Below are 144,179 nucleotides of genomic sequence, written 5' to 3'. Positions count from 1 at the left end.
AGTGTCAATTTTGAACTGCAAAAGTCGCGCGATTAGAGTAAATTATTGTAGATTAGAAATGTGCTAGTCAACTGTACAAACTAACGTCGATTGTCGCCCAATACGAAAAGTCATAAGTAGGCAGTGATACAGTCATTGTTCATGGTGGCAAACTTTTCAAGGTATCAGCAACTACTATGTACGATCGTGTAACTCCCCTACTTTACTATAAATAAAATCATCAAGAGAAAACAGTTACAAGTATATTGAAATAATTTAAAGTTAAAATAAAATACCTAATTCCTTTTCAAGTGATTAGCTCACAAGACTCGGTAATTGGTCACCATCAAACCACTTAAAATCATACTAGCTATCTTTTAGAATCCACCCATTATTTTCTGGGCTTAAAGTGCTAGGATGCTTCATATGAGCATTGTTTCAGACACCTGCAATATATAATTTGCTCGTCGAAATTGTTGAAGCAATTCGGATATGCGGTGGTAAATTACTTGCGTCAATTTTTTTTATATTTTACGTCTGGTAGAAGCCATGATCTGAGAGACTATAATAACAAATTAATATCAGAAGCTCTCGATAGAAACCAGTCACTTAAAATAGCTCGACAGGGAACAGAGAAAGGTAAAATATGGATAACAAGTTTAAAAGATGATCAGGGTACAAAACACAACAACAGAGATAAAATAATGACTATTTGCACAAACTTTTATAATCAGTTATATTCAAACAGCGATCCGTTAGAAACCGTATCCCTCTACCAGTGCCCTGATACTATTTCCCCTTTCACGGGCTATGAAGTACAAGTTGCTTTGAACAAGATGAAGTACAATAAAAGCTCAGGTCATGATGGCATATCCACAGAAGCTTTGAAAATTGGCGAACCAACCCTTCTTCCTATTATCACAAACTTTTTTAACGACATCCTAAAAACCGGATACATGCCAGAGCAGTTCTGTCACTCCGAGATCATACTACTTCATAAAAAAGGGGACAAGAGTGACATTAACAACTATAGACCCATAAGCCTAATCTCCCACTTGTACAAAACATTTATTAAACTTATTGAAAACCGAATTACAAAACAGCTTGAGCAACACCAACCCCCCGAACAAGCTGGATTCCGTGCCGGCCTGTCCACTACTGACCACCTCCATACACTTAACCAAATCATAGAAAAGCACCACGAATTCAATATTCCAATCTACATGGCCTTTGTAGATTACACAAAAGCTTTCGATAGTGTTACCCACAAATCCATTCTAAATGCACTTAAAAAACAAAACATAGAGCAAACCTACATCAATCTAATACAAAACATTTATGCCAATAGTACAGCTGCAATAAAACTTGAAACCACCGGTCCATGTTTTAAAATAGAAAAAGGAGTCAAGCAAGGAGACCCGCTATCTCCCAAATTATTTAACAGCATTCTTGAGGAAACCTTCATCAGCTTGGCAGATCAATGGTCGGGAAGAGGTATCGATGTCGGCGGAATTAAGCTAACAAACCTTCGTTTCGCCGACGACATCGTTCTTTTTTCGACCACAGCTACGGAACTGCAATCTATGTTGCAAGATCTAAGCTCGGCGGGCCTTGAGGTTGGACTAAAGATGAATATGTCGAAGACCAAGCTCATGACAAATAGCGTAAGACGTAGAGTTGAAGTGAACGGAGAACAGGTTGCATATGTCCATGAGTTTACATACTTAGGGCAAATAGTCTCCTTCCAGGCTCGACAAGAAAAAGAAGTCGAAAGGCGAATTGAAAACGCCTGGAGGAGCTATTGGGCTATGAAACATCTTATGAAAGGCAAACTTCCAATCAGCATGAAGCGTAAGCTCATGGATATGTGCATACTTCCTATACTCACCTACGGCGCACAGACTTGGTCTTTAACATCCATCCAGAGGTCCAGGCTCAAGGTCTGCCAGCGAGCCATGGAGCGCAGCATACTGGGTGTACGGCTTGTAGACAGGGTCAGAAACACGACACTGCGCTCCAAAACTAAAATAGCAGACGTAGCTGAAACGGCTGCCAAGCTGAAGTGGAACTGGGCGGGCCACGTATGTCGAATGCCGGATGACTCATGGGCCAAAATAACGACGAAGTGGACCCCGCCCACTGGAAGGCGGCGGAGAGGTAGACCTCGTAAAAGATGGAGAGACGAGCTCGACTCCTATAACGCAGATTGGGTACAGACCGCCGGAGATCGTTTGCAGTGGAGAGCTATGGGGGAGGCCTTTGCCCAGCAGTGGGACGATACAGGCTGATAATAATAATAATAATAAGCCCGCAGGGCACCTTGAGGCGAGGTGACGGGGAGTAGCGACCCCGCGGTACCTGAGTGCTCCAGGGGGAAGTCACCCTTCCTCATCTCCGGCTTGCCTTAGTTGGCTGGTCGGAGTGAAAACTGACGAGGAAGCGGTCCCCCGCCTCTGGCTTGCCTTCATTGGCCGTCCAGAGTGGAGTCGCGAGAGCAGAGATCCCACTCTGTTCGGAGGACGGATGCTGAGCGTAAGTGGCTAGTGGGCCAGTGATGCCGGACCCTCAGGGAGCAAGTGATCTGAGTTTAACGTCCAGCGAGGCCTCTCCGTCCTTCAGCCACTCACGTCCCTGTTGCCCCCTTGTTGCATTCTGAGCGACTAGTTTGGGGGGCCCAGTTTGTGAGTTGGCAAGTCTCCGCCTGCCATTTATACGTGTTTTACATTGTTATAGGCAGGCGCCATAGTCCCCGTAGATACATAGTTTTCCAGTCCATCAGCACCCCATCCCCATAGCCCGAGTAGTTTTTTCCCATTAGTTTTGCCATAGTTCCGCACAGTCCGGTGATTGTCCTTGGGTGCATTTTATAGTGTAAACAGGGATAATCACCGGATTGTGACACCACACATTATTGATAGATTAAAGCTGTCTAAAAAGGGCCTCTACGTGTTGGCTTCGGCCCCACGCATGCCTTCCAAATGTCCGGGACTCCATAGTCCCGAGATATACAAAAGACATACATAATAATAATAATAGAAGTGATGGCAATTTAAATTCTACATAATATTATCAAAAACATATTGAAAAACGAACTTTGCTACATTAGTTAGTTTTTTATGCCTGTACTTCGCGCTACCTCTATCTCGATCTTACTCTATAAGTTATGTATTAAAGAGCAATATTTGTTTTCTTGTAAGGTGACGATATGATGAGCAACGGTACGATTATTCTGTTCTTAAACATCGAGCTTCTGGGCTTTGGTGCTCCATTTCTCTTTCATGCATGTTTTTTTCACGGTCTTCTCCAACACAAGTAGGCAAGTTTCAATAGAGACAAACTCGCTAGTAGCCCGTTCGAAAGGAGTTAGAGCTCTACGAGCTTGCACTTTAGTTGGTCTTTGCCGCTGTGACGTTGACAATAAGGATGATATCGCCGGCGCAAGTGTTCTTGGATAGCGCCTTGGTGTCGACGCCGCGGGTGTCACTTTACGAGATTGAGTAGAGACTGGCCTTACAAATAGATTACATTGAGTCTTTTTTTTCAATCCTATAATAAATTCTTTTTATAGCCCAATACGTCCCCGCTATCGCAAAGTTTAACTACGGGAAATGTTGTTGTCGATGCGGAACGACTGGTTTCCTAGTGCTTGGCCAGACTAAAAGTGCGGGTGCAGGACGGGCGGTGCCATAGTCACATCAAGATTATCGAGCGTACTGGAAACTCGTTCAAGGGTACGGTTAATTCGCTCTAGAATATCGAGCCTCCGTGATTCAAGACTTAAGCGCTCCATTTCTCTTTGATGCATATTTTTTTCTCGTGTCTCTTCCAGCACAAGTCGGCGAGTTTCAACGGACACAAACTCGCCGGTAGCTCTATCGAAGGAAGTTGGTACTCTCCGAGCTCGGACTGGAGTTGACCTTTGACGCCGTGACGTAGACATCAAGGACGATATCGCCGGCGAAGGTGTCCTTGGATACCGCCTTGATGTTGACGCCGCGGTCGTCGTTGCAGGAGTTAGCTCAGGAGAGTTGATAGAGACTAGCCTTTCTGCAGAAAAATAAATACATGAAACGAAATTCTCTTAACCAAATGGGCACTAATTATGTAATTATTTCATGTTTATAAAATAAAAATACCTTCTGCTGTAACCTACTGTTGTAGGTACACTTTCGCTTCCGGCGGTGGTATTTTGTGGTCGTGGAGAGGAGTCCTAAAAATAAATTATGATTAGAAAATTGAAATAAAAGCTCACAGACTCCGTTGGCTCGGCCACGTCGAGAGAATGCGAGAAGATCGTGGTGTTAAGAGAGCGTACTTGGGTCGACCAACAGGACGCCGCCCTGTCGGGCGCCCAATATACCGCGGGAAGGATGTAGTGGAGGTGGATCTGAGGGAGCTTCAAGTCGGTGATTGGCAAAAAGTGGCCAAAGATCGGGCAAAGTGGCGTGCTCTCGTATCGGAGGCCAAGACACATTTTGGGTTGTTGAGCCAACGGAGTAAGTAAGAAAATTGAAGTAGTGTACATATAGTAGATAAATTAAGTCAAAAATAAAAATATAACTAACTTCGAATCCTCGCTCCTCAATCTGGGTTTGTCCCAGAACAGAGCCCAAACCAATGATGGCTAGGACTCGATGCTCCATAGCCGTCAATATTTGTCTGCTGCTGGGACCGCCACCAGTCCCTGAAGCTTCTCGTCGCATTTGTAGTGCCTTTTTTTTAGTCTTCGTTTTCCAGTCCGCCCATACCTCAACATAATAAATATTATTGTACATATGTTAAACTGTTACCTTCGCACGATAATCTAATTTATTCTATTACACACTGCGGGCAAGGCTAAAAAAATCCTCCGCATTTTTAAGGAAGCCGAAAATACTTTACGGTTGCATATCAATATTTGAACACAAACCATGCGACCTAACATACACAATAATTAATTTTTGAATACAATTTTGCTGAGAGGTCTTGTGTGTAATAATTTAAAAAATAGTATCTCACTTTTTTCCACTTCTGCATAGACTTCGTCAACCCCAAGCCACTTGAATTTAGGTGACTTCCCACCTCCCGCCAAAGACAATCGGCTCGTGCCTTGCCCTGGACTCCGAGCTGAGGCCTTGCTAAGTCACCATGACTAAAAATGATACACAGCATAGTTATCTCATTTCCTAGTATTAAATATATATAATACTCATAAAATATTGATTGTTACATAATTATTAATATTTACGTACCTTTCCATGAAATCCAATAGGATTTCAAATTGTTCGGTAGTTGTCCTATATCTTACAGTACTCTCCATTTTTGGATATCCGAAACCAGTATTGTCATTAGTCATGACTGACATCATGAAGAAACAAAATATAATTTTTTTTTATTTCTTTCAAAGAGAAAGAGTGGCTACGGTTGAGTATGAATCCATACTAATCCATACTAATATTATAAATGCGAAAGTAACTCTGTCTGTCTGTCTGTCTGCTACTTAATCACGCCTAAACTACTGAACCAATTTGCATGAAATTTGGTATGGAGATATTTTGATACCCGAGAAAGGACATAGGCTACTTTTTACCCCGGGAAAATGACGCATTTCCCGGGAAAATTCAAATGGCGAACGAAGTCGCGAATAGTCAATATTATAATGACATTGAAATAACAAAATTCCGTTGTCATGGCGACTGTTTTAATGGCGGATATGCCTTAGCGCGACTTCGTTATATTATGAGACATAATACGGCTCAAACACATAGTCACCAACAAGACTTCTGTATTTGCGCCGCTTGAGGTCTTCGGCAGAAAAATAGGAGCAGAGTAACAGTAAAAAGTGTTACAAAAACGTGGAAAATTCTGACCCATTCTCTTTTATGTGACGCAAGCGAAGTTGCGCGGGTCAGCTAGTACTTTATATTACTTCTTCGTCTTAGTCTTTTATTATGTTAAAACTAATCATTTTATAATCAACAAATACCAACAAATAATATTGGGCGTCATTCTAGATTAGAATGATAGTCATATAGGGAAGATTCACGATCTTACGTAGTAGTTGCACACTCCTTGAAATGATAAACAATGACAAAAAGTTTTTTCGTATTGAGCGACAATCCTCGATAGTTTGTACACTTGGCTAGCACATCTCTAATGTTTTCGTCAGTCACATCACTTTTCGTCATTGTAGAATAAAAAAATGACACTTCCATACATTTTGACAAATTTCTTTCTACTTTCTCCAGGAGAGAAATGTAACATGGCTAGGCCCCCAGTTCCATTTCAGCTTTCTGTATGAAGTTATCGCGTGAAATGTAAAACTGATTTCTTTTTCTTATGTTGAGGTCGTTTTTGACCTGAATGCTTCGAACTTTCTGATATTGTGCATTATTACATAAAATATTCAATATCTGGTGTAAATTATTTTTTTTCTACCAACTCCGCTATTCATAGTGAAATGCCACGATTCTAAATAATTGGTGGAACGATGACGTTCGTTGCACCAATTATTTACGTTGCACACATAAGTATATTATTCTGTACTCTTTTAATTTGAGCGATTTCGATTTTCTTTTTAAGCTCTGGCAGTAATGAAAGTAGCAGCCGCTTCTTATAATTTCCGGGAAAACTGATTTTAGGGCTTTAATCATAGTCAGTTTTAAATTGTGTAGGATTCCAAGCCGGTATTTGGCTTTTTATGAATTGCAGGAGAGTTATATAGGTAGTAGTTGTTTTGTCCGGTAGGAATGCATAAACGACTGGTATTATGTTCGTAGCCGTAGCGTATATAATTGAAGAAATGGAAAAGGAGTGATGGATTTTTTTTTTGGCATTATATCCCTTGCCTCGTTGGATGCAAATGCTAAAATTCGTGCACCATCATCTCGATGAAAGTCAGCTAAAAGAAAATCGTTAAATTTGGATGGTATCTCAATGTCAGAATAATTGTTCTGGTATAACTTATCGACTTCCAGTGATTTGTTACGCTGCACATAGGGGTATTTGATATAAAAAGCTGGCCAAAATTATTTTTTGATCTATTTTATTTTTATACTAGCTGACCCGCGCAACTTCGCTTGCGTCACATAAGAGAGAATGGTGAAAATTTTCCCCGTTATTGTAACATTTTTTGCTCGTACTCTGCTCCTATTGGTCGTAGCGTGATGATATATAGCCTATAACCTTCCTCGATAAATGGGCTATCTAACACTGAAAGAATTTTCAAATCGGATCAGTAGTTCCTGAGATTAGCGCGTTCAAACAAACAAACAAACTCTTCAGCTTTATAATATTAGTATAGAGTATAGATTAGACTAACATCATATTTAGTTTGTTTCTGTCTGAAATTCTGTGAATAATTATATTTTGTGATATGATATAAAAATTATGTTTAAGTTAGTTTTAGGTTTCAAATTTGTAATTAAGTATAATAATGGATATAATAGGAAACTCATCTGAGCAGCAAACGTTAATTCCGAGGCACTATTTTTCTCTCGCAGGTCTTCAGTCTTACGCCTTTTACTGCGATCACTACATTCATCAAAAGATTTTGATTGCCTGCCAGTAACTTTCTGATGTGTCCAAAATGGTAAATTTACTGTAGTGTCTAACCATTTGTCATTATTGTTTAAAAATCTGTTCGATTTATAAGATGCATTTTTCCATTTCTGTTTAAAATCTGATTTAAAATGCCTTAATGCTCGTTTAAATTCATTAATATTTTCTGGTGGACATTTGTTGGGTTATGCCACTTAACTCCAAATCCATTGTTCTCTAAACTTTAACATCCCATACATTATTTCCACTTTGACTCCAAAGCAATAAAAAAAAATAATTTACAGATAGAAATATTTCCCTACATCCATTCCACTTAACTCCAAAAGAGTTTTTGTAGAGTCAGCAGCAAAAATTATATCTTGACGATATTTTGGTGTAAGCCCATATACCAAACGTCCTAGTAATTTTTCACAAACCAGCAATTTTGATTTAAGTTATTATAATTAGGTTAGTCAGTTCATCGTCCTCAAAAACGAACACCGTAGGATCAAAAGTGCTATCCTGGTGAAAAGATTGAAAGTCAAGGACGGGATTAAGCTGTTATATTAGAATAAAGTTCTAAATAAAAATTAAATTTCTTACTTAGCTAAGTTAACATAAAATAAATAGTGCAGGTTTTAATGTATAAGATATAAGTTTTTTAACATAATATACCTATATTCTTATATTAAATGTATTATCACAACTTCTAATCAGAATTTTTTTCTTAGCTTAAGTAATATAATCACGGGTTTTTATATTTCATATGTTTTTTTAAGTTATCAATGATCTTAATCAAATTCGAATTACCCGTTTCGTATTTTTTAATTTCAATTTCTAATTTCAAGTCTCTATTTATTGATTGGCGCTTACGAAGGACTGGTTTGCGATAATTGTCGAAGTATTGTGCTTCTTCCATTAATTTGTACAAAAGCTCTAGCAGCCTAGGTTTTTTTTTTATTTCATTATTGAGCCTTCGGTGCCATGCTTCCACTAAATTTATAGTGCGGTGGCGCTCACCCGAACAATTCCAAATACTTGTTGGCATATTTTTGTTATCTAACCAATTTTCGACAAAATAATTATTAAAATTAGTGACTTTTTGGTTGTCAGGCGCCACTTCCATTATCGCCAACCAACCATCAACTACATCTTCATTTGGTAAGTGCGCCAATGCGGCACACCTTGCTACATGATCTTTTTCATCTTGTAAGGATAAGTAGATCAAATCTTTTTGAATTTTTTATCAACGCCTGTCGGAAGTGAAAATTACATCCCTTAATTATTATTGATGGGAAACAAGTCGTTAGGGCATTAATCGTAGCTTGTTCGAAATCGATGACGGCTTTTGTTGGATTCCAACTAGGCAAAAATCGTTGTATTTCATTAAATAATATTTCATACGTTTGTTGGTTCTTGTTCGGTAATAGAGCAAACAGAACGGGGACAATATTTGTCTCATTTATATTGGAGCCCGTATCAACGTGCATACTATAAATTTGATAAAAAGGTTTACAGCAACTTTTAAAAGTTCCGTCAAAAAAGAATGTATTATATTTTTTAATTATTTCTCTGGATTCTTCTGTTGCGAAAACAATTATGCGCTCGTCACCTTTATAGTCAAATAATAAAAAATCCTTAAATAGTTGTGGTATTTCAATGTCATGTACATTTCTGAACGTAGTCTTGCTTACGTTTAGGGCTTTGTTTCGCGCTTTATACAATCCAGATTTAATATTTCTGAAAGTAGGTGTATCGTTAAGCAAATTATAACCAGCATCGACATAATTTTTAACACATCTTTTGTAAAGCTGCGTTATAGGTATTCTCAGGTCATTGACTGCTTTTGATCGTAGCTCTTGTTTAAAAGCTCTAACTGTACTTTTCTTCTCGCATGTGTGTCGATCCTCTCGCAGTATAGTGGATTGATAAATTTTCAACTTCGCAGTGCAGGATTTGCCGATAGTACAACACCACATTTGGGCCCCATTTTTCAAAGTGTGATGCAGGAAATAGTGTTTACCACCTCTCACCAGTGTTTGTTTGTTGCCTATAATGAGGTAATATGAGTATGAGACATTTATCCGTAAACGAACTATCAAATTGGCTTTACTTATGACACTGAACTTGAGCTAGTAGCCATGTGATAGGATATAGATTGAAACATTACATATAACTAATGATCCTGTAATATTTGGGAATTAATAGATACATATGATGACAATTTTAATAATAATGATTTTAAACATGCTATACAAAAACATGTTAGATTGGAATAAATCGATTGACTATCACTTATACTGTTAATGGTCATGTCATACCTGTTTTTTCAATAAATGAAAAATCCGTTGACGAGCTAGGACCAGCCTCGGGTGAATTGGTTTCAGGCTTATTCATTTTGATATAATAAAATATAATATGTAATGATGTAATTTTTAATATTTAAGACGACAGACGTGTTTTTCTTGGTTGTCCTGGCAACTGCGCGAGAGCGAGTGCGTACGCCTCGGATGTTACGTCATTTGAAGGCCCATAGTGACTTCAAGAAGAATACTCCGATGGATATTGCTGTCACTTATAAGAGGACGAGGAACTGATGTGAGAGTTCGCCCGAGGAAAAAATGGGAAAGGGAAAGATAAGAAAGATCTGAAGGTGCTGTGAATAGAGCCGTTGAAGGTCTGGAATTTACAATAGCTTCTATCTGGATCAGGCATGTTGTCAAATGAGTAAGGGTCATGACTCGACGCAAAAGATGCTTCATGCATTTGACAGCGGCCTCCCAAATGCCATCAAAATGCGGAGAGTACCCTGGAATGAATTTAAACTCTATGCCTTTGTTGGCTATGTCTGATTCTAGACTCTTGTAAGAAGCCTGTAAGAAGCGTAAAAGCTCGATAAACGCTCGCACAAAAGTGGTGCCGTTGTCGGAGTACACGCGCTGTTCGCTTCGATGTTCTTATAATTTTAGTCAAGTGATGTTTACTACGTAATAAGATTGGATGTTCAATATTATAATTATTCAGGGCCTGACCATCAAAGTGTGGAGGCGCTGTTGCATCAGCCAGCATTCACCGCCCAAGAAGTGAGGTTAGCAAGTATGCGTTTAGAAGGCACGTAGCTCCACGTCTGGTGGACTGTAGTTTCTTGTATCTCATTACTGTTGTAATATAAATTTAGCCTGAACAAAACATAACAAGTATAAGGTATTAAGTTCTGTATAATATAATAAATTGTAAATACTATTTTATTTATGCACTAGAGGCCGCCACGACTTCGTCCGCGTGGAAAATTCATTTTAGGCAGACGAATGAAGTCGTGTTTGCAGTCAGATCGTCCATCGTCGTGGGGGACAGGAGACGCGAGCGCCGGTAAGGAAGAACGCACGGTGGCGAGGAATGCCCTCGCGCGCCCCACCTGCGCGTAGTGCAGCGACTCGAACTGCTCCCTCTGCATCCATGTCATCCGTATGGCTAAATATTTTAAGCTGCTGACTCTACTTCTGCTGATTTCTTGGAGTTAAAGTGGAATGAATTATATTTATATAAAATATTTATTAAAACTGTTTTGGAGTTAAAGTGGAACGGTTTTTTGGAGTTAAGTGGAATAACCCCATTTGTTGATTAATAATAAATGGTTTTCCATGTGAGCCAATTTCTCATCTATAGAACGCTCTTCACAGTCTTTAATATAATTATAGAGCTCTCTCCTAGTGATTTCCTTTACAGTCATGTCTATTTCTTTAAGAAATCAATGTCGCTAATCGAGATTTAAACAATACCTAAATTCAACAAAAATCGATTGGAATGAAATTCAAATGCAATAAGATCTCGTAAAGATATACTAAATGATTTTACACCTTCACATGTACTTCGCCGGCATTTTGTAAGTTCTTGAGCGTTAATTAACGTGTTTGCGGATTTAACAATTCACATGCTATTTAACAATTATTATTTCAAACGCCTGCCTCCTAAAATAGCAATACCGTTGAGTGAAGACACACTGCAGCTATTTGCTTTTATTATTATATCAGGCACTTTTCATCGGGATAATTTAAATAATTGTATATCCTTGATTTAACATATGTTTGAAGTTCCAAATAAATTAGATAAATGATGTAAATATGTAGCAGTTATTGACGCAGTACATTTCGGGAAATTCTGCATGCTTAACTTTAAACTAGGAGGTGACCAGCCAACCAAACGTCAGGATCGCTGGTCAAAAAAAATATTTTATTTCTACATATATATCCTATGTAGCAATTATTTATTATATGTAGCAAATATAAGCAATTTTCAAATCAACTCTCATATACCAACGCCACAGACAACCAGCCATTCTGACGCACACCACATCCAGCTCTTGCGTTGGGATGTTTGCAGAGTTGAGGAAAAATAAAGTAGACTTAATCCCTAATTTTTAATTATCAGTAGATTCTGAGAAGTCAGCGGAAGACCGTCAAGTAGCTACTTCTGGAAGGCTACAGCGAATTTTTGTAAAATAACTGCTTGGGCTTCCTGCATGTTTTGGAGTACCGCAACTATATTCTCCAGCGCAGCTACGTGGCGCTCTTCCAAATCGAGTCGTCTTTTCTCCAATTCGTACGCCCAGCGAGGCACTCTCCCATCTTGCCGAACTGAAAATTGTATAAACCATTAATACCTAATAGTTTTTTAAATTTTTTGTTGGTGGGTTTTTGCCTATGAGATACTTTCTGCCGCGATGACAATTTAAATAGTAGAACTCGGCACTTGACCTAACCCCGGGACTCTTACCCACGCTCTCATGCTTGGCAATATATCACTTATTCATAGGTCACGTCAACTTATTTGTCTTTCTCCACAGACAACGTTAGATATTGATTGCTGTAGGTACTTTTACTTATGTTATTTTAAAGTACTACTAACTCGGTCTCACTCGTCGCGCTCGATGAGACGCACCCACTGTACTTGACGCCTGACGTTGTCCTGCACAGTAAAAATATATTACACGTTCTTTGTATGTTGTTATAAAGATACGGATTATATACATGTATATGCGGATTGGGTCTATACTAACTTTTAGATGTTATAATCGGACTAAGTTCCTTTCTGTGAGGCATTTTTACGGAAGGAGCTGTAGATGATTCTACACCACCAATCGAAGATGTGGACGCAGCAGTATCCTCCGCTGCGATGCAGATTAAGGGCTCGAGAAGTGCGTCAAATGTTGCTCTAGGATCATGTGGCTGTGGCAGGGTTTCTTTTATTTGTGGTATCTGCAATTATTTCTAGTTATCTTTTAGTGCGTATGATATAGTTTAAGATTAACCCTCTTATTCATAAAAATATATGAAGTTATGAAAAGCTTATAAATTGTTTGTTTCTTTTACTCCTTAGCGAAATGAAAAAGAGAAAACATATTATAGTAGTGTTTTAACTAAAATAAGTAGTGTGTTTATGAATAATAGGGTAAGTCTCTATAATGTAACTAAAATTTAACACATGTTTTTGTTAAGCTATTAAATTAAAACTAATAATAATAATGTCATCAGCTTCATTTCACTAACATTTGTTGGAATGCGGACTTCCGGCAAACCGTGAACTGCAACATTGCCAATTAGAGCTAGAACCCGCTCCTCATAAGGAAGGCGCGGCATGAGTTTGCTTGGTCCACCTCCTGTGGTTGTGGTGCAATAAGAGAGAATGGGTGAAAATTTTCCCTGTTTTTGTAACATTTTTTACTGGTACTCTGCTCCTTTTGGTCGTAGCGTGATGATATAAATATAGCCTATGTCCTTTCTCGGGTATCAAAATATCTCCATATCAAATTTAAAGCAAATTGAGTGATTGAGTAGCAGACAGACAGAGTTAAGGCCTATTTAGACGAAGAGAGTTTCTCGTCTCGAAGATACGATTATCGAAAGAATATATTATAACATTTTTTTCGTCTAAACATTCGCTCTCCTCGCTCGTTGCTTTGGGCGAGAATTGCCTTGCAATGGAATATTGTTATGTCCGTGTAAACATAATTTCAAAGCAATAATCGTATTTCGAGATTTCGATTTCGACTTTTGACTGATTCCGTGGCGCAGTGGTTTAGGTCGCCACGCCGATACCACAGCAACGGGAAGTCGTGGGTTCGATTCCCACACGGAGAAATTATTTGTGCGATCCACAAATAATTGCTTCGGGTCTGGTTGTGCTTTGTGTCCGTTGTTTGTATGTTTGTAAAAGTCCCCGCAACACAAGAAATGATTTGGGAGCATCTAACACGTTGTGCCTTGAATTACAATTTGGAGGATGAAGAGACATTCAAAAATATATTTCGGGTTACAAAAATTCAACTCATATATTTACTTCAAGAAATTGGACCATCTATACAAAAAAGTGATACAAATATGCGTCAAGCTATACCCGCTCGTACAAAATTGGAAATAACTTTAAAATATTTGGCTACAGGAAATCCATTTCAAACATTATCAGAAATATTTAGAGCACCTAGGTGTACCATAAATTACTTTTTGGTAGAAAATCTGCAAGCTATTTACACAGCATTGGAGGATTTCATTAAGGTATGAATAAAACACGATCATAACTTTTAAACTCTCGCGTTGCATGTTTAATGTATAATAGTATACGGGAATTAACGAAACACGCATTTTACCTTAAAATGCCTAACGTTTCGGCGCAGGTTGCACTCGCCGTGGTCGCAGGCTGACTCTCCTGACTGGTCAGCCTGCGACCGAATCACTTAACTATCAAAAGATTATCAAAGTATTTATTCAAAATCAGTCTTGCTTTAATAAGGTAGATTACAAAACAAATAAATGGCAATAAGCTTATAATAGATCAACTTAATATAGAGATATTTGGAAATTATTATTGTGCATTCGTTGAATCTTTTTGCATGCTTGAATGGAGCTTGAATGGCACTCGAAAATGGAGAATCGGGCATCGGAGTTCATCGGATCACTAAACTCGAATGACAAATCTCGCACTAAAAACGATTCAAACTGATTTGTACGATACTCGTATAAACTTGAATATATGTCACACGAGATCGTGTTTATACAAGTTGAGGTTCTCGTAAGCAACAATCTGCTTACTATACTTTCGTTGTGTAAACAAACATAGGCAATTATCGCCTAGCGATAAGTCATATGCGAATCTTGTATGACATAATCGTAGGCGAGATTTTAGTTCTTGCCTGTATGTAAACATTTTGATACGATTGTGTTATGGCGATTATTGCTTGTGATAGTAGCGTATAGTTTCTCGCACGGAACGTACGAGAAACTCTCCCCGTCTAAATGGGCCTTTACTTTCGCATTTATAATATTAGTATGGATATATGAAGTGTTTGTCCTTCGGCTGATTTCTTTGTTTAATATTACGTGTTACTTACGCGTCTCCAGTGATTGAAGCTTTTGGTCGCCCCATCAGCCACTGAATTGAGCTTAAGCTCCAAGTCCTGCCACATATCACGAGCAGCTTGGCTCGCCAGAGCCCCACTCGGCAAACGTCCCAATGCGAGAGCAGGATGTGCCTCCATAAAGTCAATTAGGATTTCTAGCTGTCGCACAGATATTTTCCAGCGTGCCGGCATTTTAAATTGTAGTTTGATTATTATTATAGTTGAATATGTATTCAATAGGCTTCCCCGGACCAACTACGTTGACAGACCACTACCGTTAGCCCTAGTTCAGACATGCGGTAACCGCGCGTTCATGAATCGCGCTGTTTGAAACCGCAAAATTGTGATGCTATTCAGATACAAGGTTATTATGCCATTTTGTGCGAGGATAACGTCAGTTTGAAAATGGAGGTCGACGAAGAAGCATGTTTACTGTTACTTTGATTCCAAACTAAGCAGAGCTTGTAATATGGTAACCAAATAACTGATAAACATACCTATTATATACTTTTAAATATATACTTATATCTATACTTTAATATTATAAAGCTGAAGAGTTTGTTTGTTTGATTGTTTGTTTGTTTGTTTGTTTGAACGCGCTAATCTCAGGAACTACTGGCCCGATTTGAAAAATTCTTTCAGTGTTAGATAGCCCATTTATCGAGGAAGGCTATAGGCTATATATCATCACGCTACAACCAATAGGAGCAGATTAGCAATAAAATGTCCGTAAGGATTGAGGAGCCACATCAGATTTTTAAAATCTGATTTTACCATTATTTAGCAGCAAGGAAGCTGATTTTGCAGCACGAATTCTAGATTTAGCAGCAAGATATATAACTAGATATATTAATGCAAAAGTGGCTCCTCAATCTAAACGTTTAAATTGAGGAGCCACCTATAACTCGGTAAGTAATAGATGAATATTTTTGAAAATTTTGTATCATTTAGCAGCAATTTTGCATATTACCGTCTACAAATTTCGCTTCTGTGGCGCTAAAATGTAAGAAAATACAATACTTTTAGTATGGCTCCTCTATCTAAATTTAGCAGGTGAATTTCTACTGGATATGAGCGATCAATTATTATATTCGACATAATGATCATTTAGTAGGTGTTGTGTTTGTTTTTGCAGTATAGCAATAAAATAGTAAAACAGAGTAAATTTTGTAGATGAACGCATTTTCTTTGGCTCCTCAATCCTGACGTTCTAATTATATATGTTTGACTGTACCCACCTGAGATGACAACGGAATCTAAAGCCAGAGATACTAGCATTTAGCAGAAATGTCTGCTAAATATATCTGCACAGTTCAGCAATGTATTTAATTTAGATTCTGAAAAAAACAATACTTAACTATTTTCTTGTAAATTCAGCGTGTAGGGTGACCATATACTCGTAAATGAAACCAAGATAAGTAATTTGTTAAATTTATATTTTCATAACTGGTTATATCTATTGTACCTACGATTTAATTATTTAGCAATCAATGTGGCTATAAGTTATAGAATGAATGAATATTGGTTGATCAGTGCTTATACGAATTTTAGAATCGTAATCATCGTAACAGAATATCTCATCTTTCGGTGTAAGATAGTGACATTTATAGTGGCCTGTGCCAGTTTCGATAATTGGTGGAATAAATTCTACAGCACCTATTAATTTATATGATTTTTGCGAAAAGATTATAAATTCTGGTATTTCTCTTACTCGGAACTAAAATATATGACGTTTACGTTTTAATGATGTATATGTTACTGTAAAAGCCCGGACTGTGGTCAATCCTAAGATTTTCCGGTTAAACCTAAGATTTACCAACTCTCAACGGTAAAAGTCCAAATAACTCTATTATTTCGAACTTTTACCCCTATCTCCGGCTCCGGCGACATCTTCAAACTCTCATTATAATTATGTTACGGCATATAATTATATCCCTAGCAATATCATTATATTACGGCTCAAACACATTACAATATGACTTTATCAACTTTTACCGTGTCATTATGTAAATCCTAAGATTTGCCAATTAAATGGTGGTAAAAGTTCGAAATAAAAGAACGTTCGGACTTTTACCATTGAGAGTTGGTAAATCTTAGGTTTTACCGGAAAATCTTAGGATTTACCACAGTTCGGGCTTTTACAGTAACATATACAAGGCTATCGGGGTCATTTTAAAATCTAGTTCTTTGGAAATGGTTAAGAAAATAGGGTCAGTACTTTTAATGTTAGAATTTTGTAGTATCTCAGCATATTTAGAAAATACTTTTTGTTGATCCACCAGATCTACTATCGATTGGCGGCCTTTCGGCAGAATGGTTCTGAAACAACAATAATAATAAATATCCTCAGTCACTTATCTAGTCGAAGCGACCAATCATCAATCTATTAATATTTCGTTGGATAAAATGACTTTTAGTAATTTTTATATAGCATGGTACGACACGAAAGTCGCCGGTTCCGACTGGTTGTTGAATTTTTTCATAACGTAATAATAACAAATATGTTAGAACATGAAAGTGCTTAAATTTTTTCTATTTCAATTTGTAAACTTCGAATCCGAACACTGCGTATTAAATAAATAAATATAAATAATAGCAATAGTCGGCACAAAATGTACTTACATTGAAAACAGGATATCGTACTGCACTTAAATTACACTGCACAACAGCATTTCTGATGATTGGGTTATGTTACATGATATTAGTCCAATTTTTTATGACAATTTCAAATCTTCAACTGAAATTTTCGTATCAGCTCTAGTTAAAAAAATATTACATGTGGGTCTTTGTTAATAAAACGCTATATATTTAAAGTTAATCCTATTTTATTTAGATCTTAAGTTGAAAAAAATTTTCTTTTACTTGATTTTCTTTTTGAAGCTGAAGGCATGGAGCTATTCTGAATGCTCCAACAATAGTCAGCCATCATGTGTGAGTTCCAGTAGCCTTGATAGCGTTCCTCCATCGTACGAAGATCTTGATGAAATCTCTCGCCCTGTTCTTCACTTAGATCTCCCAGATTGGCGGGAAAATAGTCCAGGTGGTTGTGAAGAAAGTGTAACTTAATGCTCATGTTACATCCAACTTCTTGAAAGTGACTCATTAGTTGTTCGACGTGTTGAGGATAGTCAGAACTTTTTTTATTCCCCAAAAAATTTTTAACAAGCCAAACAAACTCATCCCATGCCTTTTTCTCAATCTCTGTCATATTGTCTCTAAAATTTGAGTCCTTTATTAACGATCTTATCTGTGGCCCGTCAAAAATGCCTGCTTTTATCTTTTCGGCACTCAGTTTTGGAAACTTTTTTGAAAGAAAAAGAAAACATTTTCCATTTTTGTCAAGACCTTTGACAAATTGTTTTATAAGGCCAAGTTTTATATGTAACGGGGGCAAAATTATACGATCCCTTGATACTAAAGGCGGGTTTATCACATTCTGTTTTCCTGGAATTAGACCTTCTCGAGCGGGCCAATCTTTTTTGACCCAATGTTGATTTTTAGCTCTACTATCCCACAAGCAAAGAAAACAGGGATACTTTGTGTATCCACCTTGTTGGCCTAAGAGAAAGTTCACCATTTTTAAATCAACACATATGAGCCAATTGTGTTCCACATATTTAATTTTATCCAAAACTAGAGCAACAGTTGTATATTCTTCTTTTACTTTTGTAGAATGTGCAATAGGCAACGAACCTAATTTATTCCCATTGTGTAAGAGAACACATTTAAGACTCCGCTTTGATGAGTCAATGAATAAACGCCACTCACTAGAAACATATTTTTGTAATCCCATTGCAACCATCAAACCAGGTATATCTTTACAAAATACGAAATCATCTTCTTCAGTAAAATATTTGAGGAGATTTTGTTCTCTTGTGCGGTAATAAGAAATTTTAGTTTCTTTTGTTACTAAGTTTCTTTCTTTTAGTCTAGACGCTAAAATTTCTGAAGCAGTTTTTGACAGCCCCAGATCTCTGATAAGATCGTTTAAATCGTCTTGATTGAATGGTTTCGGCGTACCCAGGTCACAATCAAAATCATCACTACTGTCATTTTCTACCTCAAAATCCATTGGTTCCTCCTGTGATGCATCAGCTTGAGGTTCAGGTGATACCTTAGGACTCAAAACACGTCTATATGCCGACCTTATGCAAGGATATTCCCACTTGGCTCGATTTTTTTTGTTTATGCCAGTTATGTTTACCAAACAAAAATAACAGTCGTCAAAGTGGTTCTGGGGTTCATTCCAGATCATAGCGGTTTCGTACCTAAATTTATTTCTTTTCTCATTTGTCCACAAACGTAGAAACTCAACGCATATTTTACATACCTTTTGTGGAACCCAAGGCTTATTTTTCATATCCAGTGGGTGACCAAAGTAGTTCATGTAAGCTTTTTTTACGAACGCTGTCGCGTTTAAACGGTATTCTTTAAATATATATTCTCCGCAAATGAAACAAAAATGATTCGGATTATTCACACAACTTCGTTTTGACGATGCCATATCAAATTACACTGAGAAAACTTAAAAAAAAATAATTATCAGCAAATTAACACTATAAAACAGCAAATTTTAAGTGAAAGCTATAACACGTAAACAAGAGCTGTTACAAAAAAAATGAGGGTATTTTTAGAATCAGTGACATCAAATCAGTAAACATCACGTGATAAAAGTCATTCATCAGACAAAAGTTGTAATTTTGTTGTGCAGTGTTATCAATCACTGCACAATATTGCACATATTAATATCCCCACAATTCAACTATGATGACACAAACGTGATGATTAACTTTATATTTATAGGAAATCCAAGTTAAGTATTTATTTTCTACGTGAATATACAAACGAGAATACTTCACTGCTAATGAACACTTTGTTAAATAAATATTATTGTCGGTTGGTAAGAGAAATAATAATTTGTAGATACCCTCAAACTGTGGTCACCCTACACGCTGAATTTACAAGAAAATAGTTAAGTATTGTTTTTTCAGAATCTAAATTAAATACATTGCTGAACTGTGCAGATATATTTAGCAGACATTTCTGCTAAATGCTAGTATCTCTGGCTTTAGATTCCGTTGTCATCTCAGGTGGGTACAGTCAAACATATATAATTAGAACGTCAGGATTGAGGAGCCAAAGAAAATGCGTTCATCTACAAAATTTACTCTGTTTTACTATTTTATTGCTATACTGCAAAAACAAACACAACACCTACTAAATGATCATTATGTCGAATATAATAATTGATCGCTCATATCCAGTAGAAATTCACCTGTTAAATTTAGATAGAGGAGCCATACTAAAAGTATTGTATTTTCTTACATTTTAGCGCCACAGAAGCGAAATTTGTAGACGGTAATATGCAAAATTGCTGCTAAATGATACAAAATTTTCAAAAATATTCATCTATTATTTACCGAGTTATAGGTGGCTCCTCAATTTAAACGTTTCGATTGAGGAGCCACTTTTGCATTAATATATCTAGTTATATATCTTGCTGCTAAATCTAGAATTCGTGCTGCAAAATCAGCTTCCTTGCTGCTAAATAATGGTAAAATCAGATTTTAAAAATCTGATGTGGCTCCTCAATCCTTACGGACATGCAATAAAACATGTTACTATCTTATGTGACGCAAGCGAAGTTGCGCGGGTCAGCTAGTGTATAGATAAATTGACAACCAGGCTCAGAACAAATACTCGTCATCACACAAAGATTTGTCCTGGGTGGGATTCGAACCGAAAAAAGAATAAAAATGGCGGTATTGAGTGCATCCAATATTAAGTGTCCGACTAGTACATGGTCACTTCGTAACGTTATATCCCAATTTAAGAAAGTATGATAAAAAAAATGTTGACTATTTGAGAATGTCAATAAAATCTTTTGATAAACTAATTGAACTGATCAGGCAAGATATTTCAAGCTCTGAAACGCATTTGCGGCGAACTCACGTGCTGAGACGTGCTAACCGCGCGGTATCCGCAACGCAACTGAACGCGAAGTAAGGCGCTTAACACACTGCCCCGCACCACGCAGCGTAGCGCTTGAATGCGTGTTCGAACGTTGCTTGTAAGTATCTCCGTTTGTATGGAAAACACGCACAGTCTAACACACAGAAAATGCATCCACGCGCGTTCATGCGGATCACGCGCATACACGCGTGTTTCCATACAAACGGAGATACTTACAAGCAACGTTCGAACACGCATTCACGCGCTACGCTGCGTGGTGCGGGGCAGTGTGTTAAGCGCCTAAGGACTCAATAGTAATAGAAACGCGCGGGAGCAGCGCAATTTTATTTTCTGGCGGTTTGGTCCCCGTAACCGCGCAGTATTATTAACTGCGCGGTTATGTCTGAAAGATTACTTAATAACTCATACAAAAATTACCCGCGCGATATCATTCCATATGATTCCTAAATCGCGCGGTACCCGCTGTGTCTGAACTAGCTCTAAGAGCTAGTTACGGTTGCCGTTGGCAACGATGGTTGCCGTTGGCAACGATAGTCACTGAGATTCGTTGTCAACCGTGGTTTGTGTTAAGCCCAACGCACACGACGCTTGTTTTGCTGCAAGATAGCTTGCTAGAATTTGCCGCTGGGTTCGAAGTTGGCTGTGGCGCTGGGTGCGCTGATGGCTCCCTTGGTAGGTTGGCTTCACACGGTGCTTGTCACTAGGCGTGCATCGAAGTGATATTAAATTGATTTCTCAAATTGTGAAACTTGGTTGAGCACTCTTTTGCCGTCACGGTTGGCTTTAACCCCAAAACTGCGTTCCTAACTCTATCAAGAGCCTCAGTTCGAAGAAGCTTGTTGTGGTAATTCGGAGTATTTGTTGCATACAAACACGGTTCTTCTTTGTATGCGTCAATTAAAGCATTATTTTGCTCCGGAGACCACCTTTGCGACATATTTTTTCAACAACAGAGCACGAAAAAAAGAGAACACGCCAGCAAGCCGTCACGAAAAATAGCACACGTTCTATCATCGACAGCCAGCACGCAACCACGCTGCAGAGCCAGCAGTGACGTCACTCTCGCAGCGCTGCCAACAGAGTAGCCAGCAGAGGGCCCCGCAAGCAATCCAGCAGCAAAACAAGCGTCGTGTGCAGCAGGCTTTACATTGGTATCACGTATAGTCTAAAATCCCAGGGCCCCCAGACGTTACTTATTTTTGAAGTTACGAATTTTACGGTATAGACACTCTTCTATGTGTTTAAGAGTGTGTGTGTACTAACTAGTTTGACTAGGCGGCCCGTTCACAGGTAGCAGGTAGAAAAGGTAGACAAAAACATAACTTACTTTTGTTAAATTCGAAGTGCTGATTTTTATATATGTCACATAAAATATTAGTAAAAATAAATATTTCATATTGACAGACCGTTTCTGTGGGCGGTAATTCCTCCCAGACGCTTGAAACCTCATAAAAAAATTATCGAACTTTTGTTATATTCGAAGTCTTCTGCTTTATATATGATGTTTGGGGGGCTATTTTAATACCTTTTGTGTACAGCCAGACCAATCTGAAGGGCCATTCTCCCAGACACAATTAAAATTTTTAGTAAGCTCCCCGAAACAATTAATTTTTTTGCCTACAAAGGGTTTGTTTTCAACAACAAATTATTGAGTTAAATGACAATTTATTATTATTATATTTATACAAAAATATAGAAATGCAGTAAAAATATGATCTTCTTACATTATTATTTAATTAAGTCTTAATGTTCATAGTTAGCTTCATATGAGTTTCGACTTTCATCCTCGAACCAATTCTGGATTTCATTATTCAAGTCGTCATCATCGTTATTATCTTTGTTCGAATTTTCTGAAAATACAAAAAACATTATTGAAGGTATGAATTGCTGTGCATATAAAAAATGAATTTGATGTGAACTTAACATACCTGATTCATTTTCGAGTAATTCACTGACAAGACTTGGTAACTGATTGCCGTCGAACCAGTAAAATTGATATTGGTTCTCATCCAATGTCCACCCATTATTCTCTGGACTAAAACCAGGTAAATTTTGTGTATGTGCATTATTCCATATACTTGCGATGTAGTTTGTTCGACAGAATTGTTGGAATAGTTCACTCTTACAGGGTGGTAAATTACATGAATCAAAGTTTCTCACGCTTTTCCTATTAAATTCTTCACTCACGTCAGATACTGTGTAAGTATTAATGAAAAGTTGAAGTCTGGCAGCATCCACATCGATTATTCCGGGAACATTGTAAACATCGCAAATAAATTTTTGTATTACATCGAATACTTTTTGTTTTGTGTCATAATCCGTAAATAATTCTTCTTCACCGAATTGGAGAAACGCTTGTTGATATTCAACATTTTTTTTCAATACATTGAACGGTCTTTGTTTTCCTCTCTTGAAGAAAGCAGGGTTATAGTCACACCCTGTGAAAGCATGAAATCCTGGCATTCAGGCTTCTACATAGAGTTGATCCCAAGTGCTCATAGATTTTTGTTATTTCTACATATCTTTGCTTATTTCCAACACCAGTTAATATCCAAACGTGTGAATTATCATGTTTCATGTGATGCATATTTCCCAGCATTATTGCTGCAACGTCAGTATCAGAACATTTAACTACAATGTTTGCCTGGGTATTAATGTTGCACAGATGATAAATTATTTTCGTGTCAGCTTCTTCGTGCTGTGGACACGATAATTCTTCATTTATATTAGCTTTTATCATATTATTATTAACAATAAAAGAATGTCATTGCTTGAAATTAACATTAATCTGCTTATTGCCAGTAAATGGTATCATCTCATTACTTGCCCAGTGCAGAATAAAAAAGTCGACTAGTGCTTCTTTAAACCGTGAGTTTTTTAATTATTTGGCAAAATCAGCAGGTCGAATTTGATCAGGTCCGGTTATGGTAAAATCAAGTTGTGTACATTCCTGTCGTAGTAATCTCTCATAGTTTTTAATGGAGGGTGTAAAATACTGATCGAAAATTACTTCATATGTACTTGCATTTAATTGTGTTACCATTTGTAACATTTTCTTGGAAATATTTCCAAAGGTTTTAGGCACACTTTTCATTATAATGCTCCTACGCTCGCACTTACAGCGGAACTTTGATTGTGTCTGGGAGAATGTTTGGCCCTTCGGATTGGTCTGGCTGTACACAAAAGGTATTAAAATAGCCCCCCAAACATCATATATAAAGCAGAAGACTTCGAAAATAACAAAAGTTCGATAATTTTTTTATGAGGTTTCAAGCCTCTGGGAGGAATTACCGCCCACAGAAACGGTCTGTCAATATGAAATATTTATTTTTAATAATATTTTATGTGACATATATAAAAATCAGCACTTCGAATTTAACAAAAGTAAGTTATGTTTTTGTCTACCTTTTCTACCTGCTACCTGTGAACGGGCCGCCTAGTCAAACTAGTTAGTACACACACACTCTTAAACACATAGAAGAGTGTCTATACCGTAAAATTCGTTACTTCAAAAATAAGTAACGTCTGGGGGCCCTGGGATCTTACTCTATTAGATATTGATTGCTGTAGGTACTTTTACTTATGTTATTTTAAAGTACTACTAACTCGGTCTCACTCGTCGCGCTCGATGAGACGCACCCACTGTACTTGACGCCTGACGTTGTCCCGCACAGTAAAAATATATTACACTTTCTTTGTATGTTGTTATAAAGATACGGATTATATACATGTATATGCGGATTGGGTCTATACTAACTTTACTAACTATGTTATAATCGGACTAAGTTCCTTTCTGTGAGGCATTTTTACGGAAGGAGCTGTAGACGATTCTACACCACCAATCGAAGATGTGGACGCAGCAGTATCCTCCGCTGCGATGCAGATTAAGGGCTCGAGAAGTGCGTCAAATGTTGCTCTAGGATCATGTGGCTGTGGCAGGGTTTCTTTTATTTGTAGTATCTGCAATTATTTCTAGTTCTCTTTTAGTGCGTATGATATAGTTTAAGATTAACCCTCTTATTCATAAAAATATATGAAGTTATGAAAAGCTTATAAATTGTTTGTTTCTTTTACTCCTTAGCAAAATGAAAAAGAGAAAACATATTATAGTAGTGTTTTAACTAAAATAGGTAGTGTGTTTATGAATAAAAGGGTAAGTCTCTATAATGTAACTAAAATTTAACACATGTTTTTGTTAAGCTATTAAATTAAAACTAATAATAATAATGTCTTCAGCTTCATTTCACTAACATTTGTTGGAATGCGGACTTCCGGCAAACCTTGAACTGCAACATTGCCAATTAGAGCTAGAACCCGCTCCTCATAAGGAAGGAGCGGCATGAGTTTGCTTGGTCCACCTCCTGTGGTTGACGCACTTCTTCTACAGTCTGCAGCTTTGGATTTAATCTTGGCCTTAAGCTCAATCCAGTACTAGGCGAAAAAATATTAATCCGACATAATAGCAATGTCAACAATAATATTATCTCCACAAGGCATTAGCTTCATAAATATTTAATATATATGAAGTGTTTGTCCTTCGGCTGATTTCTTTGTTTAATATTACGTGTTACTTATGCGTCTCCAGTGATCGAAGCTTTTGGTCGCCCCATCGGCCACTGAATTGAGCTTAAGCTTAATATCATTAGCCATTTTTCTTCTAATTGGACCACCAAAGTAAAACATCTGTGTCCTTCTGTTTCTAGTGGCATAGATAAATACTTCTTCTGTACCTCGTCTTGCTCCGCGTTTGTTAGAAAAAAAACTTTCCTTCTTAGTAAGTATTTTGTGAATGAGATGATTTGGCTAATGTTTGATCTAAACTTGAATTTACATAATGCGTGATGAAATACGTTTTAACCCTTTACCAATCTTAAAGACTGGTAACGAATTACGATGATGTGCCTTACGAGCTTCCTCCGCTCGCAAATTTCATATCAGTACCGGCAAACGAAGGCATAACCGGCAACTTATTTTATTTATATTCAAACATTAATAATATGTTTTTTGCACCATTTTTTTCTCTGTGAATACCTTTACGACACACTACAGTATACGTAACGATGTGGAGACTTTAATACGTGCAAAATGTTTTGTCGTTTTTCATTCTCATAACATTTGCTACATTTTTTTGTTGTAAACGCTTCATTGATTATATACAAGGATAAATTTTTTCGTTGTTTTATTATTTTCAAAATATCATTATGTCCAAACTTGCGGTGTCCTTTAAAAGTTCCTTTATTCATAAAATCGAAACCTGCTCCGTAAACGACCAAAGTGTCGACTTCTCTACCAAAATATTCATCGACAATTTTATGATCTGTTTTTTGATCATTTATATACTTGTCAAACTTACTAATTATAAATTACCACTATACACTATATTTTAGGGTTTATCATAACTTTTAAACTCTCGCGTAGCATGTTTTGGAATTAACGCGAACACGCATTTAAAGGTAAAATGAGTGTTCGCGTTATTTCCGGTGTTCTATTTTAGGGTTTATATTTTTACGCAAATTGATACTGAACCGGACTTACGAGTCACGACTCCTCAGGCGATGAATCGCAAATCTTTTAAGCTGTTTAAGTAACTGCTGAGCGTTTTAAGTTAAAAGACTTCGACTAATAAGACTAGTCTTAGGACTAAAAGACTGCGTCAGTCGTGAGGCTTCAAAAATAAGGAGAGTCTTTCTTAAAAGCCTGAGTCTCTTTCATCACTATCTACTTGGAAGTATTTTCGCAATCCACTCAAGTCGATTTTTACGTTGATGTTTTGAAAAATAGTTACGACCATCTACATAAAGACATAAAAATATCGTCTTTAAAAATGACCTTAACGCCAAGCGTCGTTTACCACTGTTGTTACCAGAACTCGCACTGTTCTTATAGGGCTGTCCAAGAGAGGGGGTCAGAGAGTGGACGCTCAGTACAAACAACAATACTTATTTTAGAGAGTTTATTAGGAAACAAATATCACAAACTAAGTTTTAATACAAGAAAGTTTAATTATTAAACCAAGTCTGACTATTTTCCGTTAAACATATTTAATTTAAATTCGATCACAGCAATATCCATCAGCTTTGTTGAACATAATCAAATTTTGTTCACTACTGTAAGTAAAATATAATTAATAATATGAACTAAATTCAGACAAATAGTCATATAATGATCTACTGATAATAATGAGATCATTTTTCATATTAATAAAGGAATGATGTAGGTAAGTACCAACATTAACAATATTATTAAATGGCTGAATTAATATTATTTATCTAACTCTCTACTCGACCACGAAACTGATCATGGAGTTGGAATCCACCATCTTCGGATCATTTAAAAATGCGTCGTCACCTTGTGTTTTTATTAATACGTTCATATTGTTTTTTTAATGATGAAAATTGCGACACTGCATTCAATCACATCGCTCCTAATGTTGTGCTCTTGCAGTCGAGTTAAACATTACTACAGAGTTATTAATAAGATTGACAACATATAGCTTATATTCTAATTATATATAATTTTTTAATGAGATCGTAAACTTTGCGTCTCACGACGTAATCTTAGTTATTAAAACAGAGTTTTGGAAGTGTAAACATCCAGACAAACATTCATATAATTATTGGATAAAGTTATCAGAGTGAAATGTGGACACGGTCCTAGAATATTATCATTGTATCTTCAACATCTACCATTACATTAAAATGTTAAAACTTACATAACTAAGACGTTAAATGTTAAGTATATTATTCTTATATTCTAATGGTTTTTTACCGGAAACTAACAACAATGTCGAAACTTAAACTGCACGATGTCATATTTCAACAAAGCATCATATATCTACAAGAAGAAACATAAGACTAAAGTTAATTTGTTAGAGTACGTAAAAGGATTTATGCGTCTGTCATTAGGTAAACTGAAAATATTAGATACATTTTAAGGAAATGCTTCTTATCATTATATAGTATATGTGTAAACATGCACAAACTGGAACATGGAATGAAAATTAATTTGGAATGCATTAATGCATACAACTACATGTATAATGTGTACCTATTATAAAATAATTTGGAATATACCTAAGTGACAACATGAAAATCCTTTATCAAGTAGCACACCTAAAATACAGACACTGAACCTTGGAATGTATGTTATACTTTCTACTGACAATTATTATCTGATAAATGTTTGACAAATATTCTTACTACTTTTCCTACATCTACTTTTAAAGATAAAATTTTAATAGGTATAATGAAAAAGTAGGTTATCTTAGAAAATTTCAAGTATAAAGGTTAATTTCTCTACAAAGTTCAGTATTTCTTTGAAACACAGTCCTCCACAAGGATTCAATCCCGTGTTGGAAATCATTATAGACATACAAAGCCACAATAAAAATACGCAGACCATGAACAAATATGAGCAGGTCATAATTACAGTCCTCTGTAGGATGGGAGCCAACACCCCTAGATGGGAATACGCTTATCTCGTCTCCTTCAGCAGGTGTAAGGAGACAGTGACTAAATAACCCTAGCACCAATAACGACCTGTTATAAGTTTTTGTAAGTTCTTTTAATAACCTTATTGCCAACCAAGTCAACACCCATGTCTTTACTACTCTTGCCCTTTAGGGCGTCCATATTATATAGATGGTTATTAAAAGATCTTGCCATTTACATATGATTGACGTTTATTGGCTTTAAGGATAAAGCCTACACTAACCCCATCCTCTTTCAAAATCTACCGTTATCAACCAAAGGTTATGCTAGTTTTAGGATTTAATCACATTTAAGGACCCTGCAACGAATTAGATTTGAGGTTCAGTCACCTTTTCTTGGTTACAGACTGGTCTTCCAGGGAAATATAGTACCCTGTAGTTAATAATAGGAAGTGAGACAGTAAATAGTTATCAAAAAACTGCTACTAAATATAACTACGAAATATGGCGGTATTCAAGAGTATAAATCTACAATACAACTACCTACATAGTACAATATTGTGTTTGGGGTAGACGTCTACTTATAAAAAAATAAGTTTATTTGTGTATGAAAACCATTGACGAAGAAGTACATAATACACATTAAAGGGTTGATTCGGTGGACATAGATATTAACCCGATGAGCCGATTAAATGGATAAATGAGATTTACATGACGCTGGGCACGTCGACTCGTATTTGATATTGGCTGGGCAATGTTGTGGTCAGAGTGACGTTCTCCACAGCCTCAAGAGTGCGGGACACTGCCATCATACGCTTCTCCAAGCTCTCCGTAGAAAGGATCAGTACCTGTAAATAATAAAATTGTGTTGTTACTAAAGGCAGTCATAATGCGTCAAGTTGAGATTTCCACATATTCTATCATTTTTATATTATGCAAATAAAATTAAATGATTTGCGAGGTTCAAAACTTTAATTGAAACGATCTGTAACTTCAGCGTCATAAAAACAGTCTAGCGTGGATCAAAATAGACATGAAAACTAATTCTCCGCTGAGCTAAACCTCTGAAGGGTCACAGTTGTCCTATCACGGTAAACAAATTAAAACTTTTGTCGACATTCACCTTAATCTCCGTTCGTAGTGGCAGCACGGCAACTAGCCACCAGAGCCAAGCGGGACCGTCAGCGGTATCCCACCACTCATTGTTGTCGTCCTCCAAGCGAATCCTATCGAGACATCCGAAAGCGTTTTCGATGTCAGTAAGAATTTTTCCACTGAGGTGACTAAGCCACAGTATCGCTTTCAACATGATCTGAGTCTCGTACATCTTCAGCACGTCTATTGCCATGCTGTCCTCTGGTCGAGTGTCATTGATTGGCTGGATGCGAGCCACTTCGCACCTGTTGAATAATAATATGCTATTATAACTGTAATTCCTATATTGGTCATCAGTCCGAAGATTAGTAATACTAATTTAAGGTTTTTCTTATTAGATAATTACCTATCGAAACAACCATATCACATGCCTGTGTCAAGATTTTCTATAAATAAGAATTTGCAATTGTCAATTGCATATTCTCTAGTGAATTCCTTTTTCAAAAAATTACACAATATTTACACTTCAGTTGCAATCTGCACAATTCAGATTATGAATTATTGTTGTTATGTTCAATTCATGCACAGTCGACAAAATGACAACATCCGACCCTAATCTTATCTGGGTTCGATACATGACTTTCTATAAAAGAAGGAGACTTACCCGTCGCGAACGCTTCGTTCAATCACTCTGAAACGCGACAGGCCAATGGTAGAAAGAATAGATCTGCCATCTTCCAAGTGCACGCAGTCACGCACTTCCAATATCTGCAAATAAATTATATAATATTATTTACACGTGCTGTGTTTACATTGCCTTATCTCGGCGATGACTCAAATCGCTTCATAGATATAATTACGTATGCTCAACGGAACTTTAATCAAAACATTGTAGTTCAAAGACATTGTGTAACAAAGTAATACTTCAGGGTAACGTACTAGATGGCGTTAGTAGTAGCGTTTAGTCGCGTGTATACTAACAATAATGTTGTAATTGTGGCGGGCACGATAAACTTTTATAACAAGCTAAAGTGATTGAAGTTTTGTAGAATAATATACTAAAATATGCTAATAAGGTTATCTGTTTTTTTAGGTAGGTATATGCGAAGAGAATAAGTTTCGTCGTTAAAAATACCTAATTGTAGCTTCTAATTCATTTCAATAAGGTTTGATCGATTTCTGTAAAACAGTTTTTATATTTGTGAAGATCTAAATGTTTCTTTTTTAGCTAAAATTAAACTAAAATCAATAATTAAGCAATATACGTACGGTGCCGTAATCGGCGTATTTCTTGTCCCGGTCGCAGGCGACCATGCCGAAGCGGCGGGAGCCGGACTCCAGTACACGACGAATCATCAGCCAATAGCGAGGGTCAAATATGAAGAGGGGGCATGGAACTCTGCAAATATAACGAGTTATGTTAATACTTTATAAAGTATGGAATTTAGAGCTAACACGAGCCGTTATGAACTTTGCAGGCACAAACGTTTAATCGAGAAATAAACGAAAAAGTCCCATTCCTTGCCTAGTTGAATAATTTAATGATATATTTGTAAGGTTCAGGAGTGGTGTCGTTCAAAAAGCAACAATCAATCTTTACAACAAAAAGGTTGAATATTTATAAGGTTTCGCAGAAACTGTGTTATGAACAAGAAAAAGTTGCTCCTGACAGATTAAAGCAAAGGGATTTACTATTTATCGAAAAATAGCCTTGGTTTAGGAAAACAGATCACTTAACAGAATTATCGTAACGTTTACATGTTTCGGGGGTCTACAATCAGATCTATGAATTTAATTCTGTATGTGGGAAGATAAGATAGAAGTACTTACGATGGATAGGCGACGGTGCACACGAATATCGGTACGAGCCCGTCTTCCTCCATCGGCATCGGCTCGTTAAGCGCGTTGATCGACGCCAGCGCTCCCTTTACGAATTTTGTATCATTCACCTAAAAGCAAACGAACGAATTCACTTCAAGGAAATAATAATTGATCTTATATTAGTACCTAAAATAGTTTGTAGCTCCATACTACCATATCGTTTTCGTGTAGTTTGATATTAAAAATGTTGCTACTTTATTTGTGAATGTAGTGTTTCTCCAGACATTTGCAGATAAATATAATATATTTGTTTTATATTGCTAACATACGTTAATTTCGACCAGCTACATATACTAAGAAATAGCATACCTATTAATTATGTAAGAAACAAGTGACAACACATCCAAAAAGGAATCATATACCTACCTACTTAACAATTAGTCAAGTCGCGCGTATATTTACGACACTAAAAAGCTTGTTAACAATAGTTATTTTCAAGAACAATGAAGTTGTAGTGGCGTTGCGGTCGAGTTGATCTACAGACGCAATTATGTAAGCCGTGACTTTTAACACCGGTAACCGATATTTTGAAACTGATGATTCAAACAGTTCAAACAATCGTTCCTTTGCTACGGCTAATTGTATGTTGTAACTCATTAGGATAATTTATAACATGAAAATAGAATTGCCGTAATAAAGATTGCATGTTTTGTGAAAATACATTTGTGTACATATTTTTACAAAGAATATAGTAACCTCATTGTACTGTTATGAACTAAATATTTACCTCAGTAAGCTTTAAATCTCCAAGATCCCGGAGACACAGTGGGCAGCGTTTCTTGTAATCCAGTGTCTTCTCGAGGCAGGTGCGGCAGAACATGTGTCCGCATGGCGTGGTTACGGGCTGAGTGTACGTGTCGCAGCAAAGAACGCACTCCATGTCAGCTATCTTCACCCAGGACATGGACGATAGGTGGCGCACCAGGTGATTCAGTTCACGGGTCAGAGCTCGCGGGTTGTGGTTTGGGCTCAGTATCATGATAACCTGAAATTGATATCACTTTGTCATCGCCGTAATGTTTTGTTTTAGGTGGTGTGATAACAGAACAGTGTGGAACAGTGATAATGATATAGCAACTTTCTTTTCGAACTGATAAAATTGTTGCTGATTAATGACAAATCAAAATAAATATTGTTTTAATAATGATTAGAGAACACTTTTAAATTTTATGTCACTAACGTCCGCACCATAAATCTCGGTAAATCCTATGTGTTGTAATTGGCTATGACGTGGAAAGTATACGCGAGTTAAATAGCGTAATAAACATTTTATTGTCACCACATTGATACACGAGAGGAAAAGCGATATCCTTCACTTGTACATTGACTTACGGACTAGCAAATGTAACTGAGCTCTCCGAAACTCTAAGATCATAACTTATTACACATGCTTAGTGACTTTATGTGTCTGAATAGGTTTATAGTTTACAAGTAGCTGTAAGAAAGCAAAATAATGATAACAAGATACTTAGGGAGGGTATTTGGCACGTTCTTATATCGGACACAAGACGGGAACTCGCAACCTCAGTCTTAAGATTAAAAATACGATATCGTGTATGGTATTGAATTAGATTATTTTCCGAAGGCATAAGGCAATCGGAAGATAATAGAAGATGTATTTGAACAATTTATTTTTGTATAATTTATATACGATACACTTGGCCTAACCTTTGTATCGAAAACAAGAACAAAATAATCATTGTCTAATTACTTTCTATTACAAACAAAACATTTCATCACGTAAATATGAACGTTTCACGGAGTTTCGCAAACACGTGAGTCATAACAAATTTTCCCAAGCATCGGACGTGTTTATAACTGACATTGTACAATACACATTTACCAGGAACAACGATAATTATGTGTCAGCTTACTTGTTATAAGACAACACCAGTTATCTTGTAAACAAGATATAAATAACATTACTACAAATAATCGGAACGACATATACAATCGAAAATATTTGCTTCTTTTAAATGAAGAAGATTGAAAGAATTCGACAAACGTTGAAGGTTAACAGGTCAATGCCCAATCTCACATACAACTGTACAACACCTCAGTTTGAAAGGCCCCTTGACATGTTTAGTGACAATTAGGTGGTGGGTTCCGTGTCACTTAATCTAAGGTAATAAATGTATTTCGAGGGACTATAACTAAGTGACTATTAATGAAATTGGATATTGCATACTTAGTAATGATTATAATGAATAGCATGGCCACAGGAGTAGAACTGCTGTAATTTACTTGTGGTACACAGGACTCTTAAGTGTTAATGCTTAATATTACCAACCTGGGCGAGCAATTTGCGAGCTACACGTAGTTCTGAGTGGGCCGAAGCGCCGGCCAGGGCCAGCTGTGGGGCCGCGTCTCGGTGCTTGCCCGACTGCAGCAACTCCAGCGCGTAAGCGAACCGCGCCTACACAAACAAACATAATCAAATATCACGCATACCTAAACAATTTTATCGCTAAGCAAAGTTTTAGATCAACGCATGATGTCATCACAGCTGTATCACATTTACTTAGGATATTTATAACGTGACGCGAGTTCAATGCTCCCAGCATCAAAACGTACTTTTTAGAACGTTCTTATTAATTCCTCTTAACTTTGATATGAGTACGTGCAAACATTTTGTTTAATACTTAAGTAATAACCTAATGTATACAATACATGTGTGTGAGTGCATGTGTCAGTAAACACGTTACATAAATTATGATGCTTCAATAATAGATATTGTTTACCCGAGCAGACATGGGAATTTGCTGCCGATAAGGACCGGAGAAAGGCGCAACGGTGCACGGTCGGGTCTTGCGCTTCGTCCGAATGGGGCCGGAGCTCGACCCGCGACCATTTACTGTGGACAACAGATCATTCGATCACAAATATGTACTTAACATTCAATCGATAACTGGGGTTTTGTCGTCACACTCGTCTCCGACCGAACGATACTTTGTGTAGCATAGATAACGGCACTTCTTAAAATCCATATTTACACGAAGTTTCGAAAACGCTTACGTTCCCGTTATGTGACAAAAGTGAACAAAGAAGCCCCATACGTGGTGTGACATTTTGTCCACGCTGCTACATAATACGACGTTATATAACTAGCAATGGAGTCAGAGTTTGTGTTACGTTATGTAATGTTGGTGTGAGTTACGAGCGCGCAGCGTGTTGCCACTGGATCCAGATTCGAACCGAGCCAAGGTTGCGAACGGTGCAATACTATGATTGCGATACGAGTGTGTGAAATTGCCGCTACAGAATATTGCTAAACCCGTCCATGTGCCGCTGATTGGTAATTCGTTTATGTACCAAACAACGTCACTTGTTTACGACTAAGGATGTCTGAGGGACATTTCGAGGACAAATTAATTTTAGATAAAAATATTTCATGATTATTATTCTCGTCCCAAAAGTTCTCGAAGTTATGAAGAGACTTAAATAACTTTGCGACTGAATGGCGTAAGCCACCTTTTAAATTGACGGATACCAATTATACCTACTTTTATTTTTTAAGAACATTGTTCGAGAATATTTTCAAGTGCTATTTTGTTTTACTGCATAAAATAGCTGGTTACATTTAGTATGAACGACAATAGTATTTCTTAATACAGACAGCACAGAGCACATAAATAAAGTAAGTACATTATGTAATTCGCTTGCGGCTCATGCATTGCACAAATCTTCATCTTCACAATGGTATCATTCAAGTTCGCCGCCGACACAGTTGACAACGACCTAAGCCTTTCATGATCAATCCTTTATTGCGCGAAGATTGTTACGTATTTTATTTAGCAAATTATATAATAGGAATCGTCAGAAACCGTTACGGGAAGAGTTATGCGAGAGCTATTAAGTAACGAAACATGTGTACGCACCATGTTTAAAACTTTATTCAATACATACGATGTAATCATTGCAAATTATTTAATTTAAAATGTTTGTGTCTCGTAAATACACGGTGATTGCTTTAGAGACCGGAGCGATCTGAACTTAATAGAGTAAGAAACATCTACAGTAGCTTATATAGTTGGCTATGTAATTGGAAACGAGATCCAATGGGGATAACTTCATAATGAGGGTGGAATTTTCCGAGGTCAATTTAATTTATCTGCAAACAACATTTCTAGTTCATCCTGAGAGTTTTAAACGAAGGACTGACGGCGTGTATTTTGTTGACGTCAACCGTAGACTAGATACATTTAAAATTGCGAATAAATAAATCTAGTCAAGCCCTTCGTCCTAGGCATGACGCACGTCGAAGTTGGAACATCATAAAAATGAATAATAATTATTGAAACGTGCATAACATATTCGTTGACAATTACTTGAGGAAGGTTGGTTTGGTTAATAGTTGTCCAAGATCAGTCTGATTTCGAAGAAAACATGTCACGCGAAGCAACTTTATTCCACCTTCTGTTTAAGTTATTGTGCCCATAGCTGTTCCCCTAACGATAGCTGTAATGTCTCGGTTACATATTATTATAATTAAGTATGTTTTCCTCCATTTAATCACCGTAATAATTATGTAAATATATCGAAACATATGTACAAACACTCTGTACAGTGATTGTCACACGTTTCGTCACCCCAAAGAGGAGCGGATGGTCTACTTATTGATCTAAACTAGAATATTCTCAGCACTCGGTCATTATGTAACATAATATTATAACGCAAGCGCAACTGATCGAATTTAGGTTCTATTCAAATACCAAACGGTTAATTTTCGTTGATGTTCTATTTGAAAATTGATTGTTGATTGCCAAATTTTGAAATGCCTAGAAATGTAAGTGCAAATTTTAAGTCCTAAGTACTAATACTAAGGCTAAGCTTTGCCGTTTCATTATCTATCCTAGATAAAAACTAGCTTAAGTACTTGTTATCTTAAATATAACTATTTCTAGTATAACGCGTCCTGAATATTCTTTACGCTAAATGTTCTTTCAGTTCATAGTGTTACTATGTAACATTAAATAACGATGACTTAATATCTTAAAGAAGTGCTTCATAATGTGATATGCGGACAATTATCATAACACATTTAGTTTTACATTCATAGCTAGGTTTAAAAATAGCTCAAACTCCATGCTACACGTTTAACCGGTAATGTAGGCTTATTGTATTTGGTTTCATAAGTGGTTGTATACCTATCAATTTTATCAATATAAACAAATACCTAAGAATTTATCAGTAGTAGGTATAGTTCTCATGAATGACTACATTATGTAATTGATTACAATCCGCGATATCGACGATAGGTATCGTAAGTGATACAGACATTAGAAGCATATAAGATTAGCCATCAGATTCTTACCGGGTGTTCCTATATTTATAGATTATCTTAGTCACTTAAAGACAATCTAACCAGCCTAGTGTTTCAGTTAGTTTGGGTCTTTATATTATTTCATATAGGTACTTAACTGTTTCTACATGTATTAATACCCAGGTGTTCTGCTACAATCAGTCATTTAAAAATCGATGTTTAGGAAATTATTTTAATGTAACTTACTTTAATTTTTAATGTACTAGACTGTTTTGCATAGTTTTTGAAGCGATATGTTTAATATTTTTCGAAAATACATTTTTTTAAAGGATGTTTTACTAGTGATGCTATATCGGAAAGAAATACCCCATTACTACAGTGCTGGACTAGTGACGTCCATTCAGATAATCCCTACATTACATAACCGCGTAGTACTTAATTTACTAGTTTTATCTACGCATTAACTAGTACCTGCTCTACGTTTCATTTAAAGGCCGTTGCGTACTTCAAGTACTTAGAAGACCTACGATAACGACCCAATCAGTTCTATATTCGACCTTCAGGGTGGCTTAACTGGGTTAACAAAAAATTAAAAAGTTGCATATTAAAGTGTACATCCCAAATGCTTCAAAATAAAATGTTCTTAAAATATTTTGAAAGATTACAGAATATACTTAAACAAAGACCTGTCCTAAAAATAAACGCTTTTCAAATTGTAGACAATTTAGTTAAAAAATACCCGGTTATATCACATTTCAAAACAAATGCACAAAGCTTAGAGGTAAACAATGTCTCCAATGATTTCATAATGGGAGTTACATCAACCCCAGTTATAAAATGTTCCGGAGGGGTCGGCCGATCTCCGTGAAGGGTCAAGGTTATGTGACGTCATCGCTTTCCAGAAAACGGTTAGGGAAAACTTACTGAGCATTGCGCCTGAACGGCGACGGCTCTTTTAACTTATCAAATAATAATGTATTTATGAGTTTTGAAACGAATTATAACTTTATTTAATTATCTGTTTTAAATAGCTAATAAGACAATGGGATACCAGCAATGTATGTGTGATATAGAAATAATTTAGAACAAACGTTACTAATACATCTAGAGATCGTGAAACAGGCAGGAAAAATAAAAATCATAGATATCCACTTAGTAAACACTTTGCTAGTATGCTGAAATGAATGCGAGTAGAAAAAGCCTATAATACACGTTGAAATGTCGACACTCATTATCAATCAACGATTAACGGTCGAAAGGCTATAGTTGAAATCCGTGTTCTGTAACAGACGTAAGCAATCGTTCTAAATCGTGAGTAATCGCGTTGTCTAGCGCACAGAGACCTATATAGCGGGCGTAACGTAACCTGCGACCTGGCAGCGTTCTCCATTGCATCGCCGACAATGTTCTTACATAACATCAATGTAACAAACAAATGGCCGATTTACATAATAGCCTTGTCGGTGCGCGATTATCGTCGCAAACGCCCACGCGATACTGACGTGGCGCCGTTGTATGTAACGCGACTTTATTATATTATGTCAAATTATTGCCGTTTTGTAACAGATGCATCCCGTTATACATTACGTGTTACACGTAATGGATAATGAACTAATCGTTACCGAACCGTTCGCTATAACTTTTTTGTAGTAATTTGAATTAAGACGCTAAGCGAAGTTGATTTTAAACAACAATGCATTATTTTATTCGGAAGCTTTTTTGTGAACTGTAATGACGTATTGGAAGTGTTTTGAAATCAGGCATTGCACAAGTCCTGAACAAAGCAACATAACATAATGGCTACACTTTTAGAGAGCTACGAAACACGGCCATCAAATATGTTTACAAGGTTATCCGCAATTTGTTTAGATTACATAAAAGTCGTTAAGTTACCGTGAAAACAATACGTAACAAAGAATAACAGCTATTTAAATACGATACAACAAGTGTTGTTTAAAATAAATATAAGTACGTTTAATTACGTAGCCGTGAGAAATAATATAAGCTGATAAATTAGACGCTAGAATGATATAGTGGCTGAGGGTGAATCTGTATGAATATGTTGACACTAGCTATAAGGTAAAATTAATAGTTTTATTAAATTATAGAACGATTAGTTTCCTAGAGACAGTTTTATAAATCTTTTACGGGACAGATAAACGATGTCCCTTTTTAAATAGCATAAACTAGGGAACTTAAACATTTTTGTTTCATAATACTTTAGCTGTCGACTACTTTATCAAAGAAGTATAATTCTTATTCAACTTATGTTACGTAAGTACAAGGCCGATTGGTTTAGTGCTAAAAACTGACCTTTATCTTTTTGTCAGTCTTTCTTAAACTACTGTTAATAACAACTATTATAAGCTTATTTGGTTCACTTGGGTGATAAAGTTAAAATGGCTTCCTAAGGCGAGTATACCAACGATGATTAAAATAATATATATAATAGAATTCAGACAGTTTGAGGTACATAAAAAATAATAATAGGATAGACTACGCAACACACAATATAACTAGATTTACTACAGTCTACATAAAAGAGCACAAGAAATAAAAATCATAGCTGTAAAGATAAGGTGCTGAATAATAGCTAGCTTTGTATTACGCATATTTGTGACACGTTTCAATAAATAAACAGTTCGCAAAAGCATGCTATGTAAACACTCCAGACCACAGAAGCTTTTAGTGAAAAACAATGAATTCGCAAAGACATCAATAGTAAGTAGATATAGATACATATTGATACATCATTGATATAATGAATTGAAATGTGCTAATAAATATTAGGTACTTACGTGTTTTATTGACAGCAGACGTTACGGGATGCGACGGGCGGCTGGGCGTTATTGTTTTTGCAGTCCTACGAATGACGAATTATAATTAATAAATTGTTAACACGCTTGTTAGTTGTATTAAGCACCTTGATTAACTACCTGATAACGGAAGTGACTGCAATCTTGCTCTCGATAATGTCCCGAACCACAATGTTGACGCATAGCGGCTCCCGTATGTTGCTGCCGCACGGGCAAGTGTTCTTTTCTTTAGCGCACCTGTAATAAATGTTTCTTTATAGTCGGACTTGTCTTAAACTGGAAACCACTACTAAACAAGTGAAAACACATGAAATTAATTAACTTAAAAAAAATACAGACAGAAGACATACTTAGTGCACCGTGTGTGACCACACAGTCCGGTCACGGGACGCGTGGGAAACAAGCCGCAGTCGATGCAGCACAAATCTTCCTCGTACGTATTCTTTACAGAGCGCGCGTACTTGATCACTCTGTTCGCAACCTGTTGAGCTGAGAGGCTCGCCTGAGGCATGTTTTGAATGGAACGAAGTCGCCGCCTCGGGAAAGAGGGCTCCAGCTTCTTTGGGCTGCAACTGACATTCTCGAGGGATTCGGGGTAAATAGCGACATTCCTACGGGTTTCCTGTTCATCCGACGAAGATTCATCGGAACTTTGCGACGCAGTATCCTCATTGGTTAAGTTGGGTGATGGCGAACGACTAGTAGAGCGAGGCTGGGCGCGGCGATTTGGCCTGTTCGGCCAAAGTAGCTGAGACATCGGGGGTCTCGAGCAACTCGTGGATTGCATTGCGCGGGGAGTACGCAGCGCGAAAACCTGTTGACAAAAACTTTATGTATATCCAAACATAACGTGTTGATGTAACGTTATGTCATTATGTGTTACGTAAAAACATTTTGGTATGTAGGTATTTAGCATATAAATGAGTAAGTATAAGCGGCAGATGTTCCAGAACAAAACGAAGTGTTGTCCTTTGAGCTCAATGAGAGTGAGTTTAGCTAACAACTAGCCCAACTAGGTACCCCCTAGTCCATATTGTGTTATTGGTGCTGTATTCGGAATGACTGAGAATGACAACTGTAAGTTTGATGTGTCTAAAATGCGTCAGTGGATTTGTGTGTAGAATGTAACATAAATAATTATACAAATATTAAATGATGGTATGGCATACTGTGGTTAGGTTCCGTAAGCTTCGTGATATGCAGATAATATTTGGTATGAATATATTTGTATTCATACAAGTGGAGCGCCGTAAAATGTTGAACTTGGCCCAGAACGGTGAAACCGGTTGCGCAGTGGCAACGAGCCTCCGTAGCTCGGCGCAATGCGACTCGATTGCACCTAATAGATTTATGCAACCGAAGCGACCGCGGCTCGTAGCGGTGATTCCTTCACTGTGCAAGTGTACAGTGTGCACTCGTCCACGGCACCCATCTGTTCTGTCCGCTACTTCCATATTTAGGTCACTTACTAGGTAGGTACATTGTACAATGTTTGGGCTCCAAACTCCAACAGTAATGTCTAAGCTAATTCGTGTTGGCACAACACTGTATAATTTTTAATAACGAACAAAAAAAAATTGCCATTGACATTTTAATTTCGGATATGTCGTCAATAAATCCTTTGGTGGTCTTAACAATAGAACGTTGTTAACGAAAAAAACATTGAGGTCACAAAAAAAATAAGTTATCTAGCTACTTGCATGCTAATCCTGTACTATGCTAAAGTGATAACTGCAGCACACTAGAGATTTCAGGAACACCTTATCCAAAATAAGTAACAGAAGCTTTAAATATTCAATAATAATATAGTTTTTTTAATGTTCGTAAACAACAATGTATTTGAGCAAATCATACAAAAATAAGTAGATATTATTAACATTGTCACTATTGTCGTAACATGCAAGATAATAACCTATTTGAATTAAATTCATATTGTAATAAAATAATGCGTGTGTAATCATGCGTATTGTTATCCGTGTTAAAATCAAAATAACTGATCAACAAACAATAACATTCACAGCGAAATAAAACCCGAGTACGTAGGTAATTGAGCAGAGACGTCAACTGTATATATTAAACATTGAAGGCAGATCAAAATATAAGATTTAAGTGACAATTAAAAATTGGAACTTACTTCGCAAAATACCTGCAAATGTCTTGAACGTATTGGCATTTTCCCTTTTAGGTACTGGAAGCACTCCGTTCGCTGAGAAAGGTTGATTCAACTAAGCATTAAGCGTTATTGATGACGGGTGACGATGACGTGAACCAAGTTACAAAAGCGAAGCGGTTACGTTACTGATCTGGTGCTAGTGGATACGTGTGACCTGGATGTATGATGGACGCCCGTGTACCAGGATGAAGCAGTGCGCAAAATAATAAAAAGGTACGAAGCCATGCTGCTTCCCGCCGCTCACCTCAGAACATTCGCATCTTAACTGACGCACTGCTGTTGTTCTCTGCACTGCTGCCTAGAAGTTTTCATTTCACATACATTGAGTGATTTTTTTTACGGTTTTTAATTTCATGATGTATAAGTGATACATAACACTGTCCCCGTTACGTGTTGGTTTTAAATATTACGAATTATTCTCCGTTATTTAGTTCACTTCACAAGCGTCTTTATGACATTAATTCAATAATATAAATGAACAACAAATTATTGTCGCTTCGAAATCACCTTTGACGCAGACGGAGTACGTTGCTATGTATGCATACTTATTCATCGTCATAAACAGCAGTACGTGTGTTATTGACTGTACGCGTAGAAATACGATTACAAACTAACTTTCGCTTGCAGCTTCGCTTGCAATATAACCGAGACATCAGCCCTACCAAATTTTGATCCCCTTTGCCAATTTGTATTTCAATAGGTTGAACCATTTAATAATAGTCAGGTATGTATTAAATGATTTGCCAATTCTTTTGAAATCATTACAATATTTTGAATAGAGTCTGGCACAGCATTGCTTTAAATAAAAACGTGTTTCGCTTGTGTACTACAATATTTATTTAAAGTTTAACTCACCACTATAATTCAACATGTTTACGTTAAGTTTTTTATTTATTCCATTGTCAGGAACATCATTTGCGCTAAATAAATAAAATATGGCAGCAAATTACGTCTACCAGACATTTAGAAAATCGGCAAAGAAAAGTATTTCCAGATACATCGGATAAGCATTTTTGAAATAAACAAAAACAGCGAAAATACTGATCTACACTAACTGAGCTACGACATTTACTATTAGGGCAACGGGTAATGCCAACAGTGCAAAAAGAAATACTAATTGGGCGACAAGGATCACAAAGTTACAGAGTATTGACTTCATTATGTTCATATCACAGCAGCACTCGTAATCAAATCATCGTGTCAAAGGGAAAACAAACTAATGCCAAAGTTATCAAAACGAGAATTTAGACATAATAATTCTTTTTTTGACACAATTTTAATGAAAAGAATGTTGGATTCGTAATCTCATTCACTTTCTGTTCAATTATGCATTGGATTCCAAAGTGGGGTAACCATTACAATGAAATCGATATTTTAGGAAAAACTATCTCAGTTTTTCCCACTGACACGACATTGCTTAAGTTACCAAACAGTAATTTAATAAATTATTTGGAAGAAACTTTAATTCTTTATTGATCATCTATCTCATCAATTTCATTTATAAGATAAAACTTTTAAAAATATACAAAATTTGAAAAGTTATCCTCATAACTTGCCGCCCATTTAATATAACACATCTCATTATTTTATGGAAATGATTTATTTCACTCATTGGAAAAGAACTTACGTATGTCTGGATCGACTTCAACACCAAAAGGTCGACGGGCGACTGTTGCTGTCCAGGTGGATCATTATCAGCGCCCTAGAATAAAACTGAACTTTAGTCATTGATCTTAAGATATTTAGTTATTTTCTTTCAGTTTTCTTCGCCTGAGGGAGTCACTACACTAATAAAAACGAAATTAAATACAAATTAAAACCCTCGAAGCCAAATAGTAGCTTGGGGGTAAATAAATATTTCGAAAGTCTCCCTCGCCAACGAAAGATAGCTTAACCTCTGCTCTCCAAATTTTCCAATCTGGTATTCGTTAAATCACCTAGACAATGACATTGATATGTTTATATTATGAATACGTAGATACTCGTACCAATACATGCCCTCGACGATAACTAACTACTTTATACAAAAATATAAACACTTAATCAAGGAATGCACCTGTTATAAATAAAATTATACTTACTTCGCGCGGCTGTAATATGTCTCTGGGAGATATCGGCGGAGTCGCCGGAAACTGGGAGTTTCGTCCCATCTGTAACAAAAGATATCAAAGTAAGACATAGAACATAAATTAATAATATCATTATGCTGGTTACGATGTTATACAAGGTGGAAAAAATATAAATTAATATGATTGCCGTATAACTTTAAGTAAATATATAAATGTAGAGCTCTTTGAAAAAAGTCCACTAGTCAACATTAAAAAGCCTATTTAAAAATAATATTTAAATAATTTTCCATTAACGGTTTATAAAGCAAACAATGGAAATATGTAATCAATAAATACGTAATGGTATCCTATTCCAAACATTCTTCACGGGTGTATATCACATTTGCAAATGCAATTATTTATGTCCGAAGTTACGTAACAAACGTACGCGATAACAGAACGCCACTTGTTGCTTGGTTTCTTGCACGACATTCTGTCAATCATTACCTAGACGTTTATTATTTCAAGAACGACTCGTTATATAATAGATAATGAAAATATATAAAAAAACCCAAAAGATTAAAAAAGTAAGATAAACTCTCACTCGTACAAAATTATCTAATTTATCTAGAATTCAAAGTACGTGTAGAGTTCATTGACCGATAATAGCAGTGTGCGGTTATTACCCTCCTAATTAATTGAGGCAAGTGTTACTAAACATAAATTTAATTGTTGAGTAACAACCTAATTAATAGAAAGAAACGATAAGTTTTTGTCATTGACTGAATTATTTAAGTTGCCACTAAATTTGTACTTTTCAGGTATGTGGAGGATAGTAACACAAATTAACGCAGAATAGAGATATCCACTATCGTTAACGACTTACAATGAGAGTACTTGAGAAGTATACCCGGTACCAAGTATTTATTGAAATGTGCTAAGAACCAAGGTAGTCAGGAACTAACTGATTATTTATCTCCGTTTGTCAATAAGTAATAAACAAAAATGACCTTCATCCAATGCGTTTATAAATCTATACTGTCAAATGATTTGTGATCAACCTGTAGAATAGCTAATATTAACCAGACAACATTCTGTAAGCATAAAAGTATTCACAGAAGAGCAAAGTGCCCTTGGCCTTAGCAGATTGTAACTTATTATAAAAATGCTAATCAAAAACTAAAATGGCGTCCATAAGATGTGTAGTAGGTATTTCTTTTTGCTTGTAATCAAGTAGGGACATTTTTACAGTATTGATTCGAATAGACTGTTTATTTAGGAACTCGACAAAATGACTTGTAGTTATGAAAATATTATTTTACGAATAAAAACTTGATGGAAAGGTAATCAGGTACTAGGTATAGGTATAAATAAATCGAAATATTTTTATGTTTTTGAAAAACCGTAGGTCCACAAAAACCTGTATGTTTGTTTAATTTAATGACACAATCGTAATTATTTAATTGTGATTATGGATAATAGATTGATTGTCTTCATAAAACACTATTCAATTTTTTATTTCTACTATTGTGATCTGAACTAATCAACTAATGTAGTAGTTACTTGTTATAATACATCAATTAATCATCGTCTGCGGTATTGCCTACAACGATTCTTACGCAAAACGAAGTAAGCGGTGGGCTTACATAATGTGACCCAGTGGCACACTGACTCTGCCGCGGCGCATGCCTCGCTTGCACTGACTAGGTACCGCCTACTTACATTCGTTGGTTTATCGTAACTTAACTATTGCAAACCGTTATAATAAAACGCTTTATTAGGCACAAATGCATCGTAAAGTACTATGATGTACTAATATTTTTGTTGAAACTAGATATTTATTGTAGCTTGTAGGTCATAAGAGAACCGGCTGTCGTTAAACAATGTTCTGTATAGTAAAAACGTGCGGCGGACTGGACCAGTTTCGGACATGCAAGGGCTTTACAAAAGGGTGGCAGCTGCACTAATTTAGTACATAATATTTATGCATTCTAGATCAAAGGGGGATTAGCCAGCGATTTTAAACGGGCTTTTTTCAGTATTTGGCTGTCTCACTCCTGGGCAAGGGTCCCCTTCCTAACGAGGGAGAGGTTAGGCAGTTTAGTATTTTGTCGACATTAATGTTCCTATAGGGCATCAAGGGCGCAACTCGAGGCAGGAACTAGTTCAAGATTATGGGATTTCTCCCCCTGGTGAGATAATAAGACTAAGGGGTAATCATACTGTGCCAAATAGCGCTTGGTGTCCTTTAGTGATATAGGGTAGTGGGCTGGGTTTTATTAAAATGTATCTCACAGAGACAAAGATATACTTAAAGCTAGCTATGAAGATAGATCTGTACTATTTGAACGCTATTTGATAGTGAGCTAAATCATTACTCCTAATCGCGTATTTGCCAGGTACCTACCTATTGTTAATTTTTTTTCCTATAAATCTCACTCCGCCTTTCCTCAAAAGAGTAATCAGAGGTTTTCAAACTATAAATATATAATAAAAACATGCTATGCGAAATATTTGTGTATCACGAATATGTTTCCTAGTTCATGTAATTATACCTATACTCCTGTAACGATTACAATAGTGTGACATTTGTAAGATGTTTACTGATAAAAACTTTGCTCAAAGACTAACAAAAAAAGATGCGAGTTCCCCGAATCCTAATCCCCCGAATAATAATCTTCAACGAATCCTTTACTAAAAAATCCAATAATAACATGTTTTTTCTAAAGCCATTTATTCTAGAACATTCTGTAAGACAATTCACATTTCGCTAAGTTTCGTCTAATGAATGTCATGGTCATAGACTCGTTAGTCATAAGGCGGGCTGGGAGAGGAATACAAGTACTAGAAAATACGACATAATTTTGAAGAGTCAATACAATTTGTGCTCGTTAGAGCCACAGGGGAGCTCAAATTAGTACTTATAGGATAATATTGATTTTATAATCTTACTCTTGGCTAGTTTTCCACAATTTATAAAGATACCAAAGAATTGTGTTTTGATTTCGTATCGTTTATACTCCCACTCTCCTGGCAAAGGTTTTTATCTTCTTATGTTCTTTTATCCTTGGTACTTTCAAAGGAAATCTAGAAGATTTTCTCGTGTAAAATCTCCTACCTACGCTGTCTAGACTTGCACAGATTAAAGACGATCAAAGGAGTAGGATCTTTGTTATGATTCTATAGATCTTAATTCAAGTACATATAGGAGAACATGAATGCTCGGGATTATAGACCTGTTTATTCAAAGGTTACAGAATAGTGTTCGAAGCGGGCGAAAAATAAAATGATAATTCATAAACCCTTATTTTTATCTTGAATAATTATTAAGATCGTTATTAATTTGTTCTGGTAATTATCAACCACTTTGTACCTATCCTGAGCTAAAGGGTCTCCAAAATAAACTCTGAATTAATTGTCATTATGACCAAAAACCTGCTGACGATTACCTAATGACCTATAAATATTGATATGACGGAAACCCCGACCCAATTTTAAAGGGCGTAGGTTACCTTCAGCTTAAAACTAGCGCCATTTCGTAGCTGGGTAAACATAAATCAATGTTACGGGAAAGACACAACGCGCAGTTGCATCTAGGTACATAGATATCTAGACCTGCATGCGTGCGCAGATCAATGACGGTCTGTATTGATGAGTTATAAAGGCCCTGAACCTAGATGCGAGCCCCGGTATTTCAGCTGACCATTGCCGAATTTTAACTGTAAAATATTTTTCGGCATTTTATGATATTTTACTAAGGGTCGATTTTTTATCACTATTATTTTATTCTAGATAAAGCCGATGTTCAAACAAAGGAACACTAAAATTGTAACGAAAGTCAAATTAGTCCCCAAGCTACTTGACCAGGAAAAACAGGGTCTTTATGAGACCACTTAAACTCGTAGTCAGACAAGCAATCCTATATCTACTCAATCATAAGGAGACCCCAAAAAAATACCCTTTCCAGAAAATCACAAATACACAATAAAAAGCAACAGATTCTATCAACGATAAAACGCTAAATCTGGTCCGACCTAGAACGATCCCCTCTTAAACTATTTCTTATCCGAATATTTTTATCTCGAGTAATAGCTGGATGATCGCGTAAAACATCATTTGAAGACGATGATCATCAAATGCTGAATGAATTAATACAAGTAATTAACTGTTACTGCAACAAATCTTGGGTCATAAAAACGATTATATAAATATTTGATAGTAACAGTTGAGGGTACAAAACGTGGAGGACAAAAGTAAATTGAGGGACGTAACCAAAAGTTATAAGCGATTGCAAATTATTTGTCAATGTTGTATTACATCACGCAAATTAAGTAACCCTCTCGTTTTGAGAGGAGCTCTAAACGCTGCCGTAGGCCAGTAACAACAGTTGATGGTGCGATAACTGCAATATCATTTTGACACGAGACTAGCTACGCCTACAGTTCTCAAAATAAGAAACATTACTCATAACTCGCTTCTTGGTAGTAGCCAATTTAGTGTCTGTTAGACCTATATTTGTGGGCAATTACGAACTTCAGCATTTTGGTAAATCGCAGCCGAAAGTTTGCTGTGGTCAAACAAGATGGTAATTGAATGGTAGACTTCTTTTTACGTGAAGCAAGCGATTCCATAGCAGGTTTGCGGAATGACGAGGATCTGAACTGAATCTAAGAACTTAATAAACATTCGTATTTCGGCGACCTTTATATTTCGAAAAGTTTAAAGTGAAGAGAGCTTCGACGCCCTACAGATTGTTTCGATTTTTGATTTTTTTTATTTGCAACCCTCCTCCCTCCAACTTTTGGAGTATGTTCAATTTTCAATATTAAGAACTGCATCCAGATAGAGCTACATACATATTTAAAATTTATATTTTCTTTTAAATGTAAAATTTAATACAAATCAATCACTTTAATCAGAAACGTATTAGAATCTAATTTAGCACACTTTTAGACGTAAACGGCCTAACTGAGGCTAACGACTAACGAGGCAATATTATTATGTCACATTATTTCTGATCTTATGAAATGGCCCAATGAACGAGTGATGTAATCTGTTGCTCGTAATTGGATTGTGACCTTGCTTCAATGTTTGGCTAGGCGACTTAAGGGTGACTGGTCTTGTGACATCATTGTTTTACTCAAACTTTTCCTTTAGAGCCTACAAATAATTATAGTACTAACGTTTATGACGCGTTGGTGAAAATTTATTTATTTATATAATCTAATGCACCAGATTGAGCTGAAAAAGCTGAAGCTGAAAGAGCTTGCAAATGACCATCATCATTCATCATGGGTTGTATTTGAGTCAATATTAATATTGTAACAATCTATTGCCCGCGTAGCAAAATTAGCTAATACTTAAACTTGGTGTTTCAGAATGTTAGCCAAAAACGTATACAATTTTATGTAATTAGCATGTAGGTATGCCAATGATACTATAACAACGATAAAGCCACATAACGGTTACTGAAGTTGGATGAACTCAGATCAACATAACAACGCGCTATCATCCGATGTGCCAAGGAGCTCCGTAAATCTTATCATTTGTTAATTTAACTAGTTTTTAAATAACTAAACATAGAAAACCGGTGACTTTCAAAGGTTTTTGGTGTTCGACTTTGAAACTTTTGTAACTGCGTAAATGTCTGTCGAACAATGACATCAAAACGTAAAAAGCTGTTCTACTCTTCGTTGATGATGATTATAGATTAGTAATAAAGTATCAAGATTAAGAATAAGGACTCACGGTTAGAAAATTCAATTAAATTGGCAATTATTGTTTATAACTACAGTTTCTACCCGAGATAACAAAGGGGTATAAATATAAGTAGAGAACGATATCATTACATACATATAACCCCAGAAAACGACAAGTGACAACCAATAGACACGAAAGTCAGTGAAAACTGCTCCAAATGAGAAGTGTAGTAAACATGCCAGCAGCGCAATTCTGAGTTAGAGTTAAGGAATCAATTCGAATCATATATTTAGTGTGAAGAACTAGCAAGGGACGTCTTGTTTATTCCCCAGTAAACTTAAACTTTAAAAGTTTTCGGTAAGAACCTATATTATAAATCTTTTATGAAGTAAAGAGCGACAATAATAACAGAATCAACGACAAAGGAGTATGGTGGATAACCTGGTCATAGCGATATCTTACTTTATAACAGAAATTTCCCCGCTTATTTAGGGGAATCACCTAGTACAGTGAAACGCTTCACGATGGACGATTTTCCGATGGACCTTCTGAGTCAGCCAACGTTCAATACTACCAATCCATCAATTAATCTTGACATGCCCTTTTCATTAATATTTTGCCTGCCTAAATTATTTGCAACGAAAAGTGACTACGAGACGAGACACGTCACCGCGTAAATCATTGCTTTACGTTTTATCATCATAGACATTTTGTCATATTTATTTTTAAACTAATTAGCAATAGCTACGTGTAATTTTCAATCTGAGTCACGCAAATTTTTGCGAAGGCGTATCTATCATAGGCGAAAGTTCGGAAATGATCTGTGTACTTTTATCGTTTTCAGCGACTCCATCTACGCTGCAAAACTGGACTTCCAATTTTATAAATAAATTACCTGTAGAAAGGCGTTATAAAGTTGTTACTATTTAAATTGCCATAACAACAATAAGTATTAGATTGATTTCTAACATCTTTAAAATAAAAGAATTAGACTTGATATTACCTTGTTCATTTCGGAGTTAACTATAACACTCCTTTGAGATTGACATAAGAAGGGTTGTTGTTGTTGTTGTGTAATAAAGAAACAGGTCCTATTTTCGAGTTATACGTCACAGTTTTAAAAACCATATTGTTTGGAAGGACAATAGGGTCTAATTTTGCATTCAGCTTTTTCAGCTTTTGAAATAAGCTATGGGTAATTTCTTACATGACTAATTTAAATCTATTAATGTTGTCTTTAGTTTATTTTACCATTTGTCATGTTGGAATGGAGGCTTTATGCCCAGTCGTGGGAAACATACTGAAGGCGCAAAGTTTGTCAGTAGCATGTCATAATGCTGATGAAGAAGTGCAAGACAGTGTCTACCCATAGTTAGCTCACTACTATCACGTCATTCTATCATCAAAGAGAAGAAAAGAGCTAGAAGCTTAAAAAATGAGCTGGAGAGAAAAAAAAAGTACGAAATCTGAAATAACGTTTGAACCCCGTGAAGATTTCCACTTAAGTAGGTATCCATTGGTTCGTTTATGAAATTGTATATACCGACTTGGGTAAGCAATAAGCAGTATTGACAACTATTATTTCGAGAATTTGGTCATTTCTGTCATCGCAAGACCAAACATTTCTTGGGCGAAAGAAATAACGAACAATAACAACAAGTACTAAAGTACGTAGGGATACCTACTTAAATTAGGCAGGACTGTTTGTCAATAATAAGGTGGTATCATAATCACAACAAAAACGGAAGAAAAATTGGTCTAGTGTTTACAAATATAGAATTGAGATAAGTTTACATTGTGAGCACTGATCAAGTCAAAGGACCTGACCAAGAACGTAAAGAGCTTCTTTATATACAAGAGCGCATATTCGTGTAGTCACCTAGCAATTTTATCATACTATGTTTAGGTACCTAGTGGTACCTAGTGGTATATAATTTACAGGAAACACCAAGAAATTCGAATTCTCATTGCTAGTTGCCATCAAGTCACAGAACAAAGCCAATCAAATTATATAATAATTATTATGCAATTTATAATTTAGTTATGAACAAAGGTTGGCGCTGTATTTGCTTGCCCACGGACAACGCAGCGCGCCGCGCCGGGGCGCGACATCGTGTTTATGTTTATCTTGTTTACACGCCAGCGGATGTGCGATGCGCGCGCTGTGTCGATACATTTCTCCTTATTATTGATGGTCGTTCCCCCGTAATCATCCCTTTGATTTTCAACCTTACATAATTTCCTTACGTAACGACCGCGTGGCGAGGATAATACCTGTCTCCCTCACACTGCTGGGAACCTTCCGCCATAGAATTACGTAACCGCAATGGTAATTTAATAAAAATTGTGTCACACAGGTAAATTTACACATAAGCCGGTATCACTAAAAGAAGTTATCTATTATTAAAATTGAATTCGTTACCTCATCCGATTCATTGAGCGGTGGTGCCACAGGAGGGTTGTTTAACTCATACGGCCACATGTTTAAAATAACTGTTCAACTGTATTATATCGATTTTCAGTATAATCCAAAAAAAAATACTTCAGAACGGTAACAGTTCATCAGCGGCCACCACTCACACAGTACTGAGCGATAGTGCGTGTGCTATCAGTAAAGCTTTTGAACGAGAACTGGCACAGATTCATTCAAACAACTCAGTCTTGACATTTACGTCAGTTTTGCTGATAGTCTCTAGTATTATTGCCTAGATGACGCTGTTCTCAATAAAGAAAAAATCAATTCTCCTTTAATGTAGCCAGTTATAAAATGTTGTGACGTTTGATAAAGTGACATTTAAATTCTATCATTTTAAGTGTCACTTTAGTTGCACAATCCCCTGAAATATCGTTTTCAATTCTAAAAAATATTTAAATCTACTCTAAAATAACGTTTTGAAACAAATTAATCATTCATATAACATTGAAATAGTTGAATAAAATATAACGAACAGAAAAATAAAGTAGCCCAGACCTTTATGTTTTGAGTGAATAATATTCTTTATATTTTTTTTGTGGGCGCGTTTATAATTATCTCATAACTATATAAATAGTTGATTATTTTCAATTATTATACTTTTTTTCACTGGTTTGTTTATTCATTAAACGTTTCTTGTTTTGCATAAAATAATCGACTTTGTTTATGTCTGTCTTTATGACGTCGATTGTCGATGACACGAACTCACGACAAAAAACTAATCACTTGTCTGTGGTATTATGTTCGTGTGAAACCACAGCGAATTTGGTATTTTGTGGAATTCTCGTATACGCCTGAAATTAGCATTTAGGCGTGAATTTAATTTGTTGTTACGAGTTTACAATTTATTGAAGAAAATATTTCGATTGTGGGTGCGTAATTTAGTAACAAGTGAATGTATTTGTGGCTTATTATAAAGACAACAAATCTGACGCAGTGCTTGGTACACAGTATTCATTTTCCAATTATCCATTCGCACAAACACATCGTGTAGTGTCATGACGGGTTCAATAAGAACTTTGCGCTTGTATTGATGTACAGTTGCACTTTGTATGTTGAATAAAGCGGAAGTTTGGTGTGATTCCAGTCGGCATATGATCACATCGTCCGCAGTGTCAGGTGGACGTATTCGCCATTGAATTGCAATGTTTAAGACTTAAAGATTGAGTCAACTGCAGTGCTGCAGCCTATAGGAATCAGCACCATGGACGAAGACGGAGATGATAAGGATGATACTAAAAGGTAAGTGTAGATTTAACTTGTTTTCAGCATCTATTGAATCATAGTGTATGCAGATATACATCTAGATTGGACAAAGACCTATATTTTGGATCGAATCTTACTGATCACTGGCCTATTAAAAACCAAAATAAATGTTAACAAAGCTTAGTAACTGGATGAATTTTGGAATAAACCCCTTTTTTTAGAGTTGATTTTATTTTTATATTTAGTCAATGGCCGCTGAACACCAAAATATTTTTTCATCAGATGTATATATATTTAGAAGGAATCTGAATCTGTTGTATTTTGTATCAAGAATGAAATAGAAACATAATCACAGGAATTATGGAAGAAAAATTACAATTAAATTATATTTTTAGGAGGACTCGCAATCTCAGCGAGAAGAAGAGGAGAGATCAGTTTAACATGCTTGTTAACGAGCTCAGCTCGATGGTCTCCACCAACAATAGAAAGATGGACAAGTCCACTGTCCTCAAATCCACCATATCTTTTCTCAAAAACCACAATGGTAAGTTCCGTTTTGAAGATTTACGTTGTGTTACACATTTAATGGTTATTACATTATTATCCAGGAGTACATAAAATGTAAAAGTTTTAAAACTTTAATGGGTAAAGTTCTGCAATAATTTCATAAAATTGTATGGTCTTACCTCATAGTATGAATAAATGTCTGTGACAAAAACTTTATGATAGCAATGCCGCCAGCAAAAATGTTATTTTCTAATTAATTGTTACATTAAAATAGATCACCAATATAAGTAACAAACATTGTTTTAGAAATTACGGTAAGGTCCAGGGCTCATGATGTACAAGAAGACTGGAAGCCGGCCTTTTTGTCAAATGAGGAGTTCACATACTTGGTATTAGAAGCTTTAGAAGGTTTTGTAATGGTGTTCTCAGCAACCGGCCAAATATTCTACGTTTCTGAAAGTATCACATCGTTACTTGGTCACAATCCGGTAAGTATTTTGAAGTGAACCATTTATATTTAGTCAGTCAAACTTTTTACTTTTACCATGTCTTATGACATTGTAAATCAGACTTCATCAAAAAGTAAAACAAAACATTTTTTTGTGTTGTTACAAATGCTTTCTAGCTATTATGGAAACTTAATCAAAAGTATATTATGTGTGAATAAAATTGTGAGTTGATACTTAAGGATGTGTGGCCAAATGCTAATCTAAAAGCACATTTCAGGTGGATGTAGTGAACAAAAGTATATTTGACTTAGCTTTTGAGGAAGACCGGCCAAGCTTGTACAATTTGCTTCAAAACCCAGGGAACGGAAGAGACCCCATGCAATCATCTGGCAAAGGTTAGTACCGAACTTTCTTTATTAATTATATTGTCGTGTTTGATGTACATATTTTATTTTATTTCTGTTTTTTTATGCATTTTTATATCTATATAGAAATTTCATTTACCAATACATAAAACTGTTGGAACATACACCAGCATGAAGTATCAGAATGTGTTCTTAGAACCAAGTATAAACAATCAGGGCTGACTCAACGAACACGTGAGAAGGAATTTGTGTTTAAACATCAACATGCAATCAAAGTATGATAACTCAGCTAAATACCACTAAGTGAAAGGACATTTCTCTGTATTTATAATAGTATCATATAATGGCACATTTGCTAAAATTTTGCCAGTGAGTTCAAGCGAAACTCTTGCGAAAGGAATAATGTTTTCGTACACATTGCATTGCGTCACTAATGCAAGTCTATAGGCCAGTGCAACTATGCAAAAGCAACTTTAATTCCGTCAATATAATGTTTTAGAGAATAATACCTACGAGAAATAAAATTGCTGAGCGTTTATTTAAAATATGAAAGTTATTCGATAATATTATCATATATCACATTGTATGATAAAGAGAAAAGTTATATCATTGATTTTTTAAGCATGTTTGTACAAAGACTACACACGAAATTATAGTCATCTGATTAGAACAAATCAGTAATTTCTAATTGAACTTATGTCTGTGCGATTACAATTTCATTATTTTGATTTGCACAATCCATCCCTTTTCCATGCGAAATTTGATTTAGCTGATACAAAAGTTTGGTTTCGAAATAATTGCAACGAATGGAGCGGGGCGTGTTTTGCAACCGTACTTAGAAAACTTTTTGCTGGCGCAGTAATTAAGAGTAGTTGATCACGTTGTATTAATCCGCTTTGGAAGCTTTCAAACTCGTAATTACGTATTAGGAATTTATTTATAAGATTAAATCGTTTTATCGAGACAATGATAGTAATTTAACAAGACTAGTTGCGAAAGCATTAATGAACTGCTATTGTCAATGGATTGACATTTAACCGTAACTTGAATAGATTGATAGCGAAGCTTTGCGTATTTTGTTCTTTATTGTGTTGTTACTTGTTTGTTGTAACTTTCAACCCGAGTTTAATAGAAAACATTGATATTATGCTTGCGAATCGCCCTTGCAAATGTTTTGTACTGCTATTAATAAGGAATTAGGGATGCTGTGCTCACTCCGTTGACGCTACGCTATGTAGAAATCAAGTTATTTTTTTTTATTTACCATACACTAGCCTCTGAGTTATATCTGCTGCTATTGATTTCGTAAAAGTTAACATTCCGATAGTAATTTTCACCTTTCAATGATTAATAGTAAAATATCAAGTTTAACGTAATTATTAGATACCCTACAGGTAATGGTAAATTTTCCGGTCCCTTTTACCACCTCTGGATAACTATTGGTTAACAGAACTGTCTGAATTGTGACAAATTATTTCGTGCTTTAATATATTTCGAAGTATTTTTGAATTCCTCAGATAGGTATTGATGCAGTTATCCGTGAATCGTCAAACTAACTGTCATTAGTTCGCTAACCATTACTTATCCAGGGGTTGTGAAACCGGCCAATAATATTGTTGGTAAGCTCTGTACGTTACACAACAGGTGTTCATATTGCTGAGCGTTGCATAACGATTCTGGGTATAGCCTAGTGTTTATACGAGTCCTTTTACATTGTTATGTCTTATGACATTTCGCTTTGATAGCGTTAATGCCTGACCTACTTACATTACAAATTATTTATGCATGTAGTATTTATACAAGCTTTTTTTATTTTCGTTCGTCTGGATAAAGTATCATATGGTCTCATGACTTAGACAGTATGGCGGTACGATGCAATCTAAATTTCCTTGTTTTAGAAAACGAAATCCGCTTCCAATGTCATCTGAGGCGGGGCGCGCTAGACTTCAGGGATGAAAGCACTTATGAATTAGTGCAGTTTAATGGACACTTTCGTAAGTATTCTTATAACATACATACATATATATGAAAGCACTTATCATCGTTTTAATGACATCTAATCCTGGTCTCCAATTCTCTCTGGCAAACCAATTCTTATAATTCAAAAGGTAGTTAGGTATCTCAGAGTATGTTTCTGTGTTGACATCAACCCGATATTATGAAAGTTAATACGATTACGACGCAAATTCCTATTGATAACTTCTAATATAGTTATTGTTATTTTAGGATCAAATATGGAGCAAATGGACAGTGACGATGGGTCAGGCTATCAGCAAGATCATGAATCCAGGTAAGTTGTATTACTCTGCTTAGTTACTAGGTTCTATCCATCTATCTATTCAGTCCACTTCTACTACTTTTTACTACTTCTACTTTTACCTTTGTTTTGTTTTCTAGGCTTCTTCTTTTTACAATCCATCCATTGCAGTCCTAATAATTTCACTATGTTGTCCGGCCAACTTACGCTGGTCGGCTACTGGTTTTTTAGTGGGATCACCACTTAGTCGATATCGAAGATCGAATATTCGATGGGATTTTGCCATTCCATTCTGTTTTAATTCCGTACCCGGTAACTAGGTTAACACATAAAATATGTTATTTAAGCAGATATTGAAAAAAAAAGACATGCTACGCACGTAATTGAAGTTCAATGTCCTCTACGTATTCTAGCTAAGCATTTTTCTATTATTCCGCTGATTCAAAAAATGCGTGACATGCAACGTGCAAACGCTTGGTCAAAGTATATCAGCCGGTAATTGATTACTTTTAACTTTCCTACTCTCGTAGCAAAACGCATGGCGTGACATTTACGAGAGTAGATCAAAAACGTATCCCTTAGTTCATAATGTTTTAGCTACTTCGGTATTTGTATGATATTCCATAGGGCACACTTATAAGGGCACCGGCCTGCTTCGCCCATTGCTGTTAGTCTAGTCGAAAATATTGGTCCTTATACATGCGATCTAGGGGCCTAGATTTTATTGCAAGGAGGCTATAACCTACACGATGATGATCCTAACCTCTTCGACTAAGTACGCATTTTGCTAGAAATTAAGTCTGAAACCGATTGCAAACTAAGAGCTTACCTAAGCAAGATTAGTTTTTTAGTTAGTGCTTTTTTAAATTGTGTTTACTAGTAAACAGTCTCCTCGCGTGTATAAAATCAGATCGTTAAATGATTTCTGTTGCAAGATTAACAAGATAATCTTGTACTGACATAGCCATGTCGATGTCTAAGAAAGTACCCTATATCCGTTGATTTCCAGTTTTTAATGAATATGTCATCACACGAATACATCCGGCTTCAAGCTTTCAAATATGTTAGAGCACGCTAAAGTTTAATTGAAAAGGGAGTTAAAGGGTCTGATACGATACGCTGATAAAATAAATGATATCTCTCTTCAAAATGTCCTGAATTCGAACCCGAAGCAACACACCAATGACTTTTCAAAGTTATGTGTATTTAAGAAAATAACCATCACTTGCTCTAACGGTTAAGGAAAACGTCTTGATGAAACCTTACACGCCTAAAAGTTGGTAAACACATTTTCGAAGGCGTGCCTAACCCAACCCGCACTTGGCCAGTGTGGTAGACTCAATGCCTAATCCCATTTTCGTTCTGGAGGAAAACTACCCAGCCCAAAAAATAAATGTACTGGGTGAGAATTCTCTGAATATTAACGACAAAGACTTAACGATAAACTTCACAGCTCCTTTATAAAACTTGTTTCTACCGTAATTTATGTGAGAAGTTCTAGAGCGATACATATACAATTTGTTTTAGGCTGTTATTCGTGTGCACGGGGCGTCTGTACACCCCACAGTTGATCCGTGACGTATCGCTGGTGGACTCGAGCCGGAGTGAGTTCACCTCGCGGCATAGTCTCGAGTGGAAGTTCCTGTTTCTTGACCACCGCGCCCCGCCCATCATCGGCTATTTACCCTTCGAAGTCCTCGGCACGTCGGGGTACGACTACTACCACTTTGATGACTTGGAGAAAGTCGTCACCTGCCACGAAGCATGTAAGTACATATTCTATTTCTACTATAGATCACACAGTATTCTGCTAGTCCTACTAATATTACAAATTCAAAAGTTTGTAAGGATGGATATATGCTTATGTTTCTTAATATTTTACTGAACGGTTTTTATAAAATTTGGTACACAGTTAGTTTATACCTAACCTAGACTTACACATAGGGTACTTATTACTACAGGAAAATTATGCAGGCGGATGAAGTCGCAACTGGAAGCTAGTATTGAATAAAAATAATTCCTGCTTGCTAATTGATATATGAAAATCAACTGGTGCATAAATGACTTTAATTTGTAATGTAATTTTCTGACATTGTATTACAAAAATACCACACACATCGGGTATAACAGGCGTGTTATTATATTAATGTAAAAATACCACATATAAAATTGTGGAAAATATTTCTTTAAGTGTAAAAGTCGACTCGGAAATCGATAGTATAGGTCATGGTTGTTCCGTGTCTTATAACCGCTATTTTTCTGCACATGCTTTTGAATTTTTTACAAGTTTGACTACAGCCGATCGATAGTACTGCAACTGTCTTATTATTTATTTATAACTTTCGAATAAAAGATAGCTATTGACCACTGAGACCGGCTTTGGTTGCGTGCAATGTTCTTACAAATATCTATCGAGCTATAGTGCTTTGATTTTTATACCTATGCACTTTTAAATAACGGGAATCTCCTCAGCCAAATTGCTAACTAAATTGCCTGCTCTATTTGCTCAAACTTTGCAGGCGACAAAAATATCCAACATTTTTACAGATACGGCTTAAATAACACGCGAAAGTTAGTTTCAAGTTCGTTAATATATAGGTCATAAGCTTGGTAAACTCAATAATATTCTTTTTGTCCACAGTGATGCAGAAGGGTGAACTAACGTCGTGCTATTACCGCTTCTTGACGAAAGGGCAGCAGTGGATCTGGCTTCAGAGCCGATTCTACATCACGTACCACCAGTGGAATTCCAAGCCCGAATTCGTCGTGTGCACGCATCGAGTTGTCAGGTTAGTACTTATTCTCATCTCACCTCTCGTTGTTCTAGCGGACTAGCTGAGAATTTTTGCGCCTAACTTGATTTCTATCTGACATTTTACCAACTCAAAAATAGTCGTCATCATTATCTTAGCTTTTTTATATAGTTCCAATGAATGTTCTACGTAAATCTTTGAACTGTAAATAGCTCCGTCCGTTCGTCCGTCAATCGCGTTCCGAATAGTAGGACAGTGGTAGAAAATTGATTGATCACATTTACGTAGGGATTCACATTTATGAAGCGCCGTCTTTCTTTGTAGCAAACTCGTGGCTCCCTTGAAAGTCCTTTCTAAACGTTGATTTAGAGAACGGGAAACAGCTACATAAAAATATTGTACTTTTAAGGGTTCCGTACCGGAAGGGTAAAAACCTACTGAATTAGGACCCTATTACTGAGACTTTGCTGTCTGTCTCTCGTCAATGTATGATGATGTAGACAGTTGAAATTTTCACAGATGATATATTTTTGTTGCCGCTAAAATAGGAAATAGTAAAAACTGAAAAAACAATTAAGTGGGCTCCTATACAACAGACGTAATTTGAATGGCGCTTTTCTAATATTACGGAACCTCTTGCCCACGAGTTCAACTCGCACATGGTCAGTATTATTTTATTCAAACATCACAAATTAAGTTAACTGGGATATGTTACGGCGGCAACTTTTCTACTTTTTGCGCTAACTTATTGTTTCTAACTCTTTGGAACTTAGAACTTAATATTTACGTTCGTTGTTTACGTACATTTCTATGTCAAGAAACGGTAAAAAACGGAATATCACAATGGTCACCTTTTGTACGACAGGGCTAATCGTTGAATGGCGATTTTCTACTTTTGATACATACCAATATTTACACTTTCGAACAAGTTTACTTATAACAATAAGTTGCATTGTACAGACACATTGGTCCATATGTTCATATCTGGTTAGTTTATCGTTGACCCACTGTATATAAGAGTTGTCAGTTCAATTTAGAATGTTTGATACAAACACGACACGTGCATAGGAATGCGACGCGACATTATCTCCGAGCTTCCCGATACATTATGCAAAGTGCTCCAATACGTCAGGGAAATGAATTTAGATGCCTGTTCGCGCTCTCTGAATAATTCTAATAGATCTCTCTAGAGATTAAAAGATAGTGCTTTTGATTATATGCATAACTGTCTTTTTGCGAAACTGGCTGTTAGTCCACGAGGAAAGTTTTCTTGCGATCTTTGTATATTTGAATTTTCTTAGACGGCGTTTAATAATATGATTTTGATTTGTATGCATAACTGTCTTTTGCGATTTAGTCCACGAGGAAAAGATTTTCTCGCGATCTTTGTGTTTAATTTCCCGAGGTAGAGATAAATTATATATTTTGATTAATCAGGCACATATAGTTAAAGTATAGTTTTTAATAATAACCCATATTTTTTTTAACTGTTAACACAGAAGTTTAAAGATTTTATTCTAAAAGTAAGACGGTGCTTAACATAATGTTCGTGTAAATTTTGTGTTCATAGTAAAGTGTTATAGATTCAAATGGTGTTTGTTTACAACTGCGGCTTTTGGGAAATTTAGACTATTTTTTTATAATGTATTCAAAGCGCATCCATTAATTATTCTTTCAGGACGCAATATATTTATTGCCAGTTTTACTTACTTTCATTGTAACGTGAATCTGTAATTTACAATTTTGATATCATGTTAAAAAAGCATTGTTTTTTTGGTTTATGTAATATGTACACATTCGGGCTTAGACTGCTTTAGACGCAGGGAGCCGTGGTATGCTGTCGACTAAAAATATTACAACTTTTTATTAAATACCAGTTAATTATTGTAATGTGGATTTTGATAAACAAATCATAGATGAAATTAAAGATTTGTTTGTATTAACGCGCGAATCTTCTTTACCTCGGGACTTACACCAATAACATTACTATTCTAATTTTCATTAGTGAAAAAACGGTTCGTTTACTCAGATGTACACGGAAGCAAAGTGATATAGTCGTTTCTAAAAATATACACGTATTCGAATAAAATTGAGTTCATATTATAGTTTCAGGGTATTTTACATACTATCGTGATTGATCTCGTTGGTATCGAATTAAAATATATACCGATAGAAGTGCTACGTTTGTCAAACGTATTCTTTTGACGTACTTATAATAGTGCAGTCAATTAAGCTTAAATTAGGTAAGAATCTCGGAATTCGAGATACCCAGCTGTAAGTCTGTAAATACTTGTATATTGACACCCTAAAAGTTGTCTCAAAACCTACATATGGTAGGGTGTACGCAACTATAAAATTTCAAGGTCCAAAGTCCCAAAAACCGGTTTTTTGAGCTTTTTTTGTAAATATCTCATTTCCTATGGAATTTTTGCATTCGTATTCATTACCAATATTGTACAGTATAAAATTCTCTACAAATTTTGTTTGAATTTTTTTTTTACGGTGAACCGTTTTCGAGATAGAGGGGGGAGAGCGCGCGGTCACAGGATCATTTCAAGTCAACCGGTGCCTCCGGTCGAAGATGCGCCATATATATTATAGTTGATGAACTATCGATAAATCAATGATTAATGAATATTTGTCAATTTCTATTAACTATTACATTATTTTTTATAATTTTTTTCATAACCTATCCACTTTTTATTCAGTATTAATTAACTTATCAACACTTACCTGCCCATGTAATTGCAGAATTTTTCATGAAAATATAGGCACTATATTTGAATTTTAACCTAATTAATATTAATAACTTCTTACATGATGAAAAAAAAACAAATAAATCAGTATTATTGAAAAGATATAGATTTAATATAATTATGAAGAAAATGATGACACCAATGACTTTTCGAAGTTATGTGTGTATTAGAAATAATTGTCACATGCTCCAACGGTGAAGGAAAACATCGTGAGGAAACCTTGCATGAATAAAATTTGTTAAATACATTTATTGAGGGCATGCAAAGTCCCCAACCCGCACTTGGCCAGCGTGGTGGACTCAAGGCCTAACCCCTCCCTCATTACGGGAGAAGACCCTTGCTCAGCAGTGGGACAGTAATGGGTTAAATTTATTTATTATTATAATCATTGATTTATCGATAGTTCATCAACTATATATGGCGCATCTTCGACCGGAGGCACCGGTTGACTTGAAATGATCCTGTGACCGCGCGCTCTCCGCCCTCTATCTCGAAAACGGTTCACCGTAAAAAAAAAAATTCAAACAAAATTTGTAGAGAATTTTATACTGTACAATATTGGTAATGAATACGAATGCAAAAATTCCATAGGAAATGAGATATTTACAAAAAAGCTCAAAAAACCGGTTTTTGGGACTTTGGACCTTGAAATTTTATAGTTGCGTACACCCTACCATATGTAGGTTTTGAGACAACTTTTAGGGTGTCAATATACAAGTATTTACAGACTTACAGCTGGGTATCTCGAATTCCGAGGTGAACTTACTATAATGACTGGACTATAAACATTCGTAGATAGAGCTGTTATTGTTGGTGTAGAATCTGCAAGCACCGCAACTAATGCTAGATCATTGACTTATAGGGTAAAACGATGTGTAATCAAAATAGAAATACAACGCTTACGTTCTATAATTGTGTGTAGACACATGATATGGTAAACGGAGAACAATTGGTCAATTGCGACCTGCGAAGAGTTCTGCATCAAGAATATGATGGATGGTAGTTGACTAAAGGAGCGGTGATAGCCGAGTGGTATAAGTTGGCACCTCCCACGCAAGTGGTCGCAGGTTCGAACCCGAGGCAACACACCAATGACTTTTCGAAGTTATGTGTGTATTAGAAATAATTATCACATGCTCCAACGGTGAAGGAAAACATCGTGAGGAAACCTTGCATGCCTAAAATTTGTTTAATACATTTATTGAGGGCATGCAAAGTCCCCAACCCGCACTTGGCCAGCGTGGTGGACTCAAGGCCTAACCCCTCCCTCATTACGGGAGGAGACCCTTGCCCAGCAGTGGGACAGTAATGGGTTAAATTTATAGTTGACTAAACGTAGTTTAATCCGATAATACAGTCTGCATTTCGATTTTGTAAATATCGGCCAAAACATTTTGGTTTAACATTGATAGGGTGTCGTGAATTTGGTTCGCATACCTGCATAACAAGTATTTATGTGAATCATAGATTGTTTCCGGACTAGGTGTAGTTTAAAACCAGAGAGATTCAATTAAATCCATTGGCGAGAGTTACCTGTCTTTTAAAATTGAATAAATTTAAATATCCATATTTTCCACTTGGCTCTTGGTCAGCTTGTACGTATGGATGTGATTCCCAGAAAGGTTTGACGGCGCCCTGCACCCAATATAGCTTGCTTTACAAATTCCACGACTGCCAGATACCTGTCCTATTGTCAAATATCAAAGGCTCATATCACGTGTACACGACGGCCACCATGAAATTGAATTTTCGAGTAGAATACTCAACAAAGTCCCCACACTTGGTGAAACGAACCAGCGACCGATAAGGTTTTGGTTAGGTTTCATTTCAATCAAATGTTACTCCCACCTGCCCCAAGTAGGTAGGGTATCGAAATAGGTACAATTTCTAAGCCGATCTGAATGTAAATCTGTCAATACTCGTAGTATGAGAACAACCTTGTTTACGTATTCTATATCTATATTCGCGCTTAGTGACAAAATTTAAATTTCTATGTTCGTCATTATGCGAGTTCTGTTGGTGCCTACGTAAAATGATTCCTGCTTCAGTTGACCCACTAACGGTGTACCTTTGCGCTTGTAAACGTTTAGCTTATGCAAATGTTTGTTACGTTTCCCCGTTCAGCAGTTATTGATCATATATCGTTTCTGTTAAGTTGCACCATTTTTGTGTAATTAGATATTCTATGACGCATTAGGTTGCCATATTATTGATTGGGTGTGCCGCAAATGCGCAAAATCGATTGTTCTCAAAATATAGCAATCGATTCAAGTTATAAAACTCCGAAATTACTTTTCCTCTTAAGTCCAATCAGCGCGGAAAAACACTGGCGCGGCTGGCGACTACCGTTAGTAAATCCATACATCAAGGAGGTTGGTTGCTAATTTGGCAATAGCAACGTAAGGGCCAATACAACAATTCGTAAACGAATTAATATTTATTAGTACAACGTAATAATACGAAAGAAAAACCTAAACACGAATCATAACATTGAGTTTAAACGTTCAACGACCCCAAGCATTTGTTGCATTGTACGTATGTCGGAAAAGTTTTGACGCAGAAGGGGAATTTTATAGAGATTCAAGCGTCTACGAGTATTTTTATGCACTCCCCTCTTTAATAAACAAACCCTTTGTCACCGTTTAAGTGCAAAGTTTGGCTTAGTATATGGCTTCTTGACTTATCGAAAAATGTGCTATCTTGCTATAACGAGAAGTGTTTTTAAGTGTTATGATTATAAACTGAATCCAGCTTGACAAAAGAAAACCAATTACATCGTATGCGTTCAAAATTCCTAACATGGATTAACGTATTAGACGAATGCAGTTCACGAACTGGGAGCATCATTAGGCCAGGCGAACTTGCAACTTTTCCATTACGGCACACATTTCGTTAAAAGTGTAGTTGTATAAAACATACAATGTGCAATACATTAAAACATTAGTATACTTATTTATTTAACAATTAAGCTATTTCTTACTGAAAAGTTATTTGAGAATTTAATTTTAAAAGGCATAACTAGTGTAGAATGCACGTCCAATTTACATCTTTGTATATATAATTCTTCTGTAAGTGTGTGTGTCACTGAACTTCGCTTAAACGACTGGACCGATTTTGATGATTTTTTGTGTGTGTGTTCAAGGATATCTAAGAATGGTTTACATTCACATTTTTGTCCGCTGGACAATGTTTTTTAATAAATTTTTACAAACTAAAGACGTGTAGACAGTACAACGTCTGTCGGGTCCGCTAGTAGCTTATAAAATTTGTACGACAGCGCACTACGACGGCTACGAGATCACAAAATATTGAAATACATTTAGTATAGTGCAAATTCTGATAGGTTTCTTATATGAAGCCCTTTAAGGTAATATTAATATATTAACTTCAACGTACTGTAGCTTCCTAGAAACGCAACATTCTCATTAGGTAATTAAATTCCCCGGAATTTCTAGAATTCGTATTGTATACAGCTCTATAAATAATATTTTCAATACGTCGACTACTTGCACGGAGAGTGCTGATTTCATTAAATGGAATATTTCAAGGAAATATATCGAACTCTGAGTGAAAAGGACACAAATACATTGTTTTGAATACTTCTAGAATTAAATATTATTTTCTGGAAGTATCAAACGTTTGTAAGTGCATTATTAGAAAATATATTATGCCTTTTGTTGCAAACAAAATCATAAATTATGCGGTTAATGAGAAATTACGTTATTCACGTGATGCAAAACACGTAACATTAGAAAGAGTCACATTCTCCTCACGAGTCCTTTCTACTAAACTAGCTCCAATTGTTCTATAAGAATAACAAAGACTTTCTTTATCTTTGTTATGAAACAATCGATACATAAAACCATGTGTAAGTGAACCTGGCATATCCGGTCTCTAAAATTGATATTGATTCTTATGATTTGCTCAACCGTAGATTTATTTACAAAAAAAATCTAAATACTTACTTTTGATCATTTTTTTGCGGGTTTAGTGAAATCTGCCCTATAGATAAAGTTTGAAATGAATAGTAAATGTATGAAAAAATCTTTTTGATTTAACTTGAATAAGTAACTGATACGGAAATGATGAAACCGTCCGATAAATTCTTTGAATCAAATCAAATACGAAGAAAATGTCTTGGATGTATTCGACATCAATGTTGCACCTTCACAATACGAGATGATATGAGAGGAAGGATGTGGTCCGACACGCTGATAGATGCACTCATAGCCAATTACGACAGCTCTTGTTGAGCCAAGTCAAAGGTCAGGATTGGCTGGATCAATTTAAACACTTGGTTGACATGATAAAAGAAGAATACTTAAGCCCTGTGCTATTTCTGTCCCTTTGATGAGTAACGTAGTAACAGTAGGACTCTTGTGTGCCACTCAAAATTTTCGAAACTATCGCCCTCCGTCTTGTTATAGATCTCATACAAAGAGAAACAAATCAGTGTTTGATACATTAATGTTATAACGAGTTGAATGCTACATTGATATATGGTGTTCAATCATTCAATTTTGTTAAGATTGACTTGCGAACTTCATATCGCAATCGATAAATAACTATTTCTGTCCAATTGTGTGTTGACCTACTTAATTGACCGGCGCGGCGCATTGCACCCATTTGCATCTAGTAGGAATGCATGCTGGATGTTTAGACACCTTTTGCAAAACCAATGTACCTATGTAAAAATATTGCTCTAATTTAAAGAAATTGTAATAATGCTAAAAGGGTACAGTTTACCTCAAATCTGGACACGGTTGTGAAATCTTAACTAAATGTGGTAACAAAATACAATGATAACAAGCGATAAAGCTCAAATGTAATGGGAGTTCGTCTTTATATACTTGGGAGCTCGTTCGTTCTTTGTTTCATTCCAAATCATACGAGTATAGGTCTGAGTTTATTGCCATTAACCGGGCACATTACCAAATTGACCTGCTATTGAGATTATCTGACAGTAAATAGAACCCGGGATTTTGTGATTAGCGATCATTGCATTTGGTCGTAATAGAAATAGCGATAGTATTTAATTTTCTTCTCTGTGGTCACGATACAATACTGATGGTCATGATGACAATATTGTTGGTGTTTTAGGTCCTATTAGATTAGAATATTTCTTTAGATACAGTAAGGAGTTGCCATTTAAATGTGTGTAAAATCCTTTTTGCGTCGAAATTATTTTAGAAATAATATATTTCATTCAGTAGCCCTAGCCTAGCAGTTTTCATTACTTCGATTTTTTTCTCTAATTATGATACTTTTTACAATTCGATCGATTTCGTTATCGAGTTGGACCTTTGCAATAAACCTAGTTACTTTGTCGTACCTAGTAATATAGTTTTATTTGTGCTTAAACTTAGGTATTAATTGTGCCGGCTAAGTCACGATCTTGAGCACGCGGTGCTAAACAGACAGTCTGCGTGGTTAGGTGTGTGTATAAAACAGCTACGCCATCATATATGTGTACATGCTGTGCAAGAACGTTGCCAGCAGCACGCCTTACTGCGCGTGACCCGTACGCATAAAGGTTGCGAAACACAGATAGGATATTGCTGCAAAAACAACGTACACGTGAGCGACAACAAGTACCACTTGATTGTTTCACAAAACTCTTTTTGTCTCTAAAGCTTTACTTGTAAGACTTCTGCCCTGTAATCTTATTCTTAAAGCTTCAAAGTACTGTCGAAGTATAAATAGGCGCCGGGATTGTTCAAATGAGCCAGTACTAGTTGCGCCATCCTCCGAGGCGGATCGGGATATCAGTTGGTTTGGGAGCATTGTCATATTGAAGTATTTTCTATTTTCCTATCAAAGAAACTATTTTAGTACCTCCGTATCATTCATTAGTCTAGCTCAGGTGAGTTAAGACGATTCGTATACATTTGTATTTATAAATCTGCCTATATTGAATAAAAAATATCACACTAATGTATTAATCAAGCGAGGTAGGATTTTTGTAAAGAAAACATTTTGCAACGGGGTCACCAGGAAGTTGCGTACATGAAATTGCGTAAAGTCGTCGGAACCGCATGTTTTGACAACGTGAGCTGACAAGGCTTTTTGTTTACAGCTACGCAGACATCGCGAAGAGTATGAAGCAAGAAGGCGCCGAGGCTGACACCGTGAGCGAGGCGGAGGTGAACAGAGGAGTCATGAAAGAAGCACCTTCGGATGACGCCATGGTTTCCATGTCACCTTCCTACCTCTCCGAGGCGAGCGATGCTTTTGGCAACACCTCCTATCAACCTATGTCACAAGTCAGTGATCAGGCAAGTATTTTTTTTCATTCTTTTACTTTCTTTACCGTTCCATACTCGAGTACAGTTTAACTCGCTAACTCGATTTAAGTCAAAACTCTCGGTTTACTCGGTCAAGTTAATCAAGTTGGTCCATTTTAATGCATTGAAGATGTGAGAATGTATGCATCTTGATTTTGACTCGTGTTCGAGTGATGTGAGTACAATTCTTTACTTAGTACTTTTGTGCAGTCACGAACATTGTCTGCATTTTGTATGCAATATTTATGAATGAAAATATAAATTGCCGCTGCGTGTTTTACCTCATATTAACCTAATAACTGTGTAATCATAATCAATTTGTACCGACGCTTATTGTAGTAACTGTCACAGTGACTGTTCATTATTACGTTTAGTCACTACTGTTACATTGACTAAACTACTGTTGCAAGTGAAGTCACTTCTAACACTCCATAAATATTTCCATGGTTCACTGATATTGTCTAGGGTCTTATTTTGGTGCCCATAATTTTGTCAGTTTTTGCAATACCTCGGGACATTAGACAAATGTTTTCTTAATAAACATGGTTAGTTTACGTTGTGTGAATGCCCGAGCTGAGTGACATCGGTAGTGTGAATATGTTATGCAATCGTGATGGACACACTAAAGTACCACTGTCCAATGATTATGACGTCAATCGTCTCGTGATTGATCACAGTGACTTGTACTTTGCGCCTCGCTGAGGAGTCGAGAGGCTTGTTCCTGTCCAAATCTGTGGATAAGTGGTACAAAGAGGTTATTCTTGGTTCAAAATGATCTAGCACCTTCTATTTGTGTAGTTCAGCGATGATATCATTGCATTTGATAGCTGTTCTGATACCATGGTTAAAGTGGTAATCACCAAAGTATATCTTCGGGTATATTCCTTCAAAAAATCTTTATTTTACAATTAGCTGATCCTCGCAACTTCGCTTGCGTCACATTAGAGATAATGGGTCATAATTTTCCCTGTATTTGTATCATTTTTTACTGGTACTCTAGCGTGATGATATATAACCTATAGAATTCCTCGATGAATGGGCTATCTAACACTGAAAGAATTTTCCTAATCGGACCAGTAGTTCCTGAGATTAGCGCGGTCAGACAAACAAACTCTTCAGCTTTATAATGTTAGTATAGATTTGAAGTATATAAGACAAGTGTATAACTGACTTTTTGTCTTTCCTTGTATTTCAGGCAGCTTCAGTGAAGTCGGCGTCGGCGGGCAGTACGACGGGCACGGTGGCCACGGCGGGCACGGCGGCGACAGCGGGCGCGTCGTGGACGCGGGCCTCGCACGTCCGGTACAACGGCTCCGACACCGCGTCGCTCTCCGGCGAGTCACGCTCCTCGCAGCGGAATAGTATGCGCGAGGTAATTATGCTATATCATTATCAAATACCGTTTATTGATTCAGGAGGAATTTTGACACTCCTGGTTGTAAAAGTGTTATTACAAATAATTTAGCCAGCAACAGAAATCTGCCTACGCCTAATTTCGGGTATAACAGGAGCTTTAAATATAGAACTAAAATAAAATAAAATATAGAACTGGTACCAAACAATGCAGTTTAAAAAAGTGGACCCAAACACTTCAAAGAAATATTGGAAAGCCATTTATTAGAAATTATGAAATTATTTTATAACAAGTATCTTAGGTAAATTAGGGACCTTTAACCTTTTTTTTATCGTTGTTGGCTAGAAGTGATAAAAACATTGAACTGCATTGAACTTTTCAACGAGACTCAATTGGTAATGCTTGACTTTGTGATTGACACCTTAGAAGTATTTTACAATGCAACGGTAATGAGCACCAATTTACTCACCCCATCTATAATGTTTACTCATTAAAGCTCGGGACCATAGGATAGTATATGAATGATCGAACTAGATAGGTCTAGGCTTAGATCTTTTTACTATGTAGTATTTTGTACCAGTCTTACATTACTCTTTTGGCAATAGGTTGTTGGTAAAAAATGTATATGTACAAATTTCAAATCATCACAACTTTCTAATTTTACCACACACAAATTCCTGACAACTTCATGACAAAAACCTCGTGTTTTGCCCCGTGTTTTGTGTTTTGCCGTAATAACACAGTGTTTTTTATAGACTCACAAGAATAACGAGCCAGCACCGGCGCCGCAGCACGGCATGGGCGCCCAGTACTTAGACCCCGCTCCGTACGTGAACACGGTGGGCGTGCCCGGCGTGCTGCCGCTGCCCATACCGCCGCTACCCATCGTAGTCTCGCCCGACCAAGCGCAGGTACAGGTGAGTTCCGCGAAGATAACACATCGACGCATGAACTACATTATTATTTATTAATTCGTAGCCATAGATACAATAATTTGCAAATTACACAAACAAGAGCATGGTCCCGATATAAATGTTTGCATCTACTTTGAGTTTATCCGAGTAGTACATTCCCCCGAGCATTGGCAAATGCTTCCTATTGCATGATACAAGTTAGTGGCTGTGGCAGGAGCAGTTGCAACGGAAACACGAGGAGTTGCAGCAAATGATAGTGAGGCAGCAGGAGGAACTGCGCCAGGTAAAGGAACAACTGCTGCTAGCAAGGCTTGGCATACTCCAGCCTCTGATCAACGTAAGTTATACTTTTTCATCATCAATTTACTCTTTTATTCAATTCCGCTTCTTGTTGAATAGCGATCTTATTGACTACTACTACTACTACTAGATCGCCAACAGTACAGTTTGAGTTATTGCTGCAATTTTATGCCATTACCTAAGTTGCATTTATACTATATTGTTCATATAATAGCATTTTTTATATTATATATAGTCATATTTTTTATCAAATATTTATATCTTATATTTTCATTATAACTAATCCCGTCAATGGAGCCCCTATGATTGGCTTAGCGTTGTTTCTAGAGTAAATTCCAAAGGCCATAGTTGCGATCGGGTTGTCTAGAATGTAAATGGGATACTTAATGTGAAACTAATCCTTAATTATTATCATAAATTCGAATTTCCGGTGAGGCTCGGTGGAATATTCAGTCAAATCTGGGTAAAGTAGATGCTGGCTACAAAAAAGCCTAAGAAATAAATAAAGCAACAATCATTGACATGAATCATGCTTAAGGATTCATAAATTTGAACATCATTTAAAACATTGTGTGCTCATTGTGGCGTTAACTTCATCATATTTCAAATTCAGGTGCACTTTCATGTCAATGTAACACATAACCTAACAGTGAAATAAAATCAGGCACTATAAATAAGAAGATAGCTGTCTCTTGCCTTTTATGCCTTCCAATTAATTTAGTGAAATATCGAATTTGATTTCTTCAATTAAAGAACATACCAATTATAAATTTATTGTGTCATTAAGAAGTAAAACTGCAACTATCTTCTCATTTGACATGATTCACAATCAGGCAATCAGGCTGGGCATGATACGACAGTTAATCCGTGTGATCGTGTTACACCGGGCGTGTTTAGACGTGTCTAAGCTCGAACGTACACGGACGTATACGTATATATTCACTAGAATATACCATTTTTAATGGTTATATATTTGTGTGCTATGTGTCGGCCTAGAACTATATTATCGTTAGAGTCGAGCTTATACAAGTCTCATCAAGTTCGGTGTGAAGATATACATAATAAAAATTCTAAACAAATTTATAGGTGCAGTCACCGTACGTGAATCCCGAAGAACTACAGCAGAACCAGCGTATTCCGGCACAAATAGTTTACGAGGCGGGCACGCCGAGGGCGATCACCGGCTACCCTCAGCAGCAGCCGCCGCACCCCAACAACCACCATCAACATATGCCTCAGTAAGAGGCCAACACCCCCCACTACCACGGCAATGGTGCTGCGTTTCCCCCACACTGTTTAGACGTTATGTTTGTTTCCATCTAATTACAAGATGTACGTATACATAACGGATATAGCACACACTTCTATACGATCGATGTCGCCGTCACATCGATACTATATCGTGTTTTAGTATCATTCTTTACGCGAATTTTAGTAAAAGGGCTTTTATGTGTCAAACAATAGAAAAGTTACTAAGTATCGTGTGTGCTATACCCATAAGATGAACTTGCCAATTCGTTTTGTATCTTTAGTTATGTCGCAACTACAATGCCATATAATATAACACCTAGAAATACCTTTGGTATCGAATTGGAACATCATAATCAATGCAAGCAAGTATATGTGCATTAAAACATCCTATAGTTATATTACATTCATTTATGTACGTTGCTGTTGTGTACTAGATTATTATTTAGATTATTCTGTGAAACAATTTAGGTTTTAACAGGAACATGTTATGATTTTAGATATTTTATCGCGCTGTTTCTTGTTTTCTGTATTTTGTGTTAAAAGGCTGTGCAACATCTAACAAACTATTTAATTTTCATAGAAAATAGACAAGATTATATGGAGGTAAAGGTTATTATGTAATTGTTTTTATATTCGCCGTCTGTCAGCATGTATTGTTCGAACTCATATTTATACTATAGTTTGTTATCTGAATCAAAAACCAAAGTGTGAGTGTGTTATTACGTTCTTATCTACATGTTATTTGATTTGGAATCAACGTGCCATTTGACGACGTTTCACAGGAACATTTATATATTATTGTAAATTGTAATATTTTACTATTTTTCTTGATCTCGTTACTGATTTTTTAGTGACTAGGTAAATAATTTCGTCTTTTTTGAGACAGTGCATCGTCCACGACCTGTGAAATGTCCGTGACGGTTTATGTTCTTTTATTAACAAATAGTTTATGTGGAACTTATAACGTGTAAATATTATTTGAATTATTTTAGATAAATTATATGAATTGGGTTTATACAATGTCAAATTAAATAATATAATTTTGTTATTTTTTTTATCGAGAATGATTTTATTTACTGTGAATTCGCGTTTTTATATTTATCATGTTATTGTTTTGTCCCATCATTTCGTTATTCATATTTTATTTAAAAGTGTAAAAGTTATTGTTGTGGTTATTTTAGTAATCATTTTTAATGAATTTGTTTTGACCGATCGTTACATATTGTCATGTATTTCAATAGTATCATGTCGTATATTTATATAGTCAATACCTGGACGTAAAAGACATGGGAAAGTTCAGTGGAGATTTCAACAATTCCATTGAGTAATGAATCGTTTGGCCAGTTAACATTACAGGGATTGTAATAGAAATGTTTGGATAGCGAGCTCCTCACACCGAATGTAGTGCTATGTCGTTATATCATCAATATCACGTGTCACTATGAGATGTGCTATTGGTGGATATTAACTGGGGGATTGTGAAGATCATTCGTACTCTCGTACACTAGTTAGTTGTAAGCTAACTTGCCTTGTGATTTTCGGGTTTGGATGTGACTGTTTATAACTACGTAACTGTGTAGCACGATCAAATTATTGAAGATACTTCGCTTGAAACCAAGTACGCTAAAACAGTAGGAGACTGTAAAGAACGAGTGGAGTTAAAGGTCGGTGAAGACTCATACGCATTTGATTGTCTTACAGACTTAGCGTACTTAGTTTAAAACGAAGTATATACATACAAAATTAGGGATTATTGCACCCTATAAGTACATGATTCTGACGTGCCCTCGCTCGTCTCCGGCTTAACTCGATGCAAATTATTCAATGATACTGCATCGATTTATCCAAGTACCGAATTAGACATGCATTAATACACGATTATAATTAGATTGTCAATTTTTCATTATCTATATCTCATAGATGCTTAGCAGCGCACAGTAGTTCGGTTTGTGGATCTCTTTGTATAACGTTACATAATATTATATTAATGTCAGACATTGACATCAATCAATGTACAGATTTTAGACTTAGCTAATTATTAATTATAAATGTCTACTTTAGAGGATCTTAAGGGTAAGTTTAATGTAATCAACTACAAAAGTGAGTTTGACAGCGGATTTACTTAATACGGTTGCCAAAATGCTGAATATTAAATGTAATGTCCACTTACTTTTATAGCTGACTGTACCTTTATAATTAGATGAATGAGTGTTGTTCTCTTGTACCGATGTGGTATGCGTTTTGGACGTGCGTGCAATGAAATTAACTTTTTGTTTAAGTTTCCATACAATTATTTTATATATTTTATTATTGGAAAATATTTAGTTTACTGTTAGATCGGACGGTTATTTAGATAGTTAAGTGATGGCGGCTCGCGGTCGTCGAAGCCTTTGTACAATATAATAAGTTACATAAGTTCATTTACCATATCGTTTATTTGTATGGGATCCGTAAATACTGATATAAGATTAAATATCACGTTACAGTGTTGAATTACAATACAATTACATTGACACATATATCAGATAACAAAGCTTATTTTACTATTACTTTTTTTCATTTAGAACAAAATTATACATCGAAATTCTTGATACTAATGATAATTATGATTTTTAATCTTATATTTAATAGTTCAGATATTAATAATTCATATTTATTTTAACAAAAGTAGGGCGGGTGTATTGGGACATACCTTTGATAGCAATGAACAAACAGAATTGGAAACAGGATCATAATAATTAAAAATAGATTGATACGATTTTACGAAACACAGCTAATTTGTGAAAATTAAATTGCATTTTCTTCAATACTTTAGTAATATAATTGCTCTTTCATCGCACACTCGCGTTGCTTACGAACGCGGCTAATACGCAGCATGAGGCCCTTCGCATAAGGCTACACAAGTTTGCGGAATTCAATGAGTTTAGTCTTCAAGCTACTAACCTCATAGAAATCCAGTCGCGAGACAAATGTCAGCGACGCGACTTGCATACGAACCTCAATGGATTAGTATGCCCATAGGCGCTTGAAGACTAAAATCGTTGAGTATCGAAGACTGGCATAGCCTTGTGTACGAAGGGCGTAAGTGCTGGCTTAGATTCACAAAACCTGGAAACTGGGATACCTATGTTTTCCTACTAATGCTATTGCTTTAGGAAGACACAGGTAGACTGCAGTCATCACTACTTACGTACCAACTGACAGGCTTGATTAGCGCATGGGATAGTGATTTACAACGTAACTGAGTTGCTAATCCTACGTGGTACTATCGGTCGCGATGATTCAGCTTTCGTTTCACGAAGTTTCTTGGATATTCTAGACTAATCTCAAGGCACGAAGCTAGGTGCCTATAACTGCAGACTAATTCGATAAATTCCTAATAAAAAGTCTAGCTGGCTAGTGTCTTTCTAACAACAGTTTATGAAAATCGACTTTTTACACTCATTGCTGTCAAAGGTGTGTCACAAACTCATGTGTGCTTTGTTATTTATCAAAGGAACCGTTGCAACAAAATCATTTGATATAAGCGTAAGTTAAGAGTAGAAATAACATGATTGTCTTGTTTGTTATCTGTCGTAGAACGCACTTAAGCACAGGGATACCTGAAATAGACGGTGTAGTAGTTACATTGTTTCTCAACCATACTAAATTACCAACCTCTATCAATAACGGTAGTCAATTTTAGGGCAATTTTTTTACAGTATATATTAATATAAGTTTGGCTACGATTAGCGTTACGTTATGAAACATCTATAAGTATGAGACACTCCATATCCTCAATAATCGGTATTTTGAATATCTCCTCCTGCCTAAAACAACGTGATTCGTTTACGATTTGACGTCTTTATCAGGTATATATTAAAATGTAAACACGCAACTTTGCATGCGTCGCTAACGTTAGAAACCCGTGTGGCGTGTTAAGGCTCGTATTTGAACGAACGATAAAGAACGTACACGCACGCGCACATAACCAATACGTTCGTAATTCACGTATAAGCGTACGTCAGTGCGTGTTCTCTCTATATTGAAACCATTTTATATTGAAAATGCGATTAAAATGTCTATTAAAAAATATTTATTTTAATATTAATTATAAATTATTTTCTTCATTAATAACTTTACCCGGTTGGTTGAGAAACGATGCATAAGTAGATCAGATTCTTTTAATGTAGTATTTTGATGGAAGTTTTAAAACCAAATACGATTTCGAGTCTAGTAGACGGACTAAGTAAATATTATATGTAATCTTATTGTAAGGTATGTTGTACACTGAAGGAAAGCACGGATAGTACGGCAACGTATGGATCGTTCATTATTTCATTTCGCAATTTTAGCAAATATTTTTGGTATAAAACTTACTCATATAAAATGGGCTGAAATTAAAACATTTTGTTAAGTTATCACACAAATCATTTATCACAAATCCTTGTGATTTTAAGGGTTTTAGACGCGAAATCATCTGATTGTTGAATAATGAGAATTCTTGTACGTTTTACCATAATTTTCATTGTTACAGTAATAAGTACTATGGTCATAATCCGAGGCATACACGCTCATTTTGGCTTCAGTGTAACACCAGAGATCAAAATATAGTAAAACATGAACATCATCAACCTAACTACGCTCATGTCCTGAACTGAAGTGAATTCTGACGTGTAGCTTCCACTAAATAGTACCTGCGTTGACAACTTATAATGTACCTATGTTTACCGCTTAGCTTCGATAATTTCTATTAGCGTATTTAATATTTAAGTGTAGATATTTTACGGCTAACATGTAAATAGCTGACATTAGGAATACCTAAATGCAGCTAAACGCGGTGTTGTGGTGATATATTAGCTAAAATGATGTACAACGATGACTGATTATAGTCGAGCTCACATAGTCCGTAGATATTGTGAGCTGTTAACGGTTCTTTTATGGGGACGCGGGGCGATGTGCGTCGTGTTCTACGGCAAATACGAATGTATGGCCGTACGAGAACGTACGCGAAAACTTTTGTATCTACTCAAGTAGCGCCGCCTCTTCATAGACGACCCACTAAAATAAATATTTGATATAAATATCTTCTATTAATAAATTTAAAAGGCTGTCTTTTGGCCAAAATCTATAGTTTGGTACGAAATTTATAGAGATTGTCAAAATTATACAATTGGATAAATTCGATGAGACTAATGGACTTCAACGTCATTAGATTTTGTAAGATAGGGAGGCCACAACACCGCACGCTTATCATTTTTGTTGCATATTTTCTATATCAAAGTTGTAAACAATACATTAAGAATGATACAGGGTATTGCCAAATGGAAACGTATGCCATGAGTGATAATGTTAGAATAGTGCAGTGCAGTGACACTTTGGAAAGATTCAAAATAAATCAACATGTACTACCAATATGATTTTATTTCACATCCCTTACATATCTCGGTAAACACGTTTGCTACGGCTTAGAGAACTAACTTAAGTAACACAATAAAAAAGGAACATAGACTAACACTAATAATTAAGACTAAATCTATTTACATTCAGGTATAGGGAAAGCAGAGTAATCTTCATTATATGAAGCCGCTATCGCTACTTTATAACCATTAATTCATTCAATACTCAGTATTATAATAATGACAGGTCATGATTTGCGCAGACGCATGGCACTAGTATCTACGTCTGTCTACGCCACTTCTTGTCCCTTCGTCATCTTATAGTAGAGTCCTCGAATATTCATCAGCTCCTGATGATTGCCACGTTCAACTATTTTACCTGAAAAAGAAAGTACAGTATAAAGTTAACACATAATTAATCAAGTCAAAGACTTGAACGTGAACATAATATATCTCCTCTATTCGTAATATCTTGGTCATGACAAATTCACATATTAGTAAAGCCTATTTAAATAATAACGCGCTCTAGAAAGACATACACAAATCGAATCGAGGGTGCCTTGCAAAAAGGTCAGGTGCGTAGTACTCGTAACCAGCGGTCCTGTATGACAAGATTTCTGGATGTGCATGAAGCAAGGGAAGTTTTTAAGGTTTGTACTAAGTGGCGTTCTCTAAATCGAAGGAGGAAGACAGCAGCTAGTAGGTATCTACTATCAAAACATTGGAAGTAAGTATTGCTGAAACACGAGTAGGTCTTGAAGTACAATATGATACATGTTATGGTAAGTAATGTAAGGAGCAAGGATAAAGTATATTCTACCTTTTTCTAAAACGCAGATGAGGTCTGAGTTTTGAATCGTGGAGAGACGATGAGCGATCGTTATGCAAGTGCGGCCTTCAGCTGCCTTGTCCAATGCTTCTGAAACAGCCTGAAAAATCAAAAATAATTGTTAAGTTAGTGCATATTTACAGTACATAAAAGTAACTAACCCTTTCTAATGTAAGGCATGAGCAACAACAACACAAATTTTGCAGAAACTAATACGATTGCTTGCACTGATAGGCTGTAACTTGAAAAATGAAACAGTTTCTAGGGACCGACGCATCCAATCCTACAGTTCCTCATTCTAACTAGTAACTACTATTCTAACTACATATGTATTCCCTATCCCTGGGCTCCTATCACCTATTATAGTCAGATAGTAAATCCTCTACAAACGACGTGACTCGGACCAACCCAAAGACCTATCTAAAACGAATAGCGTATTTACCCCATTACAAAAGTTTCACTAGTAACAACTAGGTATTACAGCCTACAGTGGCAATACGAAATAAATTCTTCGGCAATTACCAAGCTAAAGTCATGGTAAGTACGTCTTGATATCTTGACTTAAAAGGAACAGGCACTTATGTCCTACCTATAAGTACAAATGCAAGGGTTCCTAAGGAAGAATGATTGTTATTGAGATGGATCTTTGAAATTTGAATGCTTGTTACCCTTTTACGCAGACTTTGATGATTTGTTTAGTTTAAACTGGACAAACTGAAAGGATTGTCCAGTTTAAACTGGACAAACTGACAGGATTGTCCAGTTTAAACCAAAGCATCTATCAACTGTACACAACTTCTGTTTCATCTTTCAAAGCCAAGCGGATAACCCTATAAATAAAGGAGGCAGCATACCCTTTCGCTGTTGGCATCCAGCGCTGACGTGGCTTCATCAAGTAGCAGTAGACGTGGCGACCTGATGAGAGCGCGCGCGATGCACACACGCTGCTTCTGACCGCCAGACAACTGGGCACCGCTCGAGCCAAGGTTCGTGTCATAACCCTGGAAAAATTGAGATTATACTTCAGTTTTTGTCTACTTACTATCATAGTACGCGTTTAAGATGATTAAAATCGCTTGTCATCGAAGCTAGCCGCAAAAAAGCCTTAGCGTAACCAGTGCTTAGGTTTTAGGTAGGTACGGTTTAATGTTATTAGACGGTGCACGAGCACGACGATGCAGTGACAGAGTGAAACTTTAGACTCACCACTGCCGTTGTGAAAAGTGTCATTTATTCATTAAAATTCAGAAAACTTCGGAGTAGACTAGCGAAAGTTCAAATAAAGACACAATCGTTAGTTCTTTGCCACATCTGCTTGAAGAGCAGTCTTTAACACCAGAGTAAGTAGTCATAAGAGTATCTTTTGATATTTACCTTTGGCAGAGAAGTAATAAAATTGTGTATGTTGGCGGCTTTAGCGGCTGCAATGATTTCATTAATGTCGACCTTCCTCTTGTTGTCACCGTAGGCGATATTCTCGGCCAGCGTGCGGTCGAAGAGAACTGGCTCCTGCTGCACCACGCCGAGTTGTTGCCGCAGCTGTGGCAGCGTCAGCGAAGACCTGGTGTTCATGCCGTCCAGCTCCTGAAAACAGTAAATGTGAGTTAACACTTTATTCACTGTGTCTGCTGGTATCAAAAGGTTTAGTATAAAAGAGTCAAGTCACTTTGTGACTGCCACTGTAATAATAAATCGGTAGTGATCAGAGATTCTGCTAATTTTCATAACGACCAGTGTGGATTAATTGGAACCAGCCATATATTGACTTTTAGTAAGGTGTCAAAGAAGATCAACAAAGTCCTAATTGTAGGATGTACAAGCCAATAAATTACGAATTTTAGGTACTGAGTGTATGACAATATATTCAGAGCCATGAAGCAACCGAGAAGGGATGAGAGGGGCAGTCAAAAGAGGTCTATCCAGGGGTTATCAGCTCCACTCCCTTGGTGTAGTTTAACATGTTTACCTTCTGATAGAATTACAATGACTGCAGTGTTAATTTATTCTTTTAGTTTACATACAATTTCGTATTTACAGGGCGGCGTATTTGTTAGATTTAAGTAACCCGTGACTTACACCAAATTAACCCAGCATACGGTTAAGACTCATCATGTTGTCTACTGAGGGGACAGTGTGTCAAAAAAGCAAGTATTATAATAATATGACAATCAAGCGACTCGAATTAAATTACTTCTCTTGTTGTCGTTAGCGTTAAAGACTTCGGCTGACATCCAAATCTCGATTGCCAACAACATATGAAATACAAAAAAAAACCTTGTATAAAAACCATGTATTACAAATATCATCCAGATTCAACATAATTTATATAAAAATATTTATTTGCACTCTTTAGCCTTCTTCTGTACTCTCAACTCTCGTTCTCGGAGCCTCCGTTCTCTCTCGAACTCTTTCATTCTGAGGAGATAGTCCTGATGTTCACATTCAAGGTAGGCGTGTTTTTCATGAGCACAGCGAACTACGAACGGCATGTATTTATAGCGGCATATTTGGTAGTCTAGCAGATAGTGGGCGCAGTAGTCTCTGAATTGTATGGGTATTTTAGCAGACATAAGATCTTCTTGACACGCCTCCATCACCCGTTCACCACGTTTGAAGGTAAAGCCTTTTGTAGGAGGAAACGTCGGCGTATCGTTCATTTCCAAATTTATTTCTTTCGTTGGCCATGTTCCGAGCATCTGTCCCATGATTTAATTAGTAGTTTTGATTTAGTTTATGTTGTAGTTAAAAGTTTTTGTCTCCTATCCATTGACAGATTATTTCACCTTGACAATGTCGTTTCATTTTTGACACCATTTTGATAACTTGATAGTAGGTAGTAGACCTGTAGTTTGAGATATTTCTGCAGAGGTTGCATACGTACAAATGTAAGAATTTAAATGTGTCTTATTAGCTTGTTTTTACAGTAACACGACTGCGTGGGTGGGGGCGGTGAATGTGAGAGCCTTAATGGGGTGTATGGGGTGAGTATAGGGAGTGACTCCCCTGAACCAGTAGAAAGTCGGACCGCAACACACGATGTTTTTCTGTCGTACTTACTTAAAGAGCTGTGCAAACATTATATGTAGGGAGTTAAGGATGTTCGCGTACCTACATTTATTAGAATGGTTAGGAAAGTTTACGTACCTATATTTATTAGAAAGTATGTTTTTGGGTAGCTATAAGAAAAATATGGGATAGACGTATGCACATAATTTGAACTCATAGTATTATAAATAATATGAGAAGCAAAATCTTAAAAGCTTTAGAACGTATGTATAAGAAAGACATAGACCAAGTTGTTTTAGTAAAAAATATTTAACATATTTTATATTTCCGAGACAAGTGAATAAAATATGTATTGGTGAGTAAGTTTTTTATGTAAATAATAAACTTAATTCGAAAAATTTATTTTTACGGCATAGTAAAGAAAATTTACAGATAGATTGCTAATACTAACGATTTCATCCATAAAAATATTTCCATCGAGTTCACTTTAAAAAATATCCGTAGAAATATAACTGAATGTTTGGCCACACTCGGGAAACCTGTCGATAACAGTAACAATTCATGCATAGATGTCATACGAATGTAGCCGGCTGATTGCGGTTAAACCAATCAGATCGTTATTCCGCTCACATATGGTACATATTTCAATGTTTGTGAATCTGTTATGATTTACCCAGAGATATGAAATGATTTTATCAAATAAAGTTTGAATGCATTGTCCACACATACCAGGGCTTTTATACGGACAAAAATATACAATTAACTATTTTTATGAACTATTTAAACGAGTAAAATACACATTTAAATAGAGATGCTGCACATGTTTCATACAACGTTGTGCTCTATAGGCATATAGACCAAATCTGTATCAAACAGGCGATACAGAAAGGTGCAATATATGCACTGAGAGGCTATATTAAGTAATATTCCGAGTTCCGACTGAACGGAACTCTTCAAAAAATTATAACTGGAAGAATTATTGGAGAACCAGTTGGTTAAATTGCATTTTCGATGTAGGGGCCAGAAGGTCATTCGGCTGCGGAGAATCTTAACACCGCGTTTCAGAAATCGACGTGAAAAGTTCAACGCCATCTACCATACCACCATGGAATTACTTGTGAAAACTGCATTGCTGAAAATGCGTAGAGGTCATGGCGGATATCAGCCTATTTTCAGACTAATTTGTATTTTTATCGCTGTTTTGGCTTTCTAAATGGATATTTTTGTCAAAAAACGGCTCCATTATAATAATTTTAAGATACTTCATTTAGAAGATTACTTAATGTACCTTTCCAGCGATAATTTTGAAGCTACAGAATGTTAAGCTTTGTTGAACTTTATTCATCAAAATAATGATTATTGTCTATCGTATTGTGTAATTCTTGGTATATTATATATAAAATACATTAAATATAATTGTTTAAACCATTCAACCTCTTTCTTAACAAAGGTTTTCATAGAAGATTAGGGAAAAACTCAGGATGCATTTTCAACTTACGACCAAATTTTGCACTTGGACTAAAACGTAATTAGTAAAAAAAGACAGGTCATGTGATCCAGCCAAGGCGCCTCAATCGCTACCTGGTACTTTCATACCAAAAAAACCGTAAAATTGTAGCTACTTACAATATTTCCAGAGTCTGGGTCGTAGAATCTCTGCAACAACTGCAACACGGTAGACTTGCCGCATCCTGAAGACCCCACCAGAGCGACAGTTTTGCCAGCTTCCACCTTCAGATCGATGCCTCTAAGAACCTTCTGCTTCTTTCGCGTCGGGTAGCTGAACTCTACCTCACTTATGCTGAAGTTGCCGGTCGCCGACTGAAATGAAGAGCATTATTAATTGCCATGTGTTCTTAACACCATATTTTACCACATAATTTTTGCACCATGATTGGCGACCTGGGTCAATAAACACAATGGATAGCACTATTCCCAGAAGTCTGTCTAGTTAAACTCAGAAGAAAGGGTAATTTTCATCAGTAGTACAATGGGAGGAGGTCAACGACGCTCTTTTAATCGTAGCTTCAAATCTTCAATCCAGGGTTACCATCATCACGTTTCTATAATAATATGATAGTGACTGAACTACTTACCCAATCTTTTTTCTCTTTAACGTCATCTTCGGTTCTAACATCCGGTACTCTCTTGATCAGCGCCAATATCCTCGCACCACAAGTCTTGGCAGTGTTGAAACTGGGCGCGTATACTAAGGTCTGACCCAACATGTAAGCTCCAAACATCACTGACTCGGTGACCCTGAACAAAAAGAAGAAAGCTTGCACAAAATGTTTCTACCACTAAAAGTTCAGGGAAGGGGCGAAATCGGTACTAAAGACCACTACTCTCATGAGAAAATCTAATAGGAAAGAGCCGTGATTAGTCCAAAATCTAACAAAAATCTAAGTATTAAGGTCAAATAGTGTCCAGACATCAGACAAAAGACGTGAATCATAATACAACGTTCTGAAAACATAACTTGTGAAAAGAAAACTACTAATCAATGTTATACTTACAAGAGCACAATTTTGTATTCCAGGTCCCCACTGGCTACCAAAGTAGTACCATACACATTAGCACTGCAGTAAGACAGGAACGGTACGTAGATGCCCATGCCCAGCACTAGACCTCGCCAGCGTGACTTCTTTGAAACCGCCGCGCATCCAGTTTCCAGGGATTGTTGGAACTTTTCTAAGAACATTTTCTCTATGCCTAAAACATTCAACTTGTTAGTAAGGGTTTTAGAGAAATACACATATTTATACGTATTCTTGACTGCTTCTAGAATTATCTAAAGAGAGTCATATGGTTACCTAAACTCTGGACAGTTCTGATGCTGACGACGGCTTCAGTGGCGACGCTGGTGGCAGCCTCCATGGCCTGGCGCTCGTCTTCCTGAGATTGTCGCGACATACGACTCTCTAGCCAAATACTTCCCACCATCTGAAGATTACACGAAAAGATTATGTAAAGTTAAGTTTGTTCTTACTCGTCTTCTTATTTCATCGGAATCGGGACCTTGTGATATTGGTGAGAGATAGAAAAAGTATAAAGAAAGAGTTTCGTTTCATCATTTCTAGCTGAGTATTGAAAATTACACATATTTTCAAAATATCACTATGAAATGCAGAAACCGTCGTTTTGTAATACTTACAAGAGGTAAGAAAGCAGAAGACACAAGAGTTAACTTCCAATCGTAAGCGAATCCCATGAGTATTCCGATGATCACTGAGCTGACTCCCTGCAAGATGATACCGATCCTCAGACCAGTAGCACCCTGGACTTCTGCCGTGTCTCCACTCAATCTTGCGCAAATTGCTCCTACTGTGTTGCTTTGTTTATCATAATACCCAATTTCCTAAAGGACAAAATGAAAAGAATTTAAGGCATTACAATTTCTCTTTGGGGCTAGTGAGGAATATCATGATTTCTTTCATCTCACCTGTCTTAGCAAAGCTGTGAAATACTGGATCCGTAAACGCGAAGTCATCTTTAAACCAGCTGAGGTAAAGGTTGCACTTTGTAAGCACATGCATGTTCCAGCGACACCAGCTACTATCAAGAACAAGCCCGCGTATAGATCCGCTAAATATAGCATCTGATCGTGATCCGTTAGAATGTAGATCTGAAAACATCAAGACTTGATAAAGTTCCCTCTTCATTTAGACTTTTGGAAATAAGACATCGCCTACCCTTTCTTCCAAACTATGTTGGAAGCAGCTTCCAATCTCACCGGATGCGGCTGGATACCAGTAATTTACATGGAGCGACTGCCTATCGGACCTCCACAACCCAGTTACTTGGGTTATAACATGATACCCTTCGGTAAGACGGGATGTCAGACTTCAAGCTTTTGACTACTGTCAACGACTGCCAAAGATCTTTAAAAATGACAGCCGAGACCCACAATTTAACGTGCTTTCCAAATCGAGAGGTTGCTTTACTTACTGCGCTTGTGTAACCAAATAGAAGAGCGAAAACTGGGAAACAGCCTCCTTGTGTGAACGCGGCAATTGATCCAATAGTGATGTAAAGCCACTCCGGTGAATTCAACTTCAGTATCTGCCAGCCAGTTACTGGTTCGTGTTCCTACAAAACGAATGCTTTTTACAAATAATGTCATTTTATATGGTGTTTACGTTCAAAGGCTTTACATCTAAGCATCCCTTGACTTTTTTGTGTTAAGTAGTTGTGTGGACTAGAGTAGCTGATTGATTTTCTATTTCCAACTGTGAGCAATTATGAACTTACTTCATCTTCTTCCTTATTTTCGACGTCAGCGTTCATCAAGAAGCTTTGATAACCAATAGACATAGCTGAAGTCACGGAACCACGGGGTGTCATCCAGTCTTGGAATTCTGAAGAGTAATAAAATAGAATAAAACACTTGTCAGTATGGAAACCAGTTAGTAAGATACTTGTTTTTTTTTCCTATACTTAGTATCAAACCGTTATAGCGTAACAATAAATGGATGGATCAGCAACACTCGATTAGCACAATATGCAGTTAATGTATGTTAAATTAAACTGGTAGCGGTTACCTTTGACTGATGTCTGCTTCTGAAGTCGCCGGCGTTCAGGTTTCCTCGCGTCAATCTTTACTTCATTCTTTGCTTCTTCTATACGCGGTTTGCTAGACTCAGTTCCTGCGTCAGTGCCTTCTTCTTCTGCGTTTTCTTCTTCTTCTTCTGGTAGTGGCGCTATTTCTTCGAGGGATTTCTCTTTCTCCTTTCCATGGTTGTTAGTAGTTACAAGTTTGTAATAGAAACCTACGAAATGATTAGCCATAAGATTGCTGTGTATAAGATTTTTTTATTTCATATTATGAAGCTGTACTGTATTCTTACCTTTAGTTTTCATTAGTTCTTCATGCGTGCCTTGTTCTACAATGGCTCCTTTATCCATACAGATGATTCGCTCAGCGTTTACAATTGTGGCCAATCTGTAATTTGTTTCTTGCGTTAGTTGAAAACAAAACTGAAATATGCAGTTTTCTTTCATGCATAACTACTTGATATTAAAATTCTCCTGTATTGGTTCCTGTTACTTACCGGTGGGAAACCATGATAGTTGTACGTCCAACACTGGCACGGTCAAGCGCGGCCTGCACCTGTCGCTCGGAGTGAGGGTCGAGCGCGGAGGTAGCCTCGTCCAGCAACAGCACCGCCGGCTCCCGCAGCAAAGAGCGAGCGATCGCAATACGTTGCTTCTGACCACCAGACAAAGATGCACCACGCTCACCTATCACTGTGTCATAACCCTGAAATGAAAGAAGTTATTCAGCATGTAACAAATAACAAAGCGTGTCTTAAAAATTCTCATTGCTTTAAATCAAGACTCGAGTCTACAATTGGAACAATAATTACCTTTGGTAGATTGGTAATGAATTCGTGCGCATAAGCCATAGCTGCAACTCGTTGAACTTCTTCTAATGTTGCATCTGGACAGCCAATTGCGATGTTCTCGAATATTGTGCCTCGGAATAGAACTGGCTCTTGTCCCACCACACCTATGGCAAAAGAAAGTATAATATGTTGATATTTCCTTTCTCCTTTGCACGTTTCTTAGGAATTTAGCTTTTATACAGACCTAATGATGATCGTAGCCAACTCAGGTTAAGATTTTTGAGGTCTTTTCCATCTAACTTCACGGAGCCTGCTTGAGGATCGTACAGTCTTTGCAGCAGCTGCAATATGGTGGACTTGCCGCAACCAGATGATCCAACAAGTGCCACACATTCTCCAGGTTTAATGTGAATGGAGAAGTCGTTTAGAATCTGTGGAAAAAATATATTTTATTAATTTGAGCTATTTTGTTCATCGTTGGATATTAGCTTAGATGATAACTATAAACAAAAGCCTGGATAGCTTATTATCTGCTTGCGAATATCCTCGATTTGTAATGAGTAATGATAGTGATAATAGTACCTTAATATTTGGCCTTGACGGATAACAGAAGTGTACATTTTCCAGGCTGATTTCTCCCAATACTCGTCTCGGTGAGGTGCCTTTCTTATCAAAGCTGTCTATGATTGGTTTTCTTTGTAGCAGGAAGAAGATACTTGCAGCAGCACCGCGGGCTGACGCGAACGTCTCCATGTGTGGTACGCATAGTGTTAGAGATTGAGTAGCCATGAACACATTGAACAATACCTGAAAGAAATTCAAAGAATCATGAAATCTTTTGTAAGAAAATGTTTCGTCGAATCAATGATGACTATTTGAAGAACGATGAAGAGAATGATACTCGTGATCTGCAAGTCAGGATGCTGTGAATCTTAACTCGAGTAGGTCCTTACACTGAACACGATTCCAACAACATAGACCCTTTCGTCATCAGGTTTGTACATGTCCTGGATAACCAGCCTAGTTCCGTACGCGAGACCGATAGCATTGAGGCAGTAGGTAAGGATCCAGCTGAAGCCGTTGCCCAGGCCGTTGTACCAGCCTCGCTTGCGACCGTACTCTTCGGCGGGTTGCAACAGCTCGCTGTATCTGTAATGATAGAACTTGTTTAACTGCGAAGTACAATCTGCCGAATTCAAAAATGTCCCTCAACTTTAAGTATCTGACTTATAAGTATCATGCTGTCTTTGTCACTTCGATGTGTATCGTAGTGACAAAAAATACTTATGAGCTTTACTTAAAATTGAATTCTGTTCTTACATTCGGCTGCATGACACAGAAATAGCGATATGAGTTAGTTAAGCGATAATTTAGTATTTTTACAGGTGTACAAACAAAAAACATAGTAATTGTAGAGTAGTCATGAATTGTACAAGCAAATGAATGTGTGGAGTTTGTCATTTTTTAGTTTGCTTGATCTTCATGTGTTCTACTAAAAGTTCAGGGCAGTTTCTTCAAGATTCTGGTAATTGAAGTTCATGTCGTCACACTTATTGAAGCACATTTCAACAAGAGCTCGAAGCGGTTTCGCGACTGACAGCACTGCGAGTCCCGTTTTGAGATCTTGTTGAACCGTGCGTGTGTGTGACACGACGATTCTGCAGCTGACAGCTTATATTTACTTCGGCAAAGGAGGAATTAACGCACGAGTAACAAAATTGAAGACAGATAAAGAAGAACAGCGAGACAGATACTGTATCAACAATACTTCAGATAACAGGATATTATTATCTCACAAGATTGTACTAAAATCACAATAATTGTCTGCTAAATTGCCTGTTGTATTGTCATGTTTGCCTTCAGCTTTAGTGTGATATAATCGTTTATGTTTCAGGATATTTATTCAATTTTATTTACGTATTTTTGAGCATGCTATTGTCACTTGTCTGTTTTTATTTATAGCTCGTTGTCTTATACTTGATAATATTTATTTTAAATGTATTTTCTTCCGGTGCCAGTATCATGTCTTCTCAAGTTCCCTTTGGTTCGTGATTCTTCGGGTTTTCACGTTCAGTCGACGATCTCAGAAAGCAACGCAACATAATCCTTTCGAGTGATGCTTGTTAATTTGTAAGTATATATCTTGCTATTAGCTGAGTCATTTTGTTTTTGTTCATGAGTATGGGGGTGGTACACGTCGGTATATGATTTTCGGGATCGTAGAAGGCGTCAGACAGGGCCTTAGGAAGGATATATTGGGCAATCTGTGTACATAAAATGATCCGAATATGAAGATATAGTGGTTAGTACTGCAACTGTAGACGAGTGGTGATGTCTGTTGTTACCATGATAACGCTCACGAACAATCTCAGGAGGATTAACTCTTTGGGAAATAACAATGACGATGAATCATAAAACATAACATTTTTACAATAACATTAAATTTTTCATGCTCATTATCAAAATATTTGTTTGTGTACATATTATATCAGACAGGTTACAACTAGTTTCTTTTGTAAAATAATAATATATGAATATTTTAAACGAAATAGGACATGTGTAGTGATAAGAAGAGAATCTTTAATAAACTTCATGTTACTGCAAACAATCTAGCTGGAACCCTTAGAGCACTTCAATGGGTATAACATTCGAAGAAATTTGTGATCACATGTACAATAACACAAGCGGTGAGACATGACAATACATCAATGTAGTGTTTATGTTCATAAGGACGGAGTCTTACCTATCCACTTCCTTACTCTCGCCTCCAAAAGCTACAACAGTCTTTACAGATTTCATGATTTCTTCCGCATGTTTGCCAGCCTGACTGTAGGATTCCATTTCGCGAGCTGATGATTTCGTTTGATACTATAAAGAAAGCATACACAGGAACTTAGTAGGTTCTTGTTACAAATCCATTTAGAGTGTAAAACACGTGCGAACAAACGTATCTTTAATGCTGTTTATAACAGTTATTTTATGAAGATAAGATAACACGGAGAATCTCGAGAGTTGTCATAACATCCTATTGTCATAATCGAATAGAGATACTTTGATAACGTTACTTAATGGGATGATTTGCACAAATGTACTTGTAATGAATTTTCTGCAATTGCCTTATACAGTATGCAGTTCTAAAGCGTGCAGATTTTAACCACATCTCCCACCAGTTTCTCTTCTGCAATATGTTAGATGTCCGTTGTTGTCATGACAACAGATTACACAAGACAGAGCAACGCAGCGCAGACGCACTACGAAATCTCTTTAGTGTGTTTGGGCCTAGTTCATATAACATACGGCCCTTTTATCAGCAGTCCATTATAAATCCATTAAAAGTTGATCGCTAATTAATAAAACTGTTTACTTCATCTCAATTTTTTAGTTTGTTACTATAAATAGTAAACAAAGTACTTACATTGGAGAGAGCAACTGACGATGCGATGGAGAAGGGCATCACGGTGGCGCACGCGAGAGCCAGGTTCCAGCCCAGAGGGAACGCGATACAGATGCAGAGAATAGCTGTGCCCATCAAGTTGGACACAACGGCCAGTTTTTCACCCATTCCGTCCTTTAATTTCGTCAAATTCCTGGCAACAAAACAAAGACATAATTACTTGAGGTCTTATGTTTACAACAAGCTGGATAAAAAAGAAGCAGGGGAAAACCGGTCAAGGACGCACAACATTCGGGGAAGGCAATGCGACATCTGTCCCCAATTTTTTGCTTCGCCCAATGTCTTTCTAGTCGTAGTCTTGTATAGCGAAGTGTGGACAATATACTTACTCGGACATCTTCGATGCGAGGTTAAATTCCGTGTCTGTATCAAACCAGGACATATCTTGACGAAGAACAGCTTTGAGAAACAGCATTCGTATTGTTGTTATCTGTTGAAATAATATTTATTTATTTTGACAATAAAAAGGAAATGGATTGTTTCTTTCGTGATATTTGAGAAAATATATTTGTCTCCTGACCGAACAAGGGAATGGAGTCCCTACATTCAACAAAGCTCTGAGGTTAAACCCAATACCGGACGCCAAATTGTTCGACGCAACTACTGACAGTGATGGACTGGCTTGTATGAATTTCGGTGAAATTAATTGCTTGGGAGAGAGCTACACGTTTGTACGCGTTGCATTTCGCTGCGATATTTAAAGCTACTTCATATTTGAGCTATTAAAACCTTTAAACTTTTGCTAAAATGTTCTTTTTTAATATTTTTGTGCACAATTGTTTTTTGTGTAAAATTGACTATACTTTTGTTGTTGTTAGTCTTTTTGAGCGTCTCACTCGTGAGCAAAGGTTTCTCCCTCCCTTTTTTCCAAATCTCCCTATCGGCAGCAGGTGCCGACCAGTCCTACTCAGATGCGTTCAGTGGGCTTATCACGTATCTCAGTTGATATTGTGTACGTCAACTTGGTGATCGCTATTAAGTACATCACTGCTTTAACGTAACGTGTTAATCACTATAATCTTAGGGAGAAAACCAAGTTCAGCAAAGTGGCTTACAAATGTCAACTGAAATACATGATAGCCTTCCAGGTCATCCTGCTGCCTTCATTTTGGTCTCCTGCGTCTTGAGTAAATGTGAAAAAAGATAATGATAAAAAAAGATGAGCAGTGAATATTTCTTACCTGACGCAAAGCACTCCAATTGATCAGAGCAGCCGACAAGGTGATGAAGACAAGTGACAGTGTCACACTGACATACGTTCCTATCGCCAAAGCTTTTGCATCTTCCATTAACGCCGCCATCCTCTCCTCGCGGGACGCATTTTGTCTGAATGAAATTAACAAAGCAATTAGAAAGACCTGGGTACGGATGAAACCTTTGTACAGTTTGAAATAAAAACCAAGGCAAGGCGATTTTACTAAGAGCAGTACCAGGTTTTAGGTATCCTGACAATTACTTTTTTATTTAAGCAAATTATGTAGTGACGAAAGCTGCTGTCGAGAAGAATTTAACACAACTATAGCTTATATATATAAGTATAGACCACCATGGACAAGGTCTAGGATATCTGTAGCGCAATTTTCTGCAGCCGGGAATATTGAGTATGAAGAGTCTGACATTAAAAATCTGTTTACTTTTTCTATTTTTACAAAATTGGTTGATAACTAGTCGATAGTCAATAGAATTACCAAAGTTACAGCAACATTTCTGTACCGCGATTCTCTACCACAATTGACTACTGGCAACCGGTTACCTATCGAAGAATTTTCTATGACAATTGGCTCAGCGCCTCTAGCTGGCGTTGTAGAAACTATTTTGGTAGTACATTTTAAATGTCAAACTCTCGACACTCGATGTTTCCAATCGTAGAGAATTGTGCTTTTAAAATTATAAAATGGTGCAAACTCACAGTTGTCTCCCACCACCGAAGAAAGACAATATTGGTAAGTAAGTACTGAGCCGGTCTGTCGGGCTGGTTCGTTCTACAAAGGCAGTGCTGAGTTCCCCAAGCTGTATCAGATTGAAGGTGATACCTCCACCGCTGAGCATACCCAGAATAATGCCAATGAATGTGGCTGTCTTCTCTACGGCTGATCCATATTGAAACTGTGGAGGTTGTGCAGGAAGAAAATGGTTAGTATATTATTACAGAAATGAATGAGTGAGGTTTGTGTTTGAATTGATTTACGGAAACTCTGGGATCCGGTTTCCATTTCTATAAGATGTTTCCAAGGCATTCACTTTTGAGTGAATTGAGGATTTTGGACTGAACGGATGGCAGAAATGGACGGTGACCGTGTGTGATGGAGACCTTTACTTTGCATTAAATTTGTCAATATATACGTGCTAAGTGTATGACAATCAGTTTGCTCTCTATAACGAAGGACTAACTTTGTCCATCGTTAAACGCGGGTGGAGTACATACTCCTCTGCTTAAACTTTTGGTTATAACAGGCGTGATCTATATACATAATAATATGTTAGATCTAGATGGGTGTATTTCACCCTCTGGTACAACAGACGCGATATTGTAAGTGTAGGTATTATATAAAATGTCTGTATGTCCTGCATCAGCTGTATGGTACTCGAACATGAAGTAGTTACCGAGGTCATTATCAATGCGATACCGGTCAGCTGCACATATAACTCCTTATCTGATTATGCACAGAGATAACACTGATCTATTTCTAAAGCCTAGCTTTCCGTTGCAACTAGTGCCTGCTTGTATCTGACTAAAGAATCTTAAATAAATTAGTCGCCAGAATAAAACGGTAGAATAGTTTAGTGGTAGTCGGAAAAATATGATATTTTCAGGAAAAAAATAATTATGCTTTTCGGGTACCTATGCCTATGTCATAGAAAGCTTGACAACAATTTTATGAAGGGAAAAGATAATTTTATTATATTTTACTGAACTATATTTTTTTTTCAATTTGATATTCGTTGAAAAATCGATAAGGACGTAGAAGCTATCGTTTTAGGGCATTCTTAAATTTGACGCGCTCATTAAACGCATGTGTACCTAATATACTCGTATTTACTACGAAATAGATAACAACTTTTTTAAGATACTTACGATTTCAAGAAATGACACCTTCACCTCATTTTCATGCGTTTTTCTGTAACAAATAAACACATGTTAAAAAAACGTTATATTATAATTAAAGCAAAAATATAGGACATAATCAGACAACCATTGTCAACAACTGATAATTAAATCAGTTTCTGAAGTAGTGAGCTTCGAACTCACTTAGTTTTACTCGATCAAGCAAACAAGTCGAGTAAATGAATCACGACTCGAGCTTTTGTCCTTATGGAAAGGGCAACGTGAAAGTTTCAGCACCTGTGTAGTGCAGAGACGCAAATTAAATTATAATGAATGAATTCCTTCAAGCTGTGGCACTGCCGGGGTATGAATTTTGCTGTCTACATTTTACTTGTAGCGAATGCCTTTGTCTTTATTGGGTTTCCAGTCATCTAGATATAGACTATAAGTTAGTTTAATTAATATCAAAGTCACTGGGCTTTGTAACATTTTTATGAACAAATGACTGAACATGATGAGGTAATTTGGTGTTATATTTTGACATGCACTGAGTTGCCTAGCGATAGTAATATAAGTAAATGTGTAAGCGTTATTTTAATCATAATACCCAGGTACTAATTCATAATCATCAATGCGAAAGTAGCTCTATCTGTCTGTCAGCTTCCCTTCATGCCTAAACCACTGAAAAGGTTAGGTATGATATATTATAAAGCTGAAGAGTTTGATTGTTTGTTTGTTTGTTTGAACGCGCCAATCTCAAGAACTACTGGTCCGATTTGAAAAATTATTTCAGTGTTAGATAGCCCATTTATCGGAGAAGGCTATAGGCTATATATCATCACGCTACGACCAATGGGAGCAGAGTACCAGTAAAAAATGTTACAAAAACGGGGGAAAATTATGACCCATTCTCTCTTATGTGTCGCAAGCGAAGTTGCGCGGGTCAGCTAGTAGTTTATAATCTAAAAAAGGGCATGATAATTATTTCTAAAATCTCACGAGAACGGGAACTATGCTATGATAGTAAGCCATATTATTAATACTATTGTACACGCGGACAGTGCTGTGGGCAAGAGCTAGTCTTACATAATCAATTTAAAGCTTTATATCAAATTCAGAGTACAACAATGTAAAACAACAATTTCAGGCGCAAATTAATGTTCCTCGTAGTTGATTTAAAGTAGGGCATTTTAATTTGACGTTACTTATACAGTACCGCTCAATTAAAGGCACGACACGCTCATACATTGTTTACTAGACGATTATAAAGAAATATATAATTATTATAATCTTTTAAATATATTTATGTAAGTATAAATAATAAACCGCCAAGCATTCAGTTACTCGGGAACAGACAAAGCATATAATATTGAATCTTCGAATCAAATTATTAATGGTACTGTTTTTCTATTTGAAAGTCTGTTAAAATTGATCATTTATAAAAATGGCAAACGCAATGGCCGTTTTTGCAATTATTATAAACAATCTATACTAATATTATAAAGCTGAAGGGTTTGTTTGTTTGTTTGTTTGAACGCGCTAACTCGGGAACTACTGGTCCATTTATCGAGGAAGGCTATACGCTATATATCATCACGCCAAGACCAATAGGAGCAGAGTACCAGTGAAAAATGTTACAAAAATGGGAAAAATTATGATTCTCTTATGTAACGCAAGCGAAGTTGCGCGGGTCAGCTATAGTATATCAATCCACATGAATAAGTGTACGATTATTTAACAATTCATTATGAAAAATGTTTCAAAATGTATCTTATATTTGGACAACGCGACGATTCAATTTTTGCTAATGGATTTGTCTCAATAGTTTTGATAGTTAATATTGATTGAATCAGACCCCGAAATCAGCAGGATTTCGGAGTCTGGGATTCCACTCTCAGGTTGGATAAAATGGTCCCGGTGTTTCTATCATATATAAGCTTATTCTAATGGTATTCCAGAGTTTGGTAAAGTTCGCCCCTTTTTTTTTCAGGAAAATGCATTACTGCATGTCCCGCTCCAGGGAGGTAGCGGGGGTCTGTGGGGCTCTCCCGCCGGCTAGGCATTCCAGCTTTTAAATTTGGGCATACCGACTAAAAACCTGACGGTGTTCCTTCAACACTCACCATAAAGTGGCCAGGACGCGGTACCTCCAATTGGATACTCCGCGTAAAAAGTTCGCCCCCTACTATACAGACTGGAACTGTAAATTGCGAAACGCGGGTGTATTTCATACAACTTTGTCTACCTTCGGGAATAAGAAACCCGATATGTATGCATGTTATTATGATTGGTTCAAACTAATTTGTCGGCGATACATTGTAGAGTATAAAGTTACAATTCCTAGTATTCAAACAATCAGAATTTGTCATCCAGACTAATGCAATTTCTGTGCATATTGCATAACAATTTCCCTAGAGTGTACCGCCAAGTCCCCCGTATCATATATCGTGGTTTCAGGAATAAGTTTGATATTTTACGTCGTACATTTGATACTATGTTTCAATATAAACAATGGATTAGGTACTTAGGTTGCTGTTATTTCGCTTACTGTATAAATTGGAGAATGTGCGGAATATGAGATTAATGCTAATAATATTGTGTAAGCATGAAATATCTACTGATACTTTAAATGCAAGGTGAGTATGTTTGTTCCGTTTTGACGTAAAATAACAAAATCTATTACTATAAAATTTGGCATTTTAACTTCTACAAGTACCGAAAGAGCCTCACTGGTTGAAGCTTAACATTTGTACAAACTCTGTCAGCGTCATAGATTATATTCTGAAGGACTTAAAAAAACAATGTGGCGTAACCTCGTGAACAAGTTAGTTAGGTATCGACAATAATATAAATGAACGCTAATTACAACCAGAGTCTATTTAATTATTTCGTATGACTTGTGTCTTATATCTCAGCAATCGAAGATGGTATACTACAATCATGTGAAGACATACCCCCGGTTTCTGAGTACTTTTGACGGTAGTTTATCTATTCAATACCGTTTTTTTATATGAGTTTAAACGCTACTAATAAGAATAGATAAACTACCGCTAAATGTACCTCAGAAACCGGGGGATAGTACTTTTGATGACTATATACCTATACTATACAATTACATATTAAAGTAGGCTACTTTGGCAGTATATCAATTGTCTTTATCAAAAACATTGAAGAACAAATACGCTAAGTCTTTTGCATCTAGTACACTATTAAAAAAATATAGTGAAGGAACCCTGCATGTCTGAGAGTTCTATACATATCTCTAATTAGTTCTTAAAAGGATTAACAGCTTTCAATCCCACGTGGTCATCGTTATGGACTTAAGGCACTACCCCTACCTTATTTCAGGATATGTTTCAATGGATTAAGGTTTTTTACATTGCACTATACATTACAATAGCAAGATGTATGGATGTGAATGAGGCAAGGAAAGTTTGTACCAGAATGAAATCGTAGGTACCAAGTGGCCTTCTTTGGTCTCTGCCTACTTCTATGGAAATAAGACGTGCTATTATGTATGAAGTATATATGTTACTGTAAAAGCCCGAACTGTGGTATATCCTAAGATTTTCCGGTAAAACCTAAGATTTACCAACTCTCAATGGTAAAAGTCCGAACGTTCTTTTATTTCGAACTTTTACCACCATTTAATTGGCAAATCTTAGGATTTACATAACGACACGGTAAAAGTTGATTATCATGTGTTTGAGCCGTAATATAATGATATTGTTAGGGATATAATTATATGCCGTAATATAGTTATAATGAGAGTTTGAAGATGTCGCCGGAACCCCGCTTCGCGGGGCTCCTCCTTCTGGGTGGTTTAAAAAAAAATAACCACGAAGGCTGAGGTGGGAGCTTCGCTTCGCTCGCTCCCACCTCAGCCTTCTAACCTAACCTACCCTTGTCGGTTTGCCCAAAACTCCTTCTTTATAACTATAAAATTATTTTATATTACCTACATTTACCTGCCCTTGAGGTATATCCTAAGATTTACCAAGTGAATAGGGGTAAAAGTTCGAAATAAAAGGATTGTTCGGACTTTTACCATTGAGAGTTGGTAAATCTTAGGATATACCGGAAAATCTTAGGATTTACCACAGTCCGGGCTTTTACAGTAACATATATACGAGTATAACGTATTGATAATTATGCGTTACTTATTAATAATTTTATATAGTGCTGTGCTATACTATTTAGTCATAATATATGTTTTTTTAATAATTACAGGTACTTGGTACTTAAGTATTTAACTGTACATAACTTTACAATAATATAACAAAAGCCATGAGATAATTGATTAGTTCAAAGTGCGTGAAATAATTGATCATTTCGTACGCAGTCGAGCAGTTTACACGAGAAAATTACTGGATAGTAGCGCATTTGGTAGTAGAATTTCTTTGCTAGATAAATAATTTATGCTTATTAATAAAGAGCAAGAACTTTTCAGATTTTATAAAGATGTAAGGGGCAATAATATCAAAAACCAGTGATAGTATTAAAAGTTAATATTTCCCTTATAAAATATGTTTACGGGATATACAATAGTGGACAAAATTCAAATTATACTAATATAAAAATTACGAGCTACTGCCTGCGACTCCATCCTGTCCGAGAAAAGTTTCCCGGGATAAGAATTATCGTATCCAGGTCATAAACTATCTGTGTGCCGAATTATCAAAATTCGCAACATTTGCATACATAAGATTAGCAGATTCTTTTTACAGTTTCATTAATAAAAGAATAATATATTTTTCTATGAGAAGAAGGCGTGATTTTAGGTATGTAATAAATAAATTATTATGACGACTAACTGACGTCATAATAATTTAAAACACGGAAGGAGCCTGGGAGTCTATATTAAATATTATCATTTGTTATAGTACTTGAAGAATACTTCTATAGTTAGTAAACAATGAAGTATAAAATATTAAAAGATAGATGCCAGTTTCATTTATAAAGACATTAATTTTTACAAGCGCTAATTGAAACAGATCGCCATTAAATCGCAAGGATCTCTTTGCTACCTATTTATTTCATACACTTTAAAGAATTATAATGAATAAACACAACTATAAAAACTAATGTTTAAAAAAAGTAAATTAAATTATCTTTTCCTACGTAACGGGTTTTCAAAGTTAAAGTTTTAAGTTAAGTTTTTAAAATAATATGAGACTGATTGTTTAGAGTAATATTATATTAAAATATAATTTATTTGAGTATATTAATGAATTTATTTGTACTTAATATTTATTTTAGATTTTATATAATGCTCATAACATTTTTATTCTTTATGATATACTTATTATTAATAACACTCAAAATAAGGTTAATCTACTATATTATAATATTTTTCTTTAGTTGGTTTTTACAAATGATTAATAAGAATAATAATATTATTTATGACTACAATTAGCATATTTTCATGATATAATTTGATGTATGTATATTATTTTTAAATTGTTTTTATAGGTATAATAATAAGGCGAGCCATAAATTAATTATATTACACAATATTATTATGTGTATAGGGTTGTTCAAAATTGCGCAATGGTTGAGCAAGTTGAAGGGGGTTAATTTTTTTGTTGCACATTTTTTAAGTTTTTTAGGATAAGGATTGTGCAATGTTGTTTAGTTTGTACTGACAAGGAATGCATTGAGATATTATATTGATATTATACTTCAACTGAACGTGAAAAGAAAGCAAGTCCCGTATTTTTAAACTATGTTATATGAATTAAAAACTATTAGTTTTGAAGAAAACTGAATTAAAAGTTATTGAAAAATAAAAGCATTCTACAACATTATTCTAGTCTAGAAGACGCCTTACTCATAAAGGATATTATCAAAGTAACAATTAAATTAATTTCGCTATAAATTACACATAATATAAAATTAAAATTTCGGAATATGCATTAATTAAAAGAGGAAATAACGCGCGCAGCTGCTTAAAAGAAAAAAAAAGGAAATTAAAACTTACTCAATTTTTTCTTTAGCTCCCGTAGCCGTCATGGCGTCGCCGGAGTCCTCACTAATAAAATGTAAGTTTGTCACAGAGGTGTCTATCACGCGAGTCCCGAGACGACACTAAAACTATCGCAAATGCATTCGCACCTCTATATATACACACGTAGTAATCCTTCCGTTATCTCTTACAATTACACCCGGGTTATACTATGTTTATACATTTAACTACACAATTACCAAATAAACTTATATATTAAACTTATGGATAAAATTATAAATGTATCTTAAAATATGCTAGGTTATCATTATGAGTAAATTGATAAAGGATTATATTAAGACCGCGAGCTCCTTGGGTTTTTGCAATGACGTATTCTACAAAAAGCAATTTCTATCAACTAAGAAAATGTTTTTCCTAACCAATTACTGTCCCACTGCAGGGCAAGGGATCTTCCAAACGAGGCGAGGGGGAGGGGTTAGGCCTTGAGTCCACCACGCTGGGCAAGTGCGGGGGACTTTGCATGCCCTTAATAAATGTAAGTATTAAACAAATTTTTAGGAATGCAAGATTTCCTCTCGATGTTTTCCTTCACCGTTTGAGCAAGTGTATTTCTAATACACACATAACTTCGAAAAATCATTGGTGTGTTGTCTCGGGTTCGAACCTGCAACCACTTGGTGGAGGTGCCAACTTAAACCACTGAGCTATCTCCCAGCAACGGTCTGAAAGTTATCTGAAACTAAACCAGCGGTACCAGAGAAGCCGCTTAAACAAACAGAATGTAGTGTTTTAATGTACACACATTTATTATTTGCTCTCGTGGGTGAAACCCGAGATGAAATAGGATTAATATGAAGGTTGCATAAATCATAATCCTTCATACTTTTTGCTTTACCTAAAGTTTCTTTATGTAGTTATTTTCTTTACCTACTCTAGTGGTATAAGTTGACACCTCCCACGCAAGTGGTCGCAGGTTCGAACCCGAGGCAACACACCAATGACTTTTCGAAGTTATGTGTGTATTAGAAATAATTATCACATGCTCCAACGGTGAAGGAAAACATCGTGAGGAAACCTTGCATGCCTAAAATTTGTTTAACAGCATTTACTGAGGGCATGCAAAGTCCCCAACCCGCACTTGGCCAGCGTGGTAGACTCAAGGCCTAACCCCTCCCTCATTATGGGAGGAGACCCTTGCCCAGCAGTGGGACATTAATGGGTTACATTTATTTATTTATTTGGTATTTACTCTAGTACCTACTGCTAAGCCAATGAGACTACTAAGTCCACAACACTAGCCACATGTGGTTGGGGATTTTGCATTCCTTTATTGAAGAACTAGAAAACATCGCTGCGGCAGACTGTGGATTCATTAATAATAATAAATAAATATTTATTTTCCTTTACCGTTAAGAAAGAGACAGTTACACACATAACTTTGAAAAGTCGTCATTATATACTTTGCTCCCGTCCATAAATAGCAATGATTTTTATTCTAAGACATAAATTGTATTGCATACTATGCACGTTTAGGAAAAAATTGTTTAGTAAAATATTTGTATCTCTATAACTTTCGCGTTGAACTAATATTTGCTATTTTCTTCACAAATTATACATGAGGTTCTAGGTTATTATAACGTAGCGTAAATTTATATTAGAAACACGACGTAATTGTGAAAAACAAAAGCGACTGAAATAAGAAAATAAAAATGAACAACATTAAAAACTACTCTTATTGGTTTTAATCTAAAATATTTTTCAGATTTTAATAGACTAACTATTCAAGAATAATACATAATTTGAATAAAGATATTATTATAGTATATTTTTATAGAAACAAAAATACCTTAATTTGCAATACTTCGTTTAACATTTCATAACAAAATAGTAGCATTATGTAAAACAATAAATTCGGCGGCCATCTATCACAGGTTTGTTGCACCATACTTTATAGGGGACTGATATTTACACATATTTCACAATAAATAGAAATATAAATATAAATAAATTCGAAGATATAATATATAACCCTCGGTCAGATGGCTGACAAAACATCTAGTTGTATCTCTGAGTCACATAGACAGTTTATCTGAATGATAATCGCTACATTATCAATGATTTCTGTTTATTTGTTTTTGTTTTATCAGACCCTAATGATTCTATTAAACTTTCCGATAGATAAAACAATTTTATTTACGTAGCCAGCTGTTTACCGGTCGGTAAACGATCTGTGGGTTAAGCAAACCTTGGCGCGGTCATTCCATAGATGGGTGACCGCATAGTGGTACTTGAACAGGGCGTCTCCGTACTTCGGAGGGCACGTAAAAAGTTGGTTTCGGTTGTTGTCAGTTAAGATAACAGTCGTTAAGCCGCGTCAAAGGCCTTCGGGCGGCTTGAACAACTTTGACACTAGGTTGACCACTAACCATACGACAAGAAGAAGAAAAAGACTGCAAAAAAACATATTTTTCACGGGGATAAAGCCGAGGGCACTATGCTATTTATTATTTTATTTCTTCTTGGAGCTGTCAACGGCGAGATGCGATGAGTATTTGCCTATTGACTTATGTTGTAGTGGGGCGTTGTAAGTTGGACGGCTGGACTTCAAATATGGAGAAGGTTCTCATTTCATCTGTCAGGTGACCTCATATTTTTTTACGTGGATAAATTTGATGGTGTTTTTTTTAAGAACTAATCCATGTGGCCCTATTAAAATGAGATTTGGAGATAATCTTCAAAATGTATTTTTGTATTCATTGATTCTGGCCATGTTCATGTTGTTTTGTACAGGCTACTAAAGTGATATTTTGCGTAGAAGTCGGACTTTTTGTAAGGAGTACCTATTACAATTTGATTTGCGTGCACGCCATCTGAAAACGTCTCGCCGTTGGTCTTGGTCAAACAATGTCGTCTAAGCCCATCGACTTACATCCATAAGACCTTGACAAAGAATTTTCCGACCGACGAGAGCAGATTCTACTTCAAATAGTCCTTGCCTTCAACATTTCCTACCCTTTCTAGAATAAAAAGTGCGTTGCAAGAAATATCATGTTTGACCTAAATAATAAAACATGATATTATGCCGATTTACTTGCGTTGTATCGATTTAAGTTACACTTAGTTAAGCATTAGCGCAGGTAATTGGATGCTCCTGCTATTGCGTCGTATCCAGTAAACTAACACCGGTGCAAACACAAAAATAGCTTACCTATTTCGTAAGTTACCTACAGCGAACATTTCGTAAGCAAGGAATTGACCTTGGTAAAACAATAAGGCATTATTTATATAATACTAGCAGACTGGCCCGACTTCGCCCGGTACAATTTTATCCCGTTGATTATATTCCCGTGGGAATTTTGATCCCATCGATCCCATACAAAACTTGTCCTGACAGTTACAAACATATAAAATAAATGATTATCCACCGTTAAGTTGTTCAAAAGTTATGCGCGTACGTACACTTCGGTGATATTTTTTTATTTATATAGATATGTAGGTACTAATAAGTGAAGCAAAAACTTTGAAACTCTTTTTATGATAATTGCGCGGACAAGTATGATTTTTGGTACACTTATTTTTTGTATACAGATAGGAGTCAATCAGCCTAGCCTTTCTTACAACTATGTTGGAGTCGGCTTCTAGTCTCAATGGATGCAGCTGTGACTTAATTGACTGTTAACTGGCGTGCACGAAACTCGCGAGGGTTCATGACTTGGTACTTTTCGATTTTACCTAATTTTTTTGGTACCCACAATTAAAAGTACCTTACGTAACATGGAGGATCTTGATATGTATAAGATGTTCACCCATCCACAGAACCGCCTCGGCAAGCAAAGCCTAACCTCAAAGATCGATACGAGCAGCTGATGCCACTTAGCCACGAGCTCCTCTGTAATAAAATATCCAGTCAATTAGATTTTATTGACAGTACTAACAGTTTCAAAGAAAAGTATCAACAATATGGTCACGAAACAATATATATTTCGTTGCGAACTTTACCAATAGAATGTTAAACTTACTAGGAAGTTATTTAATAAATATTAATGGCTATTGTATTTAAAGTAATTTTGAGAAAATCACTCGAGGTGTCTCATAAAACAGTTATTAATACGTTCTTCTTATATAAATTGGTTCTAGAACCTATACGACTGTTACTTTACTATCAACATTTTATCCAGAGTATGGAGAAGTCCTTGTTTATTGTATGAAGTTTTTCCGAAGCACGGTGAAGCTCGCGGAAGTTCAACTGAAATAAATATTTAGGCTGCTTGTACTTTTAAAACAATGAAGTTTAAAAAAATCTAAAATCTATGTGGCAAACCGCCCACGTGCTCATGACAGGGGCATGGTGACTGATGCGAGGTAATAATATAACATATTCTTTGAATCACATCCCTGAAAAATATGTAAAATGTGTACGAATTACCGGAGCTTCAAATCGTGAATTTTGATTAATTAATAAGTAAATTGAGTAATCTTTAATTGTAATAAAATCTGATTGGTAATACCTATTTCGTATGAAAAAGGACTCCAGTACCTGTTGACCATTTATCGAAATATTTAGGGTTTTCAATATGTTTGTTTACACTTATAAATACGGACTTAAATTAAGATTAATAAGTCAAGTGGTAATTCATTGATAAGATAGTTCTGGTTTGTTGCCGCTTATTATTATTTCAAACACGTGCTTTTGAATTACAATCAAGTATGTTTGAAGGCTGCGATTGTTACAACATAAGGTATAATATTTTCTTAGAATTATCGCATTGCACTGGTAGTGGCTCCATTGTAAGCGGAAAAGCGGCACTTACGATAATTTTATTAATGATCTAGTATTATCAATTAATCAATAGCAAAGTATCTATCATCACGCAAGCGAACTCCGCGGTGACCAATGAGTAACATCTATCTACAATATGCTCAAGGTTATAGTTGGGTCAGCAACACTTGTGCCGTGGAAAAGCTTTATTTTGTCTTAGAGGACCATTGCAAATTACGTGTTCCACTATAAGTAGAAGGCTGTAAATAGTTAAACAGATTCGGAATTTGTCAGTAGAAGTAATAGGGTCTCTCATAAGAAGCATGCTATGAGGATGGCCATGACGTAATATTTCTCTAATACAACGATAAGAAATATTTTACTTCCTGTAATCAGTTTTACACATGATTTAAAGATTTATCTCCTACGATTACAATTTCGTCTTAATATGAAACGCTTCGAGATAAATAAATATGAGTGTCTTATACTGTTTGTTATGACGTTCGTAATTCGTTTTAAGTTTCAAAAACTGATCGGCGTAGGTCTTTTACTTCGTGTCAATGGTGTTTTTTAAAGTCTTAACTAGCTCGTGTTAAAACCGGCGTAGGTGGATTGAATGGAAATTAAATCGCTGATTATCGCCTGTAGAGCAAAAGCCTTTGACGTAAAACATAAAAGTAACTTGAAACTTTGTTTCTCTATAAATAACAATCATATCATAATTTCAGTATAAGGTAAGTACAATAAAATAAAACTGGCTGCATCTTTCCGGGCATATTTCCAAAATGTTATTGCAGAAGCACATCGCGTGTGGTTACATGGTCGGCAAGTAGGCCCGCTCTGCGCTATATTACAACAGTAACTACAATTATCGTAACAACGGGTGCAAGGGTTCACACACGAAGCTGCGATGCGACGTCGCATTCAAATATACCAGTTTACTAGTACATGACTTTATATTGATTACTATTTGTAGAAGAACACATGCGATTTAAGTTGGAAATCGTTTCGCTGTTTTGTATTCAGACCTTGACCAGACTTCTAAATCACACAAATCTATTTATCCACAAATAAGTTATATTCGTGATTTAAGGAACTAGGTTTACCACTACCCAACAATATAAAAATAACTACGTGTCACGGGATTAAAAGAGATCCTTTAATGATTTAATCAGTGAAGACAATAACCAAACAGTTGACTTCCATAAGATATGTACCTTCCTTTTTAATATTTAATATTGGAAATGCTATGTTACAATGGTCGTTATAAGAGTCGTACGTTAAACACTCCATTCAGTTCAAGACTTATTTTCAGAGCAAGAGCGCATTGCTTTTTCAAGCCTTAGATAATTTCACCAAATTGCACAACCAAATTGGTGGTGACAAATTCATCTCAAAAACCTATGAAATTTAGATTTTTTAGTTTTAATAACTGTAATAATATTTAATTAATAATTTAATATTTACATTGTATACAAAAGGAAGTGCGTCACGCGTCGTAGTATTTCTCCTCATCGTCATCGACCGGTAACGTACCCAGAATGCTGGCAGCATTGCCACGTGGAATGGCAATGCTTATCCTTTGGCCCAAGTAAAGGCCAGCACCCTAGTCACGTGTGGCATCGACGAGGCGAGACGAACATTCGAAAAAAAAGGAAAAATGAATTATGATGTTCCTAATTGTGGGCTTAAGGTGATAATCTGTAGGCTTTACGTAAGATGATACAATAGGAATGTTATAATAATGTCGGTTTTCCGTAATTTGCTCAGCGCTTATTAGTTTATTGTGGCGTTATCATGACATAGAGTGACGATAACAACACATTGATGCGGGTCGTGGGCGGCGTGGGTACTAAGCAAAAGATCCAAAATTTTGGTTTCGGAACTTGAAATTTTAAAATGTAGAATTTTTCTCTTCGTCCACGTATACGTCCGTAGAGTCTCCAAAATCCGCGTATGTTTCAAAACCCGGTTAGGATTTTGTGTCCTTTCTTCAATATTTAGTAGAATTCATTCAGAGATTTAAATCTATACTTCTATACTAATATTATAAAGCTGAAGAGTTAGTTTGTTTGTTTGATTGAGCGCGCTAATCTCAGGAACTACTGGTCCGATTTGAAAATGTCTTTCAGCGTTAGATAGCCCATTTATCGAGGAAGGCTATAGGCTATATATCATCACGCTACGACCAATAAGAGCAGAGTAACAGGAAAATAATTAATAATTTTACAAGTCATACTATTTTCATACTCATGCAATAGTTTTCATTCTCCCCTAACATTTTCGAACAAACTCGACAGCTGACTGTTTTATGTCCTTCATTTACTTATAATAGTAAATAAGAGTAGTGGCATTAATCAAATGACTAGTTGCTCCAAATCCATCGTTAATAAATAATACAATAGAGTATTAATATAATTGGAATTTCTACAAGCTCGCGTCTAATTGGTCGTTTGATGTCTAAATGTAGCGTCTCGATGGAGGATCGAAGCGATCGATAGAATGTCGCAAACACTAAACTATATCAGGTCAAGCAGAATATTCACGGAGTGTTCACGAAAATAGATAACCTGACTATTGATTACATCGGAGTCCTAGTTTTAGAGAAGCTTTTTCGGGATAGGTATAATTTTGGCTTGTGTGGCCTGTATAACGAAATGGAAATGGCGCTAGGCAGCAACATGAGACGGTCTTTTTATAGTTATATTAATTACTGAGCGAGATTTCGACTTTGCATAAAGATTTTTCTAAAAATATCGTATGTGTTAATGCAGGTAATGTGTTTTGATTCGGTATTTTTTTGCTGAAACAAACGTACATACATCCACACAAACTTAACATTTATAATATTAATATAGATTTTAAAGACTAAAGATTCATCAGTGTATAGCAATTTGATAAGTTGCATCGGGCGGCAGAGCGGTTCTTTACTAATTTTCAATTCATTTAAACACATATCGTGCCTCACCCTGACCTGGCTTTGCCTTAAAACAATAAGAAACGACCTGCTTTTGAATTTTACCTGAATTTATTTCTACTGTTATATTGATATTATTAATGCAATAGTAACTCTGTCTGTCTATGTGTTACGCTATAACATGTAAACAACTAAAGCGATTTAAACTGAAGAATTTGTCAATCGTCTAAGGGGGAGTAGGGATGAATGTTTGTATAAAAAAAATGTCCTTAGGTATTTAGCCAAGCGGACGACGTCGCAGGCGAAAGCTAGTATGTTATTGTGAATAAACGAGAACTGTTTGGTTTTAAGTAAAAACTTAAACCCAAATAGTTCTCGTTTTATTGTACGTTTGTATTGCTTTTGCTACTGTTATTTATAGTATAATAGTACAATAGGTACAGGAAAATGTCTATGTATATTTCCTTGTAAATAAGCTGAAGCGACAAACTGAAATAAAAATACTGTTATAAACTTTAATTCTGAATGATAGGCATTGCAATATTTTTACATTCGCGACCGAAATTATTAAAATACAATTCATTGTAATCAATCTAAAAGTACAGAGACCTAGAAACAACTCCATTACATGGTCTAAAAACGTTATTGAATCCAGTAAAATACAGTAGTAAGTACATCACTGAACTACCCTATTCCGAAATCGCAACTATATTCAATCATTATTTTTCAGGCGAAACTGCAGCGAAAAATACTACTAACTAAAGCTTTTAACTTAGCTACAAAAGTTAATTTTGGATAGAAATACCTTTTAGAATCGCCTACGTCTTCCCGACGTTGCCGGAACAGCCTTAGTGTTGACATGATCACGTACAAGGCCCCACAATGTAGGGCTCTATGTCATAACAATGTATCACCACCGACCGAGTTAGAACTTTTCAAAGTTTTCACACGTGAGTTGCAGCTCACTGTTAAAAGGTCTTAAGCGGCCGCGTGCCGGACACCGACTAAAAACCACCCAGCGTCTTCCACCCCCCCTGAATATGAAGAAACTCAATGGGGGTTACTGCGGGTCAATGACCTCATAGTTGCCGCATATTTAACAAAATAATTTATTTTCTTATAATTTACTCGTAATGTTTTAGGAACATGACACAGTATTGAAATGAATTCACTTTCATCAAGATTTTTTAGATCCAAAACTGAAGACTTTTTTCATTGGTACGGGCGTCGATTTTCTTGTCTCTAATAAATTTAATTTCTAGGGTAATAATAAGCGCAAATAAATATTCAAAAAAGCGTTTTTACATATTTATTTACGCTTATTATTATTTTTACATTTTTAAACTGCGCTTAGGGAAATTTGTCATAAAGTAATACTAGAAACTGCACTACTCCTGCATAATATGTATTCTTTAGTGGGTTTTTTTACCAACATAGTTACAATTCAAAGCGCTTTATATAAAAACAAAATCGAATGAAGCGACTTAATCTTATATATTTTGAGAGAAACTATACGAGTTCGAGTTCGTTCGTTCATACCTGAGGGCTTTTGTGTATTCCCGTGCACAACTATTTGCTAGAATTATTTTGTACTTTACAACTAAATTTCTGATCACAATCTAAAAAAAAAGGAAAACATGTGGAGAAGATACCTGGGTGGGAAATTAACCTGTGATCATGTAATCGGCGGTCGTATGCTCTACCACCCAGACGACAGAAGCAGTTCAAATGTGTAACCTATAATATAGTAAGAGAAGAACTCAATATTTCATGCTAACACTCTAAAATTTATAGGATGTAAGTAATAAACCTATAGTAAACTATATAATGTACAGTTTCCTGTATAGTTTTAAAATTAATTAATAACTTTGATTGAGTATTGCTGCAAGCGAATATTGAAAATCAAAGGTCGGTCGTCGTCGGGAACAGAGGCGGCTTTCAGGAATTCATTAAAAAGTTCGTCATTTTGCTTGTGCCGTGAGTGCAAAGTTGTAATAGCATTGGTAACTGGTGAAGGCTTAAAATAAAAACGACTGCAGGCACTTTCCTGGAACGTGTATATTCAAAATAATAAATAATTATTGCATGTATTAACGGTAAAATAAAATTCACAAATCTCTCTCTTCCAGGGAGGAGAAACGTGATTATGTGTCTCCTATGATAGTGAATTATGTATTTATTAGCGGCTCGGGTTAATGGAATTGCCCTCCATATTGGTGAAAACCGCATGAAAATCCATTCAGCGTTGAGTGTTTAGTTCAATTCGATTTTTATTTTTTTTATAATATTCATTTTTATAATCACTTTATTTTCATTTATCCGACATAAGCCAACAACATTAATATAGCAATGCATTTTCAAACGAAACGTTTTCTTTACATTGAGTTTGCTCTTACAGCAATACTCTAAGGATGCATAGAGTGATCTCGCTGTACATTCACTAAGAGCTTGCACCGCAATCCCTTTATACTGAAAACGAATTACTCCGCGCAGGACTTGTAAAAAGGTTTCGAGCTTCGAGCGTCCAGACTGGAAATATTATTAGTTTGTTTTTAATTTTTGACAAAAAATGTCTTTAATGATACCTACATTACAGACATTTTTGGTCAAAAATTACATTTGGCAAAACATTTGTTTGTATGTTATATTGCGTGGATTCTAAGTGGGACTTTCTAGTACTATTGACTATCGACAACCGGCTATCGATAAATTTTGTATGAAAACGTTATCAGCGCCCCTTGCGGATACCTTCAAAACTTATTTTTGGGAGCATTTTAAATGTCAATCTCTCTCTCTCTAGACTTAGACTATACTATTGAGAGTTATAGTATAGACTCTATACTATCGGGATAGAGGGATACTATAGACTGTAAAAAATTGTGCTACAGTAGCAATAGCTAGCCGGTTTTCAATAGACAATGAAGCTAGAAAATCGCAATACTGTTCTCACCAAAATTAATCGCTTTTAAACAAATGAAAGTCTTTGATATAAGCTACTCGTTCGAGAGTTGTTAATTGATACGAGTATGTTGTTGCAATGTCATGGCTTCAAGGGCCGTCACGTTTGCAGCTTATCTTATTTGAAGTGCATTGAAACTATTCATGGCCGTAGTCATATTAGGTATTAACTTGGGTGCACGATTACATATTTCCCTGTAACAGAATTCGAGCATTCACGTGTCTCAATTGTGACTAAGACTTAATATCGGCGTTCGATTTTTACACACACTGCTCTCACCACACTGGCCAAGTGTGGGTTGAGGACATTGGCATCAAGAACTGTTCTAAAGAATTTTCAGGCATGCAAGGTTGAATCACGATGTTTTCCTTCACCGTTGGAAAAAGTTGAACAAGTGATAATAATTTCTAATACATTCATAACCTCGAAAAGTCATGGGATTAAATCTATAACAAATAAATCTTAAAGCAGAATAAAAGAATTATTGATTTTAATATTGGGACTAGACATCGAACATTCGTAGCACTGAAAACGCCACGACTGTTTGCCCATTTGTATTCCCACCTTTAATTTGAATCAGCAGGATTCCTTTCAGTTACTAAAATCACAATACAATATACGAGTTTATAAGCAATTTGGACGATTTCACACAGACAGGTGCATACAACAACAAGGGCTTAAATCAGTGTCGCGACCAACACCACTGTGAAATCCGCTTAGTGGCGCTTAGGTTCTTTTGTTTATGCGTGTATTTGTAGAAATGTTATCATGTAATGTGCTCCTCACCTTTACTCAGAGTGTCCAGACTTCATGCAAGCTTTAACATCATTTTAACTATGGTAAAGTATTCACAAAAATGTATTAAATAACTTACTAGTATGTTAAATTAAAATTTGTGCGATATCATGGTTTTATCAGCATTGTCCCTTTCAAACTGAATTATAATAATTAACTTAGATTGGCTTCATTTATACATTTTGCTTCTAAAAATTTAGTTTTAAACTGTCTTAACCCCTGCTTAAGTCATTACGATACATGTTAACTAACCCGTAATATTAATTGTATGTTGTGCTTGACCAGATTCTTGTTTTTGATAATTGTATTTATCTAAAATGAATTATTATTAATCAAACACGGGACACAAACATTATTGATAAATAAAACAAACATACAGGGTTAGAAATTTCATATCACTCGGATCTAGAAGAGATCTACTCTACAAATCTTCACACAAATATTCGCTCTGTTTGAGACTACGCGCGACTCACCTGTGATAGTCAAGGGTTACATCTTAAGTATTACTTGCTACATGAAACTACTTCCTACTTTACAAGATTTCCGAATGGACTTTTCACTAATATCACCTGCACGATTCCTATAACTATCATTAAACTTATTTGTACCATCGACCAGTTCATAACCTTGTGACACATCAATTCAGCGACCTTATTACTTCTGTATTCACGGATTGAGTAGGCCTCTTGCAGACCTCGCACGGTGTGCATTATAGCCGTCACTCGCTCTATAGACTCCGATATTTGCATTATAAGTTTCTTGTAAGACTTCGCAAAGGTCGCATTCATGCTATCTTCGAAGCTTAACTCTTCCACGATCAGCTGGAAGGACACCGTCTTTCGACTGTAAGAAGAGATGCTATTGTCGAAACAGAAGCGGTAGTTTCCCTCTGTTACTGCGGTGTGTCTGTGCGCGTTCTCAGATTTCTTGAAGTCCGCTACTATGATTGCCCCTGAAGGATCGGAGATGTGAAACGAAATGATTAAATCCGATAGTCTCGCGTCAATCACATGGTACTCGATATCTATGTATCCGCTTACACCCACTTTGTGCCAAAAACAACATGCTTTTCCAGCTTCAACATAAACTGTCATGTTTTTGTGGTAACCATGAACTACGCTCAGTATACTAGTTAATAATAAATGTCGCATCTCCATGTTTACTATGTTTTTCTTTGAACTGTAACTGTTGTGTGATTCATTGAAGGATGGTCGTTTATATTTGTATACTCAGTTGTTTACGTTTGTTCGTAGGATGTGGTAATATGATACGATAAATAAACAGAATGTTGTTATAACGACGACAGGGCTGTCAGTATGTTAGTACAATAAACATAGAATTATGTAGTAGTGATTAAAATTGTCATGTTTTTACGTGTTTAATAAAACAGGGTTCACAAAACCTGATTTGAAATGATTGACATCATCAATATGCATAAAATAACGCTATCGTAGAAATGCTTCTTGATTTCCTTCTTAATTCGGGATCGATATCCAGTTCGTACGACGTATTATTAGCGTTATCTAATTTTCATTAGACTATTTTATTACATAGATTGTACCTACTAAGACAAAGGGCACGTTGCGATTTGATACCTTGGTTCATATTTCTTCTCTAAAATAACTAGTGATAAACGTAACCCCCGGTAGCTCGATTCTCTACAACTATCGACTTTCGACAACCGGCTAACTATGGAGAAATTTTGCACGGAAATCTGATCAGCGCCTCTAGCGGGCAGCGTAAGTACTATTTTAACAGTTCCTTTTAAATGTCAAACTCCGGATCCTGGCAGTACCGACTGTAAATAATTACGCTACGGTATTCAATAGCGCTATTTACAGTCAGTACAATCGGCTATCAAGACATTTGAAATTTACTATAAAAGTAGTTCCTACGGTCCCCATTTAAATTAGGGGCTCAGATCAGTTTTTCGTACAAAATTTGTCAATAGTTATCCCAGCCTCTAATTGTAAAGAATCGCACTTTGTTCAATTTGTTCTGCACCATTTTTTCAACACTATCGACAAATTTTGTCAGAAAACCTAATCCGCGTCCCAAGCGTGCTCCGAGAAAACTGATCTTTTTAAGGTGATTATATAGCTACTATCATCGTTTCTTGTTCTCTCTCTGAATTCATCAAGGACCTTATTGAGCACAAAATATCAAGAGTGAGTAGCAGTTAGTGCCTGATTAATCAGTAATATACACCAGGAACCTGTATTTAAATAATGTAAAATTGTAACAATGTAATTAAACTTTGTTTTGTTGGTTCCTGTTCGGAGTTTCCCTACATTTAATTAACAGAAAGCTTCATTGTATGTTTACTTTTCATAACTAACCGAGACTGCAAATAGACGGAGAGCTGCGAATGCGAGTGGAGTCGAGGGTAGTGCAATTAAAATATCGTATTCATAGTTTCAAAAGAATATTTATTAAAAGATAGGTAATAAAACAACGATAGTACATATATTACGTAAAAAATGATCACGTGCCGTGCCACAAAATGCTTAAGCGATTCAACCCGTAAGAAAAGGACAGCGCTCTACATCCACTTATCGCTATCTCTTTCTCATTGTAGAAGTTAGATCGTTTGAACATTTAAGACCACGGCTACCGGTGATGGTATCTATGATTGTACTAAATGACATGTAAATGCGACAAACACAAAAATACTTGAATTAAAACTATATTTGAGTTTCATTTATTATCGACAGTTGCTTAAAATTACGATCATAAACTATTATTTGGAACAATCTTTCTTTGGCACTTTCCGAGCATTGCTTCTGTGTTATGGCTTTCAAACCCAAGACTTGATGCCTTGGCAAACTTTTTGTCGCTCACATTATGACGGCGTATTACCACCTTATGCATTCAATCCCTTTTTGATATGATACATATTGAGATTGAAGTTATTTCCTACAACATAACTTAGTAACTAAGATTTCATGCATTTTAATTAAATGAACCTTTATGGCTTTCTGTAAAGGCTTAAGCCTGTTTTTGTCCTTTACACATCCTCCAGTAGTAGCCTCGCAAATTGATCAAATCGCTGTGCGAGCCTTTCTCCACAATTTTACCTGAAACATGAAAATACACAATCAGTACATATTAAGAACGATCCAATTAAAAGCTCTCGATTGTTCTGTTATGGTGCAGGTAGTGGTATTTAATTTAATTAGACGACGTCGATAGAAGTGAGCCATCGGTGGTTACTCAATTAATATAACAAAATTCTGTCGCCTGTAGCACAATGCGTTACAGTCGGTACTATCGAGTATCGTGAGTTGGTAGTTAAAAATGTACGGCAAAGATAGTTCGTACGACGTCCGCTAGAGGCGCTGATCAATTTTCATATGAAAATTCTTGATAGCTTATTGATAAAAGGGATAATGCAAGAGGCAAACGTTACCTTTATCCAAGACGCAAATAAGGTCAGCATCCTTGATGGTAGACAGACGATGAGCAATCGTGATGCATGTACGACCTTTAGCTGCCTTCTCCAAAGCTTCCGACACAGCCTGAAAATAAACGTAGAATTTATTTAATAATTTATTCATCTTTTAAACTAGTTTATACGATTACCCCAATACAATATGACATGAGCATTGAGCATTCTCTTACTTATTTCAATACACATTATCAAAAAGTGTCACGATTCTTGATACCCTGCGATAAAGTCTATTTTTATATGAAACAAATGTAAGGTTATCTTATATCTGCAATATTTTACTGAGGTTAAATCTGTATATATGTAGCATGGTAACAAAAAAATCTTCTGAGATCGTGCTTACATATTCTACCAGTTCTACCAGTTGTAATCAAACCAGCAGTTCTTCGTGTTCTACCAGTTGTAATCAACTTTTTGAAGGCAACATACCCTTTCGCTGTTGGCATCCAGCGCTGACGTGGCCTCATCAAGTAGCAGTAGACGCGGCGACCTGATGAGAGCGCGCGCGATGCACACACGCTGCTTCTGACCGCCAGACAACTGAGCACCGCTGGCTCCCAGGTTTGTATCGTAACCCTGGAAATTAAAACATTGAGTTTTTAGTTTCACTGTTCAGTTTATCACATTCTAATACTTTACTAAGGGTCCTAATAAGACTATTTTCGCATCGACGCTTATTTGATTGTCGCTTAAATTGCACATCAAATAGTTGTACAGTAACTTTTGGTTTCATTAGTAACTAAACCTTTTTCGATTATTCTGAAGTAAGATTCCTGTTTGTGATTGTTTCCATTGCTGAACATAGCAAGTGCCGCCCGGCAAGTCGCCATGATCAAAGTGACAGCGGAGTACAGAGACACCCCAAGGATAATATTAGATATTAATTATTTCGGGTACCGTACCAGGATTGTGTTAATTTTCTGCATACATTTTTCATTATACTTGTTATAAGAACTTACCTTAGGCAAAGACACGATGAAGCTGTGGATGTTGGCGGCCTTAGCAGCAGCGACGATCTCGTGCATGTTGACCTTTCTGTTGTTGTCACCGTAGGCGATGTTCTCGGCCAGCGTGCGGTCGAAGAGGACCGGCTCCTGCTGCACCACGCCGAGCTGGCGACGCAGCCGCGCGAGTGTCAGCGATGTCCTGATGTCACGCCCGTCTAACTCCTGGATTGGTATAAAATATGGTTTTGTGTAGCATATATAGCATATGTCGTAACTCGTAACAAATCTAGAGTGACAGATAGGATACTGATTTGAAGGTTGGCACAACGGTATGTGCTGACTCCATAAATATCTAACGTTGTTGCTAATAATAATATAGACCAATGTCCACACTCATTCTATAAGCTAAAAATACAGGTGTCAACGGTCACCCATCCAAAATTAGACCTTTCAGAAGATCCTTAACCACGTCGCTCGTAACTCCTCAATCGAGAGACTGCTAATCACACGTTTAAACGATAAACACTTTGTCTTTTGGACTTCAGGAGCTCGTAACATTTTGTTGACACCTCTTAATCTGATATGAATTTCTCAATTCATTATATTGTTATGATGTTCTAAAGACTTTATGGCACTGATTTGCTCTTATCTTTAAGACGAGATTAACATACTAATAAAGCACGTTGACGTCTAAGTAAATATTATGTTGCGATTACGTACAATGTTGCCAGACTCTGGATCGTAGAACCGTTGCATTAGTTGGAGAATGGTGGATTTTCCGCAGCCCGAAGAACCAACTAGGGCGACTGTCTTGCCAGCTTCTACCTTGAGGTCAATGCCCTTGAGGATTCTCTGGTGAGGACGAGTCGGATAGCAGAACTCCACATCTCTAAGGCCAAAGTTTCCAGTAGCAACCTTGAAGGAGAATACAACTTGAAACTTACTTATTTTATGGAAATAGCAAAAATTATTCAAGTAATATTATCCATCTTACCCAGTCCTTTTTGTCTCTAATCCCATCTTCTGTCTTCACCCTTGGAGTACGTTTGATGATGGACAGGATTCTTGACGCAGAAGTCTTGGCAGCGTTGAAACTCGGAGCGTAAACTAGCGACTGACCCAACATGTACGCACCATACAGAATAGCTTCGTTGACCCTGAACAGAAAATATATATTAAAGTATGACAAAAATATTTTGTCTGCAGAAAAAAACTCGAAGTGACGTGAACATGAGAAAAACGGAGTTATTTAGTGGAATTGTGCGAAAGAAGAAAACATGCCCTGCACAACGGTGATGGAACCTTGCATACCTGAGAGTTCTTGAGGGTATGCAAAGTACTTACCCGTACTAAACCAGCGTGGTGGACTCGAAGCCTAACCCCTCCATCATGGCTGGAGGTGACACTTGCCTAGTAATGGGATATTAATGGATTAAATTGACTATTTAATAAACGTTTATTTATACTTACAACAAAACGATTTTGTATTCAATTTCCCCGTAAGCGACCAGCACTGCACCGTACACCGTAGCGCTGCAGTACGCCATGAAAGGCACGTAGACGCCCAAGCCCAGTACCAGCCCCCGCCAGCGACTCTTCTTCGAGACTGCAGTATAAGCTTCTTTCAGGGCATCCTCGAATTTCTTGAGGAATATACTCTCCACACCTGAAAGGAATTTGGTATTTTAGTTACGAGAGTTACATCGTCCATCGTCGTAACGACGGACGGTCACTGTGACTCCAGAAGTAATCATAGAACTGGGGTAAAAATTCACATTAATAGAGAATTAATAGAAAGGTCTTATTGTTAGAGTAACTGTTTGAAGGTATATATTTGTAAACTTCAGTCTAAGTGCAAATATGTGTGTATAAATCCGTCTTTAAAGGCGTGAAATTTCTTACCCAAGCTCTGAACAGTTTTGATGCTGATCACTCCTTCTGTAGCGATTGCCGTCGCTGACTCCATAGCTGCGCGTTCATCAGATTGAGACTGTTGGGAAACTATACCTTCTAGCCAGATACTGCCCACCATCTGTAAATACAATAGTCATTAGGCGAACTATCCATGACTTGAGAAATATCTCTATAGAATGGTAAAATGCATACCACAGGCAGGAATACTGTTCCAACAAGAGTAAGTTTCCAGTTATAGCAGATCGCCATGAGGAAGCCGACTACCACGGAGCTGAAACCTTGGAGTATAAGTCCTATCCTCAAACCAGTGGCACCTTGTACCGCTGCTGTATCTCCACTGAGCCTAGCACACATCGCTCCCACCGTGTTAGATTCTTTGTCGAAGAAGCCAATTTCCTGGAACAAAAAAATAATTTAAGTGTGAAATAAATATCCGTCTAATGCGCGTTAAAAAAGAAGTTTTACTATACTATTTGGGAAGCGAAAGAACGAATACAATGAACAACTGAACACTTTATAGAGACCTTAAAAGACAAAGTTATTTCAATTTATTATTATGAATATAACTAGCGATAAGATGAATTTCGGAACTTCAGATTGAACTATAAGATTTATGAATTTGAGAAATAAACGCTGTAATCAAAGAAAAATACTTTAATACTAGGATATTCTATAAATATTGATAGTTTAACCGACCTGTTTCAACAAAGAAGAGAAGTATCGTTGCCTCAAGCGTGTTGTCATTCTCAAGCCAGCGGTGGTGAAGGTGGTGCTTTGAAGACACATGGACACGCCAGCGACGGCCGCCACCACGATGAACATGCCCGAGTAGAAGTCTGCCCAGTATATGATCTCCAGCCGATTTGGCAAAATGAAAATCTGGAAAATATCAGAGTAAAATGGCCTGAAGAAAAAATACCACGAAAACCTACAATAACACAAGAATGGTGCGATTCTCTACAGTCGGTACTATCAAGTATCAAGTAACGAGAATTTGACATTTAAAATGTACTGCAAAAATAGTTACTGTGGCCCTCGCTAGAGACACTGATTTGATATTTATACATAATTTTTTGATAGCCAGTCGGATATCGATAGTCGATAGAAGTAGAGAAACGCGCCACAGGATAACTAACTATCGCTCTAAGAAATGGTTTCGAAAGAGAGAAGTAAACTTGCTTAGAATTTGATACATACCCCGCTGGAAAATCCGAAAAGTAATGCAAAAACAGGGAAGCAAGCTCCTTGAATGAACGCCGCGATGGAACCGACAGTGATGAGAGGCCACTCTGGTCCGTTTAGCTTCAAGATTTGCCAATCGCTGACTGGTTTTACTTCCTGTAGACAAACGTTTAGATTAAAACCTTAATTAAAATAATTTTTTTTACATAAATTGTGTCTTTCTTTTGCCATTCAAAAAGAAATACTTTCAGAAGCAATTTGTTCAACCAATGGAAAGCTAGGTGGCCCATTTGTTCTGTAAGTAATTTTGGACAAATCAGAAGTGCTTGAAATTTATTTGGTTAAACTATTTACGAGAGGCGATTAGTAAATTCTTGGAGATGAAAATACCTTTGTAGATATTTATGTACAACTACCGCTGCGATCGTGCGGTGGTATGGTGTATATGGGGAAATTATGTCATACACTAAATTGTAATTTCTACCATATTGTTATTTTAATTTCTACATACACTTCTGCCCATCCCTAGAGGTATAGCAGGTGTGTATAATGTATATGTCTAAGTAACCTACTTCATCTTCATCAGGTTCCTCATCGGAGTCAAAGTCGGCATTGTACACGAAGTTCTGCAAGCCAGCTGACATCACGGAGCAAACAGATCCACGCGGAGTCAGCCAGTCGTGAGACTCTGGAAATACCAAGCTATATTTAAGTATATAATTCTATATTAAGACGCTATGGAGTCATCACCTCTATTTGCATCATGATTTCTATTTTAGTCTGCTTACACAATCATATTGCATGTACGTATAAGCAGCGGCGTCTTCATATAAGAAACTACTACGTCTAGATAATATTTTAGCTTAAGTAGATTTTGGGTAGATTTTCATAGATTTACATTTTATTAAAGGACATAAAAACAATTTATCTAACACTACTGATAGTTCATCTCCGTGGTGGATTGTAAGCAATTGTTTCTATAACATCCTACTAATATAAATGCGAATGAGAATAGATGTGTGTATTAAAACGTTTGTTTCTTTTAGACAAAAAACTATAGAACTGAGCCGGGATCGACATAATATGATACTCCTTTTCCGGGGAAATCTTTTTAAGCGAATGGAATCGTAAACTAGTATTAGTAATACATGTTTAATGAGTTACCCCGTTTACTGTATAATAGAGTACGGGAACTAACGCGAACACGCATTTTACCTTAAAATGCCGCAGGCTGCGACCACGGCGAGTGAAAATTGCGCCGATATGTTAGGCATTTTAAGGGAAATTGCGTTTAATTCCCGTATTCTATTATACATTAAACATGCAACGCAAGAGTTTAAAAGTTATGATTACCTCGTTTAGTAGAATGATGTCTGTGTAACCGACGGTTGGACTTCCTCTTGACATCAGCTCTTGGGGCTATCACCTCGGCAGGGTTCTCTTCGCCATTGGTCTCCTCAGGCAAGGGTTCAATGTCCTCCACCTTATCGTTCTCGTTCCCTGTTGTCACTAGCTTGTAGTAGAAACCTGCAATTTATACATAACAAAAATTAAGGCTTTAGGCTTCTCCCTTTGTGTATTCAGCCTTGCTACATTCGGTTAGGCATTAATCGGCCTAGTTGGGCGGTAAAACCATACGCAGATGAATCTCGGAAATGATCGGCACAAATGAATTGAGTCGGTTTTGATGTTTGATAAATATTACCGAACCGAATATGTCTTACTTTCACGAACGAAATTAAAATGAAAGTCAATTTATGTTTGGTTTGGATTCATCATTTTCTCAACATACCTTTAGTTTTCATAAGTTCATCATGTTTGCCTTCTTCCACTATAGAGCCTTGATCCATACAGATTATTCTATCAGCGTTCACGATGGTAGATAACCTAGAAAACAGAGTTAACAATTGTATTACAGTTAACTTGACTACGAGAATCATAAGAAATACAAATTCAAAATATCTAGATGAAGAAAGTTCATAATGAAAAAATACGTCTAATCTGATTATGATAAAAAAACTCGACTATCTATGCCTTACCTATGGGATACCATAATGGTTGTACGTCCAACACTGGCACGGTCAAGCGCGGCTTGCACCTGTCGCTCGGAGTGAGGGTCGAGCGCGGAGGTAGCCTCGTCCAGCAACAGCACCGCCGGCTCCCGCAGCAAAGAGCGAGCGATCGCAATACGTTGCTTCTGACCACCAGACAAAGATGCACCACGCTCACCTATTACTGTGTCATAGCCCTGAAACATCGAATAAACAACCGGTACTGTCGAGAATCAAGAGTTTGATATTTAAAATCCACTGTGAAAATAGTTCTTACAGAGCCCGGTATAGGCGCTAAACAGATTTTCATGTAAAATTTCTCAATAGCCGGTTGACGGTAGTCAATAGTAGTACAGAATCGAGCTGCAGTAGCTCGATTTCTACAATCGATACTATCGACTAGTAAGTGTTTGATGTTTAAAATTAGTCTAAGAAAATCGTTACAACATACTGCCTCTCCGTTTATTTTTTTTTCGTTTTGCCATTAGTGGTAGGCTATCGCCCCACACTTATAGTACTACTTACGTTAGAAAGATTCATGATAAAATCATGTGCATAAGCCATTTCTGCCACCGTCTGAACTTCTTCTCGAGTGGCTTCCGGGAATCCTATGGCGATGTTTTCAAATATCGTGCCACGGAACAACACTGGTTCTTGTCCAACAACACCTGCAAATATACCAGGAAATTATCATACTTCTTCTTACACATAATTTATACATCACAGTATTTTATCATCTTAGAATACTTACCTAAGGATGATCGCAACCACGCTAGGTTCAGATTTTTTATATTCTTTCCATCCAGTTTCACTACTCCAGATTGTGGGTCATAAAGTCTTTGAAGTAAATGCAGTATGGTAGACTTGCCGCAGCCTGAAGATCCCACCAGCGCCACACACTCCCCAGCTTTGATGTGGATGGAGAATCCATTGAGGACCTGTACGAGGAAAACATTTTACAGGATTCCCAAAAGGAAATTTTCATCTCATGTTAATATTTTCCTCACCTTCACTTCGGGTCTTGAAGGGTAGTTGAAGTGTACGTCTTCAATACTGATGTCGCCTATGACTCTTCGAGGTGAAAGGCCTCCAGTCTGTAGGCTGTCTATTATAGGCTCCCTGTCTAGGAGCTGGAATATGCTGGCAGCAGCAGCTCGAGCCGCGGCGAACACTTCAGCATGAGGCACGCAGAAGGTGATGGATTGTGTTGCCATATACACGCTGAACAGGATCTGAAGCAAACAAATGTAATGAAAACGTATGAAATACATACATGAAAATATAAATTACTTATAATGTACACCTGTTCATTATGAGCTATCTTTTCTTAAGAAAAAAAAACTCGACTAGCTATTCTAGCTAATTACTTTAATTATAGGCAGTAAGCTATTATTGCAGCAGCTTTATACATATCGGCAGCAAAAGAGATCGAACAGATTTAAGGGGCAAGTGAAAAGGGTGGGCCGTTGTCAAAAAAACATTCGCAGTAGTTTTATTTCTTCATTATCATCTTTCTGTTTCGTATACGTAGGATGTCATTCATGTCTGCCTGCTAGAATGTTAATTACACAATGATCAAGTTCATTGTCACTTTAATATTAAGAAAATACTTTTTTTATGATATTTAAGATTAGATTGAATTATCTTGAGTCAAAACAAGAGTTATTTTTGTTGCAACATGTTAGTACTTGTTTTATTGTTTGGTTTTATTTTAGAGTGATTGTGTGGGCAGAAAGATCAAGATATAATGTTTGTCTTTTTAATTAAAACTATGGAATCCGCATCTTTGCCTATTTATAAACTTTCTATCGAAGATTACAGACAGCATACTATAGTGTATTAATACGTCAAAATTATCTTTAATTGTTTTCAGTAAAGATTTCTATGTCCATACCTTTGAAAAGGTTTTAAAAGAGTATTAGTAAATAGATAGAAAAGGCTTATTTTATAGTAAGCAAACAATGGATAAGTCAGGAATTGAAAACGGCCGTAAGTCCGAACTGTCTATCTAACTGGCTATTACTTGTAAGAAGATCGGTTTTAATGTATTTAGATACTTACGCTGTACACAATGCCGACTAAATATTTCCGTTCGTCAGTCGGCTTGTCGAAGTCTCCTACCACCAGTCTAGTGCCATAGGTGAACCCTATCGCGTTGAGAGAGTAGGTGAGGACCCAGTTGAAGCCGTTGCCCAGGCCAGTGTAGAGACCACGTCTGCGACCTTGCTTTTCAGCCGGCTGAAGAAGGCGGGAGTACCTGAAAACAGAAGGTGAATTTTTGTAGTATTTGTATCTTTACTTTGTATATGTAAATAACTACTCTCTTCTTCAGTCAATGAGTAGTAAATCAAATAAAAAAGAAAGAAATATAGAAAGTATATATATATAGTAACTTTGAGTAATTATTTTAATTTTTTATATATTCGGTCGGGAAAAAAGTATTTTCCCATTATAGTATGTATGAACTTGTAATAAAATCTTTTCTCTACACAAAAAGCTCGATATTTGGGTACCTCACGAGCTCACTGAAAGAAACCTAATAAACCGTGTACTCATTTGTGATTCTTGAAGCCAAAGAGACTTTATTACAAGTTTTTTATTTTTCTTAATTGTATGTTAGCTCTATCTGAACTTTTTGAATAGGGAAATAAGGAATGTAAATAAATTACCTATCAACTTCCTTGTTCTCTCCATGAAAAGACACAATCGTCCGGACCGACTTCAAAACCTCTTCAGCTTGTTTGCCAGCTTGACTGTACGACTCCATCTCCAACATCGAAGATTTCGTTTGATACTGAAACAATTAATATTATAATACGATGTAGAAGTAAGGTGACTTTTGACAAAGGAGAATGGGCACTTCTGGGCGGTCGGCGGCCATTAATGAAAGTAGTGTCAAATTAAAGTAATGATAACTAGGACCAACTTTTACTAAGAACGTTTCGCTGCAATCCTTTTAGGTAACAATATATTTACATGTAAACATAATAGAATTTCATAGAACATAATAATGATTATTTCGTGTCTGTAATGCATTTAACGTTGTGTAATAACGTTACATCTTCTTATAACGATTGCAATGCCATCAACATAAAGAACAATCGTAACAATATGAATAGACAAAGAGCAGCATTCCAACGTATCACCGGCGATCAGCCTTTTTTCGACGATTTTCCAAATCTGTTACAAGATGATTTTATTCTTTTCGCTCTGGGTACGTATGAAGTGAAGTTAGCTCGTAGTTAGTATGCTATCTATCTATCTATTATATGGTTAACCTAGTGTCAAAGTTGTTCAAGCCACCCGAAAGGCCTTTGACATGGCTTAACTGTTATCTTAGCTGACAACAACCGGGACCGACTTTTTATGTGCCCTCCGAAGCATGGAGACGCTCAGTTCAAATACCACTATGCGGTCACCCATCTATGGAATGACCGCGCCAACGGCTGCTTAACCCACAGATCGTATACCGACCGGTGAGCGCAACTGGCTATGAACGCCTCGTTATTGAGCTGAGCATTCAAGACAGGCTTCTTCTAATAAGAAGAAGATCATGAACATCAGAAAAGTCGTCTCAGTGAATATGTTATAGAAGAGCAAGATGTTTATTCTTACGATATTTATAATATATTTACTTGTTAAGATTTTTCGAATATAAATAATGTCTATATTTGTATGCAATATAAGAAATAGTACTTTTTATTTAATCTCCGAATATAAGCCAAAATATGTTTTATACTATTAAAAGTGCTCAAAAACAAAAATGTATTTTATTCGTCATATAAGTGCGTCGCGGCAATAAAACTTCTACACAGTAATTATAGGACCAAACTACATTAAAAAAAAACAAAATCATGTTTGGCCGCGGATCGCCCAGGCTCCATACTATTTTGCCCATTCTCCTTTGTAAGATTAATCTTTATTTACGGTATTACCTAGTACTTTTGGGCACAGTCAACACGTGCCAAGAATTTTTTTTTCACAAAAACTAGAGTTTTTTTTAATTTAACATTAGTTCTATGTAGGCATTTAGATCCTAAATTAATTTCAAGAATCAGATTTTGAGAAAAGTCGCTTTTTACCAAAAACCCTTTTTATTATTTTGACTTACTACAAAAACGGGCGTTACATTAACAGTCATTCTAAATATAGACTTTAAGTTAAAAAATATATGCAGATGGTCGGTAAATATAACCATGCTACGTTTAATAAAGTTAAGGATATTGTTCTAACACTCACATTGGACAATATAATCGAGACGGCTATAGAGAACGGCACGACAGACACGCAAGCGAGGGTGAGCTCCCAGCCCATCGGGAACGCCGTGCACAGGCAAATGATGGACGTGCCGACCAGATTGGACACCACGGCCAGCTTCTCACCCATACCCTCCTTCAAACTCATCAGGTTTCTGAAAGTGAACAGAAAAAGCTGTTAAAATTTACTGTTCATAGGGATAACGACTTTTTTTTCTACGTCAGGCAGACGGTTAAAAAGCTTATGCGTATTTTTTCCTTTTGTACAAAATTTAATAATTACGGCGATACATTGCTGTTGAAAAGTCGCATGACGTCACGTTATAGTACAAGATGTACTATTACGTGACGTCATTAGCCCACTTAGGAACTTTAATACTTTTTTACTAGGCTACTTAATATTGTTCTTTAAGGAAAAAATACGCGTACGTATAATATTTTTTTTTAATTTACCAGACGGAAAAAGATTTAAAATATCTAATCGTTATACCTATTATATTGGGTAGATGTCAATGCTTACGGTTAAATAGAGATAATTATTGTACAAAATACAGCAGACACGTTGTATCATTTTTTTAGAAGCAGTCCACTGCATTAAGCTACCATGGTACATGCGTGACTATTCCCTTTTAATCGTGCTTTACAAACCATAAAATAATATTAAATTTTGTGTAAATTATTGTCAAACAAGTATTAAATAAAGGAGAACAGCCAGGTGGCTATCTAACTAGCGAAACGTGATGTGGATGTTGCTCCGGGCCCAATCGATTAAATTTGAACACGAGCAGACAGCCGTCTGATAGACTAATCTATGTATGTCTATAACATGCTACACATAAAAGTCCGAACAGTCACGTAAAGGGGGAATAATCACGCGTCCGAATATTGTCTACCTACTTATTCTGTTAGATTTATGTATGTTTTTTTTTCTTTATTAATTTAGGGACTTATATAAAATTATGCGTGTCAGTCCCATAATAACCAGAACTTATTACATCAACAAACCATCAAATTAAGTCCAATCAAATCATTTATTAGTGTGATTTTCGGTACAGTAAGGTCAAATCAAATCAAATCAAAATCAAATAAGTTAAATCAAAATGAAACACATAGTTTTACAAAAATATACACACTACACAATAAAATACATAATTATACCTACCTATGTTTCTAAAATTGACGTGTTGTAGCACTACAAAGATCGATGGCGGATGATCTAGTTCAGAGAATAAAAGGTAATTTTGTGTATGCATGTAATGGAACAACAGTAAAGGTGTAGGCAAACTAAGGCTGCAGTCCCGGTGGCACCTAAAAATCTTGCCCGCAACCTTATCAGTCTAAAAAGGGACAAAATACGCAAGGTAATAGGAATCCTAACCGGCCATTGTCCCCTAAACAAACATCTATGTACAATAGGTGTGACGGACAGCCCTCTGTGCAGAGGATGCATGGAAGCAGAGGAAACACCACAACATGTACTTGTGGAATGCAACAGCGTGGCGGATCAACGAGCGCGAACTAAAATATTGCCAACAACACTCCAGGAAGCCTGCAGCAACTTGAAAAAGCTTCTGACGTTCTGGGAGGAACTAGGATGGCTGGAGTGAGGGTGAATCTATGTAAGAGGGTAGCTACACGCACAAAGGCCCAATTAGGAGGCTAAGTGCGGAAAAAGCCTAGACAACCTAACCTAACCTAAAAGGTAATTTTGTTGGTAACTTACTCTGACATCTTGGAAGCCAAGTTGAACTCCGACTCAGTGTCGAACCAGGACATGTCTTGTCGCATCACGGCTTTCAAGAACAGCATCCTTATTCTGGTTATCTGTGAAAGTATTGTGATCATTAGAATTATAAACGAAACGTTCACTTGTTACAGTATTTTTTGGAATGTGAGCATGCAATAGCCACTTTTACACACACATACTATTGCACATGGAACAACAATTGCGCGTGAAAGAGCTAGCGCTCATGGAAAAAGAAAAGACCACGTACTATTATCGCACATTCTAAAGAGCGTGCAGGATTACGCGCGGGAGAGCAGCGCGGTCTTCGCTCGCGATTTTGTTACGGGTTTGACAAATGATCGCGGCGCGTGGATTTTCCTTTCCCCCCTACACGCGCGCTCTTTCACCCGCGTATGGTGTTACATGCGCGATAGAGTGTGTGTGTGTAAAGGTGGCTAATGTCATAATGCATTTCTAAAGCACGAAGGCATATGGTGATTCCCTATACAAGTCAGAGAGCAACCTTTACAGTGGGGTCGCGTTAAACTAAAGCTTATGCGGGCTGAGGCGGCGCGCCGTTAACCTACTCACCGCAGATTTAAAAGGGCTAAACCTAACGTGCAACCCCTCACTGTACGGGAAATCTTATGCCTGAACCTATTATCATTTACACTTACTTATTAATAAATGTAAAGGACGTTAGTTCATCGTCTTCATATTTATCTTAAAATAAGTTATCTGATAGTTTGTATCCCAAGAATAGGCATGACATATATCTACATTTAACAAAAAAATAACAGTGTTGCGTGAAAAAACGCGTTAACCATATTCATTACCGAAAGCTAAAGCTATATGTATAACCCGCGAAAATGAAATCTGAAAAGCCGTGATTTGAGTTCATATCTCATGAGTAGTTACTTTACTGTTGCTAGGTCCATCGAGACGGTAATCAATAAAACGTAACGTTATTGGGTCTAAAACATTAAAAGTTGACAATACAAGGTCATATTTATTAGTTAGTATTATATCGTTTTGGTTTGCGTCAAGGAGTTGCGCGACTCAATAAGCAGTAAGGTCATCAATTTAAAACAATTGATTTCATTTGTTTGCATTAATTTTAACTTATATTTTTATAACTAGTATTAATAGGTTTGGTATTTACTTTATGTTATAAAATAGGTCACTGATGATTTGACATTAAACGAGCTTTTCCTGAAATAAGATCAAGAGACAAATAATGAAAATGAAAGAAACGTGGTTTTAACGTTTTTTGAATTTTATATCATTTTCTATAATTGTATGTTTAAATATCCATGATGATAAAATAGTTTGCGACTTAACAGTCATTTTGGAATAGCTAAGCATAATTTATTATGTTATACTTTCATAAAAAAATATGGTGTCTAAAATGTCTCAAGATTCTACATTATATAATGAGTGACGAATATTACACACCAAGATCTTTTCCGGTTGTGGCTTGATAATAATGGTTAATCAAGCCTACTCAATCCGTACAGTTCTTAATTGAATATAATTAATTTAGCGCTATGATAAACTGGGTGTATCATATTTCAAAACAGTATTACTGTGACGAGTGTACCAAATATGAGTATAACCAAATCCAATCAGCGATTTTTATATGAGTTTTAACGCTATTGAATAGATAAACTACCGCTAAATGTACTCAGAAACCGGGGGCAAGTGATTCTTGAACGCTGATTGGATTTGAATTTTACGATAGAATGTAAATAATGTACTATGTGTATACTGTATGTAATGTACCTAAATAGAGAATGTACCAGTCAAGCTGAGGGGCTAAAGTTCTATACAGTACTACACTTTAAAGCCTTTGATGATCATTAGGCAATTGAATTGCTCATGGACTACATCTACTCTGTGTTACCTTTCATTGTAACAATGCAATCAACAGTAGAGGGGTTCTCCACTACCTTTAATTATCAACAAACAGCGAGCTATCGGAAATTCTACAAGAAAATCTGTTTAGCGCCTCTATAGGGCGAAAAAACTATTTTGGCTGTACATTGTAAATGTAAAACTGTCGACAGTAGGGACTATATACCACAAAATTCGCGCAATTTTCGGCCAGTTGTTAATGCTCGGTAGTAAAAGAGAATTGGGCTACTGTACTATAACGATAATTGACAGTTTGACATATAAAATGTACTTAATAATTAGTTCCTACGGCACCTGCTAGGGGCGCTGATCAGGTTTTTATACAAAGTTACTCTATAACTAGCCGATAGTTAATCGCGCTACTGTTTTATAAAAGTCTCGTGGAAACTAAATCGACTATGCAAATAGTATTAATACGTTTAATGAATCCTAGTATCTGTATGACAACACGGGGTCACGATGGCTCATCGGCACTTAGCCTGCGCTATGACATGCATCAAAACAAACAGCACCGCTCATATAATACACATGTTCTTCATTTATCAGATTTATATACAACGGTAAAGATAATATTTAATAATCTTAGGTTTCTTTATCTTTGTATGTTGAACAATAAACCCCACACGTGAGATGAGAATGATTGTTTACATAGATATTGCTAAAACGTACTTAGTATGTAAAATCCGTATAGTAGTGCATCGAGAGTTCGTCGGTACGATTCGTCGATTATCCGTTGTATGTTTGTAAAAAGCTCCCGTGACACAAGAATAATGCTTAGTGCGGGAGTTGTCCCAAAAAAAGCGAAAAAGAAAGACAAAGTATTAAAAATTGTACTAAGGGCGTCTTTTTTATTGCCTAATTTTCCATATAAGAGCATCCTGAAAATAAATTCAATAACCCTCCTTTTGACCCCCTAAGCTTCTGTCAAGTCCTCATTTAAGATAACGTCAATGATGAAAAACACGAAATTATTTTAACAGTTCCGGATTAATCACGGAAACCTATTGCTATGCCTCTGTCGTCTGTCTGTCCATCTGTCACCACGCTGTAGCTCATACACCGTAATAGGACTAGGAAGCTTAAATTTCGTATATAAAGGAGAAACATAATTAAGATTGTTTTTTTTTTTGTATTTGATGCATTTTACCTGTCTGAGCGCGCTCCAGTTGATCAAGCCGACAGAGAGTATACATAAGGTGATTGCGATGCCGATACTCAGGAACAGACCGATGGCCATGGACTTCGCGTCTTCTATCAGAGCCGCCATGTTCTCCTCGTATGATGCGTTCTGACTACACAGAGTAAAACGAAAGGTATGAGTTAATTATTATTTCGTGATAATTTATTTTAGTTAAAAATTGATGTCATTAGCTATTTTATTTTTCTATCTAAAATGAAAACTGGTGTTGGATTAGCTTAGATTTTGAGTCTGCAAACTTTCTGGGAATCCACTACGTGTTTTATAAACCGACTTTTTTACATAAATGCCGAATTTAATATGATGGCAGATTTTCGTACTGTGTGTTATAATGATGCTAAGATGCAGGTCAAGTTTGTTGTGAAACATCCGCTTTCCACAGAATCCTTTGAGAATAATGTCATTCGTATCATATCGCCGACCGAGGGCTTAACATTTGGATTCAATCATAGGAAATACGTTATTTTAGTATATCATAATACAATAATGAAACTTACAGTCTTCTACCACCTCCGAAGGCCTCAGTGAGCGGCAGGTAGCTACTAAGTTGTTCTCTGTAAGAAGTTCGTTCAACAAACGCCGTGCTGAGTTCACCGATCTGGACCAGGTTGTAGCAGACACCTCCACCGCTCATCAGCCCGAATAGCACCCCGAAGATCGTAGCCATCAGTTCCGTACATGTTGCGTAGCGGAACTGGGGAGATGAACATGCATTTTAACAAGATTGAACAAGATTGCTTGACGTCTTGATGTCAAACTGGACGTAGTCGTAAGCCTGAGATAACTTGTAATTTGGCTGTGTTAATGAAAACTTGTTAAACGTGAACATGCATTCTACCATGGCTTGCTTAACGTCTTGGTGGATGTAAAACTGGCTGTAGCAGTATGCTTGAGATAATGCTTGTAATTGAGTATTTGGCTGGGTTAACGAAAACTTATGAAACTTAAAAAGTTAATCTAAAATGCTCAGGCTATGTTATTTTTTTCGTAAATAATATTGAAATTGTAATTATTAGTTGCAGTCTTAAATATTCTTCGGAGATAAATTGTTTGTTATAAATGATGGCAAAAATCATAATGATGGTTTGAATAGTAGTAGGTTTAAAGTTAAAAAGTCTTTATTATAATTACAGTGAATTGGAAATAATAGTTTCTAATACGTTAAAATGGTTTATAGAAACGGCTAGGAAATGATGAAAGTTATTATGATCTAGTGAATAGTCTTTTTAGTTCTGTTGCAATACTTACTATTTGATAGTACGATAATTTGATTTCAGGACTCTTTTGTCTGCAACAAAAATACATTTACGTTTATGCATATGTAATTCCAAGCTTAATTTATGTAAAAGTATGTGAGTATAGTAATCTTAAATCTATCTATACTAATATTATTAAGCTGAAGAGTTTGTTTGTTTGTTTGAACGCGCTAATCTCAGGAACTACTGGTCCGATTTGAAAAATTATTTCACTGTTAGGTAGTCCATTTATCGAGGAAGGCTATGTAACATCACGTTACGGCCATTCGGAGCAGAATACCAGTAAAAAATGTTACAAAAGCGGGGAAAATTTTGCCCAACGCTTATGTGACGCAAGCGAAGTTGCGCGGGTCATCTAGTTACAAATAACCCTGTATAACACGATTTGTCTTTGACATTTACCTACTAAATAGCCATAACCTAGTGCTTATGTTAATCAACTAGGTATAAGTATTACCTGTTATAGGGAATATAACGGAAATAAATCCTGTTAACCGCAACCTAGTGTTAGTCAATTAATCGTCCTGACAGCTGTGACGTACCTTTTATACACGTTGACCGCGAAAATTCAATGAAATCCTTACATATAGTCAGATAATTATATAAATAGTAGGCCTACTATAATTAACGAATACGAATTTCGTTTGCTTCTTATCACAATTATATCCCTTATAGAATATTCAAACTTTGGTATAAGAAATAAAAACAGTATTGAGTAAGGTCATAAACGAACAGTTTTAATATAATTTCGAAATGTATTTTTTGAAGAACCATTGTAAGTCTAACTGCAGTGTAACGTCCCACACTGGGTATTACCAAATATACATAGTTTGAACAACAAGTTTCTACTAAATACGCCGCCGCGCCGGGGGTGTTGATCAGTTTTTCCTTCGAAATTTTTAGGATTCCGTTACTTTCCTAAATAGAGTTTTACAATAGTTCAGGTTATCTGAATAAATCTACATTTAAAAAGAGAATTGGTCCTCCAAGTATGCCATTGATGCTATCAAATACCGACCGATTCGCGTATAGAGTCAGCCATCAGACTTCTGCACAAAGCATTTTGATAAACACTTCTCTTACTAGCGCTCTATCGTTCTCACGTTGGAAAGATCAGGCTTTAAATATTTTAAAGCCCTTTGTGGCACCACCAATTTGAATTTGCTACTGTTTGATACAATTTTTTTTTATGTTTAGCTTCATGGCGATTCGGGCTTTATGCCTAATTCCACCAATAACACATAATTTAATAAAATTTATCAAATATTTATTAAAGTTGTGTTTTTTCGACTGTTAAGCAACCATGTTGAAACAAAAGTCCTTTTTGTAGAATTTGTGGTGGAATGTTCAGTTTGTTTACATTTATTGTTTGCTAATTGTACACCGACAGAGCGATGAGAGCGATAAATTAATATTAAAGTAATCAATGAAACGATTGAAATGGATTGCTTCAGAGTTTATGAGAGCTTGTAATACGTAATTGTTTTTATGATGTAGTAATCAGAGGTGCAATGAGCGTCGTTTATTGTAAACATAGTACTTTGTCATTAGAAGTTATGATGCTTTTAGAATTTTTTAAGGCATGTTTCGTAACTTTTGTCGATGTAAATAATTTTAACTGAATGCGATGCACGCATCGAATTAATGGAAATTTATGTCAGATTTAAAGATTGAAACTTGATTGATATTAGATACAAATTTTATAATTTACATCAATTTTCCGATGTGTAAAAGCATTGATAAGGAATGAGCATTGTAAGACTTCACCGGGAAAAGGAGAGCGTTGCTTAAAAAGACGATGTTTTTTTTGCAATTCATAAGAAGTAACAAAATTAAGGGCCCTTTCCACGGCTCTTTGATAAGTGTCTATAATATTAATTAAGTGAAAACAAATGTATGAAAAGTCTGTCGAAGTAACTAATAAGAAAAACTTTCCTCAATGGTAACAAAACGGTTAAACTGGGGCTAAGTGTCAAATCTCTTGAATGAAGATGGCAACGATTTTACTTTCATGCAATATTATGCAATCCATACTAATATTATAAATGCGAAAGTAACTCTGTCTGTCTGTCTGTCTGTCTGCTACTCAATCACGTCTAAACTACTGAACCAATTTGCATGAAATTTGATATGGAGATATTTTGATACCCGAGAAAGGACATAGGCTACTTTTTACCCCGAGAAAATGACGCATTTCTCGGGAAAATTCAGAAAATTCAACGAAGTCGCGAACAATCAATATTATAATGACATTGAATTAACAAAATTTCGTTGCCATGGCAACTGTTTTAATGGCGGATATGCCTTAGCGCGACTTCGTTATACTAAGAGATATAAATAATTTTGAGAATATTTTTTGTGAAAAAAAAGCATATTTTATATCATCACGCTACGACCAATAGGAGCAGAGTAGGTAACAGTAAAAAGTGTTACAAAAACATGGAAAATTCTGACCCATTCTCTCTTATGTGACGCAAGCAAAGTTGCGCGGGTCAGCTAGTAGACTATATTTCTCTATGAACAAATATTTGTACGTGTAACACTACTTCACAGATATACGATTCACGTGCGTATGTTTCATCTTAGCCAAATTTTGTGTTGGAGTCTAGCCAAGTGTAGTTGTTATACGGAAATGTAAATTAACTATTATTTGTAAATAAATCTTGAGTACTAAAGTCAGAGACTAGGTTATCTAGGTATAGTATTATATTGTACGGCTTAAGAAATTAAACAAAATATAAAATCTGCAGTATTTGGTAAAAAGAGTGTTGTTCAACATTTATTCTGATCCAAAACATGCGCACAACAGAGTTACTCCGTTACTCGTTAAAATATTTCTGTAATTTGTATTACACGAGCATACTCGTATAATTAATTGTTTTACTTTGGAAAACTGAATGGCTATCCTTCACTTACAGAAAAACATAAGATAGTAATTGGACTGTTAGTCATACATGTATATTATTATTTTGTGGAGCTTTAGTCACGAGAACTGAACTTAAGGGGTGCTCAGACGCACGTAAGGAATCACACCGTTTAGTATGTATGAAGACTATGTGAAAATCTGATATGTAACTTCAGCAAAGATTATTTAATTTTATTCTTAATTTTTCTTGCTACTATAGTGATGTTAAAAAATGAGTATTTAGTCATAACAAATATTAAAATGCTTAATCAAATGTCGGTTACATTCAAATTAAAATGTAGACCGCCTAAGTGCTCTGTGATTTTGAAGCTGTTTACACGTAAGATATCACTTTCAAAACAAACATTCGCAATAATAAATAAAACCACTGTCAATATAAATAATAAAAAAAGCAAAAAAAAAAACAAAAATCAACGCAAGTCAATCGCAAAGCAAAAAAATCACTTACTGTTCCTTTTTCTTCTTCGGTCCCATTTTTCCGACGAAAAATTTAAAATCTATATAATATTAGAAACGGGAGAGGCGTCCGTGCTGTGTCGGCGCCGGGGGCACATTGAAAAGCAATCCTGAACGTATCGGAGACGCAAATCAACGTCGTCTGCGCTGAATGACCTTATTAACTGTCATTAAATGGCTCGCATGGCTGCCATACACGTCCACAACAATCAACCAGTGTGTGCAGGATTAATATGGATCATAACTATATAACAGTAAAATAAAGAGATATCGTAATACAATGTCTTTTCATCATTTACTTAAGATTGGTGACGTTGTTGCGTAAGTACATTGTGCTTATCGCTTTTGTGACGCTTCCGGGGATAATAAACGTTATTTTCAAACCTATGCAAATTCAAAATATCCTTTATTTTGGAATAATCAAGCATTCGAAATCGCCCCTGTGAAATGCTGTTTGCTCGTGACAAGAAACTCACGACTTACTCTTTTATTAATTGCCAATATCTTTGCAGAACAGTCTGGGCAGGGGGCCACTAACTCTCCATCGAGCAAACTTATACTTGTTGCTATAACGGTGGAATTGAAGTTTTCCAAATCTGGGCTTATGTTATTAGCTAGATGTTGAGCTGCTGTTCTACGGTACGGCGGTACTGACTTAGGTATTTCGTTCAAATTACAAACATTATTCTTTCCTGCAGTCATTAAAGTGGTCAACAATAAGTAGAAGCCTGCCCATAAATTAGTTTTTTTTTTAAAGACAACTCCTGCACTAAAAATTGCTCTTGTGTCGCGGGGACTTTTACAAACATACAAACAACGGACACAAAGCACAACCAGGCCCGAAACAATTATTTGTGGATCGCACAAATAATTACTCCGTGTGGGAATCGAACCCACGACCTCCCGACGCAGTGGTATTTGGCGTGGTGATATAAACCACTGCGCCACGGTGGCCCACTACGTAGGTAGGTATTATTGTTTTGTAAGTGCGACTCCGTTTTTTCTTTCATTTGTGAGGGTGGGACTGGAAAACCTAAAGCGCCAGTCGTATTAGTCTCAAATGGAATTGTAAGTACTGCGGGTACTTTGCAATATTACCATAAATGTTAGAACCTGTTATGCTCAGAGGTGTGGACAGGGGTGTAAGATCTCCACCCGCATTTAGCCATTTACAATTTAGTCTCATGTAATAAGGAGCGAACCTATTGCCATGTACCAGGCACGTTACCAAACGCCGTGATAAACAATTGTAATAAAAATCAGAAGAATACAGAAGAACCAATAACACTTTGTCCGTCACTGGAATCGAACCCGAGGATCATAGGCATACGCAGCAGTATAAAAATAAAACAAGGAGATTAGAAATTGTTGACATTTAGATAGATGTTTTTTTTTCCAAAAAGAATCTATTGCACAATCTTGCTAAATGGAAAATGTGTCACAATTTTATTGCAGGATTTAACTGTTTAATCCAATAGCATACAGGGAAATCATTTTTCAAGAGCGCGTTCATTGTTATGATTGAAATATTTTGTAATCATCCGTTAAGACAGGAAAAAACAGAAAGTAGAAAATTTATAATAAAAAAACACAACAACAACATTTTTAATTGTTTCATAAATCATTAAATAAGTAATAGTAGATAATTATCGATTCATTCCGTAATCGATATAATTGATAATATAAACCGAGATACTCACTTACTATCACTATTTACAACTAATATTTTATCAATTCTCCATCGGCGACTTTTTCCGAAACAGGATTGAAATCAGGCCAAACTATTTGGAACTTAAATGCGTAATAACTGGAAAAGTACAACATGAAATAACATACTAATACTAATCCCGTAAAACGTTCTTACTAGAAAGCTTTTGAACAGCTACAATAACAATTGTATAAAATTCGTTTATTATTTCAAACATATTCAGCGTTAAACACTTAGACATACATACGATTTTGTTTAATCTATCTCTGTATGAAGCTCCTTTAAAACCTCTTGCGACGAGAGTTATGTTAGGTAACGTGAGACTATGTTCACACAGGCGGTTGATTTTCTTGGCATTTTGTGACTTATATTTCAGCAGAAGAATCAAAGGAAGCCAGTTGGGAAGATTATTTAATGTTAGCTTGATTAAACTAGTTCATAGGACTTGCTGGGCGTTGGGTGTTAAGCATCGGCGTAGTTAGTGCAGACTGCAGAGTTAGTCTTTCAGTGAAACCGTTAATCTATTTAACCCGTGGCCGTCCTACAACTTTCATGACAAGGATCTTGTCCCGAACGAGGGAGGTGTTAGACCTCAAGTTCACTACGCTAGCCTAGTGCGGCTTGGGGACTTCGCATGCCATTAAGAAATGCGAAAAACCTTTCTTTTCTTCATAGCCGGAGTCTGTAAAGACCCGCTGTCGCCAAGTCATTTTATTGCTACGATGTGCTTAAGAAGCCTCTACCTCTACCTCTACGTGTCTGTATATGCTAGCTTTAAACTATTATAATGTCACCAGCTGTTGTTTAAATGCACTTTATAAAATGAGAACTAACTCATTGTGGTTCGACCACAACGCCTGATGGACAATGATGAATTGGAAATTAATGGCCGTAGTTCAAGGTGAGAAAAGTAATTATTTTATATTTGTGCAGCTATGAAACATAATAGTACGTAACCGTTTGCCTTTCAAGATACCGCATGATAAGACTCTTGAAAAGCATTAAAAAAGTATTTTCTAGCTTTAGTTACTTTACGAACCAGTGTGTAATGGTTCTCCATTCTACGTGGGTGTTGCAGCGAAGACAGCCATGCTCTAGACCTCATTTTCCACAAATACTCCGGATAGCCTGTGTTTCCTTCCATCTGCTGCAATTGTCTGAAAATGGAACATAACTTTGTTTTTATCAATATCATTAGCACGCGTCGTTTACTCTCATTATGGTGCATTTTTTAAATTAAAATCCTGTCTTCGTAGGTTCCTAAATCGTAACCAGTATTTTGCTTTAAAGATACTTTTTTAGTACTTCGTTGACAAATTGGTCTGCTGAAATAGGGTCTTGCGAAATGCAAAGCGATTGAAATTAAGTACATCTTGACCTGACACAATAACTGCGGATTGCTCAAATATTCTTCGTGCTAATCGAACCTACGACTACGGCACTCAGTAGCGGTATAAACTATTGCACCGTGGAGAGCTTTTCTATATATTCTATCAATATTAATGGCAAGGATGAATTTTCCACAATAGGATATTGATTGTCAATATTAGGCTAGTATAAACAAATCTAGAATTGCTGATTATGACGTCAATCCTTATTGAGACAATATGTGACGCGGAAACGCACATACATATTTGTTATTAGGTCAAGGCACAGACGATGTTGATTTATATTGACAATGTTATTACTGCGGACGTATTCGTTGTTATTGCACTTCTTTTTATTATATAGGGACTGCGTTTGGGTAGCAACTGTAAGAAGTACTGGAGTTACTGGCTTAAGTTTAACGGACGCATTTCTGGAGATTGCAAGTCAGTAATTTATTCGACGTGTAGCTCGAATGTAGTAAGGGTACCTAATAAGCTTATCTATTAGATTAGTAAGATACCTCAAAATCTTGAAATTCAGAAATACGTTTGTATGTTTCTTCCATAGAGCAGAACATACTACCTTTTATGTTAATTAAGTTATTTTTTACTTTTTATTAAGTTAAGTTATATTATAACTTTTTCAGCTCTAGGGTTAAGAAACTTCCTAACAAAAATATGCGACAATTGTTCAAATAGTATAATATATTGTTATGTGCATATTTATAATTTAAACAAGTATAACATCGAACATTGAAAGCAATTGCTTTCGTAAGCTTGTATTCAACTAATTTACAATCAATTGAGTGGCGACAAACTCACGCCTGCTTCAATTACATGTAGCCTACTAATATTATAAACGCGAAAGTTTGTGAGTATGTATGGATGGTTGTTACTCTTTCACGCAAATACTATTGAATCGATTACGATTAAATTTGGTATGTAGGTAACTGAAGAAACAAAATAACACATAGGTTACTTTTTATCCCGGAGTTCCCGAGGGATTTAGATTTACAGGGGAAGGGTTTCCACGTGGGCAAAGTCGCGGGCGGCCTCTAGTTTTCAATACAAACGTGTGTCGGGTATACGCACTGGTGTGTGTTAAATATCATCGCGTCAGCAATATCGGTCGCCATACGAACATGCCGTGTAAGGATTGAAACACAATACACTTTTAATCAATATAATAATATTTAATTTATGTACCTAATTTAGTACTTGAAAAAAGGTCAAGTGCGTACTACTTGTAACTGACGGTCCTGTATGACAAGATCTATGGATGTGTTTGGGGCAACGGAAAAAAACCGTGATATTATGTATGTAGGTAGTTGTTTAAAGAAGGACAAGAAATAATTGCGCTCATTTTTCTAGTCACATGGCGTAGCTGTAGGAGTCTCTTAAATCATTCTTGAAAATGGAATTACCAGCAGAGCCTCAAAAGGGATGCCCATAGGTTACGTAACTACACTTCTTCTTATCGTATGGTTAGTGGTCAACCTAGTGTCAAAGTTGTTCAAGCCGCCCGAAAGGCCTTTGACTTGGCTTAACGACTGTTATTTTAGTAGACAACAACCGTTACCGACATTTTACGTACCCTCCGAAGTACGGAGGCGCTCAGCTCAAATACCACTATGCGGTCACCCATCTATAGAATGACCGCGCCAACGGTTGCTTAACCCACAGATCGTTTACCGTCCGGTGAGCGCAACTGGCTATGGGCGCCTACACTCACTGGTGGGTAAACGATCATCGTCAGGTAATCTCTGCTGAAGGCTCTAAAAATGGCTGTCCACGTGGTAGTATCTGATCTGAGACAAAGAGAATTCTATAGCTTCAGCAACTGACGTACGAAAGATTTAGGTTAAAACCACTCGACGTAGGAAAAATGAACGCTGAAGGATCCTTTTAAAAGCCTGGTACTGAAACTGGTCTTTAATTTAACGTCTTCGTTTAAAAAAATCAGTTGAAATATTTAAATTAAAAGCAATGGAACATCTTTACATAAAAAGTGTGTTTTTTAAAAGCAGCGTTGTTTTGGAAAACACAATGAAACAAGCTAGTACGAGTAGGTTAATCTTATAATGTAAACAAAATTTCCACAAATCATTTTACTTGTATGATGGTCGTGTTGTTTCCGCCTTATATTGTAAAACTAATAGAGTTATGCGTTTTATTATTCATTAATCCATGTTTTTCTAATCTTAAGGCTTTATCTTTCGTCACGTTGTATGTAAACTTATCTATGTTATATACTATAGAATACACATAAATATGGTATTTCCCTTGCATGAGTTTGACTGGCGTAATAGGAAGGAGGATGTTTTACATGGGGTAGAGAAAGAAGAATGATGATGATGAGCCTTGTATGTGGGTCAGCTTTGACTTGGGTAGGTACTTACGATACAGGGCAATAAAAAATCTTTATTTCGTTTTGTTTACCTTTAAGTTCTATCCCTCTTATTCATAAACACACTATGAACCTATTTTAGTTAAAAAGCTGCTATAATATGTTTTCTCTTTTTCATTTCGCTAAGGAGTGAAAGAAACAAAACACTTTATAAGCCTTTCATAACTTCATATATTTTTATGAATAAGAGAGTATGTCTTTATGGCCTTAGGATTAAGCAATTTCATGCTGTGAGGGTGCTAGAGTCCAGAAATATAATAGATTGAAATTAGTTATAATTAGTGCTTCAGAAATTAAGGGCATAGGGAAAGTAGGAATATGAGATCAGCATTTTTGAATTCTGATATAGGTGAAAGATGTTTTTGCAATAATGAATTGAAGTTGTTTTGTACTATTCAAATACTTATAAAAAAATATAACGCGATTTTATTAAGACATACACCGCTAAAATGACAGGTAAAATATTTAACTCAATTTAAAACTTAGGATTAGGCCATAGGGTTCTTTTTAGTATAACAATGACGAGTACGTCAATCACCTGCTCATATTTTTACATACAAATAAAATTACAGTTGGAAGTATCAAATTATTTAATGTCATCACAATCGATTCAAATTCAATATTAATGCATATTCGAAATACTCCTTGCCATAATCGTTCACGTATTCAAAATTATTGGATTTTTATAACGCACATTATATTTGCAAGACTTATTTCTTTCTCGTGGTAAGTACTTAATTTTGTTATTTTAGTTTCTAGTTTTGATATAATATATGGATTTCGTGCCAATTTCTTTTCCTTTTGAGTAGACGCATCGTGGTTAAGGATTATTTAAGGATTATCAACTTTAATAGCACGTGAGAATTTTACTGTTAGAAATTTGTACACGTTTTATATTTATTCATAAAAATGCTGCTGTTTATTCATTAATTTGGAAATTCCTGCATTTTCAAACTGTCATCTTACTGACTGAAATTAAAAACACTCCGATATAAAATATCTATCTAATCAAATAAAAATAATACTTGTGTTGAATGAAGAATCATATTAGGTAAAATGTCGATAGTGCCTTTATGTCCGAGACCTATTATTTTGATTGAGTTTCTGTAACGTCGTCTTCGGGAAACCATGTTTATCACTTCCCTATTATCTATGTATTAGCAATATCATTTGTTTCTTAAGGGTAAAAGTGTAGCGCTGTAAGTTTTATTGACATGATTATGTTTTCCTATATTTTTTTGTTAATAGTGATGGTTTTGAATATTGTAGTACTAAGATTGGGTTTATCAATGTCATCCCTCAATTTACTTCCACGTATTACTTTGAAGCCTTATGTCCTTTAGCTTTAACTGAATTTCATGTATAAAATTGCGTATTTTTCGCATAATTGCAAATCTCTCATTGTACCACGTTCAAGTTAACAAAAATGGCCGGTACATTTCCGCTGTATATGATGTGCACTTTGTTTCATTGTTGTAAAGTGTTCATTACTGTCAATAGGATCGTTAATGTTGTGATTGAACGATCACTTCCTCGCCTCATGATCCTGGACTTCAGCATTTCTCTTAACAGCTCTCGTACAAAGTCATTTCAATCATAAATGTCGTACGCACTGTAACGTATACAACTTTGCACAGAGTAAACAGAATTCAATTCCGCAAGTCATATTACGATAAAGCGTTGAATTTTTATAGTTTAATCGTTATTACCACAATTAGGCGTATTTTGTTTCTTACTACAAACTGACGAACCAAAAAAATACCCATAACCTACCTATATCCAATAACTGCCAATTTTTTCATATATATCTAAAGTAATCGCTAAAGCTAACCTTTTTCTCGACAACTGTGCAGTAAAAACAAATTTGTTTCTTCATAAAACTGAAGGAACATATTATTTGATTGCCTTCTTTACCTCTAAAGGTACTTTGGCTGTTACTTATGATGAAGAAACTGGCCTTTAGAGTTATTTTTATTTTTTTGCTATCGAAGAACGGAGCGCCAATAAACAAGCCTGCAAGTGACTTTACTAAAAAGTAGAGTAAGTCATTGTAGTGAATCTATTTTAAGCACTTTATCTTAGAATGAAGTACCTACTTTTCTATTTGCCAAATAAATAACGTCACATAAATTTCATCACATTATACAATTTTCACCTCTTTATGAAATAAGGGTAAGTTTAAAAATGCGTCAGAATCTTGCTTTCAGATTAAATGCAAGATACATTGCTTTGCACAGATTTAATAAAGTAAATAAATATAATAGAGTTACTGATAATGAGACTGTATCAAATCCATTACGTATTCAAGACGAACGAGATATCACTTGATGATTAAACGTGTCTCTGTTTATTTTGCACTAGAACACCGTCTGTTAATGACTGATATGAATTCTTATATGTCCTTGAATTATCACACATAATATATGATTAGGATTTATTCATCTGACTGACGGGAAGACTATAATTGAATACGTTTGATTTCTACATTTATTTTTTACCGGGGCACTCACAGCCAGTTGCATTCACTGGTCGGTTAAGGATTAGTAGGTTAAGCAACTTTTGTCACGGATATTTAATAGATGGATGGCAGCATTATATTTGGTTTAGAATGTGGACCAACACGGTCCACATTCTAAACCACAGTACAACAATACCCACGCGGCTTGGCTACAAAATTTCATACCCTTTTTTAAATTATTTTTCCAACTCTTCTTTCTGCAAAATTTTATTAAGATCGATATAGCTCTGATCGATTTAGTTTTGAGAGTGAGTGATCTCTATACACTGAGATAAATATATAGACTTTCGCAAAAGTAATGATAGAAGTACCTATAGTTTTAATACATAAAATATGGAAATTAGATATCCTGGGTAAAGTCACGTTTTGACGAATACTTCCTATATACTTCCAAAAGCCTCTTAACCCATGAAAACGAACTTCTGACCTATCCAATAATATACATATATCAATCGAAAGCAGCCAGTCATGCTTCAATTGGACCTGTACAATCTGTAACTGATTCAAAAATAATACATCTCCGTTCAAGGCACCTAACGAGGCAATTATTATGATTGACATCTATTATAATGTATTCAAATGTTTGTTTTATCATATTCCTACTGAATATGAAGCTATGTACTTCACTTACACAGTTTTATTCGATCAAGCCGTTTACTCGTTTTACTCTTGGAAAATTCTTTACGATGCGCGCTTCGAGGTTTTAATAGTTGAATAATATTATCGTATCGTAAGTGAGTACATCATTAAAGATATTTTGTCATTTCAAAATTAAGTTTAAGTTTACCAAAAATTTACAGAATTTTCTTCAAATTCCTCCAAAATACTTTAACGCAGGGACAAAATTGATAACACCAGATTATTCAAAAGGAACGAGTTTAATTATGAAGATATCCTTAATAAATAAGTACCAATTAAATTGATCATAATAACGTAGAACTGATTTTTACTGAATGACATAGCATTATTTAAATAGAGAGCGACGAAAAAGGCCATGAACCTTCTATTGTCACTGGAAATAACTTATACTTCATTTATTTCTTCGAGGAATCCCATGTCATTTATACAATTAAGTACATGACATGAGACCTTTTGATTTCTTAAATCTATTAAATCCACGCTCATTTCGGTCAATCATCTAAGTAATCATTGAGCATGCGGTAATATTACTTATTAAAGGTTTATCTTCTAACATTCCTACAAGTAATCATCATAAAATAGGTACCTTGATTATAACGCTAAGTGGGCACTAGAGTTTAAAAGCCTGATTTTATTTCGATGTGTCAATATTGTGATAAGCGACACCTAGCGGTGAAGCCCGGAACTAGCTTACTTGAGTGAGTTCACTCAGCGGTGGTAGATGTCTCTGTGCGTTGGTTAACCATGTGATTTCTACATGGCTACAATTTCTATCCTTTATTCTAAAAGGTTCCTTGTAAACAAGAATATTTTTGAAAATATATAATTAATGACTAGTATATTTTATGAAAATATTCAAAAGATGAAGTTTTGCAATAATTATATATTATTAATAATTTTCTTCTTACCTATGTATCGTATTTATTTCAAATAGGTACTTAAACTTGAAGTTTTTTCCAAGCCATATCAGCCTTTGAGCGGCTTCTAATAGATCTTTGCTCAGGTTTAATGACTAAAATAAAGAGCCTATATGCTTGTTTAATATTTCTCTAACTGACTCTATTTTCATTGTTCAAGTCGTAACTCCACCCTGAATTCGTTAGGAGACACTGCCAGCAATAAAACAGTAAGGAAACAAAAATAATTGTTGCTATATAATAACTTGGCTAACTAAAATTATATTTCTCGTATACAATTTACTTATTTTTCAACAAATATTTAGTTATTTACACACTGATTGAACGCGATATTTAACAGCAATAATCATATTGCGTTAACTCGTTCCCATTGCAGCTCAAAAGGTTATAGGCGCCTTGATAAAAACTTTGAAAAATATTCAGCTCTTTAAAAAAAACTTCTAGACTCTACTTAGTTTAATGGAATGTACTATTAAGACTATTTTGATCTTAGTATATATTTGACAAGAAAAATAAAAAAATACTTTCATAAAAATATACCTGATATACTCATACATAAAACCGCTATAAAATACATTGCAGTTCTTTTTAAAAATAATAGACCCTATCTTAAGACTAAATAAATAAATTTAAACCCATTACGTATTGTCCAAAAGAGAGGTCAGCATACGTTTTGTGTGTCTTAGTTGATATCTACCACCAATATTTTAAGAAAGGAACAATTTTTATTATTGTGGGTATCAGATAGTTATCGATATA

At 36.2% G+C, this 144,179-nt stretch overlaps 6 protein-coding genes across 13 annotated transcripts; 1 reads left to right on the top strand and 5 right to left on the bottom strand.

Annotated features, from left to right (window-relative positions):
- Positions 1–26,801: 26,801 nt before the first annotated feature.
- LOC142986232 (uncharacterized) lies at positions 26,802–51,884 on the bottom strand. Of its 4 annotated transcripts, XM_076134591.1 has the most exons (16): positions 51,691–51,884; positions 43,602–43,670; positions 43,148–43,222; positions 41,765–41,818; positions 41,482–41,553; positions 39,698–40,161; positions 39,468–39,584; positions 39,330–39,394; positions 34,010–34,122; positions 33,559–33,684; positions 31,996–32,253; positions 31,218–31,336; positions 30,657–30,786; positions 30,052–30,155; positions 29,416–29,692; positions 26,802–29,140 (listed from the first exon to the last, which is right to left on the bottom strand). In XM_076134591.1, exons 1-16 carry the CDS (start codon positions 51,748–51,750, stop codon positions 29,000–29,002), a joined length of 2,244 nt encoding a protein of 747 aa, XP_075990706.1. In that variant the 5' UTR covers positions 51,751–51,884; the 3' UTR covers positions 26,802–28,999. The 4 variants fall into 4 exon arrangements, with proteins under 4 accessions (XP_075990706.1, XP_075990708.1, XP_075990707.1 ...); XM_076134593.1 differs by lacking the exon at positions 41,482–41,553; XM_076134592.1 differs by lacking the exon at positions 41,765–41,818.
- Positions 51,885–52,476: 592 nt separating this feature from the next.
- Clk (circadian locomoter output cycles kaput protein Clock) lies at positions 52,477–77,531 on the top strand. Of its 5 annotated transcripts, none has more exons than XM_076135116.1 (14): positions 52,477–52,613; positions 52,829–52,983; positions 53,343–53,491; positions 53,761–53,942; positions 54,181–54,298; positions 56,167–56,262; positions 56,495–56,558; positions 58,053–58,291; positions 59,167–59,314; positions 68,111–68,313; positions 69,518–69,690; positions 70,428–70,583; positions 70,807–70,923; positions 71,973–77,531. In XM_076135116.1, exons 2-14 carry the CDS (start codon positions 52,946–52,948, stop codon positions 72,126–72,128), a joined length of 1,839 nt encoding a protein of 612 aa, XP_075991231.1. In that variant the 5' UTR covers positions 52,477–52,613; positions 52,829–52,945; the 3' UTR covers positions 72,129–77,531. The 5 variants fall into 5 exon arrangements, with proteins under 5 accessions (XP_075991231.1, XP_075991230.1, XP_075991227.1 ...); XM_076135115.1 differs by having other exon boundaries at positions 70,801–70,923; XM_076135112.1 differs by having other exon boundaries at positions 70,789–70,923.
- LOC142986592 (multidrug resistance protein homolog 49-like) lies at positions 77,523–99,289 on the bottom strand. Its single transcript, XM_076135111.1, has 26 exons — positions 99,176–99,289; positions 93,226–93,268; positions 92,059–92,255; positions 91,331–91,475; positions 90,479–90,579; positions 90,111–90,282; positions 89,439–89,563; positions 87,649–87,844; positions 87,278–87,502; positions 86,940–87,126; positions 86,717–86,859; positions 86,402–86,610; positions 86,198–86,292; positions 85,892–86,119; positions 85,602–85,708; positions 85,299–85,439; positions 84,793–84,975; positions 84,505–84,708; positions 84,164–84,293; positions 83,867–84,062; positions 83,447–83,609; positions 82,977–83,171; positions 79,719–79,928; positions 79,199–79,345; positions 78,336–78,444; positions 77,523–77,894 (listed from the first exon to the last, which is right to left on the bottom strand). The coding sequence occupies exons 1-26, from the start codon at positions 99,205–99,207 to the stop codon at positions 77,806–77,808; spliced, it is 3,972 nt and encodes a 1,323-aa protein (XP_075991226.1). The 5' UTR covers positions 99,208–99,289; the 3' UTR covers positions 77,523–77,805.
- On the bottom strand, positions 80,133–81,402 carry LOC142986595 (NADH dehydrogenase [ubiquinone] 1 beta subcomplex subunit 7-like). Its single transcript, XM_076135117.1, has one exon. The coding sequence runs from the start codon at positions 81,047–81,049 to the stop codon at positions 80,681–80,683; it is 369 nt and encodes a 122-aa protein (XP_075991232.1). The 5' UTR covers positions 81,050–81,402; the 3' UTR covers positions 80,133–80,680.
- An 11,828-nt stretch (positions 99,290–111,117) lies between the features above and the next one.
- Positions 111,118–111,747, bottom strand: LOC142986714 (transmembrane emp24 domain-containing protein 5-like). The gene has a single exon (XM_076135317.1). The coding sequence runs from the start codon at positions 111,745–111,747 to the stop codon at positions 111,118–111,120; it is 630 nt and encodes a 209-aa protein (XP_075991432.1).
- Positions 111,748–112,998: 1,251 nt separating this feature from the next.
- Positions 112,999–134,060, bottom strand: LOC142986158 (multidrug resistance protein homolog 49-like). The gene is made up of 26 exons (XM_076134458.1): positions 133,857–134,060; positions 130,475–130,514; positions 129,724–129,920; positions 129,176–129,320; positions 126,112–126,212; positions 124,372–124,543; positions 122,802–122,926; positions 122,194–122,389; positions 121,140–121,364; positions 120,884–121,070; positions 120,658–120,800; positions 120,121–120,329; positions 119,874–119,968; positions 119,435–119,608; positions 118,654–118,769; positions 118,097–118,237; positions 117,596–117,778; positions 117,092–117,295; positions 116,888–117,017; positions 116,456–116,651; positions 115,980–116,142; positions 115,706–115,900; positions 114,998–115,207; positions 114,468–114,614; positions 114,000–114,108; positions 112,999–113,667 (listed from the first exon to the last, which is right to left on the bottom strand). Exons 1-26 carry the CDS (start codon positions 133,880–133,882, stop codon positions 113,579–113,581), a joined length of 3,918 nt encoding a protein of 1,305 aa, XP_075990573.1. The 5' UTR covers positions 133,883–134,060; the 3' UTR covers positions 112,999–113,578.
- Positions 134,061–144,179: the final 10,119 nt, after the last annotated feature.

This window comes from Anticarsia gemmatalis, chromosome Z (assembly GCF_050436995.1).
Source record: "Anticarsia gemmatalis isolate Benzon Research Colony breed Stoneville strain chromosome Z, ilAntGemm2 primary, whole genome shotgun sequence".
Lineage (NCBI taxonomy): Eukaryota > Metazoa > Arthropoda > Insecta > Lepidoptera > Erebidae > Anticarsia > Anticarsia gemmatalis.
This window is presented reverse-complemented; position numbering and strand designations above follow the sequence as displayed.

Excerpts from the sequence above, each read along its gene's own strand:
- LOC142986592 (XM_076135111.1), bottom strand. The coding sequence starts at position 99,207 with ATGACGGCTACGGGAGCTAAAGAAAAAATTGA. Across the intron at positions 84,709-84,792 it reads TCACAGCTTTGCTAAGACAG|GAAATTGGGTATTATGATAA; the intron begins GTGAGATGAAAG and ends TTTGTCCTTTAG. Across the intron at positions 84,294-84,504 it reads CTTCTGCTTTCTTACCTCTT|ATGGTGGGAAGTATTTGGCT; the intron begins GTAAGTATTACA and ends TGTAATCTTCAG.
- LOC142986714 (XM_076135317.1), bottom strand. The coding sequence starts at position 111,747 with ATGGAGATGCGACATTTATTATTAACTAGTATACTGAGCGTAGTTCAT.
- LOC142986158 (XM_076134458.1), bottom strand. The coding sequence starts at position 133,882 with ATGGGACCGAAGAAGAAAAAGGAACA. Across the intron at positions 118,770-119,434 it reads ACATCATTCTACTAAACGAG|AGTCTCACGACTGGCTGACT; the intron begins GTAATCATAACT and ends TGGTATTTCCAG. Across the intron at positions 116,652-116,887 it reads CAAAACTGTTCAGAGCTTGG|GTGTGGAGAGTATATTCCTC; the intron begins GTAAGAAATTTC and ends AATTCCTTTCAG.
- Clk (XM_076135112.1), top strand. The coding sequence starts at position 52,946 with ATGGACGAAGACGGAGATGATAAGGATGATACTAAAAG. Across the intron at positions 56,263-56,494 it reads GCAGTTTAATGGACACTTTC|GATCAAATATGGAGCAAATG; the intron begins GTAAGTATTCTT and ends TTGTTATTTTAG. Across the intron at positions 56,559-58,052 it reads CAGCAAGATCATGAATCCAG|GCTGTTATTCGTGTGCACGG; the intron begins GTAAGTTGTATT and ends AATTTGTTTTAG.
- LOC142986595 (XM_076135117.1), bottom strand. The coding sequence starts at position 81,049 with ATGGGACAGATGCTCGGAACATGGCCAACGAAAGAAATAAATTTGGAA.
- LOC142986232 (XM_076134591.1), bottom strand. The coding sequence starts at position 51,750 with ATGTGGCCGTATGAGTTAAACAACCCTCCTGTGGCACCACCGCTCAAT. Across the intron at positions 43,671-51,690 it reads CGCTCAATGAATCGGATGAG|ATGGGACGAAACTCCCAGTT; the intron begins GTAACGAATTCA and ends CTTTTGTTACAG. Across the intron at positions 34,123-39,329 it reads GTCTGCTGTCAATAAAACAC|TAAATGGTCGCGGGTCGAGC; the intron begins GTAAGTACCTAA and ends TGTTGTCCACAG.